Here is a 144,179-nt window from a genome sequence, read left to right as displayed (position 1 = left end):
TTCGTAAGGACATGAAACGGACAACCAAAAATGAGCATTTCCTAGCAGAGCTTCATATAGATATAAAGTGAATCATTGACAGCAAATAGATGCACAACTCGCCATGCGGAGTCTGATGCGGATCTTCTCAATGTACAGAAAGCTATAGAAGAAGCAAAACAGGGACCAATAGTTCTCATCGGTGAAAACACAGTCCTCCTCGTTCTTCTTTGCTATCACGCCGATACAGAGTCAGAGCTTTTTGTCAAGTCAGAAGTAAAACGTGGAAATCAGAAGCAACAGGATTTGGGATATCAAGAGATATAACCTTAGCCCCTGCATTTGTAAGAGCATACTGTTTGTTCATGCTGTACTTGGATGTGACACAGCACATAGGTATGGACTGGGCAATGGACTTGCTCATGTGTGTCCAGCCCTAGTCATTACCCCCTTCACAAAATGCTGCTCGCTTCCACAGCTTCAGTTTGTTCTACCAGAATTGGCAGACAGATTAGGTGATATGAACCCTGCAGAGTGCCGTTGGAAAATCTGCCAAGGCAGGTTAATTCTTATCCAGACAGATATTCCATCGGCTCCACAGTCACCCCTGAAAGTAATCAACTTTAAACTGTAAATTGTAACTGTAAAACTGAGGGTACGTCCATGAGATGTCCTTGTTAGAAGCATGAGCTTGATTGTTCTACTGCAACCATTTCATCATATCAGTTACATCTGGAAATACATAGATGAGTTTTGTCTCATAAATATTGTAAAAGGCATGATCATTATGTAATAAGTATATAAGCTTTCCTAAACAAATATGTTCTCGGAACATTTCTTTTGTAAACATACCTATTGATCAAAATCAATTAAAAAGTTAATTAATTAAGGTAAGATAGTGGTGAAGTATATGACTGGATCACTGATATCGGTAATGACACCAGGTGTTCGCGAAGAGGCTAAGCATGTCGTTAGAGGCGACCAACGGGATCGGATGGTCAGGCTCGCTGAATTGGTGAGTCACCTTTTACGGCAAGCATGGGTTGCTGAAAACCTATTCTACCCCGGATCTTCACGGGTTCATTGAGCATATGGTACACAATGTTAATAATGTGAACAACCACAGCTTTGTGTTATGATATTTGATGAAAATACGATGAAAAACGAGTTCCAGAATGACTCTTGTAGCTCCTGGATGCTAACAAGTTACGATGTAGGTACAGATCAAGTGTCCCTGTCTCTCCTTGAACCACCCTTGCGAAAAAAAGATAACCTTTATAAAAACGTTATGGATGAATATCTTTCTGACACATAGCTGTTTCAGAATCCAGATACAAATGACTTGCCTATTGTTCTAACAGTGCTAGAATGAGTACACCTGCTGCCATGGCGGCTACTCTTTGGTGTTTGCAGATGGTGGCCACAATATGAAGCACGCTACACATTACAGTTAATTCGCATTTGTTTCACCCTTTTATATCACATGAGCTGTTCCTGTACTGCGATGTGTATACGCCTGGCAGTACTGGCTATTAGATTTGTGCTGTTTGAGCAAACGTGTGTCTCCCAGAAACTAATTTACTGGTTCGTAAAATCGTAAATTTCCTACCTTGAAGGTGACATTTGTGCATTTTAAGTCAGTCAGTGATTACTTTGCTTCACATCTACATCAACGAAATCCAAATGCACCAATTGTACATTTTTAGGTCTTATGAATAAAAGTTCGAGAGATAAAAGTTATAATTTGATAATAATAGGGACCGACCATTTGATATGGGGGGAATTTTGTTTGGAGACTAGATATTTTTCAGCTGAAGATATGTTTTTGATTCTGTAAAATCTCTCTTGCATCTTGTGCTTTTGAGGCTGACAATATATTTTATTTTATAGTATGAAGCTTCATTATGTTTCTCAAGGCATGTTCTGCACAAGATATGTTTTATATGTAAGTTGTGCAATATTTCCACATTATTGTCTGTCTTGATCGACCATATTGATCGAAATTCCAAACTGCGAAACATGACAGGAAACATATAGAAACATTATAACATGGCTTTCTAAATTCTTTGCCAAGTTGTTTTAGCAGTAATTCCGCCTAATGTACAGAGATAAGCGCTTCTGTGTGTTAAAAAGGATATAATCATTGAGATTCCTCACAGCTTCTGTGCATTTTGCCTAAACCCCCAAGAAAGAAACGTGTTCTAAAACGGCCGGAGATATTCTACCTCTTAGCCACAAGCAAAGTTGAACTAATCCGGGTCTTTGGGGACTTTCATGACGTCATAGAACCTTTAAATACGAAATTGGCCATAATGCTCAAATGCTTTTTGTCACGAGGGATTTGAAAGAAATTGTGAGGGAAAATGAAAAACGCATAATCCTTGTTCTTGAGCCCGATTATGATCCGGGGACTACATCACATCAATGTTCTGTGCAACGACGACATTCAAAATAAATTGACGGGGCAACATTTTCAACCTAAGCTGTCAGCGCATGAGAGATGAAACATGTTCCACCAACATCCTGTATCACATGCACAACCAAGAGAGAGAAGTAGTTTTTGTTGCCGATGCAAAAGGCTATCTTCAGACTCTTATCTGTTGCAACACTGCTGATGCCGAAGAATAACTGATGTAGACGTGGATAGATGTACACTATATACACACCGAGTGAAACAACGTTTGTCCGAAGACCAACCTTCTAGATTATTACTGTTGAGGACGTCTTTATATACTGATATCATACAAAGGGAAAACCCAACCTTTAGATTACTGTTGGAGTTTATTTATGTATTTGTATAACACAATGGGGAAAATCCTATCTTCCAGATTAATACTGTTGGGGTCGTCCTTCTATACTGTTATCATACAAACAGAAAACCGGGCCTTCCAGATTATTATTATTGGGCCCGTGTTTATAAACTGGTATCACACAAATGGAAAATGCCGCCTTCTATGTTATTACTGTTGGGGTCGTCTTTATATACTGGTATCACACATATAGGAGACATAACTCGAAACCCCTGAAATGTAAAGCCGGAAATTGTTTCACTTAAAAGGATAACTTCCTGAATAATGGGGTTTAATTAAATGTTTTAAAGGTACATCCCACCAGTGTTCTTGAAACAAACATCTATTCATACGTTAGCAGGTCAGGTTCAGGTACAAGACGTTTGGTCTGTTTCGTCTAGTTCATCAATCGCAATGACGATGAAACACAGCCGATACATAAGCCAATCGTACGTCTTTGCTTTTGTTATTACATCGCAATGGTAGTCTAACGCTTAGTCTATGTAGACATATATATCTCATGATCTCTTTTACATGAATATTAGCCACATAATATTCAAGATCTAACGGCGACTAACAACAAACCATATAAACGTAACAATGATATTAAAGATGACGCCCAGGTATGTCTTCCTGTCACGTCTTACTTTTTCATCAGTAAATAACATTGTTTTGTATAACGATCCTCGGGCATCCACAATAATGTACACCTATAAGTTCCACATTTCAAATGATAATCAATATATATGCCTGTTCTCCCTTCTCTCGTACGTTATGAGCTCACTATCGTGACATTTTAGAAACACATGGCACCATGTACTGGAGGAGCATAACGTATTCAGCATAACTGAATACGGACAGTTTATAACCCAGGCGATTTCACTGTCTTGGAACAACCCCGGTCACACAAAGACTCCTGGAGATCCTGGTAGAAAATAGGTCTTCGGCAACCCTTGCTTTCGTAAAAGGTGACTATGCTTGTCTTACGAGGCGACTAACGGGATTGGGTGGTCAGGCTCGCTGACTTGGTTGATGCATGTCATCTTTTCCAAATTGTGTAGATCGATGCTCATGATGTCAATCACTGGATTGTCTGTTCCAGACTCGATTATTTACATCCCGCCTTTATGTGTGGAAAATTGATGAGTGCGGTTTTAAACAACAAACAAGCAAACAGACAAACGAACTTCACTTTACATGTTTCATGCGTACATGACATTAGTGTCTATGAAACAGAGCCTCGTTTGTGCACGAATCAGCTAGACTATAGCGTCATTCTATTAACAATAGTTTCGATCTTGTTGATTTGCAGTGTAAAATTTGAGTTTACATTGAGCAACACGTCACCGTACACAATGCACATGTGGTATATCTTTGTTGTTATTGCACTGGCCACAGCTACCGTTGTTCTAACATTGGTGCAAAACATATACATTACAAGATATGTTTTCGTTTTGTATGTTTCTTATTTCTTGTAAACCATGAACATTTATATTGATATTTTTTTATTTTGATAAAACCGTCTTTATATTGCCCTCGTATATTCAGCAGGTTTTATCTGCGATTCTGATATCAAATTGGCTTTCTGTAGATGTCAATGAGATGACATAATACTATAAAGCTGTATCGCTTCTCAAATCCCATTTTTTAGTGTTCTTACAAAATGACAATTAGTGGTTCCTCATGTGGCATAATAAATATTTCAAAATTTCAACATATATCAAAACTGTATGAACACATAACGAATATCAATTCTCAGTCTCTTTGATAATACGTGTACAATAACAACATAAACAGAATCTGTATCAAACATTTCAGAAATACCACTAAAAAATCGCCTTGTGTTTGGTTCTTATTTCTCACAATTGTGTCATCGTTAGGAGAACCATTAAACCCTCTGGATTCCGAGTTATTTTGAAGCCCTTATTTATAAGATGTGCATTACCTATATTTGATTATAAATTTACTCGATGGGATATCGAATATAAAATTTTCTATCCGATGGTGTAAAGTTAACAGAACATTTGAAACTGGTTTCAAAAACATACAATGCTAAGTGTTGAACGAGGTTTTGTTATACGTTGAAAAACCCGGAAAAGTATCGTACATTCGTAAAAATTACGAACTTTGCCTTTCAAACAGCTTTACGAACACTGTGAGCTGACAAAATACTGCATAAATGGGGAAGACATTAATATAGTATCTAAACAAGTAGGGGACCGTGATATATAAATGTAAATATCAAAGTATTAGAACAAAGATATGTGTTGACGACAAACATCCCATGCAAGAACGTTTATGCCTGTAAAACACAAAACACAAAACACAAAGCACATGCTATAGTGCAGTAGTGCCACACACGTCCGTAGGGTGTCATTCCTGATTTTTACACTTTCAAGGTAGGTCGATTTTTCTCTATTGGCATTATTTCTGTTTATCTTACTGGTTCTGCTTATCATACAGTTGTGATTTACTTGATTTCTTTCATACATGTAGTTTGTGTATGAACTGGCAATGCGGTGTCATCAATGGGCTAGTGGCATGAAAACTCGCAGAAGTCAGCGTGCATTGGTCAATACGTTCAATGTTTCACAGTCTGTGATTAGCAGACTATGGAACAGGTACCAACGAACCCAAATTGTTGACGATCGATCCCGTTCAGGTCGTCCCAGGTCAATGACAAGAGTACATGGTCGACTGATCCGAAACCAGGCTGTACGAAATTAAGCTCAAAATTGCTGCATACTTCTTTAGGCTACCGGAGTACGAGTTACGGGTCTCTATGCTTGACGGCCACGCGTTGTGCCGACCCTTACAAATCGTCCATTCGCCAAGAGACATGACTGGTGTACACAACGGCTGAACTGGTGTAATCGTCTCTGGTCCCCTGTCATGTTTTCAGATGAGTCTCGATTCACATTCCACTTCCTTGATTTTGCGGTGGATCGGTTATTGTCTGTATCACTATGACTGACCAAACCCCATTCCATATTGTGCAATTACGAAGTCACCGAACAGCATTATCGGGACAACAATCTGACACCCTTTGTTGTCCGGCTTGCAAGGCGTGTGGGTCGACTTTTTGTCTGTCAGGTCAAAAGCCAGTGCTCACCGTGCACGAATCGTCAATGCTCACCTCCAGCAGCACACCATCCATAGTATGCCATGGCAAGCAAAGAACACAGACCCTTTCCCCATTGAGCACGTCTTGGACATGATAGGGAGGCGTGTGAGTCAACGTCAAAGGACGCCGACCACGTTGACCACGGGCGGCAAGAGAGGTGGGACAGACTCCCTCAAATCGCTATTGGGGGACTCATACGCAGCATGCCTCGTTGTGTGAATGAATCTTACCTCTATCGCCCTTCAAGATCGTTGGCGATCAAAGCATATGATCAGTAGCATACTGGCAAACTTCACTGCCGAGTGCAATGTGTTCCCAATTAGTTCATTACTGCCGTACCACTATCACCAGAAACTAACAGCTCTCACAATTTTGGAAATCTAATGTATCCCCTTTTTGTTTTGAACGATATATATTTAATGATGCTTTTTATGCTTATGTTTAACGTTATGCAATCGATATGGAAAAAGTATTCCATAAATGACGATAATCGATTTTCCTCTCTGACGTCTTAAGACACCAGAGATAAAAAAACACGTACAAAGAAAACGGGGCATAACTCCGCTATGTTTGGAACGAATCCATTCTGACTCGGCTCATTTCGGTGAAAATTTGCTGTGGATAACGACAGATTTTTTGTATAGTTTTTTTCACGATTAACCAGTCCATTATAATACAAATATTAATATTAAGATGGTATAGAATTATTCACGTCATCAGAAACCACAAGAACTAGCGAAACGACTATATAAAAACGAAGGAAGTAATTGGTTCATTTAGGATATAACTTCACCATTTACCTGATTGTGCGAGTGTAATTTGACTCATGTTGCACTATTATTAATGGGGGACTAACCTTATGTTAAATATAATGGATTACTGAAAATTTGAGACCCTTTTATTTGACGTCATGACTTGTTCAGTGTCTTTGGCGATGTCTGAGAAAGGTGACATTGCTTTATGATTTGCATCTATTTTCATAGTGAACAAAAACCCAGATTTCTAAAACATAATTTGAAGCTTCTTAGATACCAAATTAAATTACTTCTTTTACCATGTAAATTATATTTCAAATGATAGAAAATGAGAAAATTAATTTCAAGGTTACATACATCAAATACTCAAAAGGAAATCTAAAGAAACATAAATGTTTTTATATTTGGACGTGTATGTGTTTCATTAGAATGTGGTTATTCAATTTATTTTATCTCAGTATTATACATTTTTTTTAAAAAATAAAGATGCGTGGAACGCCCTGTTTAACATGGAATTAGCAGGACAAATAGTGAAAGGCTCGCCCAACAGATTGGATATGTCACCTCTGGTACATGTTATATTCTATAGCCATAAACTAGACATCTAGATATCCTTCTAAGTGATTACTTAAGAAATTGAGGAATGGAACAAATTATACAACACGTGGAGTAACTGGTAAATCATGTATGATTAAAAACACCTCTGCCAGCGTCAATGTTCTGTCTACCAACAAGTTTAAAATAAAACATTTGCTTCAACTGATCATGTGTGCATATAATCAATAAAACTATGATAAACATTTTGAAGTATTATATTTCGTTTTAGTTGAAAGATGAAATGGAGTGGCTATTCATCTACCTGTTCATGTGAAATTACAAAATTGAATATCACACTCAAAAGGAAGTACGTATATGCTGCAGTTTGAAACAGTCACTTTATATGATCTAAACGTAGGAAATATTAATATAGCATATGACACGGGATTTGTTGATTATGTTCAAACAGACATACCAACAACGTGGTCTGGTGGTAGAGGTCCTTAGTTCGATCCCCAGAAGTCAGTATACTTTGTCTGAGTGGGGTATACATGTTAAACTGCGGCATGGTATCTCAGTATGAAATCGGCATGGCTAGCAGTATGAAATCGGCATTAGTCCGGACTAACACACACACACACACACACACACACACACACACACACACACACACACACACACACACACACACACACGTGCATGCACGTCGCTCTATAAGTGCAATAATTTTGGACGCGACGTTAAACCCCACCTCAAACAGACATTATACGACACGATATTTGTCAATCTCTTATGTAAACAACATTCAAACAATCATTAAATCGTCAAAGTTCCAAGTATTTGTGACATATGTGATTTATTTCATGAATGATATAATAAAAACTATGCAAATTCTTCTTCATGTTCAAAACTGTAGGATAGAGTGAAGGCGTGTAAAGTATTCACTGGACAATGATCTTAACCAAAATACCAAATATGTGCACCATTGCTGACGTATGACATCACTTCCGGTGACCTCCATTCATGAAATGGCGTGTTCAATGACAGTTGTACGCGGGATGTTCAGGGGAGGATTTTAGTTGACTCAGGATTCGTACAAACATTAATGAATCATGTAAGTAATCAGACTCAGTCTAACAATCTGCGTCCTGTTATATCGTCTTATTTTAATGTTTCCCTATGTAATCAAGGTTTAGCGTCACATAGTATTGCATCTATTTTAATGCCCTAATTCTTGCAAGGCTAATCTTCCGATCCATATTTTCAATATTGTGAGCCAAGGTATGCCACAAGAAGACGAATTGATCTGTCAATATAATAGAAAATGCCACACCCTGTAAAATCTGGATTTGGCTTGTTACATTTTCAAACAAGTACAGTTTTCAGAGCAGAGCGTCTGTTTTCTCAGCTTACATACTTTGCTTGATTTCATCTTGAGTTTTTGTATTGGCGACATATTTGGGGTGGATGGGGTTGGGGGAGGGGTTGTCCCCCTTTAAAAACTAAATGTAGTATGTTGTATGCAGTATACTTATCTGAGAGAGGAAATTAATATTTTGGATCCCTCATTTTTAAAAATGCTTTTGTCATAAGTTTTCTTTGTTACGAGCTACTTTCGTCACTTATTATTACATCGGGTTTCACCGAAGTGGTAAACGTCTAAGACCTGCATCACTTCGGGCTTTCCTCCCACATTAAGCTGACACGCCGTGATATAACTGGAATACTGTTAAAAGCGGCGTTAAACCCAACTCACTCACTATTTTTACATCCATATTGTATGTAATGTACATGCGTTACTCCAGTTGTACTTGAAATATTGATATACTGTACCATTTCCGCTGAATAATGTTGTTTATTGTAGTATATGTAGAAATGGGTAGAGTTAATAAAGGCTCCAGTCTCCAATATGTTTCAATATTATGGGGTAATGTAGCGTGACGTTGTCAATATATATTTTCAAGAATATATTAATTTAACAAATAAATGTCATTGACATAATTAACTACATTGTAGTCATGTCTAAAAGCTCAGAGTCAGTACATGTTAACAAATAGTTTTGTGGAATAAATAGACCATGAAAGGTTCATATGTGCACGTGCTTTGCTGTGTACTACATTGACATTGAAATAACCTTTACTTAAAATTGTTATTAAGACTTACGTTTACTTTTAAAAACATTTACCAGGTGGACAAACTGATGTTTGGAAAGAAACGGATACGAGCAGAACTATATACAAGTAAAAAAAACACCGGAAATCAAAACATCTAATACCATTTAAGGATCAAAGAAAACTGCCTGATTTGATAAGCTCCGTGATTGAGTATGATTTGTCGCCGCTTTTATCCATATTCCAGCAATATCACGGCGGGAGACATCGGGAATGGGCTTCACCTATTGTACCCATGTGGGCAGACGAACCCCGCCTGCTAAGCTCTGTGTGTTTTATAGGTTGTTAATATGTATTTTCAGTGAACGGATAGTATAAATGACCATCTTACTTTTTTGTTTAAAAAACTCTATTGTTCAATGTATTATTGAAAATCCACACAAAGCACACATTGTGTCATTATGATTTGACGTTTCCCACGACATTGGTGGAGAATGGTGGACATCAATCAAATCACAGTAGACATGACGTCGAAACGTTCTTTTTCACACCTTAGACAAGAAGGTTGTAGTGACGCACTACTTTCTAACCACGGCATGTGTCTTTGTACAAATGACACAAACTGTCAAATTTTGATCGTGAATGATGCTGATATTACAAAACTTACAGAAATTGTATAAAATGTGGTAAAATCAGTATTACACTTTTGTTTTATATAAAGAAATAACACATACATCCCATCTATCACCATATTATCTTGGGGGTAACATATGTAACCGTGTTTTATACGGATGAGGGTTAGGTCCCCTGGCACCATGAGCTACATCGTAATTACATTTTGGCCTTAAGAAACTTTACTCAAAACCCAATCGTGTCAATTCAATTCATTTCTACAGTGCTTGACAGGCCACAGGCCCATATACAACGGAGTTACATAACACATTTTATAAGCTACTCTGCAAGGATCCTCTAATACAACATGAACTAGCTTTGTTACCTTGACTTTGTGATAATAGTCAAGACAATCATATAGAAATTAAAATGAGATAAAGACCACCCAATCATGTCATCAGTTGTTGCAGTGAAAAATAACACTTAGTCTTCAAGCACCTGATCTTTCTTCTTACAAACGGTTTCAATTGGGGCGAATTGAAAGGTGAACGACTCCTTGGTGTACACCAAAAACAGTCCGCTAAAATATATTTAGTCAGTACTTTATCACCATCTGTTTCAGAGATATAATCCATCGTACAATCCAGTCGTAACGCGATGAAAGCATTACAATACTTCAAGCATAACTTAACACGACTTGAAAAATAGACAACTCTCTGTTCCTCGAGGGGCTCTCCTTTCCGACATTGATCATTTCCCAGGGGACGCAGTGATGGAGAAGCCAGAACGGAAAGCGACATATGAATGTGGCCCTACACAGCCTCAGACGCGGTGCAATGGTTGTTTTTTCTGAGGGTCACCACGACCTGAATCAGAACTATCAGGAATGAAAAAACTAATGCAGCATCGGCAGTTAGGAGTCAGATATAGATTGATAATGCCCTCGCTGCGAACGTGTATTATCAATCCCGATATGATCTTAGAGTGTTATCCTTTTTAAGAGTTGTACCGTATAATCAAATAGCCTTTGTAAGATGAACGAGATTCTTGAGTGTTTGAAAATTGAAGGAGCAGGTTTCTGCTGAATGCGAGACCAGACACTTCCAGACATGTTGTAGTCAAGATTTTTTTCTGAAAATTAGATATCCCTTAGGGATTCCAAAGGAGCATATCCGCAACTTGTATCATTATCCGATTAAAGTGAGTGAAATGATCAAATGTCAGTGCAACAAATCATTTGAATAATTATACCCAGATCCAGTCTGTAATGACACACTGTGACATCAGGAATGGTATTCTGATACGACTGTATGCGTTGACAAGTCGTGGATAAATACTGCTACCGCTACCCATCAATTATTATGTGAGTGATATGAAAAGCAATCATAATCCGTCGTATCAGGACATAATAAAACGGTTTGCTGTATTGACGACTAAATACAAATGTCGTTTTACACTTTGTAATTGTCATTCCCAATGCACGTTAATCAGTGTCAGTAAATGTGACCCAACAACACAGACAGGTGGAGATGTCATGTAGGGCAACACAGGCAGGTGGAGATGTTATGTAGGGCAACACAGGCAGGTGGAGATGTTATGTAGGGCAACACAGACAGGTGGAGATGTTATGTAGGGCAACACAGACAGGTGGAGATGTTATGTAGGGCAACACAGGCAGGTGGAGATGTTATGTAGGGCAACACAGACAGGTGGAGATGTTATGTAGGGCAACACAGGCAGGTGGAGATGTTATGTAGGGCAACACAGACAGGTTGAGATATTATGTAGGCGACAAAGACAGGTGGAGATATTATGTAAGGCAACACAGACAGGTGGAGATGTTATGTAGGGCATAACACTTGTCAGTAAATATATGTATTCACATTTCAGTAACTATATGTATTCACATGTCAGTAAATATATATATTCACATGTCAGTAATGATATGTATTCACATTTCAGTAAATATATGTATTCACATGTCAGTAACTATATGTGTTCACATTTTAGTAAATATATGTATTTACATGTCAGTCAATATAAGTTTTCACATGTCAGTAAATATATGTATTTACATTTCAGTAAATATATGTATACATATGTTAGTAAATATATGTATTCTAATGTCAGTAAATATATGTATTCACATGTTAGGAAATACATGTATGCACATGTCAATAAATATATGTAAGCACATGTCAGTAAATATATGTATTCGACCATCGACGTGAAAGGAATAAACTGACACATCAGAAGCATTGACAGAGAGGAAGTGAACAGAGTTTCACGGCGCGTCGCTTTTCGTTGAAGATAGACAGTTATAACTTTGGTTAGAACAGAGAGCACGGGTAAGACCAAGGATCATTATCGGGGTGATCGGATTCAAACCAAAGATAAGCAAATCCTGAGGGGCGCAACTTGCGTTACTTTAGCTCATTGGACCACAATGGCTCTCATTTCAACGTTGCTTTCATAGCTTCGAGGTCACGATTACATTTAAGTATATGACAGTGTTTGGGAATCACAGATTAGCATTAAGCACAAATCACTGCATAGTAGACCAGACATATTAACTTGAATTTGAGGCTGCTTCTATCAAGGTTGACTCAAAGAGAAATAGAAATTATTATCCTCGTGTATTTCCGTATCATAAAAAAGAATGAATGTTTTATGTTGCTAATATTTTGATAACTATGATACAGACACAAACGAGGGAAATAATGTCTGGATCATAAAATGTCATTCTTAAAATCGCCGATGATTAAAACGTAATTTCATTCAAAATAACTGTTAGAAACAGCATATATATACACTGGTATCATAGAGATTTGTTAGTTTGTCATCCCCCACACGGTGAAAACCTATATCAAAACTTACTGGAAACGCTAGTCAATCGTTGTTTCAGAAACCAGACATTGAATCAATGTATGGAGAATAAAAACAGTATTTGGTTGGTGCATATATATCAGATGGCGATACCATTTTGTTTTCGGATTGGCCTTCCTATCGATAACATTAACCGCTATATGATAAACGGTGTCATGTGGGACATTGATACATTGCTTCTGTTACGTGTTGATACCCGAATTGAAACAATATGTTAGCCCAGAAATATGCACGTAAAAGAACTAAGTGTGAAACAAAAAACGCCCAACAAATTGTATACAGTCAACCATTCTGTTACAAAATGAACTAGGTTTACAAATCAATATAAATTACTGCACAGCAACTACAACTGCAGTAAACAATATAGAGATCGTGCAATAGTCAATGGCAGAATCAAATACAAAATATGGCAGTGGTGATATAAAAAGGCTCAGTAATAATTATATTTACCTATCTGCAATAGTGGTAAAGCTTAAACGATATGCCTAGGCTGGGAATCCGGGGTGATTAGTGATCTTCACACGAAAGCTGGTTTTGATGTAATGTGAAATGAGATGTGAGACGAGACAGGGACGTGCCCGTCCACCTTGCTTAACCAGCTACCAGCACTTTCCACACAGTGCTTGACCCGACCAATGTCACTAGAACATCACAGACGTTTCCTTATGTTTCTTTGATGATTGACATCCATCCATGCTACTCCTGGAGTGTACCGATAATTCGAGCATCTAAATATAATAACTTACCTACCGCTGCTTACATTAAATAGAACTACATTGTTGACAACTAATCATTGTCCAGTCACAATGCAATGAACTTCAGCTGAATCTTAACAGAAACAATGTAATACAGTTACAATCATTGTTTAACAATAAATTACACTGCGATGTAAAACTTCTGTAAACTTATGGTAACCAGTATTTACTGTATTGATACTTATCATGGAGAAAAAATATTTTTTTATAATAAATTTAACTAAATTTCGGTCAGTTTGATACGGGACTTATATCCAATATTGTTATCCCTTTCCGTGTTTTTTTCAGGTGAACAATTGACTTGCCTTTGCAAGTCTGGTCACTGAAGATGGTTAACTTGAGAAAACACAATATATACATCGTGTGTGTGTTTTTGTTGTTGTTGTCGTTGTGTGAGTGTGTGAGATAGATGTTGACCAGCGAACAGGGGTCAATGAAGCTCTACTTCACATTTCTCTACACACGGTGGACAATGAACACGAATCCACCTCCACCGCCCCGACCCAAAACACCCCTGCACTCAAAAGCTGTACAGTACACCCAATGTTTTCAAACTGCTAATGTTACGCCAAGTAGTTTTACCGTTCCGTCCTGATCTAGCTACCGATAGTATGCCTGTATTTAGTCTTTGTGTGTGTTTGCAGGCACTCAGGCACATATTTGACACACGTGTGGCATTTTGGGCTTACGGATAAGTTTTTATTTTGAAATTCCGACCGAGCAGATATTGAAGGAAGCTCTTGAAAAAGCGTAAGCCAAAGGGTGCTATCAAGAAGAATATTGAGACGGACCATTAATTACCGGTTCGTCGGCGTGTTTGAAGTACGCAACGGATCTGCGGGTGTAATCGATCCATGGCGTCGTTTCAGGGACGGAGACAAATTGTACACGTGGTGGAAAATCGAAACTGTGCGATGTATGTACATCCAGATGGGTAATTATCGTGCAATATTTGCTCACTGGACCTGGAAATGCTGGGATTATGAAGAACAACATGAACTGAAAGTCTGCCTTGCAACTCCATGTGTTTTGAGACCTCTCTGTCTCAGCCTCGGATATAACAAAATAGGGGAAGTCATCAAACCGATACCTTAATGGTTCCATACACTGTTGAAACATTTGAGACAATCTATATTCCGATGAAAACCTCTTTAACCGATTGTTTGTGTTGGACAACGTACATAATTGCCTAGATAGTTATAGTTTCCCGTTAGAGGTCTTGATAACTATGCACAGTTTTTACAGAGCACACACATATTCAGTTCCAACAAAACACACCCACTACAGTTCTTGGAAGGTACACAGGTTTCACAAAACACGCTAAAACTATTACTAAAATTTATTTATTTACATGTGTTGTTCTTATTAGGCAATCACAAAGCCAGTTCCGAAGAACATACACAAATGTGGGTTTCGTTATGATAATACACACAAATAGTCTTATACAGTTGTTATTATGAACGACCGCCTCCGTGGTCTAGCGGTAAAGCGTCCGCCCGGAGAGCGCAGAGAGCGGAAGTTCCGGAGTTCGATCCCCGTGCCAACAGACGATAACAGATGGTACTTGTTGATGGTACCTGTTGCCTGGCATTCGGCAGGTGTTAAAAAATATACATTTCCTCAGTAAGAACTTATTTGAGCGTGAGTCGTAATACTCTATTTGTGTGCATAATACATTTGTCTATGCTTCTTAGGGACTGGGTTTATGTTTGCTTAATAACAACTCATGTAAGTTTCGAAAAAAATATATTTCAGTAATAGTTGTCTTAATCCTTCTCATCTTAATACTGCCTATCAATATGAACTTCAAGAATCACTGTATTGGTTTGACTATCATGCCTTGTTAATCCTATTTATATGTACACGTACATACTCAAGCTTCATACTTCAACCTTATTTGTTGTATAAACATGAATTATCCACGTGTATATAACCTACCAACTTCACATTTCTGTGCATCACTTGTTTCACAACACCGTACTGTTACTATACACCGAAACGTCGCATTCATTGTTATAAAGAAGCTGAATATCTAGTATACAACTACCCCCAATTCACACAGAGATACAGTTCTTACAAACACAGACAATACAGTATTTACAAAATACAGAAAAGACAACAGGTTTTTCAAAGCGCACTATAGCTGTTATTGAAATATAATTCTTTCCAAGATTACATGACTAGTTCTTCTTAAGGAAACACAAATATACTTACGAAGCACCGCGAAATACAATCTTACTAAGCACACAAAATACAGTGCTTGCTAAGCACATACAGGTAAACCTTGTACCAAGCAACAACAAACAGGTTCTCATTGAGCACATACAAATTCAGCTCTTCATAATTATAAGCACACACATACAGATCTTACTAAGCACACACACAGACACATACAGATCTTACTAAGCAAGCATATTTACAGATCTTACTAAACACACAAATACGCATATCTTGGTATACTAAGCACTCAGACATACATATCTTACTAAGAATTACGATTTACAGATCTGAATATGCACTAAAATTGACAGATGTTACTAAGGACTAAAATATACAGATCTAACTAAGCACTTAGACAAGCAGATCTTACTCAGGGGTGGGGGTGTTGTTGGGGGTTGGGACGTTATTGGGGTTGGGGTTGGGGTTGGGATTGGGGGAGGGAGTGAGGTGTTGTATCGAGATTAGATACTTTTATAGCTACAGCTATAAAACCAGATATCTGTTTTTTTTCAACTTCGAGTCAGAAAAAACACCTTGCAACAATGTAATTTTTGTGGCATGGAATTTCGTCTGAAGCATAATTATGTTTTTCAAGAAATTTCGGGGACAATTTATTTTCCGGTAACACTATCCCTTAGCACTAAGATATACCGATCTTAAGAAACACTTAGATATTTAGTATACTGAGTACACTGCATTGTTGACGTCTCCAATGTTCCGCCTCCGTGGTCTAGTGGTAGAGCGTCCGCCAAGAGAGCGCAAGGTCCGGTGTTCGATCCGGCCGCGTCATGCCAAAAGACGTTAAAAGAGGGTACTCATCCTCCCTGGCGCTCGGCATTAAGGAGCTAAAAGAAGGCCTGGTCGGCTCGGAGTCAGTATACTGTGTCTGAGTGGGGTATTCATGTTAAACTGCGGCATGGTATCTTAGTGGGCTAGTACTATAAATCGGCATCAGTCCGGACTAGTACAAGCATACACACATACACACACACACACACACAGGCGCGCACGCGAGCATGCACGCACACACGTACTCACACACACACAGACACGTGCATGCACGTCGCTATATAAGTATATAAGTGAGATATTTCCCTTGGTGGCATGTTCATGGACCTTTACCATTTGGTGAGCATTTGGATGCATGCCGAGAACCTTCGAAGCTTCCCACGTGTTGCGCTGATTGATAATACTGGCGTGCTGAGCAGGTGAAATCGGCAAGATGGTGATTACGTGAAAGTAACATCTGTCTGATAAATCTTCACCCCCCTCCTAATCCGACTACCCGCTACATCCTCTCCTCAGAGATCCAAACAAGACATGGAAGTTGAAATGTTTGCAGTGTGTCAGCATATAACGTAAAAGTGACCCCCAGCGGAGTGGCGCACATGCGCAGATGAAAGTTTTCGACATGCCTTACGAAACTATCTCACTCCGTGGGAGAGCTCTAAAATAGCACACATCAATTGATGACGTCATTGCATTTGTGCACCTTACAACTTCTGGGTGGTAACGCCTACCGGCGGCCATGTAAACAGTCTACAGGAGTGACAAAAACAACCTCTTTGGCTGGCGAGTGCTTTATGAGAAATTTTCATTTTTTATTGGGTATTTCTTTATGCCTCGTTACATCTTTGCGATATGGGGCACTTGGTCTATTCTATTAACGTTTACGTTCGTCAAATGTGTGTATGATTGGTCTTAAGGTTCTTGGTACAATTCTTTCAATCATCTTTGATGTCTAGACGCCTAGTTTGCGAGAGTTCTCATGGACCGTGACGGTATCTTGCTACACCCAAATGGCCAATTAGCACGTGGGTTTGTTTTGTTACAATTTGCACAAAATTTTACGCTGTCATTTTTTCTTTCACTTTCATTGTTTTTCCATTACAAACAAATCATCTACCAACATAACTGCCGTTATAGCCCCTATGCATGCTAAGAAATGTCATGGAATCTTGTAATTTCTGCAATAGACGAAACTGAAAAACGTTCCTATGCTTTGTTGTAATTCGGGCAGTAAATGGGATGGAAAAGACAGTTATCAGCTGTCAGTATGTTGATGATTTAGAGTCTTCGCAGATCACTTTTAATATTCCTGGTAATCTTAGTTAGCGACACATATAGCCTTCAGTCATTAAGACATATATATCGCCATTCAGGCTGCAGCTGAATTCTAAGCGTTAATAATGTAGGTATGGTTAACGGCTTTTTTTTGTTGTTGTTAAGTACAGCCGTGGAAAGCTTTATCCAGCGTTAAATTAAGAGTAACAGTAATACCACACAATATTATAAACAAGGTTTTTTGACTGACATTTAGACGACGGTAGTTGGAAGTTTAAGTTGGGGATAGGTTTACAAGTAGATGGGTTAAGTACAGGGGCATGAAGGCGAAAACAACAAAGCCAGGTTGAAAAAGCTGCTCTGCTGAATAACAGATTATTTGACTTGAGTTGCTCATATTGGGATAATAATGATGGTGGTAATGACAGTATTGATTGCTGCCGGTGGTGGTGCTGGTTGGTGCCGGGGTTGAAGCCGGTGGTGGCGCTGGTGCTGGTGCTGGCGCTGGTGGTGGCTCTGGTGGCGGTGCCGGTGCTGGTGGTGGCGCTGGTGGTGGCTCTGGTGGCGGTGCCGGTGCTGGTACCGGTGCTGGTGCTGGTGGTGGCGCTGGTGGTGGCTCTGGTGGCGGTGTTGGTGCTGGTGCCGGTGCTGGTGCTGGTGCTGGTGGTGGCGCTGGTGGTGGCTCTGGTGCTGGTGCTGGTGCTGGTCCCAGTGCTGGTCCCAGTGCTGGTGTTTGTATTGGTACTGATGCTGGAGCTGGCGCAGGAGCTGGTGCTGGTGCCGTTGTTGGTGTTGGTGCCGTTGTTGGTACTGATGCTGGAGCTGGTGCTGGTGCTGGTTCCGGTGTTGGACTCGGTGCTGGTGTTGGTCCCGGTGCTGGTGTTGGTGCCGGCGCTGGTCCCGGTGTTGATGCTGGTGCCAGTGCTGGTCTCGGTGCTGGTTTTAGTGCCGGTGCCGGTGCTGGTCTCGGTGCCGGTGCTGGTTTCGGTGTTGGTGTTGGTGCTGGTCCCGGTGCTGGTGTTGGTGCCGGTGCTGGTGCTGGTGCTGGTGCTGGTGCTGGTGCTGGTGCTGGTGCTGCTCTTGTTAATAACCATCATGGTACATTCAACGATAAGAAAGTTGGTGTTACAACCGACGACAATTCCACTGATGCTACTACTGAGTTCTCGTAATTGCGAAAGAACGGTGACGACATATATTCAGGTTCACGTCGTGTTATACCCCCTTTCATCCATCAATATGAAGGGAGACCCAGGAACTGAAATACATGAGGGTATTTGCTTTGATAAAATTTGGCGTTTATAATCAATTCAAGTGTAATCGATTAGAAACACTGCATCACGATTCTTCATGGATGCGTGAAATTCGAATTCGAACGCTTTCACAGATGTTCGCATATTATATTATATCGAGTTTCATTCGATTTTGAAGACTATTCAGAAGCAGGAAGCCTGGCTGGGGGTATTGATTCTGTATGTCAGAATCGACAAGAATCCGTGTGTTGGGATAGTAAACATGGAATGACCCACGATATCCTCTCATACCCTGCCAGGATTTGGCGACAGAGTGATGCAGGATGCGTTTTGTCCATAAGAGAAATTTTAAGTTCCACGCACTGGATGTAACTTTTACCCTGATGAATGGTTCTTTTCCAAATGAAGGTATCATCTCAGAAGAAAAATACCACATTGCATCTCTTATATCTCGTGTTTCCTTGTCAAGTACAAAAAACTTATCTGTGCAAATAAAATGTTTTAAATCGAACTTGAAACGTGACTCTTGGGGCGATAATTGTATTTCAGAAATATGCATTACAAGTACGTCATAGCCGTTAGTTTCATGTTAAGGGCGTTTTGCAATTCAGTTACTGTATCTATAATTTTCCACACTTGCCATTAAAGCTTGCGCTTTATCCACGTTAGATGCTATAATTTCATATCATCAATCATCTGGGCAACGTTTTTGACTTAAGCACGCTACGTTCATAATTGAGATATAGTTATGGATCAGCGCAGGTCGTTATAGTACCTGACATAAGATTATAAAGATACGTCTCTTGACAGCGACATTTTTCAAAATGATGAAGAGGAGGCAAGTCTCTATTTTCGACCAGTGCGCCAAAGGTTAACGTTTTCTCGTTGCGCATCGCTTGTGACCATTACCAGTTTGCAGAGCGTGACGTATCTATCGGTCACCAATCTCTCCTAGTTTTGCTACGAGATTCATGTTGCACTTAAACCCTTAATTCCATCTGAATCTCACAGATGTTTTCTATGCAGCCAGTGAGCGGTGACGTAACCTGGAGGCAAAAACGTTCAGTAGTCACTGAGAAGAACCTGGTTCTTTTCTCGAATGTTTGAAACCCATTCTCCGATCTGTTCCTTTGTTGTCTAACGCCACACTCAGCAATATTACATCGTGGCGGTCTATAATTAATCGAGTCTGAACCAGTCAATCCAGTGATCGACATTATGAGCATCGATCTACTCAAATGGGATACAATGGCATGTACAAGTCAGTGAGTCTGACCACTGATTGCCGTACTAACATACATGTGTTGCTGAAGACCAATTCTAAACAGCATCTTCACGTTGGTCCTCAAATATGACTGTGACACTGCTAAGTCAGTGCTAATCGACAACCACCTTTCAGTCTGCTAAATGACACATTGCGGCGTGAACTTACTCACCTAATGTTCCAGTGTTCATTAACGAAGCCTGTCTTTCAAACATGACATGATATGGCATGGCACAACTACAATGGTATCCTACTACTGTTCGTGCTCCATGTGTTCCTTCACATCTAATGAGATATTCTCCGAATAATCACCTTCCATTGTAGACGGAACCGTAAATGGCTGTCTCTGTGTTGGACATTGTCAAGGATGACGTGTCACAGCCTTCACATAGAATAAAAATGTAATTATACTCGAAGTCCTGTTTCTGGAAATATTCTTTGGCCTGACTGGACAATATAACAATGGTTCACATTATCGTTAGATCCACCAACATTGATGGTTTTTATTTCTTCAGCGTACAAAATCTGCTAGTTTCTGGACAAAGCCTAGCTCATCATCCGCGACATCGCACAGGCCCTATGGGAGAGGCACGTTTTCTAGCCTGAGGGTATGGTCGTTAGGTCCTATTTCTGGCAAGCCAATTGGCCATATTTCATGGGCCAGTGATATAACCGCGATCGTCTCAACCTCAATGTAGTCCCTATATAACAAACCTCTACCCCGTGACAACCTCTCATTAAACTACGCCACCAGTAAAAGTTATTTTCAGTTCCTGTAAAACTGTAAAATATTTATTGCAAAACATTAGGGAGGTGTGCCTATTTATTGAAAATAGAATGTTGGTGTTAAAATAGAAATGGCAGTTTTTTGTTGACTGTAATATTTTTAATGTGATTTGAACTTTGGTTATGAAGACCGTGATTCATTTTACTAAGACAACATGTGAATCTACACACGAAGGGGCTATTGTCCCGGTTTACAAGAAAACACGGTGATCTATATGAGTGAGTATGTTTTTATGCCACCGTAAGCAATATACCAGCAACATCAGCAAATACCACACATGGGTTTCACATATGTACCCTTGTGGATAAGCGAACCCGGACCATCGGTGTGACGAGCGAACGCTTTAACCATTGGGCTACCCCATCGCACTATAATAGATATCTAGTCAGGGTCATATAATAGACACCAGTGTCCGGACATGAAGGCGGCGTGATTTACATCGCAGTTATATACAGCGACGCAAAGACGCTGTTTGTTTGTTGTTTAACTCCGCACTCAGCAATATTCCAGCTATATGACGGCGGTCCGTAAATAATCGAGTCTGGACCAGACAATCCAGTGATTAATATCATGAGCATCGATCCGCGCAATTGGATCGATGACATGCATCAACCAAATCAGCGAGCCTGACCACCCGATACCGTTAGTCGCCTTTTATGACAAGCATAGTCGACTTGTACGACAAGCATGGGTTGCTGTAGACCTATTCCAAACCGGATCTTCACGGGTCCGCAAAGACGTAATGAGTGACGTATATAAATAAAATAAATTAAATGCGACAAAACCCTTTCCACTGTCATAAGAAGTCGTGTATGTGTTTATTCATCACCATCAAATAGCGAAAAGGTGTGGCATCCATCACAAATAACGTATAACAAGTGTAGATGACAGCTTTTTCACTTAAACATATCAGTGAAGAAGTAATTCCGTCCTCTTTGTCGGACCATTTTACTTCCATTGACAGTCTTATGGATCCGAGTCTGGGTCAATCACGTACATGAATATGATATAGAGATCGGGAATTGACTATTCTTTAGTTGTAACCGATGTTACAGTCTGATGAAGGAAATGTATGCTATATAGTCTGGAATGGTAGTGTATTGAATAATATTACCCATTGGGGTATAACACGAATACTATCTTTCGATATTTGAACATTTAAGCGATTTTACATTGTCCATTGAAGCGATATGACGTCATGTTGCTTTAGTTTTTGTGAACACTGTGGTAAGGCGTCATCCATTGTTCCTGAAGTCAGAGATTGAAATAAAATGACGAAATCTGAACAGTAGGTTTACAGATATAGTTTCTGTGTAGTATTGACACTTCATACGTTGTACGTTCTTAAAATGAGAAAATTCTAGAACCATTAGAAACCGGGATTACAGAATATCTGTCCCCCGTGAATGAAGGCTTGGGTTTGCACCATTCTCTCGCTCGGGACTGACACTTTGTGATAACGTGTAGCTCGTTTGTTATTAACTGATCAACCTCATCAAGGGAGGAGGATGCAAAAACTAAGCCAGCCCAGCTCTGAGAGTTGTATCAACGTCTTACCAGGTGGAAACACTTTCTTGTTAGAGCTGCGCTCAGAAGCTCGGGACACAATATTACTTGGGTTTGATTAGGATATTCCATTCGCATTATCTCCCGTAGAGTCCGGGGATGATGAGGTCCCCATGCTTGTCATAAGAAACAACTCAGTTAGGATAAGATGGTTGCAGTGTGTGACCTGGCGGATCGTATGTCTTCGTACACAGATTGTTAGTTGGTTCTCGTTAGGTGGAGTATTGCTGTAGCGTCAAACCACATTACCTCATTTGCATTAAGCATATTATTAACATATTTTTTTCAGGAATATACAGTTGTAAAATGATCATTTCGTTATTGGGGGTAATGATGTTTTTTTTGCAGTAAAATCTGTAGCTGGCGTGCAATAACATCTTCACTGCATTTCTGCCAAGGTTTAGCTTGCTGTCAGTTGCTTAGAAGGTAATGATGAACACAACCCTTCCTTCAGCTGTCATATGCAAGAAGGAAGACCAGTAAAAAGGCATGGACACACTAAGACGTCGGCGATTAAACGCAGAGCTTGGTTTTGCACTCCAGTTTGGCACACATATAACATGCTGAAGCCCCACAAATGAGTTGTCACAGAGGATAGCCAGATAACTATACTTAGTCTGGTCTAAGGCAAAACGCCCCTCTCTCCCCATGCTGGTTATAAAAAGCTAAATTATAGTGTTTGGTTGGTTGCGATTGGTTACAAAGGTTTTATATTTGTGGATGTTACCTTTCTGATTGTATGTCAGCGTGCCCCGACGACGTGTATCGTTGTTTATGCTGTCAACGGCTAATTTTCATGGCCCATATCAAGGCTGAGCTTGAATACTGCTGGAATTAACATTTCACTCACTCCCACAAACCCGATGTGACAACAACCTATACCAATTAGGAAGTTCGATATACCATCATGTTCTGATGACAACACGACAGATACCGGCGTATAGATCACAAGTCATTGCATTGGAAGTATTGACAAGTTGGCGGAAAACGGAGTGCCATCCTCTCCCGCACGTGCCTGGGGTTAATGAGGTCAGCACAACGTCATTCGATCGTCTGAACGGTAGACGTGGCGCCACCTAGGATCAAAACAAAATGGCGGTGTATGAAAAGACATTGACTTTGGTAATGAAAGCAACAGGAGCAGCAGGAGTCAATTTGTAGTGAGGTCTGATTGCCGGGTTGACTAACTCGTATCTGATTGATTCAAGGAATTGATTCTCGGAAGTACTCACTTCTGCTTCAGTCAACTGACCTGGACCGACACATCGGCCTTTTAACGAGTGCACTTCTCCCGTGGTAGCAGGAAACATTACTGCTGGGGAGTGCAACTGCGTTTTCTTTACATTAATACTATGGATGATAACCCTTTTATCACTTCCGGAACACACGCTTGATCTAACATACAGCTATATGCCTGAGAAAGTGGATATTTACAAAGGCCATCTAAAGCTTGAATTTATCCGCAACACACTTCAAATGGTAAATATACAAGACATGTGAAATGACAACATGACGAAGTGTACGAAAGCGTACTGATGTTTGAATCAGTCTGAAATAATAAGAAGGTGAGTTGAAATGGAGTTTAACATCGGGTCCAAGGTTATTGAAATAACATCTATAAATAATAAGATCTAAATTAAGTTGATAGGAGATTCGAAAAAGTATCGTCTACTGTATGATAATCTGTGATTCTGTATATAATTCGTGAATTAATATTAGAAAATGGGAGTTCAATCAAGCTAGTATTTTGAAAAACAAACATGTATTTTCTTCATTATGATCGGCAATATGGATGATCAGTGACGCAGTCATTACCTCAACTTTCGGCTATGGTCAGATAAAAGCCTACATTCTATGGGAAAGAGGTGAATCAGTTCTGCTACAGTATGGTTTAAGTCAGTTGAGGACGGTCTCTTGGCGGCCTATGTGTAGTGTATTGGAGTAGATCCTAAACGCAATCATCGTTTGTTGAGGTTTAAGAAAAAGCTACCGTGTCTACAGAACGAGATGAGCAGACCTTGAGAAACATACAGCAATATACAAAAACAAGGATAGTGAAGACAGTCAGTGATAATAACCTTGACGGGGAAGCAGGCTGTCAGTTCAGACAATGTTTCAGTAAAGTAGTACATTAACTGTATCTTCAGTGTTGAAGCAGGCTGTCAGTTCAGACAATGTTTCAGTAAAGTAGTACATTAACTGTATCTTCAGTGTTGAAGCAGGCTGTCAGTCCAGACAATGTTTCAGTAAAGTAGTACATTAACTGTATCTTCAGTGTTGAAGCAGGCTGTCAGTCCAGACAATGTTTCAATAAAGTAGTACATTAACTGTATCTTCAGTGTTGAAGCAGGCTGTCAGTTCAGACAATGTTTCAATAAAGTAGTACATTAACTGTATCTTCAGTGTTGAAGCAGGCTGTCAGTCCAGACAATGTTTCAATAAAGTAGTACATTAACTGTATCTTCAGTGTTGAAGCAGGCTGTCAGTTCAGACAATGTTTCAATAAAGTAGTACATTAACTGTATCTTCAGTGTTGAAGCAGGCTGTCAGTTCAGACAATGTTTCAGTAAAGTAGTACATTAACTGTATCTTCAGTGTTGAAGCAGGCTGTCGGTTCAGACAATGTTTCAGTAAAGTAGTACATTAACTGTATCTTCAGTGTTGAAGCAGGCTGTCAGTTCAGACAATGTTTCAGTAAAGTAGTACATTAACTGTATCTTCAGTGTTGAAGCAGGCTGTCGGTTCAGACAATGTTTCAGTAAAGTAGTACATTAACTGTATCTTCAGTGTTGAAGCAGGAGAGATTATACATCGAGATATTCGGACATTCCATGTAAACTTATAACTATAAAATATTTAAACAACACAATACCTAACAGACCACCACGACCATAACACAATACGTTAAGACCATTCATGTCCATAACATGATACGGTAAAACCATCTATCATCATAACACAATACCTTAAGGGCCATCCACGACAGAACAAAATACGTTCAGATCATCCAAGACCACAACACAATACGTACGTTACAGGTCATCCACATCATTCACACAATGCATGATATACCATAAATGGCAGTAACACAATACGTTACAGACCACCGACAGTAACACAATACGTTGCGGACCACTTACGGCAAAAACACAATGAGTTACCTACCACCCACGACCATAACACAATACGTTGCAGACCATTCACGACCATAAAACTATACGTTACAGTTCATCCACGACCATAGCACAATACGTTACAGAGCAACCATGACCATAGTACAATACGTTACCGATTATTCAAAGACGTTTTGGGGAAGCTACTTGTTCAGAAAACACCCTGCAGGTTACTAAACAAGCATGCCTTTAAACAAATGGAACATGAATCAGGATAAGTTAATATTTATTAATGCTTTCAGACTGACAAAAAGCACCCATAAACATGTAGGCCAACAGGGAGAACTGCAACTTTCCAGTCATCAACCTTCCCTTTAATATTTTAGCAGCTCCAGCCTTCACATTTCACAATCGAGCTAACTCTTTCTTTGAAATTTAAAAAAAAAATTCTATGACTCTTTCTAAAATGTTTTCCATAATTCATGGTTTTGTCGCTTTTATGTAAATGTTCATTAAAATTAGAGGAGTCTAAGATATATACAATCTGAAAATAGAAGCGAGATTAGATCTACTTATATTTTATATTTTATGTTTGATGAATCTTAAATACTCTAGGTGTATAAGAAAAGGCTCAAATTGAAGTTTAACATTGCAAGTGCAAGCTGTGAGCATATAAATGATTTTAAAGCATGAAACGACACCAATAAAGACATTTTGACGAAAATACAGAAGTAAACAAACTGGTATTTTATGATGCTGTCTAGATCATACGCACCAAACCAGACAGTAAAAAAACGTTGACTCACTCAAGATTTAGGTGATGGTAATACGCTGATGAGCGTTTATCGAGATGAGATTATGCATGAAAGACTTCAGTGTGGGAACATAACGTGTGAAGTACGTGGTACAATATGTTGTTTTATAATGAACACACCTGCTAGGGCAATAACGTTCCTATAAAACACTGCTGCCTGAAACGAGAAACACCTCGGTCTGATCGATAGTGCTGGCTTCTACGTTGGAGTGATACCTTGAAATATAAACATATTTTTAAAAAGGTTACAATTACAACGAACATATGTCGACCAGGTTCAAAATCAACAAAAATAATCATAAAGATCTGACAATTGTAGGTATTGGAAGTTGGTGAGTGGGAATTTAAATGATTTTTGTGTGTGTTCAATTACAAAAATGCACGTTTTCAATGATCAGGTTTGTGTATTTAATCCAGATTGATAACCTTATTCTTGTTCTTTTATACCAGTCAGGCAGTTTAAAGTTTTGAGCACTTGGTTACGATAATTTTCTGTCACAGCCATTCCATCCCCACAGATATACGTGTCGGTCCCTTCAAGAACCCAGAGGGCGAATCCTGAAGATGCAGATGTGGAAATTGCTAAAGGCAAAACAATAACGTGTACGTATATTACTGCAAAAGACAATTACATGAAAATTTGATAGATTTGTGCCAATGCAAAAAGTATACATAATAATTTGGATTTATACGTAAATAATTATGCATTAAATTGCTAGATATACTTGTCAGCTAACAAAATACTGTTGTGATTTTGACTTGCTTTATAAGTTCTGTAATTTTCTCCCTATACGTTGTCTATTTCCCTCGTACTCTCCTCACACATTCCGATAAAGTTATGTTCCTGGGTTTAACGATGCGTTGTTCTGCCGGTATTCATCTCACTGCTCACGACATTTTATTTCACATTTCTTGCAGGAGGAAATACAAGTCGTAGACGTTTATGGTTTTGTAATTACTCGGTTTACTCATTCCTTTTTACATTAAAGAATGAAATGAAATAAGCTTACAAAATGTACATTCAACCTTGCCTGTCGTAGGCGGTTACATGATGAAAACAAGTCTTTCTTAGAATGACAGGTTGTTAGTTTCTTTAATAAAACGTATAGCTTTATGGATAACAACTTCTGGTTTATTGCATATGGCGACGTTTCGATGTAGTTTCGTTACTATATTGAGCTGCTTTGGAGGTTATAGAGACTTGGAATTTAGTTATCAGGCTTCGTAGGGATACGCGATTTCATTCTAGAATGTTTGGTTCCGCGGGTTCGCAAGCGCTTAACAACGGTACGGTATGGTACAGGCCAAGGGTCACGGTATCCCAGTTGTGCTGTCTATTATATCGTACCCCTATAAAGGGACAAAATCCTTTCCATATCATAAGAAATCTCTGCTGAGAAAATTATTTTACAAGTTCTTTAATATTCTTTTCGTGTGGAAAGGATTTCAACGATAGGGTTCTGGGTAATGGAAAAGTGGAAGATGGGGACCTCTTGTACGAATTGTAAAGGGAAACTACGCAAAATATAACAGCCATCTTTCTCGCCACTCATGGAACCTATATTGTCCGGAAAACAATAACCCATGCGCATTTGAATGTTATTAAAAAATATAAGCAACAGAATCATAGGGACTCAATGATCAACGCAGGGTCCATTGTAAGACTCCAACTGTAATATAAGGATGTGTTTATGAATAACTATCAAAAAGTGATGATACCAGGTGTTCTCGAAGAGGTGAGCGTATCCTGCCCCACTGTTGGAACTCGTCACAAACATGCAAAGACAAGTCAAATGCTCACCTAAAAACCCAAAATTGAATTGCATCGACATTTTTTGTCACGGATGTGTCAAATTTGGAAATACCCACACATGTCCACCATTCAACTACTTGAAAGTTTTACTCAAGTCGTATTACGTTCTTTGAATATTCCTAGAAAGTGTACTATTTTTAAAGATTGTACCTCGAAAGTTGGGAAATGTAGACACCAACAGCTGGAACTGTAAAGGTTGACTATCTTCTAACACATTCGTGTGAAATTTCTTTGTAAATAAATCAGTCGAAGCGAATTGACTATTTGACGATTATTGAAAGATATCAGAACATCCATATACCTAGAGTTTAAATTAAACTTCTTGGTAAAATCTCCCTCAAATTCAAATTCAAATTAAAGAAACAGCAGCAAGAAGCGAAGAACAATTGATGCTCCCTCACGTAGATGTTATTTATGAAAAAGTCCAGCATTTAACGAATTGTTTTCTCCGTAAATGTCAGATAATATTTCCTTTTATTTTTAACAAATTGTCCTGAACCTTTGAAGAACGATGTAACAACAGCAATGGTAACCACGTTAAGTGACACATGCCCCATAAAACAAGGAATGAAGTGTTCCCTCAAGTTTGTCGTGTGTGATAGTGGTATACAAAGCTGGAAAATCAAATATTTTGACATAATTGAAGTAGTCTGGTTCTTTTTTGAGATTTTCAGAATCCACATTCCAGTCTCAAATACATTCGTGATTGTATGAAGGATTATGGCTAATCTTTGAGACACGGCTTTGGTGGTACAGTTGTTAGACACGGTAAAATGTCCCTCTTTGTGGACATTTTTATGGAGCTATGGTCTTGAGGTTTTGGATCATGTCAAAAGTAGTACTGATGCGTGGTTTGTGCAGTTTTTTCTGAGTTAAAATACTGGCCTTTATGTGGCATTTTTTATATAAAACAATTATTGAAGTGATTCTAACACATAATTGTTATGTTATATGAGGCATTATCAGTAAGAACAGTAACAAACTTTTCATGGTCGACAGACTTTGGATGACAGCTGGCTGGGACAGAACAGGTTTATTCCAATTCTCTCCGTATTCAGTGTGCATTCGAACAATGACAACATCACGCACTGGCATAACCAACTATGAGAGACATGAAACCGGTTCATCCTCTCTGTTGACCCCTGATTTGTTTGATACGATCATGTTTCATTTAGGGAATTCATCTGGTGTTGGACATTGCACTGTATATACATAGCGTTTGATTCAAGTATGTATTTATGTATAGACTCCCTCATCAGTTATTGTCTGTATAAACATATACAATAAGGCTTTGAATTTTGCAATTCTATTTCTCTTTAATAGGGAGTAAACTACTTATTAAGTCCTCTCATACCATTGTGGCAGACAGTGAGAAATGGGTATTATCACCTGTAACAAGTAGCTGTTAACTGTTCTGCAAGCCATCACAATAATTGATTGCCTGAAAATATTTGTCACAGCTAAGAGCTTTCAAACGCAAATATGCAATATATTTAGATGTTTTTTTGTTAAAGCATATATGTGATTCATCACAGTCATTGGCCCCATTTATACAGGCATTTGTCTTGCTAACAACATTATCCTTGACTGCTACTGTAGCATGGAGGTCAAACATTAGGAACCTATACGTATCGGTGTCCATTGTTATGGACGTAAGAGCAAAGGCAGTATTTGCGGTAGTCTTTCTCTTCGATCTGGAGATCATTTATTTTGGATCTATGATTGGTATCCTTTTAAGCGATCAGTTTGTTGGAAAACAAACATGAACACTGACAACATTCGGTAAAGATTCTGTGCAACAAAAGGATCGATATGCCCCAGTGTTGAAGGCGAGATGTAGGCCGTCGAGAAGGGGATGTCCACAATGATGTGTAAGTTCATCGTAATGCCATTCCAGTTGAGCAGATAAAATGCTAGGTATAGGGGATTTTTTTCAAATGATGACAGAAGTATGAGTTTTCAGAATTATTCCTATTGGAATGGGAATTAAGAACAAACAAAACAACTCGTCAGCCAGTTCATTCCCCAATCCAGAAGGATAAGACGTGTGCCTTTCTATTGGGGGTGAAAAGAAACCATGACAAGAATATGAATGGATAACTGAAAATCAGAGGCGACACCAGGTGTTTGCGACAATGGTAAGCATGTCCCTATCAACCAGTAGCACCGGCCACTGACACAATGTTCATAAAAATGTTTCTGTTTATTTGTTGCCTAAATCCGCAAATCAATACTCATGCCATACGAGTGTAAACAATATAGTCTGGACCGGCAATCCAGTGTTCAGTACAAAGAGCAATGATCCACGTCGTCGGGATTCGATCCCACGCCGTCAACCAAGTCACCGAGAATGACCACCTGATCTAGTGCGTGCCAGTAAGTGCCAGGGTGAAATGAAGAGTGAAAACATACTGTACAGACCATGGCATGGGATTGCATCGATCGTGGTTGGTTGGTTGGTTTGTTGTTTAACGCCACACTCAACAATAGTCCAGCTATATGACGGCGGTCTGTAAATAATCGAGTCTGGACCAGACAATCCAGTGATTAATATCATGAGCATCGATCCACGCACTTGGGATCGATGACATGCATCAACCACCTCAGTGAGCCTGACTACCCGATCCCGGTAGTCGCCTCTTACGCCAAGCATAGTCGCCTTTTACGTCAAGCATGGGTTGCTGAAGACCTATTCTACCCCGGCTCTTCACGGGTCGCATCGAACATGGTGTTAACAAGCAACGTGTCATGTTTAGTAAATTCCTCTGAATGTCGACCATTCGATTTCTGGAATGACTTGACCAGGCCTTTGATGGTAACATCTTTGCTGTAACTTTCCATAACACTGAAACAATAAGTACCTTATTAATAAAGCAACTGGGAAAGGGATGGTATATTTCTCGACAATATGTTGTCACTGCTCGACCTGTTATTCCTAAACAGCTAGAACCTTCTTTTGGGAATGATAGCAGCTTCTTGCGCTGTTTCCGACTCAAAGCTGCGCTGTGACACCGTGTGACATATAGAGACAGGGCCAAGCTTAGACGGTTCGCTGTTGCCTAACCATTTAAAAATGTGGTTCACGACTGATGATCTGATACTAGCACATATTTTGTAGTGACTGATACATTACAGTAGTAGATTGTTTTCAGGCAAGAACATGAACTCACACGATGCAAGGTAATGGCAAATACGCCTTGAAATGTTTGTACATCGCCCCTGTCTGTTCGATTCGGAAACCAGCTGGCTTTCACGGGAAACATTGCATCAATTGAATAATGCGAACTGAACCCGTGAAGATCCGGGGTAAAATTGGTCTTCAGCAACCCATGCTTGTCGTAAGAAGCGACTAACGGGATCGGGTGGTCTGGCTCGCGATCGCTGACTTGGTTGATGTATGTCATCATATCTCAATTGTGTAGATCCATGCTCATGGTCTCAATCACTGGATTGCCTGGTTCAGACTCGATTATTTACAGAACGCCATCATATAGCTGTGATATTGCTGAGTGCGGCGTTAAACAACAAACAAACAAACATATGACAATAGCTACTCTCTCATAACTGATAGGTATTGCTACTTACGGCCTTTCCCTTTGAGGTGTTGTTTTACTTGTTTTGAGTAGCATATATAATACAGTAAACACATTTGTGTCGAAGCTGAAGGGGCCTACGTAAATACTTCCAGTTATCCGAGGCTCGACACAACGAACAATGATGAATAAAGAGGAATACGCAGGGTCTAAGCTTTTACTGCGACTTAAGTTCGAGCTTATCTCTTGTAGTCATATGGTCATTGGCAGAGCAAAAGTTGACGTCAGTGAAATGTAAATCCTTTGAGATTTGCGATCGTATTGAATAATTTAGTACATACTTTTAAGATATTTACCATAAGTACTGATAGTGTGCGTGCGTGCTTTGAATATGTACAAAAACATCCAACATCACAAATGGAATTGTTGCTGCCGCACTGAAATGCGTATGACACACATATGGTATATGCATTATCCATATCTGTCATATGTTTAATAATTTGGAAGTCAAACATAAAAGATTTAAATGCAGATTGCAAAACGTCACAAAACGGCATGTAGGGACACTACGGGAATTGCTTGACAATAATGTCCTTTGTATGACATTGGGGCGGCTTTGAAAGAAATATAGCTTCTGTCATCGGTTTCATATAATAGAATTATACATAACAGAATTAGAAAAAAACAAGCGCAGTGAAAACAGTCTAAATCTGCATTAATATCAAGTTAAAGGCAAAATATGGATAATTAAATGGAAAATTGGCGCCAATCTTGGAGTTTCAGTGGCTGATGTTTTTCTTCTTGGTTTCCCTTAGGCGACAGACTGTGTCAATGTATCTGCTTGTGTCACTGTTATACAATTGTATATTCTGTTGTTCTGTGTTCCATGGTAGCAACAATGGAGCGTCATTTTAATGCCATTCTGCTGCTCTGTCGTACTCGAGCATAATTTCCCCTACAACGACTTTTCTCTCTCAGGTGTCCAAAAGGATGCGTCTGTTCACTGTAATGTCATTCTGTCGCAGGTATCAACGACAATGTCTCGGTACTTTTAAAGCCGTTATGCAGAGATAAAGAAAGGGGGAGAACACTCAACCTCCAATGGCATATGTGATTTGTGCAGGTTCTTAATCGGGACTGATTCGCTGTGTGGAGTTGCGTCCCTTGGAGTCGGCAGAAACCTATGATTGTGGGTTCAAATCACGGTTCGTCCCGATTAGGTTTCTAGGTTTGTCAGCACCATACCCGTGTTTGTGGGTTTCACCAAAGACCTGCATCACTCCAGGCCTTCCTCCCACCTCAAGCTGACACGCCGTGATATAACTGGAATACTGTTCAAAGCGGCGATAAACCCAACTCACTGACTGACTAACTGGGAAGACTCGTGTTACGTTTAAATAGCATGCTCAGATGCCTGTTTGTTATCAGCAAATTGGTCTGAAATTCATGACGCTTGATGGAGTAGCCCTATGCTATTGAGATAATGTGATCTTTGACCACAGCAACACAGATGCTCGGTTTGCTAAGGATGTACTTGGGGCTGATATCTTATAGTGCGACATAATAATGCAAACTTATGAATTCAGGAGTTAAAGAAACGGGTACCAATAAAGCCTCAGGAAGTTCTGCGTTCTCCTCATCTTAGTACAAATTGTAGCTTGAAAGCAAACCGCATCACTTCTACTGCGTGACCTCGAGTTGGTGTAGGTGCGCTAGATCCAGGATGGGAGAACGAGGCCAATGTTGCTCTCTTCAAACGGCAAAAACATGTCCTTAAAGTCAGAAACATGACTCAAGTTTATTAGAAAACAGCACATAATACCCTTGCTATCACGCAGTGATGTGATTTACATGCGATAACTGATACCACCGTATCTGTAATGACGTCACTGGCGGATGTTAATATTCGGGGGGCATGTTCGATTGGATCAACCTATGTTTTCAGTTTAACGGTTAAAAGTGATAGGGTCGAACGTCACAACCCTCTACGCATACATCTGAACATTCTTGTTGAGATGGGAGCAAGAAAGTGGTGAGCAAATGATATAAGTATTGTTATTATTCAAAATTATACGGAGGCAGTAACTATATATTTAGGTTAAGCTTCAGCTCTCTGTTGTTTCACAGTGACCCTCCTACACTCATCAAATGACCCAAGACAAGCCACTGTTTTACAGTAGCGGGGGTAACAAGAAACCAACCAACAAGTGAGTAATGACATTGGGAGTGGAATTAGCCACTTCCGGTTTGTACTCTATCAACAGGTGGCGCTGATTGCATCAGCAGCAATATGTGTTTTATCAGCAAAAAGGAAAACAAACGATGCTTTTAAATCTGTTTTATAATGCTATAGCCTCGAAGAAGGAAATTAGTTTTGATGTTTTTTATGGTTCGTTTTATTTATTTGAAGTACTTTTAGCTGATCCATGTTGTTTGAGCTTCATGAAATTCTATTAAACAGGGTTGTATTTTTGTTAGCAAGTCGATCAACAAAACGAGTCACAGAATTATGTTACAACAATATATCAGATATAGTGCTCTGCCCCGGGCCTTTTTGCTTCAGTTTGACGACGAGAATAGGTTCAACAGGTGGATGAAGTGCAAACATCTCATCAACACTCTCACGCTGTTCCGCATATTGTGATAGCGCAAGATAAGGACCGAACTTATTTTCGCAGTATCATATAATTATTGGACACACGTGGATATTATATATATTAAAAAGATAATTCTCATAATAATAGACTACGTGGCCTCCTCTTGGGAGTGTTGTTTATTGCTACTGAAGGAATAGGCACATATAACTACAAACGTTGAAGCGACTCTTGGACAAAGTGAATTGTGAATATAATAAAGCGTCCATAATGATAATTTTTGTCCATAATGATAAAAACATATGCATCATAAGAGTCCATTGTAAGACAGTGCTACATCATAAGCATGCGTTTCTAAAACACCATTACATTGTGATGATATAAGGTGTTCGCGAAAAGGTCTGTGCATCGTGCGCAACCGTTGGCATAAAGCCACGCAAAGCCAGGTCAATATTCACCAGTGAAAAATGGTGAGTTGGCGTTCTCTACCAAATTTTAAATCTGCTGCACTGCTTCTCAAATGTATTGAAATAAAGGTGAAATTCGTCAGATATCAATACACCTATTTCATTGATGTCTGATGCCTGAACTCGAAATATGTATACACGTGCACTAATTTTGTTGGTCTCCTTTTAACGTGACAGAAATAAGAAAATGAAAACCTCTAAGGCGTTGACATTCTCATGCAAACTGATACTGCTAAATGATAATCAACATGTAGGGAACCTGTGTCATCGATCTGTAGAATGAGATGGCTCGTTTTGTCTTATCTTTCAAGAAGCAAATTACAAAAGCAAATAATGAAAATGATCCAAATGCATGCACATCATGCATGAACACATGTTGTGAATTTGTGTTTAGGAAGGACGAGGATGTTGTTTTCAGTATTCATTGAACCTGAAAAAAGACCTTGTGCCCATGACAGGATGCCCCTCGATGCTCATATAAGTACTGTATGTGTTCCTGTAAGCCAGAAGACAAAGAACAGAATGCTCAACCAGCCGCAGTTGCAATGTTCCAGCTATTTGGAGGCGACCCCTAGAGACCGGAGCCTAGGACAAGCAAACCAGTGACTGAACGTTTTTGTCACACAAAAAACAAAAACAAGGGCCACAAGGGCCAAAAACATGGCCACAACTCATTACTTGTCATTACTGACGAGGTTTATCACCCGAATAAGTAAACGAAGCTGTGGAATATCTCTATGACTCGGGTTTTATTTTATTACATCAAATTCGGAAGAATACAAGGTGGATATCCACTTACATCATCACATAAACGGTACCATTGTACCGCTGTTGACCTTAACCATTGACATCGTCGACTTCTATGCTAAACTGACGACAATTAAAGCCCCACTGTCAATTACACAAACAACATAACCACCACATTAACGTTTAAAAATAGTAATTACAGATACATACATATTAATGCCACTGCATTAAAAAAATCCCTGTTCGATCTAAGAGATATGCGAACTAAAATTCTCTACTTAAATTAAATATGGAACTGCAGCAGAAAGGGATATTAAAGTTGTAGAGCACCGACTGACACACGGTTAGAGAGATGAATGATCCTCCCTGGCTTCGCTAATGGGGCCCTGTAATACCTCAATGTAAGTAATGCTGCTGTGGCTTCTATTACTGGTAATGTTCGGTGACGGACAAGCAGGAACTATACACAACCATGTAATTCGACGATTTGATTAGAGAATTCTGCAGGCGAGCAGTTAACATTGCCGATAAATTGGATTAACGTCTCACTGAATAAAAATTGCTTAAATCGATATTCTTTAAGAATTCCATCTGTGATGTTGTTGGGGTGTAAAGTCATTATAACTATTTAAGTCCTCTACGTCTGGATGCGTTACAGGGACTGTGTCAATAGCTAGCTACATAGCATCACAATTTGGAATCAATTTTCTGAAATAGATGTGGAAACATTTAAAGAGTATCAGTTTCTTTCAAGTTTCTGTTATAGGTAGATTGTAGAGGCACGGAATAAAATACTCAATTTCATTGAAGTTGTTTTCTTAAGATAGAAACACGTAGGGACAGTTTAAATGCTTTCTGGGCCATATTTAAGCATATTTAAGTCATGTAAGTATTACAGGATTGTTGAAATGACATTCATCATCAAAAACTGGCTTTCACAGGAGATATTGCTAGGGTGAGATCAAGCGATATCTTCACTGTAGATGAAATTGCATCACAATGCTTTGCAGATCATTGACGTCAATCAAATGGCATCACTAATGGCCCTGCTACTGAAGCTGTTAGAATTACTTTTTACACTTAAGACACTGCTTAGTACTGTCTACAAACTGAAAAAGTTGGAAGAATGATGTTGGATGATAAATAAAATCTCACCCTCGTGTCTTTTGATATCAAACATATCAACACTCGTTGATAAAAGTGGCAAGCCTGGGAGTTTTCCCACTTTTATCAACTCGTGTTGATATATTTGATATCAAAAGACACTCGGATGAGATTCTCTATTTATGCCACAGATGTATGTATAGGATAATGATTCATGATCACCCGAGAATTTCAATGCGTCAGCTGAATGTTGGTACAAGAACTGATTATATATATTTGTTTAAATATTATTTTTATAACCATTATGAAAAGAACGAATGTTCTTTGCCCTGAATAATTTCTTAAATTCAGTAATTCTGATATATGGGCCGATTCACTTTATGGACAGTGGGGAATTTTAGAAATAAAGCCGGGAATTCAGGTAAACGTTGTCCGCATCATACATTGTCAGCTTTGTACCTGTGTCATTAAATAGTACATGATAGGAAGAATGTTCTGTGCTCTAACAGGTATACAATGCCAATGAATCCAAGCATTGAAACTATATTGTTATGAGCCACTTCAATTCACATTGCTAATACATACTCTCCAAAGAAAACTAGGGTATTATGACATATACGTGGTATGATCGGCCTTTAGAAGAAAGGCGAACTTTGAAAAATGACTGCCAGAGATAGAAAGGATTCGGAAACAATACCCAAGGCCCCGACACACCCGAAACTTTGCACGCGGACCATGCAATTCATCCGTACAGGTGGGTGGGGTGATTGTCGGCACTTTGAGCCACTGGTACTGCTGATTTTCAGTGGTCACAGTGACACGTTAGCTCTCTACTCTTGATTTAATACAGTAATTGTGCTAAGATTGGTAATGTTTAGTCCACAACGTGATGAATGTCTACAAGCTATTTGCATGTTGCAAACTGGCAGAACTGGTCGCTATGTTCAATGTGTCTCAGTCTGTGATTTGCAGACTCTGGAACAGGTTTCCGCAGACACAAAGTGTTAATGATCGGCCCCGCACAGGACACTCATGATCAGCAACACAATTTCTGGACCGGATTAATTAAACAGAAACTGGTTTTTTAAGGAATAAGAGCACATAGCAGCCAATCAAATCTCTGTTCACTTGCGCCAGCCAGGTCATCAGAGCTAAAGTTCCTGACCAGACGTTTAGAAATCGCCTGCATGCTCAGTGACCACGCGTTGTACCACCGTTTACAAATCGACACATCCTAGGCAGCCACCAATGGTGCTCAGAACGTAGAAAATGGGAGAATCGCTGATGGTCTCATGTAATGTTTTCATGTGAGTCCAGATTCACTCTGGGCTTTCTGGATAGGCGTGTCTGGAGGCGTCCTAACGAACGTCATGCGATCGTCAGCGTAAGGCAACATGACATATTTGGGAGTGGGCCTGTAATGATATGGGGTATGATCACAGTGACTGCCAGAACGCCTCTGCATATTGTCCATGGAAGCGTCGCAGGACAGTACTACTGAGACAACACAGACGTTTCCTCGCCATGCTGGTCCACGTTTTGTCTTTCAGGAAGATAACGCTCATGTCACCGTGCATGTATCATAACTGACCACTTCCAGCAGCAAACATCACCAGAATGGAATGGCCAGCCATGAGTCTTGACCTCCCCCCATATAGCACGTCTCGGACATGATCGGGAGACGGGTACGCCGACGTCAAAGGCCACCCGCTACGTTAGGCGGAATTGACCAGGCGCTGCAAGACTGGAGCGGGCAAGACTCCTTCAATTTGTCATTGGGAGATTGATACAGTACACAGCAAACATGTACTGTTGATTGTTATGTTGCTCCTTGTCCTTCCTTTTCCTTATCCATCCATGTCCATCACTCGATACTTCTTTGTAATTGCGCAATCATCTATTACTTTCAAAAATCCCAGCTTATATAGAAAATTGCACACCAAGCATAAACCTCCTCCATCTGTCAACTGGACCTGCATGCTTAAAAGGGAATTCATGCATACAAGTAGTTCATGTTCCTATGTTATGGATACTCATACAGGTACATTATTTCATACTGCTGATTCATGGATAAATTTATCTCATATTCCATATTCATGGACGCTTATATTGTATATTCATGGATACTTATTTTTTGAACACTTATATTTCATGCTTGTTATGGATGGGTACCTATAATTCATACTCCAGATTCATGAATACTTAGTATATACAATGATCCTGATTCATTTTTATTCCATGATTCTAATTCATGAATACGTGCAGTTCATATTCTTGATTTATGAATACGTACAGTTCTGATTCATGGTTCTTGATATTTTATGCTCTGATTAATTCATGATGATAGTTCATGCTACATCAATATGTGTGGTTTTTGCTCCTGGTGAATGGATACTTACAGTTCATGCTCATAACTGATGGGTCCTTACAGTTCATGCTCATTCTTGATGGATCCTTACAGTTCATGCTCATTATTGATGGATTGTTACAGTACATGCTCATTATTGATGGATCGTTACAGTTCATGCTCATTATTGATGGATTGTTACAGTTCATGCTCATTATTGATGGATCCTTACAGTTCATGCTCATTATTGATGGATTGTTACAGCACATGCTCATTATTGATGGATCATTACAGTTCATGCTCATTATTGATGGGTCCTTACAGTTCATGCTCATTATTGATGGGTCCTTACAGTTCATGCTCATTATTGATGGATCCTTACAGTTCATGCTCATTATCGATGGATCCTTACAGTTCATGCTCATTATTGATGGATCCTTACAGTTCATGCTCATTATTGATGGATCCTTACAGTTCATGCTCATTATTGATGGATCCTTACAGTTCATGCTCATTTTTGATGGATACTTACAGTTCATGCTCATTAATGATGGGTCCCTACAGTTCATGCTCATTATTGATGGATCCTTACAGTTCATGCTCATTCCTGATGGATCCTTACAGTTCATGCTCATTATTGATGGATCCCTACAGTTCATGCTCATTATTGATGGATCCTTACAGTTCATGCTCATTATTGATGGATCCTTACAGTTCATGCTCATTATTGATGGATCCTTACAGTTCATGCTCATTATTGATGGATCCTTACAGTTCATGCTCATTATTGATGGATCCTTACAGTTCATGCTCATTATTGATGGATCCTTACAGTTCATGCTCATTCTTGATGGATCCTTACAGTTCATTCTCATTATTGATGGGTCCTTACAGTTTATGCTAATTATTGATGGATACTTGACTGATGGATTCTTGTAATGCATGCTCCGTATTGATAGGTATTTATAATTCATGCTCATTTTTAATAGTGAGTGAGTGAGTGAGTTTTTTCATAAATGTATTAAGCCAATGTGAAATCATTATTTGGTTGGGACTTTTAGAATTCAGCACAACGTTCTCTGCAGTAAGGCACATGTCACTGAGACAAAAAACCAGTGACATAACAGACTCAGCTACACTGACACTGTCAACTAGTCCTGGATAAGGGCTACACAAATAAACGGAAAGGGGCGAAGTGCTCACTACCAAGGCGTGCTTACCCTTTTCGCGAACACCGTTGTCATCACTGCTACATTCATACATTTTCACCACTATTTTGGCTTTGACGCCCAATGGAATCTGTTTCGACATAGAGTCGAGACTGACTATTCCCTGACGTTTAAGGTTCATATTTTGCCTTCGAGTGATGCCATTTGCACACTCGCCCAGTTCCGTAATGCACGAGATAGCTGTTGTGAGGAATGAGCTGACATAGGCGTATTAAAACGGCTCCAGGCGTCAGATGTTGCATTCACGGCTACGCATGATTGACGGTATTTAATATTTCTTTGGGTGGTTTTGTGACAAGAAAGGTATGGTTGGGAACACTGTAAGGATAACTTTGATCAAAGTAAGGAACAAGGAAGGAATAAGCATGGCTACTTACGCCACGCTTCTTGGCTTTTGAATAAATACTAAACAAATTTGACGGGCGAAAGTGTTCCCTGAAGCCAAAATATTTGACACCTAACTGTTTCATTCTATTCTCCCTATTTTTTTTGTATGAAGAATAAATATAACTGAAAATTTGAAAGCAATAAAATAAACAAGGATTCTCGGCAATGTGCATTGCTTCGACGCTTCGGCTCCGTGCTTAAAAATGCACGTGAAAGGAGTACATCCACATAAGAGCCCCTGCACAGCTCTTACCCATCGTTTTCATTACAAACCTAATTGATTTATTGAAAAAGATAGACAGGTAGACAGACATTATTCGGATCGGCGACGTTGGATGCGTGAAGCGTCAATAAATAAATACCCCACAAACTGCATTCCCTTGCATAATAATGACAATTATTGAATCAAAAATATTATATATGTCAATAGTTCCCATTAACCCCATGAATTAATGTTAAACTGAGTTAATGTGATGAATGAAAATATATATGCTTGCTTCAAAAATGTCCCACCGCACGCTCTATAAGTAAACACATGATAGATCACTGAGCGGAGCTTATGCACACTCGATTACCCCAAGCAACCCATTGTTTCGCCGGTATATTTTGCCACAGAATTTCACAAATTACGTCATAGTGTAAAGCGATGTGTATGTAAACGTGGTGCTGAATTCTGCCTGTTTGGATACACATGTTTATATACGACTAAATGGTGGATTCATTCGTGGTTGTTGATTCTTATCAATCTTTGTTTTCCTTTCGTCTGGACAAAAAATGAGCTACCTTAGGCAGTGCCTTTTTAATCAGACTTGAAACGGAAAATGTTGACATAATTACAATATCGAGTGACAGTAACTTGTCTGTTACCTAAGTGATGTGACAAAGCTGCGTACGTAAATATCATCCCGACGTGTATGACACTAACTGCAGCTGTTTGTGTACGCAGCAAGATATAAACCAATTATCTAAACCATCTCATGCAAACATATGTTTAAGCTAAATGAATGAATGCAGACATTCACAGTTGTTTCATTTCCGCATGATTCATACCATGTTCATAATGTATGCTAAACTAATAATCAATAATAATCAACTTGAAATCCAATATATTCTACATTTACAAGAAAACATACCCGATACTTTTAACTGTAACTTTTATACTGGTTTTCGTCTCTCGAACAGTGTAATGTTTGTACTGAGCACAGCGTCTGCATTGACTTGTCGGGGTGATCGGTCGTCCCATGGCTCCGTGTTCACAATCTCATCACGTATTCGTGAAAGCTCATGTTTTGCTGCATTTTGTTGTTAGTGCGTCTTTATATTTGTCTGAAATGGGATGAAGCCCTCTGCAAATAACTCCCGGGGCTCAGTGATTGTAATCGTAGCATTTTTCAGGAAATAAATGGGTTTCTATATTTGTGTAATGACCAAAAGAAACTGGGTTTTAGGGATTTGTTCATGTATAAAATCCGATTGACATGCGTGAAAAGGCACACACGTATTGGGACTTTTCTTCACATTTGAGAAGGATAGCATAAAACACTATTTCCATCGCCGTAATCGCATTTGCAGTGAAAAGTCACGACCGATGCTTTACTGTTTAAAACAACCTGCTGAAGAAGGTCTGCATAAATGGTGGACTGGGAGAAGGGGTGTTAGCAAAAGGATAATTGCACGTTGACGGACGAAAATCTCGACCACGATCTTCTTCTCAAAACAAACACTTTTGGAAAGGCGCTGAAACTAAGGCTGAACATTGGCGCCAAGTGATCATATTTGATTAACAATAATATTGTTTATCTTCTTGACAAACATCTTGAAACTTGTAATCTTCTTAGGAAAGGAAAAGATTTTAAAAAGACAATTTTTACTTATGATACTATCAACTACCCAAGTATGACTAACATGAGAGAAAAAGGCCGATTTTAAAGAGAAATTCCAACTGTGACGAAACCCATGATCCAAGATAATCTTTTTAACAATGTGTTCACATTGTATTCACCAGTATCTCCTTGGGAAAACAGCATTGTTCACAGACATGCACATGTACAAATTCTGCCTTTTGCCACATTTTAGATTTACATTTGACATTTTGTGCTGTTTTCAGTGTGAAAAAAATCAGGTGCTCAAAGTACACAGTGAGTTGTCCTTTCTTACAGAGTAGACACCAGGGTGTGATGGCACATTTTACAATCGGCTCTGTGGACACTATACTTGTCATTACTCCTGCAGTGTTTTATTGATAAATAGTGAGTGTCTTTGCCAGATCCTGTTAGATCGTATTATGTAAATGCTTAATCACAATGTGAACGACTTTCTAAGAGAACTATTGAATTAAAATGGAACTTTAACTGCGTATGAAACGTCTTCATACATATGGAAAATGATGTCATGTTAACGATAGAATGTAGGCAAATTGGGAATTTTAACGCGCACTGCTGTAATTACAAGAAAATGCCAAGAGGCAATTTAGGTGTTGCTTTCATGCAGTAAAACTGATAATCTGAACGGTAATTCACTGTGTGTATAACACTACCATTTCATCAGTCAGATATAACTACGGTATTTGTGTTAGGAAGCATTTATAGTCAGGCAAAACTAATAATACACACTACTCAGATTCTGTTTTAAATAAATGAGTACATATTAACGTTTCCTTGACGTGACGTCAAGTAATGTTAATTGCACGAAGAGATTCTTGGTCATTATAAAATAATTTAATCCCACAACCACCAAGTTTCTACCTCAATCTTCCCAATCCCGACTCCTGCTCTTCATTAATGTTATTAACAAACATCACCTCTATTTCTTACCCCTGGTTGATGTCCCGCTATGCTTCCGCTTTTTTCAAGAATTTATTAAAATAAAAATACCACTGTCCTACTTTTGAAAATATGAAAATCAGATGTTTAACTCAGTATACAATCAATAGGTTGTAGTGTGTTGTGCTTCAAGGAGTCTCGAAATGAACTATTTAGACAAACGCAAACGCACATCCTCACTCTCTCCATCCCATACCACCCTCTCTTTCTTTTTTTTTCTCTCTCTCTCCTGACATTCCCCAAGACAATCTTAGGCGTACGAAAATGTATTATTGAACATGTATTGATACCTCTCAAAACATATCAACGTGGATTTGTTAAATTAAAAAAATGGTGATTAAATTAGCAAACATCTCGCGTCAAAATATCTCCAAAACATGACTTTCCCTTTCTGGGAGATGAACAATCGATGAGTCAGTCAATGCCCCTAGATATTTCGCCAGGGGCTGTCTTCCGTGTAAAAGAACTAGTACCCTAATAAAAACGTGAATTATTGCGTGACAGTGTTGAAACGGCTTGACCAGGGATGCGAAGAGTTTTCCCCGAGCGGGATTCTAGTTATAACTAGATGCAGTTAAGTGGAAAATTACAGAAAACGATATGTTGCCTGCTATTTTTAACGTCAAGACTCGATATTAAGACTTCCCTATCGATGCATTGAAACTAAATCCCCAAAGCTAGTTTCGGGGGCCGTACTTGACTCCAACGTTGATTATCTGGTCTTTTATTGCGCAATATTTAAGCTGTTAGCGTTCGGGGCTTCTGAAATATGCAACCTAAATAGCAAAGATCGAAGAGGTTGTGCTGAGGGAATTGTGGGAACTATTTAGATAACGCTCCTAGGTGATACCAGCAACATATACTCACCACCAATAGAAACGCTAATACCAGACATTTTGGTAACTTTATGAAGACTCATATTCAAGAGATACTAGATTGGTTCGATGCACAAACGAACACGCTGGTATGTTGTGTGAACCGATACTCATGAACGCATCACATGTGACGTCATAGATCCATTGCTCTAGATGCACTATTTGTCTCGTGCAGAATTAGCGTGTACAGTTTGAAAATCACGTGCAACATATTGTGATAAGAAAATAGAAACTCTGTGATAACACTTGACTGATTTTTAGTTTTGACATTAATTGGTACACATTGTTTGTTTGTTGTTTAACGCCGTGCTCAGCAATATTCCCGGTATATTCCCGGTCTGTAAATAATCGACTGGACCAGACAATCCAGTGATTGATATCATGAGCATCGATCAAAGCAATTGGGATACGATGACATGCATCCACCAAGTCACCGAGCCTGACCATCCAATCCCGTTAGTCTCCTCTTACTACAAGCATAGCCACCTTTTAGGGCAAGCATGGGTTGCTGAAGACCTGTTCAAACCCGGATCGTCGGGGGTTTGGTACACACTGGAAACATCTCTATTCAACGTAATATATGTTTCTATTGTTTGCGTTTCTTTTGCGGCTAATAAATAATAAATATTTAAACACCAGTATAAGGCAATAACATTATAACACATACATAATTTGTCGCAGTCAAGACAAACCATCAAAGGAAGTTCAATGTAATTTAAAGACGTTCAAATGGGTCTACTGTTCCACGTATTTTACCCTTTCGATTACAGAACCAGCACACTACGGATAAATGGACACAGACACTATCAAGCATTTAACATTCCTCTCTAAAGAGTAGTATATCAGCTCTAATTTAATAAAAACACATACCCCATTTTTTTAAAAAGGAAATCATCGCCATGGAACTTACCGAGAGTCCTAGTTGGCAAATACATGCTAACCATATTGAACGATTCAAAGTCCATTTACACGAACGGATGTGTGTGTCTTAAGTTGGCGCCTTTCCGGCCCTCCGATTTGGAATTTTCTAAAAAGTGAAATTTAAATTTTGATATCACAATAGAGGATCATTTAAATATTATTCATAAGTTTTCGTGTTCATAATTTTCAAACAGATGTGAAATGAATGATGTTCTTGCTGATCATACTTAGAGGACTGGTATATTATCTCCATTTACTGTCATCACCAAATATTATTATTAATGACTACCTTTCTTGATTGTCCTATTAAAACGAATATTAGGTATGCGATACTATCATTGTTGTAAAACACTTCATTTCCTCACGAAGGATATTGGGAGAGATAGCTCTCGTTAAATCCATTCAGGCAATATATTCATTATCCATTACGGTATATGCAAACACTTCCGTCTCGAGAAAATAATTATTCACCTTTTCTGGTGTTATTATTCCTTCAAATGAACGTGATGGAATATTGACTGATGAAAAGATATGGATAGACGCACCTGGAGGGCTATCACTCACAAACATCCGATTCTTCTATAGATCTCTGATTTGATCATTATACTATATTACGGAATAGCCAGGCTGTGAAATGTTCACCGCAGTTGGGTCCAAGACGTCAGTCTGCAAATCAGCTTGTCTATTAAAGAAAAGAAGGATAATTCACAACATCAGCTTGAGGATCTAATCGATAATGTTTATGACCGGTAGAAAATTATATCAACCCTGTATGATTCGAAAACTCAGACAATTCGTAAAAGAATTCTTAAAAATGTGATAAGTTTAAAAAGTCCTTTCGCAAAGCAGAGACACGTGACAGGCTAAAGGTACAAATTACGATTCATTCGCAGTCTTTGATCGTTTGGATGCTTTGAACCATCAGGAATAAGACCATGTTTTAAGTCCAAAATGAACGTTTTAAGTGGATTATTTTTTGGGGATGCCTTTTGAAGTTTATTTTTGTGTGCTGGGGGGGAATAACGTTACAGTCCCCATTGCTGAAACTGCTCATGTTTTACGATTATTTCCCCGTATTTTATTAACTAGAACTAAGGATTTGCTGGTGACGTTACCCCATTGTGAGCTTCTGTCACGTCTCGTGTTCCACAGTTTTAGACTTCAGAACATCCGGGATTTCAATGGTTTGCAATCTTGTTGGAAACCGATGGCGATTGAAACTAGCCATGGACTGCTTGAAACGGTTGACGGTTATTTCCCTTTCAAGCTCTTACCGTCGAGACACAAGCAACCTAGACTGACATAAGAGGAATAGAGTTAAAATGAGTAGTGATCATTGATATGAAACCGGTTCAGCCACAGACAGATTTTCTATATCCATACACGTCACTGTATGTTCATATACTTCCCGTGAGCATTTATACTTTTTAGGTTGAACCGGGATGCCTGTACAGTTATTAGTGTTTTGATTTCATGTAAAATAAGGCCTAATTAATTAAAATACATGTTTGAAGGTGAAACATACTCACATGCAAAAGAAACGCAAGTCGAGTATGCAGTATACATGTTATTTATTTTCAACAGTAAAGACAAGAAATACTAATAGGGCAAGATCGACAAAAAATAGACTGAAGACTAAAAGGCAGATGACATAATTGTTTTTTTTCAAATGTTAAGGGCTAACACAGTTTCGGGTCAATACCCAAAATGTCAGTCAATACCTGGTGTGACAACCATTAGCATTGATCACTGCCACACATCTCCTGTACATTGAGTGGATCCGACGAACTGTGAAGGCCTTAGGGATCCTCCTGCACACATCCAGAGCAGCTGTGCGAAGTTCATCGGCAGTAGGGACTGGGCGCACATTGTGCAGACGCCTTTGAACCTCATCCCACAAGTGTTCGATGAGGTTCAGATCAGAGCTGAGTCCTGGCCACGGTAGAACACGGATGTTGTGTTGTTGCAGAAAGGCCATGGTAGCTCTGGCAACATGGGGACGAGCGTTGTCTTGCTGGAAAATGTGTTGTTGATGTTGTGCAAAAAATGATACAACGTGGGGTCTGATCACTTGGTCGATATACCGCTGAGCAGTGACGCCGTGTCCCCGACCTTGACCAACATTCAGAAAGCACATGGGTTCAAGTCTCGCATTAAGTCCAATCCCTGCCCATAACATGACGCTAGGTCCACCCCATGGATCCCTTTCCACAACGTTTCTGTCAGCGAAACGATCACCTCGACGCCGCCAAATTCTGACTCTTCCGTCTGCATGGGAGACACAAAAACGACTTTCATCAGAAAAGATGACACGCCTCCACTCACGATGGCTCAAATTGTGATGATCCTGTGCTCACTGAAGTTGTGCTTGTCGATGCCGTGGTTGGAAAATCAGGACGACATGCTGGTCGGCGACATCTGAGGTTGTTGGAAAGGAGGCGTCGGATCACAGTGTCCCGGCTAATGTGTCGATTATGTGTTCCTATGGTCTGTCCGGGTTCACTTGCAGTTAGGAACAGATGTCGCTGGTGTTGACGGGTAATCTGCCGATCTTGTCGAGGTGTGCTGACCCTAGGACGACCGCTCCGAGGAAAGTCATCTGTGGTCTGTGTTGCATTGTATCGATGCAGGAGACGCCAAATTGTGGTTATGTTAACGTTGAAATGACAGGCAACATCTTGGACAGACTCTCCAGTTTCCAAACGTCCGATAGCCTGGTTTCTCTGAATTTGAGTTAGGCGTGGCATTGTTGACCAAGGAGTGGTAGGTCAAAGAATCGGCCAAGTTGAAATGGTGCGTTTTGGCGATTAGTTTTTTATGTTGCTTTTTTACTCGGGGCTTCCAAAATGCAACCAAAAATATTGATAACATCATCAGGCTTCACTACATGCTAAAACTCGTATCAATTTATGGTTCCGTGTTTGTTACCTATTTGCTTAAAACCACTTGCAAACTTGCGTGTGAGTATACATAGGTTAGGTGTGTTATGTCGCTCCATACTTTCTGAACTTGCGATTTAGCGGGACATTAGAGTGAGTGAGTGAGTGAGTTAAAATTTAACGTCGCATCGTCATTATTTCAGCCATATAGCCACGAGACCAAGTTAATATAAATACAATTTGGTTATTTATGCAATGTCATATTTAAGGGACATTACAGGAATGGGTAGTCATAGTGAGATGTTGAACATGCAAGGTTAGTAAAATATATATATATATGTTTCCATTGTTCGTAAAATTTTCCACAATAATTTTAATTGGCAGCATATTTACAGCATTTTAAAAACAATGCCTGTTATACGTAATAAATGTAATGCTTGGGATAAGACTTTCTTAGTAAAGAAAATACTTTTTTGTGTAGGGTTCCATCCGGGATTTGAACCCACACTGCCAGAGTGAGGCACCTAATCGCCAGCACACAATTCAGCGATCTAACCCACTCAGCCACCGAGGCTTCCACAGACATTTAATTCCGACAACTGGTAGTCTAAGATCACGTACTTTGTGCATCCCTCTGACATGTGTAAATTGGCACGGCTCCCATGACCGAAAGCCATGAACGGTGGCTGAGTGGGTTAGATCGCTGACTTCGTGTGCTGGCGATTAGGTGCATCACTCTGGCAGTGTGGTGTCGAATTCCGGATTGGACTCAACACAAAAAAGTACGAGAATCTGTACTTTACTAAGAAAGTGTTGTCCTAAATAAAACATTTGTTACATTTGACCACTTTCTAAATGGCATTGTGTGTTCATAGCTTTCGGCCATGGGAGACGTGCCAATTTCAACTTGTCAGAGGGGTACACAAAGTACGTGATCTAGACTACCAGTTGTCGAACTTTCATTTTTGTGGGAGCCTTGGTGGCTGAGTGGGTTATATCGCTGACTGTGTGTTCCGGCGACAAGGTGCCTCACTCTGGCAGTGTGGGTTCGAATATCGGATGGGACTCAGTTCCAAATAAGTACTAGAATCAGTACTTTACTAACAAAGTGTTATCCCAAATATAACAGTTGTTACATTTGACCACTTTCTAAATGGCATTGTGTGTTCATTTTCTAATTTGTTTTGCCGTATTAAATCATTTACAACAACTGTTATGGCACATCTTTCACAACTAAAACCTGACTGTAACGAACCAGTTTAAATATGTCAAGGAACATAGTTTTTCAGCCACAATTTTATAGAGAAAATCAATATCTCCAACTAATGAGCTTGTGGACATTAGTCTAGACTGCTGTTTGGCATCAACACAAAATTAACAAGTTGGCAAACAAATTGTGTACAAGTAAGACAGCTTTCAGACGAAAACAATGCACAACATGTGCCTGCATTGCCTCTCCCTATAATCACAAGAAGGCGCGGATGCATCTACTCGAGGTCTTAGAACCTTTAGAAAATGTACCAATACCAGCTGAGAAAGCGTCTGACCATTTAACATTTTGCAACTTTCATGTGTAAAGTATTTACGATGAAACTACTAACGCATTGAGACGCAAAGTGACTGAAACATTCCCGATGTGACGTTTAAACGCATACACTCACAAACCGAAAACTTTGAATCCCAGCTTACACGCGTAGCGTAATTGTGGAAGAGCAACTTTTGTGATTTTCTGTTTCTTAACCAACCAGATTAAACATACAGGAAACATCTGGCAAATGTATGTTCGACCACGTCTCATTAATGAGTGAGTGTAACGGGTTTCATGCGGCGGTTAATGTAAACGGAATCCAAGGCGTGGGCATGTCCCCTTTGGTGTAACCACAAACATGGGTATTGTGCTGACATCATAATTGGGAAAATTCTGGGATTCGAACCTAGGACAAGCCGATTCTGAAACGTTCTTGTCTCAAGTCTCTTGCATTAGATACATGTGTGCACCCTTTTCAGTTAAAGTAATGAGCAGACTTTGTTTAACGCCGCTTTGAATAGTATTTCAGCGACATGTATATTACGGTGTGTCGGGGTAATGTGGGAGGAAAGCCCGAAGTAATGCAGATCTCGTTTTCTACTTTATGGAAACCAACGAGCACTGGTATGGTGCTGACAAACCTTGAAACTTAATCGGGGCGAACCGGAAATTCTTACTGTAAAAACTGATTTCATGTTAACTGCATGTACATACATCGTTGCAAGGAGAATGGACTCGGCTAATGTGTCGTAGCAAATGTGATTCACGTCCCTCAGATAACAGTGTGGTGGTCTTTTAGTTCAACTTTTATAATGTATTTATTGATAACCCGAATTGCACATGTACAATGTTTACGTTTCACATATGGTTTCATACAATGTCCAGACATGGCAGAATTTTTTTAATCTCTTTAATGGACACCAGAGTCACTATTAATTAAGGAATAAACGACGAGTGGGAGTGAGAGTTGTTTATCGTACAATAAAACACTGCAGGGATCATAAACTAAGAGGGGCGTATGACGTCATGATAGAAACCACACTTCGTTCTTCAATGGTCTTTGCGATTTATAGCGTAGCCATCTTATATTGTCTGGTACATGAACTGTATTTCAGGATATCTAAAAAATTCTTATGTAACGTGAACATTCTATTGCTATGAACTTTGTCAAATACGTAGTCAAACGCATTGCCTGATAATTACGAGCTGCAAAAAAACCCTACAAAAAAGTTTAATTTCAAAACGTCAAACACCCGGGGCCTGATTTGTAATATCTAGAAATACGTCAATTCCATATTCCATATCGATTAATGGGAATGTCCTCCGGTCTTTTGATAAATCTGTTTGGTACCTGTGTGTAATCCAACAATGAGTTATCCAGGGAGTAGAATTAAATATATTCAGACTGAAAATATCAAATTCCGATAAGGGCTCACTCCGTTCGAATTTAGTTGAGACATGTTGTTTTCGAAAACTGCTATGAACACAAGGAAAAGAATGGAATAAATCATTCAGGCATTACCATGTTTAACGAGTCGGAAACCATCATCGAAATATATAGTTTTCTCAGCTATGGCCCTTGTTTGATCTTTCGGACATGGTGCTCTGAACCTCCAATGGGGACAAGTTTGCTCGGCATCCGTTATGGATCAAGGATAACATTTGGCATACAACATTAAGGGATCAATATGTTCATCAGTGTCGAAACCCAGCATCGAGAATAAGTGTAAACATTGTTTGAACATGGTGTCCTGCGTCCTCAAATGGGAAATATTTATTTGAAAGTCGCTATAGATTCAAGAATGACATTTTCCGTTACTTCATTAAATATGTGACAACCAGCATAAAAAAATCAATATGTTTCAAAGTAATGGCCCTTGTTTGATCTTTTGTGCACATCTACCATCGACAACAATACGGCCATCTGTAGATGGTATTTTGAATTCATTATTAATAATTGATGAAACTTTTACCACTTATAAAATGTTGGAAATACAATACACTTTGGGAATGAACTGACAGAGAGCTAAACAGAAGATGGGCGCGTGCAAATACATGAATACAACAAGGAAATTTTGAGATATGCCAAGGTTAAGAAAAAGCGAAAGAGACACTATATGTTCACCATCTTTGGGGATGTATAACTGAACAATGGAATTGCTGCCCCGTGCATGGTGCTAGTGCCGCTACGTGGAAGCATGTCACCCATGCAACAAATAATTAAAAGTGTATTGTGATTCCAACATCTTATAAGTGGTAAAAGTTTCATCAATTATTGATAATGAATTCAAAATATCATCTACAGATGGCCGTATTGATACTCTTTCTCCCTTTTCTAATTAAATGTGTCACATCCAACAGCTGAAATCTCATGACCTCTTCCACGAAGCGGTTATACTGGGAATGCCCTACCCTACAAACTACTCACGACATTCAAAGAGAAACCCCTGACTTGTCTCACAAAGCAAAATAAAAAAATCGAATTAATTTGTTTAGTGTCCACACACATAAAAGCCGTGGTGAGGTAGCAATCTTTGTGTTGGGAACCTGAGCGGCCCAGGAAATCATAACGAACTTACCACCAAAAACAATTCATCGTATTTTAACTTTTCTGACTGCATTATACCCTATTATGTACCATACAGTCCTTGGAGTCTAATCCACATCGATCCCAAGCCGTATATGCGGAAAATGAGAGATATATAATTTAGTTAAACTATAACACCAAGGTTAGTTTTAAATGTACACTACTCTTGAGTCGCCTAGGCTTGGGGGCTGACGTTTAGAATTTCACACTGCACACTTCACACTCTAATATCTCCTAAGTTTAATAACTTAAATGAGGAATAAAATACTACATCTGTCAAGCCAATTCCATGGAGACTTTTCATAACAATAATCAAACGCGAACGGCATGCACATTTTACAGACACTTTTGAGTTTTTTACTGATGGTTCATTTGAGGCGTAAACAGCAACAAGCGAGTCAAACTTTAACTGTTACACCATTCGCTGATCAGATTATCTACCTTTCGCATCGGGAAAAGGGCACTTCCGGTCTTGGAATTAACCCTTGGCGTTCATGCTTACACGGGTGTTCATTGAACGGATTTGTTCGGACAATGTCGAGTGGCAACAAGATAATGGCATACAGCCTAAGGATCTATTTCCCAGAAACAGCCGTGAGTGTCGACTGTTATCAACCATTGTCATAGACATGAAGTCTTTATCGACAGGTTCCTATTTTTGACGGTCTCTCTAGAATACTATAAGTTCCTTAAATATCAGAATCATTTGTATAACCACCGAGTCAGTGAGCCGAAATGTATTTGCGTATGAGATTTCTAGTATCCTTGAGGTGTACCATCGCCATTACGCAATCCCCTCAAACTACTTGTTTGCACGGGTGAACCAAAATAAAACTTCGAAAGAGATTAAGCTAAAAACATTCGCAAGGAAATAAAACCCAAATGGCAGAAACCTAATATTACCGCTTTTCAGCAATAATACTAATATTAAATCACGGAAATTAAGAAAGAAAAAGTGATGGCGGCCATTCCGTTCGTTTCATTGGTTCAATGGTCAGAGGCTGGATCCCCTATGGCCTCGTTTTGAATCAGGCTGCCACTACATCTTCGCCATTATGTGCTTCGATTAACCAGCTTATGGATGGTGAAATCCGAATCTAATAAATTTCATGAAGAGATATCCTACTCACTCTGACATTAGGGGACTGATAAAATGAACATTGTCCTTCACGGAAAATTTAAAAACAATCTCTTTAGTCAGATTGGTTTGGGGTAAAAAACTGAACATATTTATACAAGAAAACATATCGATCTGTCTGCAAAGGGTTTAATGATTCGAACGAGATGAAAAAGTGAATTTAGATTTTATATTGATTGCGCCTTTTGATCATAGCTTTTGAGATACTTTGGTGGTGTGTATAGTAATAGGGCACACGCCTTACATTTTAGTCTGATATGAGAAATGTAGATGTGCCCTGGCTGACACACATAGGCTATATAAGGGACTAGAATGGAAAGGTTGGACTCCAGACCGGTCTGAATGCCTCACAGATAGTTGATGGCACGGGGTGTGTGATTTAAATGACGAATATGTTACGATGTGGTCGATAAAGGTCGGTTTTATCTTCCATTGTGACTTGACTATAATGCCTTGGTAGTTATTGACTTAAGACTATACTATGCAATGCCGTAATTAAGGTAGTGTCACGCTGAGACGATTGGGTTACCACGTCATAACATTCATAACATTACAAAACTGAACTGTTTTAAACACTGTTTTCAGTGAGGTTAATATTTTAAAGTATTTTTAGACTTCCTTGTACTAATATGTATTAACTAAGTATTTATAACTAAAATCTGAACAATGTCAGCTTCTTAAAGAAGTTTCCGATTGAGGTGGGTTCAACTTAACACAAATTGGAACAATACATATCGCGGCGTGTCAGGAAAGTGACACGTGTAAACAATTGTGATACCCATGATCACGGATATGGTGTTGGCAGACCAAGGATAATAATGAAGGCGAATCTTGGCTTCGAACAGATGACCAGTGACAAAATGGAAAGGCATTCAGGTATAAGGTATTCAGACCAACCGACTGACCAGGTATGCGGACACTGATTCGTAGACACTGATACTGTAAATCTTGAAACTAATGCGTCTCCAAATTAACAGACTGCTGACCCCTAGCTAAAACTGCGACTCAATATCAATGTGACTCCCCCATCCCCAGTGTAATGATACCTATCCTAAACTTAATCCAACCTTACCTTAATCCTATGAAACAGCAAATAACACTGCTTATAAGCGCTGAGTAGAGCACTTCCGTATAAACAATAGTTACACAGTGTTTTTCATTCAAGATGTACAGTATAGGAATTAATTATATCGATTGGCATTTATTTACATCATTTATCGGACAATTGTAATATGTTTTCATCACAACCGATCACATGTTACTGCATATGACACACATGGGTATGAACAATAACACGTAATCACAGGCCAGTGCATACATTTGCGTCATGGTGTCAAACAATCTAATAATAACGTAGGATTACAGACCAATACCTATATGCGCGTCACACTCTCAAGCAAATGTGTAGGGAAAGACATCCGACAACAGGTCAATGCATACAACATTTGCTCAAAGATATACCTATAACATAATATACAATAACAGACGATACAGCATTCTATTTTATATGTGTCTAAACAAAAAGACAAATACCAGACCATTCTATACAACGTTCTATTTGATATTTGCCTAAACTATAACAAACGATAACGGGCCATTGTATACAACATTTTTATGTCAAGAAAGTATACAATAACAAACGATAATATGCCAGTGGACACAACATTCTACCTTATATATGTCTAAACAATAACAAACTGCCATTGTATACAATGTCCTATCCGATACGATATATGACTATAAATTAACAAACGATAAGAGGTATTTGTATACAGCATTCTATCCGATATATATATATATATATATATATATATAACCGTGAAGATGCGGGGTAGAATAGGTCTTCAGCAACCCATGCTTGCCGTGAAAGGCGATTATGCTTGTCGTACGAGGCGACTGACGGGATCGAGTGGTCAGATTCGCTGACTTGGTTGATGCATGTCATCGTATCCCAATTGCGTGGATCGATGCTCATGATGCCAATCACTGGATTGTCTGGTCCAGACTCAATTATTTACAGACCTCACAATAACAAAGGATGAGAGTCCATTGTATAGAGTGTTCTGTATATGTGTCTAAATAACAACGAACGAGACCAAACCATTCTACAACGTTCTTTCTGATACGTGTCTAAATAATTACAAACGATAACAGGTACTTGTATACAACATTCTATTTGAAACATGTCTAAATAATAACAACCAATAACAGGTTCTTGTGTACAGAATTCACTCTGATATATGGCCAAACTATAACAAACGATAACATGCCGACCTGTGCATCATACAAGCCCGTCTAATCAATAAGAAGTCCCTACGGGTTGTTCTGTGATAGACGCCATGATGTAAAATGAACGACCGAACTGTCTGAATTATAACAAAATCTCATATGATCCCGCTATCTGAACTTGGGTCCCTTCCTGACTGTTAGTCAATACGCTATATACAATTAAATACAAGGGTAATTGCGCGCATTATGTTACATCTGTCAACTTGGTCTATCCGATATGTAGAAGAGCAGTTGTCACAGCACGCCAGATTAAGCCGGATTAGGCTTAATCTCTAAATGATTTGTGATTAAGTCCATTATGTACTGAATGCGACAAAAGATAAACAGGGGCATAACGTGACCTGGTGCACGCAAATAAATTCAATTGACTTTTGGTCAAATCAGTCTTCTATTCTTAACACGGTTTGATCGACTCACATTTTGTTTTATCAAGAGACCCAACCTGTTATTGCTACCTTTATTAATGTGAACAATATGACAACACCTGCTGCACTGAAATGAACACCCCAATGGATCATCTGTGATGATGATACAGCGGATTATATTCTTAGGAATAGGTCCGTATACAGCCTCAGACCTATCCACGCCAACAAACCTGAACTTGTCTTTTTTGATAAATCCAATTAAATCAGTGATATCATTGAATTTTCTGTCTCTTTTGACAAGATTCGGGAAAAACATGTCAAATATGCTTTTGAAACGTCGCGCTTGCATCCGAAGTTGTCCGACTCCACATTGTTCTCGGTGAATTAGGTTTGGTACCTCCCAATCTGCTGACTGACATTGGGAGAGTACCCGGGTTTGCCTACAGGAATACAGCCCTTCTGACAATCTGGGTAATGCAGAAGCTGCAGTGTTGGGGAGTCTTCATATTTTCCGAAAAGTACTGGGTGGGTTTGACAAGGCAGCGCTTCCTGGAAGAAGTCCCATTCGCTGTCTGGGCTGCGTGTTTAGGGGACAAGGGCCCTGAGCTGATGATGAGCCTAACCAGCCTGATTGTGCCAGGATTACCCAAACCCTCTTTGCTGCATTTTTTATTTTAATTTATACATAAAAATAAATTAATAACCAAGAACAAATACAAATTATTAATACAGATGACAAAACCCTTTCCATAATCACAAGAAATCTCTCCTAACAGTAAGGTCAGTTTCACGTCCACGTATCACGTTCAAATAATGGGGATACCATGTGCCCTCGAAAAGATGAGCGCACCCTGCCCGACCTGCAGCACGGGTCACAAACACATGCCAGAAACCTGAACGAGAATATATTATAAAATCATTATGACAGACGTGTATAGGAAATTGTATATTTATGTGCAGAGACAGGGCCAATGGGTTTCTTTTATCAGACAGTGTATCTGATTTTCCTCGTTACTGGGCCTAACTGAGGAAGCCAATATATAATTTACTGCAATTCGGTTATAATAAATGGACTCTACGTTTCTCAATGAGGTCGATTGAAATCGATCGATCAACATTTTTTTCTGAGAAAGAAATAATTTCATATCACGAAAGCAGGAAACAGTTTTTTGGACAGTGTTAATGTGGTAGAGGATAATGCTGACTTAAACCACACTGCAATTTTGTATCAAATAAATCTGTTTTCAATCGATTAGAAGCAATAGTGGATGAATCTTGCGTAACCCTAATGTATGCATCGTAGTCATTCGTGATTTCAACGCATGATATCGTTGTGTAAACTAAATATAACCGCAGTACGACATTACATTCTGTATGGAAGGTAAAAAATAATAATTCTGTCATACAATGCCATTATAAATTATCTTTAAAATATATAGATTTTCAGTCAGTTGTGTTATGATTTTGTCTTCTATTGTCACGATCATAACTGATGATATCGCTTTGTTATTATTAACATGTGATGCGTGTAAACCACCGGGGTGTTTGGCACATAATTATCAAATTGGGTCGAAGCAGTTTATACCACATTGCAATATGCCGGTTTTATAGTTCACGCTCACTGAGATACCATGTCGCAGTTTAAAATGGATACCTTACTCAATTACTTTCTACTGACTCTGTGCCGAAGAGTCCTTGTTTTATTCCCAAAATGTAGAGCGCCAGGCAGTGTCATAAAAAGTACCATCTTTTGACGTCTTTTTGGTCAGACGCCGCCAGGGGATCGAACCCGACGATCTTCCACCCTCGGATACAGACGTTCTATCCACTAACCCACGAAGGCCGACGTGGTCAGGTTTTAATATTCTATTGCAAATGAAAAGCGAAATATGACTTTCCATAATCATAAGAAATCTTTGCTAAACAGATAGATTTTTTATAAGCAACAATTACACCTTGTATAAGGAAAACGTAACCTAACTGTAAACCTATGAATTTATGGAGAAATGAAAATGAATAATTATTTAACAGATAATATGGAGTATATGGGCTTACGGTTCTGCAGTATAAATATATAACGTCAACGCCAGAGAGATCTGCCGAAAGGAATGTCACACTTTCAAACTGCTGTGAATCTCGAATGGGCAAGGAAAATAACTAGAATTTTCACCACACATGTGTAAATCTATCATCAAGGCAGAAAATAATATTTGCTTCTAATAGGTCACACCAGAATATTTTTTATTAAGACATGATCACCTTTGATATTTAAATTTTCAGGAATTTACTACATAAATCCAATTTTGTTATGAACAGTGGAACCCGGTTTCTCTTTCAAGAACGATTGATTTTCATCATGCAAAATCATTATCAAATTAATAACCCAATTATTCTCTGCTGTTTTTGTGTGGCTTGCTATGCATCTGGCGCTCTCTGTAGACCAGTTTAACAATATTGCAGGCCATTATTGAGCTCATCTATTAAGTATTTTCTTTGTAAACCACTTTTTCAGTGGTGCATATGTTAGTCTCCAAGGAACACAGCAAGGTATCACGTCCACCGTTTTCAATCGACACGGAAGTGGTCCAAACCCTTGGGAGACTACAACGGTCTCAACGGTATGTGCACTGATGTTTTGTCGACATAAATTTCTTCTTTTGTCCCCTTTGGATTTTATTTTGTATTGTCAGTGATTCATACTGTGAACTACATTCGCTGGTTCAATATCAATCTGCTGCAGCTGATTTGAACTAATGTTGTAAATATTTAATATCAATAAGGAAGCGTACCGGTCGTTACATTACATTACATCTGGTCCAGGTGTATACGAACCAACAGTAACGCTGGAACGGTGCGTTTCATCCCACTTTCATCCCTTATTATTTCAATATTTACATCGCTTTCATCAAGTTTAATTTATAAAAATACCAGTAATGGGATTGTGAAAGTTTTGTATTCAGTACAAATACGATTAATGCACGATAAAACAAAAAGGTCAATACATTTTAAAAGTCTTTGTTGGTTTAATGGCACAACAAAGGTGGGATTAAAGGGGATTAGTCTATTGCTCTCATGGCTAATCGTATTCTTATATTTATGAAAGACTGCTGCGAAAACCGTTCGAACTTAATTGTCCGAGGTTCGAGAATACCAATAAGGGATGAAAGTGCCGATAAGGAATCAGAACTGACCATGACTTAATAAACGTCTGAATTTAACCATTTCGATTTGTCCATGTAATTAATGAAAAAAACTCTGAGAATTAAAGTGTATTACCTTGACTATGATAATACAATATTATTTTGATATCATCACTCATAGTTTCATCAATCGAAACTAACTGGTTACAGTGCGGAGAGTTTCTGGACAAATGAGTGTCCATACTTATAATGAATGTGTTTATTACACACGTGGTTAATTTGTATATAATTACCACTTCATTGTATAACGGTGTGAATATAACTGTTTCATTCATAGTTGTCTGGCCTGGGCCCCTAGGATATCATTGTACAAGATATGGAACAATTAGAAAGTTAAACAATGAACCAATAGAATACCTAAAGCTACAAATTTTCATTGAAGAAACACTTGGAGCTTGATAGTATGAATATATGTTTGGAAAGTTAAAATAGTAAAAAAAATTAAGCTTGCATTTGATGACAATGGTTTTAAAAAAAATTCAAATGATGGATTGTCATAAAAATAATGTTCCAGGAAACGAGTCCAAAAACGGAGAATATGCTTAAAATATCAAATTTATTAAAGTTACATCTATTTTCAAAACCATTAAATCCAATTCAGTCGACGAAGGGACACAGACGCCGTTTCTCATGTACACCTCATCCACTATGAGTTTAGAGAAAAGGGCTAAGTGCAATCCGTTTGTGTGTAGAATAAACATAAGTTATTTTGGTAGAATTGTTTGCTTACTTGTCTATGGCATGAACACCGGTTAGATAAGTGGTACAGTCTTAAGTTGCAGTTTCCAAGTTCATTATTTGTTTGAAAGATATTCTGACAGATGTGTTTGAAATGATTAATTCCTCTTAAATATGAAAACTTATTATCAGACTGTATGGAACAATGATTTACTTAAGAAGTAGTATTTTAGGATTAACAGCTGCAGCTCTTGAGGATTCAAAGTTAGAAAACGTCCGTAGCTACCTACCCGGCATTCTAGTTGTAAGAGGCAAATGGATCGGGTGGTGAGGCTCGATGACTTGGTTGACTATGTGTCATCGTACTCGATGTTGCTGAGATTGTTGCTCACAATATTAATTACTGGATTGTTCGGTTTCCGATTTAATTATTACCGCCGCCACACAACTAGAATTGTGCGGCGTTCAACAACAGACAAACAAGAAGAGACTATCCTTTTCTTCCTTTTGCTTTGAGATATGTAACAGGGAGGATTGGTTACCTCCGGCACCAATATGTAAATGATACTTTCAGCCCAGTGATAAAATCCAAAAATAAAAATGAACAAAATTACAATTGACTGAACTACATTATTCATGTGACTGCTGTCAATATATCTTCTTGACCAAATGTGCTATCACAATTTAACCCCTTAGTGTCCCCGAAAATCAGGTTGCAACGAACAGCTGGGAACCAATATATCTGTGTAGTTCATGGGAATAAGACCACAACAGTACAATTAGGACCAACTGACAATAACACGTCAATAAGTCACTCGTACGTTATCATTATCATTATATCGGTCGGCCTTCATTGGGGCGTGTCCCCGTGTGTTGAGCACAGTTGTCCATTTAATACCCTGACAATGACAGATGGTAAGCAACAGAAGTGTGAATACTGCGACATAATGTGACAACATACGGACATTGTGCAAACGCATGTAGCAATCTGGATTGTAATTTGCCAACTATGGAATATAAGAATGACAGCCAGCAAATGTGTGATGCTGGGTTAATAACAAACAGGATATACTGGTATGTAATATTCATATTCTGGTAATAGAATAAAAAGCGCCAGGCATTACATTACGAAATTAAATGATATTATATCCATATAAAACACATGATAGATTTATGGTTTTCAAGCAAAACAGAATAGCATCATGGGGCGTATTTGTGACTGTTTTACATTTTGACTCAAGGTTAGGAATTGGCCACATGTTGTCGTTGTGGATAAATTCAAATAGGCATATACATTTTCCCACACAGACAGAGAGACAGAGAAAAGACAGGAGAGAAAACATCGAGGTACTTAGTGAAATTATGTGTGTAAGGTCTTGGCTGTGTGAACCAAATGCCCGCACAATCCCATATGCGCCATACTTTAGTTACATCACATCACGCAAAATGTTATTGCTATGTTGTACGGGCTTAGTATATATGACATACAACCACGTAGCTGATGATTGCAGCTGTAACAATCAACGCAAAAAAGTGAATCACATAAAGTCATGACGACCCAGCTGAATATGTGTGTATCAGAATCTGTGCTTAATAACATGCACACAGCAGGTGCAAGAAAAAAACCCGACCATTCTGACGCCATGTTGAAAGGATTTAATGTCGATTGAGTAGATTGTGTCAACTTCAAAGGAAGATATTTTAATTTTGAGACATTTCCGTAACGTACAGGGTAATCCGTCTGTTATCAAAAGAGGCTTATATAGACATGTATACATATGTATTATATATGACTAGTATTTTTTTTATATTGCACGTTATTTCATTTGCTGTCATTTGAGAGGTTTTGATGTATGATTACACATAATTGTTGATTAATACAAATGCTTTTTGTTGATAAAACGTCAAACGAGTTACACGTGTTATAATAATTTCCCAACACAGCAGCATTGCTAGCGTAATACAAATGCTATTGTAAAACAGACAATGTCATCATTGTTGACGTAACACAGATAATAACATTATTGACGTGCAACGGACGTCATCATCTAGTGGCGTTATAACTATAATGACGTCACAGCGTTTCCTTCTCAACGCGATTTTCAATATGAAAGACACTAGGTGAGGTGAGGTGTAATGGAGTTTAACGTCGCATCCAAGATTATTGCACTTATATAGCGACGTGCATGCACGGAAGTGTGTGTGTGTGTGTGTGTGTGTGTGTGTGTGTGTGTGTGTGTGTGTGTGTGTGTGTGTCTGCTTGTACTAGTCGGGACTGATGCCAATTTATAGTGCTAGCTCACTGAGATACCATGCCGCAGTTAAACATGAATACTCCACTCAGACACAGTATGCTGACTCCGAGTCGACCAGTCCTAGTTTTGGTATCCTTAATGCAGAGCGTCAGGCAGGGTAACAACAAGAACCATCTTTTGATGTCTTTTGGTAATGACCCAGCCGGGAATCGGGAATCTACCGCTCTCCGAGCGGACGCTGTACAACTAGACCACGGAGGCGGGATGAAAGACATTACTTTTTCACTACAGCTAATCATTAAATGTGGATCGTGACAAGTTTATTACATCCTACCGATTTAAATAAGAAAAACAATCATAAGAAATTTCTGCTGAAAGCAGAGTCCATTATAAGATTCCGACTATTTCATAAGCATGTGTTAATGAATCAATACCAAATAGTGATGACACCAGGTGTTCGTGATCGGGAAGATGAGCGTATCCTTCCCCCACCGATGGCACCCGTCACAAAACCATGCAAAGGCAAGTCAAATGTTTAGCTGAAAAAACCCCAGGAACATTTGGTACAAGTCGAAATTGGAAATTGCATTGGACATTATTTGTGTTCCTGGTGCGTCAAAATTGAAAATGCCCTCCACGTGTCTACCATAATACGTTTTGAAAGCTTTTCCGATGCCCTGAATGTTGGAACCTCGATCAAACAAGTTGTGAGCAAGACTTGTATGACGCTCTTTGAAATTGTCGTAGAAAGAACACGCTCGATTGCACGTCAAAAGTTGTGAAAGTAAGAAACGGCATATCTCAGCCTCCGAAATATGTTACGTGTGAAAACATTTTTGATGACACTATGCTCACATTAAATAATCGACAATTACAAAGTGCAACTGGGATCTAAACTGAAGTTCAAGAGTTCTCCGTCACATACAGGTTTCCTGAAAGATCGATGAATGTGAAGCTAAAAGCACAGTTTAATCACTGAATGTTTGAGAATCGACTGACAACATGGCCGCTACGCACTCCAGTTTGAGTAATTTCAAATAAAGTCGAGTTGACCTCCTTCAACCATTTGTCAGCAAACATAATGAACCACTGAAACAAAGAATGTTTTGTTGTAAATTTTGATGAATATAGTCCGTAATGTTGACATACCACATGCCTCAGACAGTTTATTCGACTGACGTATGTACCTTAAGGAAGAGATCGATGCTCATGATGTCAATCACTTGATTGTCTGGTCCTGACTCGATCATTTACAGACCGCCGTCATATAGCTATGATATTGCTGATTGCAACAACAACAACAAAAAATAAACCTTAAGAAATTCCTCTGGTTTGGTATTCTATACCATAAGTAGTATTTCTAAATGATTATCTGTACAAGTGAAAACAGGAGGGAATTGCCGTGCATTCTATAGGTACTATGGTTGTCACAATTATAAACTACAAATATTAAGTCACAATTTGTTGACTTAAAGAGGACGGACAGAGTAAAATTAACAAACTTGCATTTGAGCATAACAGAAGTATTTAACCTTTTAATTATGTCAACCAAAATTATAGAACGATCTTCTTTACAATACTTAATATTTCCTGTTTTAGAGTGTGCTAAAAAACAAAATGGATAAAGCTGTGTGCGCTTACCAGTTTCCAAGAACTTTCCATTAATGATGTCATACAGTGGTATAACGTCACAAAATATGTTTACAATGCATTGATGTCATAGTAAAATAACGTAGCACTATATACCTAAATTTATACCCGTCTAAATTGGAATTAATCCTCTTCATGACGTGAAACCTGACGAATAGACTTGATGTTATTGTTGTACTGCTTCTTATCGGTGACAGACTGACTTCATGTATGTCGTTAAACACTACCGATACACAACAGTGTACCTGAACACACACTATCACACACACACACACACATTCAGTGAACCATGCAACACAAAAGAGCAGAATGTCCAATTTTTTCTAAATTTTCCAACATAGTCCATGTTTCCAACACCAAAGACAACGAGTAGTTAAGTAAAACAGGAAAACACTGTCAAAGCTTAGTATAATTAAAAATGTATAAGAACTTTTGTCGTGATTAGCTCATTCCTGACAACAAAAAAACACTCAACACATTTGCGTGTCAGGGGGAGCAATTAAGCAAGATATGCGATGTCGGTATTGGACGATACCATGAATGATTCATTCTCCTGTGAGCTTCACATGTCACGAACATACGCTGACTGAATGTGGCACGATTGTTCAGCAAATTGCCTACCTCTGTTGATATAGCTGTTTCATACCTTTATCTCCACCATACCCAGATGTTACTGAAAATCCTCGGTCCTATTTCGTTCTTTGTTTTGTGTTACTTAATGACCGCCATTGTATTTTCATTTCAACTGCAGCATTTATTCATGCTGCAATTTCGTCACGCCGAAGACCCGGGTTCGATTCCCATCATAGGTACAATGTGTGAAGCCCATTTCTGGTTTCCCCCACCGTGATATTGCTGGAATATTGCTAAAAGCGGCGTAAAACCATACTCACTCACTGACTTACACGAATTGCTGGCATTCATATGGATAAAGCATAAACATAGGGACTGGTAATATATTATTGGGAGGGGAATTAGCCTTAGGGCTGTATCATATTTTGCTGAACACCTCATTTGAAGTAACACCTTTACTTTCATGCCCTCGCCCCCCCCCCCCCCCCCCCTCCCCCCTCACAAATGCATGTTCTATTTATTCTTGAGCCTCCGTCATATAATAAATGACAATCTCTGAATAATGTTCAAATTTATCATGTTATCAAAATTTGAACTGTCATTTTTTCATGATCCCTTCTGACCAATCCCTTAAGCGAAATGCTGACATTTAATGAATACTTGTATATAGGATTCTCTGGTCCAAATGTTCAATTACAAGGCGTTCGCCATTGCTATAAATCATTCTTTTCATGAAGGGGAATGAATTTATACAGTTTGAAATCAAATTAAAAATATATTGATCATGTGAACGGATAAGAATCAGCGAAGTGTGTACTTGATAAATGATGTGTTGTCTGGACCAGTGACCAGCAGGTTGTTGTTCATTGCCCGATAGAGCCATATGGTAGTCAAACCCTTAATCGTGTAGTGCTCCACCATTAATACTGGATAACTCCGATAGATATATTTGAAATTATTTTAGTACATCGGAACACATACAGTTTTACCACACATTCACTTTTACTGATGGCATGTGTGTGTGCGTGTGTGTGTGCGTGTGTGTGTGTGTGTGTGTGTGTGTGTGTGTGTGTGTGTGTGTGTGTGTGTGTGTGTGTGTGTGTGTGTGTGTGTGTGTGTGTGTGTGTGTGTGTGTGTGTGTGTGTGTGTGTTTTCATTATGGGTACATTTGGTACACTACAATTGTTTATTATATAATTATATTGCATCTTATAAGTTGTATAGTTCATTGCTTGCTAACGGCCAATATACAAATGCACACCGACTCGTCGTTACAGTTGTTATAAAAAGTTAACCATCCATATTATCTTGTCACTTGTGGTGGTGATCATCGAATGTCAATGCCGTTTAGTTGTTTCAGTATTTGCTCATGGGGAGGACTAAGCATCGTTTAGCTGTGTACATGTGTCTTTTAAACGTATGTAATATCCAACATCCGCCTTTGGAAGTTGAAACGTTGTTGGATGGCAGTTGCAAAGCTACCCCAAAAGCAAACAAACAAAAAACAAATGAAAAGAAAGAATACAAACTACATACACACCCACACAGAGATAAAAGTAAACATAATACGCAAAGAATCGTAGGACAGAGAAATAAATAAATAGAAATCAAGTCAAGGAAATTAACCTATTTTGTTTCAAAACATTATTAGGGTATTTAGGATGTATAGACATTTTGAACTTTCTAGTCCTTTAAACATCAGCACCAAAGTGGTAATTAATCGTCTAAGATTTGCATAATTTGGGGCTTTCCTCCCAAATCAAGCTGACACGCCGTGATATAACTGAAATACTGTTACTCTTAATCACTTTGAGTGCAACATTATTATTATTATTATTATTATTATTATTGTTGTTGTTGTTGTTGTTGTTGTTGTTGTTAACCAAACGGCAGATGATACTACCTATTAATCACCAGTATATCTAATCCGTCTCTCTTAACGGTACATGTCACACTAAAACAAAACAATTCTATTAAAGGAAGGCATAACAAATGAGCTCTTACGGGCGTAATAAATCTATTTAGATTTAATTCAATTGTCCGTCTTAGTGAAAACGCGTAATACATCAAACTTAATACAACGTGGGCAGTTACTATCAACTGTTCAATCTAACACGCCAGCGTTATCAATCGTAACATTTTACTGGTATTTACACTGTATGAGCATACACATAACCGATGGATCTTTTTAATACGGACGCGTGGAAATAACCCTCCCGAGAAATGTGAGTACACATAGACTGACAGCGAGCGTAGAGGCACGAGGATTGGACAAAGGCTTATTAGAACATTTCTGTAGTCAGTTACAATTCCAAAATCAACACAGAGGTCCTTAATTGCCTGTTATATTGTTGTAGGAAGCGTTAAGCCAGTACAAAACAGTGGTTAACATCAGTGAGGCTCTAGAGGGGTGTGCTTTCGGTGAAGAAATATTATCATCCCCTGACGTCTCGGTGTCGTTGTGTAGAGTTTACAGCATGAAAATAATTAAATATAAGTTGTTTTTGTTTCTTTCTTTGAAATTTGTATTATTTGTAAATAATCGAGTCTGGATAAAAAAATACGTCATTGACATTGCATTTATATTAGCATCGATCTACATAATTGGGATACGATGACAAGCCAGTCTATTTATTCGCTTCTTTCTTCAAGCTGGGCGGTATATTTTCCACAAAAGTCCCAATATATCTGCATTGATGCATTGTTTAATTATGTTTATTCATTGTCAATTAACAAAAAGCATGTATATGGCAACATCTGGCGCTTTGTTATAATGAGTGTGATATGTCTGATCCGATTATGTAAATATGCTGAACTCACGTGATGGAATATATCCATTAACTGCACGTTACAGCTTGAAACAGTGTCTCCATGCACTAATCACATATTTTGCAAAATGTGATTATGTTCATCAATATTTATATTTCATTTATTGGGATCTCAATCATTGGTGTATATATACATTTACATATATTTTTTACAGTGTTGGTGAATTGCTACAACTCTTACGCATTATAGAAATATTGGGATATTTTGTTTTATTCATTCGTTTATTATCAGTTGTCATTCAATCCTTATTCACTCACGGTGTGATTCATTAGTTTACATGTCTCTTTAATAAATGCAAGTGTATACCATTCACATGCATGCACGTGTTAACAATTTACACAAGTATAGGACTGGTATCACTATAGGGAGGAGATTGATTGTATAGATACTGATACAGGTGTTCCCATAGGATGAAACATAATCCCATGTTATCTGATGTGGTATTGTGGCATCTCCTGAATAAATTGTTCGATGTCATCTAATATTGCCTCACCCCTCGACACCCTCTCTTAAGTAGCCTCGTTCTGCTACGGTAATTACACATGTATAAATCCACTGGAACCCTCTACACTTTAGCAGGCGCTTGTCTCAATTTTTACCTCGCCTTGTAAGACCCTCCTGTAGCGAGCCTCTAATAATCGATCGCTTTGTGTTACAGCATGCGCAGATGCGACGGAAGTGACATCTAGTGCGCATCGACTGGTGTCGAGAGTGCAGCAGACGATTCTCGATTTCCTCTTGTGCCATCTGCTGTATAGCATACACTATGGCGACTTGTTCACGCCACAGGAAACAAGGCCAGTCGGTCTCCCAACGCGATATAACTGTTTAGCAGAGGATACCGGTGGAATAACAAAGAAAATGGCCTGAGAGATGGGGAAATGTGTCCATACTGGAAGTAAGACGCAGACCACAATGTGAACTACAGTTCGATATCGATTGATTCGGCAAATGTAGCGTTGTTTAGGAGAGAGTGAATGAAAAAGGGAGATATACACGCTCACAGTGGATTTCCTTTGTGCTTCCTTCTATGTGTGACCACCCTGCGATGCGAATCTCACCCCCGGGGCCGGAATAACTACCCAAGGGATTGGAATATGGGTGAATATAGTGTCCTATACTATAATTGATCTGTGTTGAGTGCGTCAGCTAGCGGTCACTACGTTTACTAACGCCACGCCACGAGGTGGGCAATGTGATACTGTAACACTCGCTTTTGTGTAGATGGAAGGGTATAAATCACACAAGTTCTACCCTGACAGTGTAGCTGTTACACGAAATGAAAGGGACGGTGCGTCTGTGGAATAACATCCACTCTGACATTGCAGCCTCCTGTAGTTTTACTAACGGCTGTGGTAGTAATATAAGCCGGAGCTATCGTCCGCGTGTCTCTCTACACGGTCATGGTGCTTCCTATCTTGCGAAGGTTGTATCCACGGCTGTTGACGACATTTGATGCATCCTTCTCAGATTCTGAAGTCTAAAGCCTTCTCACAACTACGCCAGTATCAAGGCAATTTAAATATTTCTATAATGTAGATAGTTTTATGTTTATGGATTATAGGTACCAACGCTCGACATCATACCACCAATATCATATAGTATTGAATGTTAATAATGCAAGATTTGAAGTCATAATAAAGGTGAAACTCACAGAAGTCAGAGAATGTATCGAGCCCATTGACAGTTATCTTACTGATTGGTTGCCCGTCAAGTCGTTTGTCAGAAAGTGTAGTGTACTTGGAACCGTTGTGATATACTTTGAAGTAAGATAGCACATTGATAGATCCAAGAAAAATGTTACAAGAGCAAGTCCGAATATAGAACTGAAGATATAAAAGTCATGTTTGAGGAATCGAACTGTCAGCCTTGAACAAACTCGAACACATACACAAAGCTAGGTAGTGATCAAACGTGTATAAAACTGAATAATGTTATCGATAGAAAGTCGCAAAGAACCACCTTGTAAATGATTCAAGCAAGTAAGACAGATATATACTGCTGTTGATGATGGAATAATTGATAATGGGCATACATCACGAACCGCATGTCAACTGACAAATGCGGGTTTTGTTCTGACTGTAGGGTTTATAAAGACGTCGTTGATAGTGTTGCGATCCAGCTGTCAAGATTTCGCGGTTTAGCGAAGCCCCGGATCCCCCTCGACATCAGCAGGAAGAACGCAGCTATGTGGGTACGATGAAGAAGCAGAATGTCAGAACGTTGTCCCTTATCGTGTGCACCTTCACCTACCTGTTGGTCGGAGCAGCAGTCTTTGATGCCCTGGAATCGGAGTTCGAGGGGGAGAAAAAGCGTATACTAGAGGCCGAAGAAGAAACAATGAAAGATCGCTACAACATCACGGAAGAAGACTTTGAGACATTGAGATTCACAATCATCAAGAACGTTCCCTACAAGGCAGGCACCCAGTGGAAGTTTGCTGGGGCGTTTTACTTCGCTCTTACGGTCATCACCACAATAGGTAAGAGACGTGTAAATTATTCTTGTCTATGTTGATGGGGCTCTTAGCTATTGAAACACACCCAGTTTAAACAATATCATATTCATTCGCGTATTGTCTAATTTCATTTCATTACAGTCAATTGTTTTGCAGGAAGTGTACATTCAATGTTGTAATAGAAAATGTATGCTTATTCACATGCAAGCCTCGCAAGTTGCTACTATGAGGAGAACACTCCCCCAATCAAGCCTTGCTTTAAATGAAAGAACACGGGATATGAAAGAGCAGCAGAAAGGAAATGGACGCGTTCAGCTATATCATCATCTGATGCTTGTCACGTGTTTGTCACTTATTATTTATTCTAAAATATAGCATTTAAAGACAATGATTCAAAGGATGCATTCTACCCCATTGCAGTGCACGTGTCAACCACAAATACATACACCGGAGAAATTTCACTTTCACAAAACGATCGCTTTCACCCTATATTTTCACCTCCTCTAAGTCTACCTCCTCTTAGATTTGCAGACATACCTTGCTACAAAGCACATCCTTCTCCTTTAGGGTCATATTACTGCTAATGGTCATGGTGACATTTTTTGGTCACAGTGACACTGGTGTTCACTGCAGCCAGAATCACACTCCGACAAGTCTTCATTTCACCAACATCTTTCTTTAAATTGCTCTCATATGGCAAATTCGATGAGAAAAGTGTATATTCATGTTATCTGCTCAAAGAGAGAGAGAGAGAGAGAGAGAGAGAGAGAGAGAGAGAGAGAGAGAGAGAGAGACAGAGACAGAGAGAGAGAGAGAGAGAGAGAGAGAGCGAGCTTTTGGCAAAATGGAGAATTCAGTACAAGCGGAAGACGTGTCCTCTGATTGACGAGCGAACGCTCAAGCACCTCCAGCCTACTCAACGTCTTTGTAGATTGGCATGAAATGAAAGATAATCGCAGACCTCAAGTGTACGCTCTTCAGACATCAATATATTGAATTCATCATGTACATTCAATTCGTGATATAAAGAAGTCGGATATTGCGGAAATCGGGCAACAACAACGCCAATTCTCCCCACCGTCGGTGACGTTATAAGGCTATTGTTAACGTGAGCAGCGAACACGAGGGTTCTAAGCGTCGTAGGACTTAGTCACATCCAGAGGCCTTGGACGACATTTGTAAATGAATAATTCATAGAGAAACAAGATTACATAGATTGTAAATCTTTGCTGTTACGGAGGACGTTTCAAGGCAACTTTCTGGCCATTCCTCAGTTGACGGGGAATGTGGCGAAGGTCGCAAAGATGGCCTTGAAACGATGCGTACAATACGAGGGAATCCATATAATCCTGTTTCTCTTTCTTAGGACCTGGTCGTATTTCATTCTACTTTGAAGAATCGGTTTTACTGCAGGATAATTAATATCTAAGTCAAATGTAGAATCCAGACACATATAAAACTGTGTAAATAAAAGATGATTAAAACATACTCTGATTTGTAAAATGCACCCCTTTATATCAAAACAAACACTGTTTGTTCAAAGTGAAATGCTATTGACCTGTTCTTTAGCCGTCAGGTGTTTCACGACAGATGGGTCGCAGTGATACGGTTGCTGTAATCGAGTAGCTTCCAGAGCGTATAAATTGGAAATCGTTGATGTAAATTGAAATGTTTGTTTTTTCTCCAAGCATTGTGTAACCCTCAAATCGATAATGTCTTTTTGTTCAATTCATGAAGGCTCAACGACTCTTAATGAATTAACGCCTTTGTGAGACAAATATATATGACATTATAATCATCATGGGCGGTTTGGTCCGTGTCGACCTCACGTGGCGCCCTGGTCGAGCAGTGTGAATTAGATATTTATCAATAACTCTATAATAATGAAGTATTCAAAAGTTAAATATAATGTCCATGAAAAATTGAAAGCTCAAACAACTCATTTCCATTAACGTCAGCACGGTACTGATATAGCATTCCAATTAAATTAATTGTAGAAGTTACTTCGTATATATTATACCATGCGTGCAGGTAGCGGCTTTGATCTCCCGAAGTGACGGAATATATGCGCTGTAATAAGTCTCATGAAAGGCGGCGCTTCATGAAAGTTTCATTGTGCCAGGTACAAAACATGCAACTGGATGCAGGCTGTGCTATGTCATGACAGCTATGTCTTCGGTAGGGTCAGTGTAACCATCCATTAGCTGGACTAATGGTGACAGGATATACGGCCTGATAATGTCATAGACACCTATTTTGTACAGAGGAAGTTCATACATAATGCAATTTTATTTGACAGCAAACGTTCATATGAAACCACCTAACTTAGCAGGGCAGGTTGCACAATTATTGGTTTTTAGTTTCGTGGGGAAAACTATTGTGATGGCTTGATAGATTAACTTGGTGCTCTTTGGGAACTATTGTAGCTAGCACAGGCAAAGTTTAATCTTTCCATCCTCTTTTAATGTGTTGTGTGTCCATCCGCCTAATCGCATTTAGAAAATCATTTGATTGTTTTATCCTTTAATTTTTAAATCCGTCTTGATGTATAACCACCTTGTTTTTACTTGGTTCTGCCACCTACCAGAACTACGAGAAACATGACATTATCAATAACACGACATTGTACCAGAGTTATTAGTGGCATGGTGCTTCTTCTTCAAAACTCACGGGGCAGTCGGGTAGCCTTGTTGTTAAAGCGTTTGCTCGGCACGCTGAAGACCCGGGTTCGATTCCCGACATGGGTACTCTGTGTGAAGCCCAATTCTGGTGTCCCCCGCCGTTATATTGCTGGAATATTGCTAAAAGCGGGGTAAAACCATACTCACACATTCACTCACTCATACTTTGACATATGATTCAAATCTACCTGTACGTTGTGTGCAAGAACATGTGTACAGTAGGCATGAGGCTGCTCGGTGTTGGAACGGTGTAACTACCTTCCAGTGGCCCGTTCTGGCTGCGTGAGATTGCAGTCTAATTCCCGTTGTACGTAAGTGTGGGGCTTGCGAATCTGACACTAACATCTCTTTCTTTGATATATAGTTTCTTGCTGTATTCGGATCAGTGGCGATCTTTAATAGCACTGTATTTCTGTACATTAACACTATTAGCTGATGGTGGTGATACACTCGCGGCTTCATAGCGGTTAACGCATTCGCTCGTCACGCCGAAGACCCGGGTTCGATTCCCCACATGGGTGCGATGTGTTAAGCCCATTTCTGGTGTCCGCTGCCGTGATATTGCTTGAATATTGCTAAAAGCGGCGTAAAACCATACTCACTCTCTTGCACCTTCTTATGTTACGATTCATTATGGGATATTTCGAGACGTGATCGGACGTTCTCCCAACCATGCATTCATTAGCAAATACATGGAAGTTGTTAAACACAGATACACATACATAGACACGTACAGACATATAATATGTCTAAGTTAAACATATCGAAATAATAATTTATATATTCAGTTGAACACTTGACTTTCCTTTCCATGTGTTTGTGACGGGTGCGACCGGCACTAAAGGATACGATCATCATGTTGTCAACACCTGGTATCATCACTATTTTATTGTGATTCAGGACACACGTGCATATGATATATCGGAATTCGTATGATGGTTATACAATTAATAAATTGTTACCAGATGCTCAAACCAAGTATTCCGAATGTTGTAATCAGCGGCTGTTTCTGCTACTAGTATTCCGTATATTGTTCCACTACTAGTATTCCGTATATTGTTCTACTACTTATATTCCTTATATTGCTCTACTACTTATATTCCTTATATTGCTCTACTACTTATATTCCGTATATTGTTCCACTACTAGTATTCCGTATATTGTTCTACTGCTTATATTCCTTATATTGCTCTACAACTTATATTCCGTATATTGTTCCACTACTAGTATTCCGTATATTGTTCTACTGCTTATATTCCTTATATTGCTCTACTACTTATATTCCGTATATTGTTCCACTACTAGTATTTCGTATATTGTTCTACTACTAGTATTCCGTATATTGTTCCACTACTAGTATTCCGTATATTGTTCCACTACTAGTATTCCGTATATTGTTCTACTGCTTATATTCCTTATATTGCTCTACTACTTATATTCCGTATATTGTTCCACTACTAGTATTTCGTATATTGTTCTACTGATTATATTCCGGTTATTGGTCCACTACAAGTATTCCGTATATTGTTCTACTAGTTATATTCCGTATATTGGTCTACTACTAGTATTTCGTGTGTCCTACTCAGTCACTGTTACTGCTTCTGCTACTAACATTCCGTATGTTCTATTGCTAGTGCTCCACTACCACTACCACTACCACCACCACTACGTACCACCCCCCCAACCCCCCACCACCACCACTACCACCACCACCACCACCATCACCACTACCACTACTATCACTATCACCACCACAACAACTACTATCACTACCACCACCACAACTACTATCACTATCACTACCACTACTACCACCACCATCACTACCACCACCACCGCCACCACCACTACTACTACTACTATTACTGCTGCTGCTACTACTACTACTACTACTACTACTACTACTACTACTACTACTACTACTATTCCGGTGACCGTCATCGCTAACACTGCCATAATACGCTATTTATCGATTACTTTCATTATCATACTCGAGACAATGATCAGTAATTATCGTTGTAGTATTAATAGTAGCAGTTGTAAAAGTACTTCCCATATTATCATGAGTACAAACGGGAATAGTGGTAATAAAAAACACTAGGTAAAGTCACAGCTGTTGTGGAAATCGAAGTGGAGTGAATATAATACTTTCCTTTATAGTGGGAACTAATCTAACGCCAGCGTTTGGGGATTTAGAAGAATAACCTTCATCGGGCTATTCCGAAACTAAACGGTCAGTGGTTTTGTGTTTCTCAGGATTATGACTAGTATGCAGTATACACATCTGTCGATATATAAACTGACGATGTATCAGGCAAGCTGTGTAGCTGGGGAAGCGTGAAGCCAATGTCGAGAGTGAACCAGAATTGTACCGGATTTCATGTACAGTAAACTACGTTTATAACGAACACGCATATAACGAACTGACGTACCTGACGAATTTTTTTTGTCCCGGCCTCTGCTGTGTTAATGCTATACATATGCTTATAACGAACTACGGTTATAACGAACTAAATTAGTGGCTCCATTGAGTTCGTTATAACCGTAGTTTACTGTATCTCCATCGTACATCTGAGACCACCGTACATCTAAGGTCATACTGGTATCAGCACACATGTCATGGTGTGTCTTCGATTAGACACAACAGTTGTATCATTTCGTTCATATACAAATCAGCAAGGAAAAGTTATTTTTGTACTTGGTATCGTGTAATATGGAACAGTAACAAGTTGTATTTTGTCTTCTATTGCAATACAAGGACATTTGCCGTGGACAATTTGTCAGTTATGCCCGAAACGTCAATCACATATTGCAACGCGAGTAATTAATAATGTTTTACACGTATTTTACCAATATTCCAGCAAGGCGGAGGACACCAGAAACGGTGTCCACCACTTCTAACCATTCGGAATGGAACCACCAGCGAACATTTTGTCACGAGGCTATCCCCTCCATAGTGAAAGTTCTATGTACATTAAAACGACCCCTTTATGGTAATTATCTATTTCATTTACATAAACCGTTCCTGAATGGTATGAATGACTACAGAACCCATACTCTGATATAATTCGTTCTGTATGTTCCATCTGGTGACCGCTGGTTTCGTACAGCGTGTTGCTGAATATATATTTCAATGTTCATACATTTTGTAATGACCGACACGTTTGTGGCATAAAACAGAATTAATGAATGAATATATGAATTGGAATTAGTCCAGTAACCCTCGATTAACTCTGGTTGACGCGCCGTAGAAGTTATGCCATTGGAATTGCTATATTAATCAATGAATGCTTTGATCTTTTCTACATATGAGCAAGGGTATTGTACGGATACTCATTCAGCTCTATAATCTAATACATGTATGTACTTAAAAGTTATTTATAACCTGTCGGTATGGTATTCCTGCCAAGAGCATTCATTTGTACAGCCTGAAATAGAATGGTCAGAAATAGTCTCAGTGATCTATATCTACTTAGCATTGGATGACAAAGCAGGTGACCCTCACGTGTCACTTCAGAGCAAGGCAGCTGACGGCGTGACGTCATCAGCGTTCTACATTGCCTCTGTGACGTCACACCATGAATAGCCACGCGTCAGCTCCGTGGAAATGCCAGCGTTTGTGCTCTTTTGGGACATACGTTTAGACACTTCAGATATTTAAAAAGTATATTTTAATCTTTTGCGTTTGGGAATTGCAGACGTTATTTCGTCTATTATCTCCACACACTTAACCTTTGCGTTTGCAGCAATTGAGGAAGCTGCAGGAAAACCATTTGATAAATATTGCTATTTTGGACTAACAGTGTTTAATGTCAGTCGCAGGCGTGATGTATGTAATAGGCGATAGGCTGCATAAAGTATTGATTTTGTTCACACTCACCATGTTGTGTTACATAAACGTTCTTGCGTGAATGACACTTCAGAATATGAAATTGAAGCCCATGCACGATGTGAACGGAACTGTATATGGGTTACGTCATCGTAATTATGCATTCAATAGGGAAACTCAATTTATAGAAATGAAAGACGCGTAAACATTTCAAATGAACTTTCTCGTATCGCTTGATGAGCGAAAAATAAGGGGAATGAACCCGCATTATCAGTTCGTGTTTTGGGGTGATTAGTGACTATGGTTAAGTCAAGCGACGACTTCACGCGAGGACTTCATCCTTCTCTCTCCTGGGAGACGGACGATTGATCGGCGATGTACAATAACTAAACCCTGCTCCATATCCCTGAGGATCAGTATCAGTAGTCTGTCAGCGCAATGGACACGACGACAGATGCACAAGGGTATGAGGACAATGTACAAGCACGGTAGCAGGCAACAGTACGGGCATCGGGAAACATATGTATTAAAAACTATACATTTATATCTAACAGATGCATATATATGTATACATATACATGTACATGAACCGCCATCATATAGCTGGAATATTGCAGATTGTGGCGTTAAACAACAAACAAACAAACAAACAAGTACATACGTATTTTAAGGAAGGTGTACAATCAGCTCTGTCGGAATATGGGTACCTATAATCTCGTATAGATAGATAGATAGATAGATAGATAGATAGATAGATAGATAGATAGATAGATAGATAGATAGATAGATACACTAAGCTGGTAGACATGAATCACATATGCATATAGCGAGGGAATACTAGTACGTCCATTGAGTTGGCATACATATGTGCAGATAGGCAGGTATACATGCATATAGCGAGGGAATATTAGTGGGAACATTGAGTTAGTAGACATATGTGCAGATGGGCAGGTATACATGCATATAGCGAGGGAATATTAGTGGGAACATTGAGTTGGTAGACATATGTGCAGATGGGCAGGTATCATGTATATAGCGAGGGAATATTAGTGGGTACAGTGAGGTAAGGGACATTTATGCAAATGGGCAGGTATACATGTACATAGCGAGGAAATAGTAATAGGTACATTGAGTTAGTAGACATATGTGCAGATGGGTAGGTATACATGCATATAGCGAGGGAATACTAGTAGGTACATTGAGTTAGTAGACATATATGCAGATGGGCAGGTATACATGCATATAGCGAGGGAATATTAGTGGGTACATTGAGTTAGTAGACACATGTGCAGATGGGCAGGTATACATGCATATAGCGAGGGAATATTAGTGGGTACATTGAGTTAGTAGACACATGTGCAGATGGGCAGGTATACATGCATATAGAGAGGGAATATTAGTGGGTACATTGAGTTGGTAGACACATGTGCAAGTGTTGAGACAAGGTCACAGATGGGGAGAGTGATAGACTATATCCACAGATATGTTCATGTTTAAATCTAGCATGACAGTAGTCTGCATGAAAAACGATGCAGTCAGGTGATGATATTGGCAGATAAGCAACTAGGTATATTGGTATCTTTGCGGGTTGACGTGCACTGAACACATATATAATTATAATTATGATCCTGCCATACATATATATCACGATATCTGCAATAAAAGTTACAGAGTAAAATAATATATATGTGAAGAGGATCACATTCAGATTAACACGTTTCACCATAAAGTCTTGTACACATAACCACGTGTCGTGGAGCACGGTGACCATCCGACCAATGTGCTTTGCGTCTCTGGGTAAGTATCATGCTCAAGACAAACACTATACGAATCCGAATCCTCGCATTTATAGTCGTTTTACGGTATGTACGTTAGTAGTGAGGTACACACATAACGAAAATGGATAAAGCGACCATCCGTCTGTTGCCTTCTTTAGTGTCACGGCGACACATTTATCGTAAGTAAATAGCAACGATAATAATAATAATAATAATAATAATAATAATAATAATAATAATAATAATAATAATGCGCATCCAATGACATTATTTACATGGAGCAGAAAGGAGCCAGAAAGGGATGTTGGAGTTGTAAGGATCAGCTACCAGTTCAGAAAATGATCCTTGAAGAGGCTAAAACGTACCACCGTAACCTCTCGATGTGTTGGATAGACTACAGAAAAGCTTATGATTCTGTACCCCACGAATGGATTTTGAGGTCACTGGAATGTATTCATTTTCCCGAGCGACTACTTGTTTTACTCAAGTCTTTAATGAATTGCTGGTCAACTCAACTTGAGATGTATTCGCAGGGGCAGGTGGTGACTTCGGGACCCATTTCTATCAAAAGAGGAATATTTCAGGGCGATTCTTTTAGCCCTTTGCTTTTCTGTTTGTCACTAAATCCTTTAAGCTTTTTGCTCAGCAAAGAGGAAGGTTATCACCCGGGACCTCCTAAGCACAGATCCCCAACACCCCTTACTCACCTCCTTTACATGGATGACCTTGAACTTATTGCCAATGGAGGATCCACACCAAAAAACCCCCAGATTCTCCTTGTCGAGTCCTTTTCTAATGATATCGGCATGTCCTTTGGACTCGACAAATGCAACATTCTTCATTTGAAACGTGGCAAGGTAGAAGAGGGAGGATCAGTCAGTCAGGAGTAGGAGTTATTGGCCATCTTGTGGAAGGTCAGGCCTATACGTACTTAGGGATGCAGATTAGGGACAAACTCCAGAATGCCCATATCAAGGGCAAACTTTGGGCAGAGTACAAATGTAGACTAAAGAAAATCTGGAGTTCAGAGCTGAACGCACACAATAAAGTCAAAGCCACAAATACTTATGCTGTGCCCGTCCTTTCGTATTCTGTTGGTGTTGTTGATTGGACGAAACAAGATATTCAGGGTATTGACACCCTCACACGAAGAATCATGTCAGACAAAAGATCCCACCACCCTCGTCCTTCCCTCAAACGCTTAAATTTACCAATTTTGATGGGAGGGCGTGGTTTGATTAAGGAGGCTCTTCATGTTAGAATTGTTTTGTGCACTTTTGCACACATTTATTTGTCTGATGATCCTCTTGTGAAGCATGTCAAGACTCATGATGAAAACAAGGCATTCCACAGTTTTCTAAAACGAGCCAAGGATGTGGGACATAATCTTAATGTCGGCGTTGATTTTGTTGATGGTTCAGTACTGAAATGAGTGTCAACCAAGCGAAGTGCCATATCAAATCGGCCCAGACTCAGTTTGTCAATGAGAGGCTATCTGAACGACCACTGCATCGAGTTTATGTGCAGTGTTTTGAGAAGATCAGCAGTCCTACAGAGTCATTTGCGTGGATGAAGTCGTCTGGCCTGAAAAGTGAAACAAGGCTTTCTGTTTGCTGCTCAGGACCAGCCACTTCCAACTCGAAACCGCCAGTGTGAGATTTTGCCTAAAAATGTAAATATGAAATGTAGATTATGTAATGAATTTAATGAGACTGTCCAACACATTGGCAGTGGATGCCCAGCTTTGGCACAAACACAGTATCTTAAACGACATGATGGTGTAGCTCGATAAGTTTATTACCGTCTTGGCCATGCATGTGGTTTTGACACAGAGGTCCATCTATGGTACGACCCGGAATATGTAGAGGGCGTCATGGAAAATGATAAATACAAAATTCTTTGGAATAGGCCCATTTACTGCCTCAGACATATCCAGACCAACAAACCTGATCTTGTCCTTTTTGGTAAATCCAATGAAATCATTTATATCATTGAATTTTCTGTCCCCTTTGACAGTAATGTGACTGACAAGATTCAATAAAAACATGGAAATATGCGGATCTCGCTTGAGAAATGTCACGCTTGCATCCCAAGTACCAAGTTGTCCGACTCCCCATTGTTCTCGGTGAATTAGGTTTGGTTACTCCCAATCTGTTGACTGACATTGGGAGAGTAACCGGGTTTGCTACCAGGAACATAGCCCTTCTGCCAATGTGGATAATGCAGAAGGCTGCAGTGTTGGGGAGTCTTCACATTCTCCGAAAAGTTCTGGGTGGGTTTGACTGGGCAGCGCTTCCTGGGAGAGGTCCCATTCGCTGTCTGGGCTGCGTGTAGAGGGGGCAAGGGGCCTAACTTGATGATGAGCCTACCAAACCTCACTGTGCCAGGATCACCCAAACCCTCTTTGCTGCATTTTTTTATTTTAATCTGTAAATAATAATAATAATAATAATAATAATAATAATAATAATAATAATAATAATCGACTGTGTGTGCAGTGTGTTCAGAAGAACTGCAACCCTGCAGAGTCCTACGCTTGGATGAAGTCGGCTGGCCTGAAAAGTGAAACAGAAGGTTTTCTACTTGCTGCTCAGGACCAGTCATTTCCCAAGCGAAACAGTCAATGTTTGATTTTGCATCAAAATGTAGATTATGCAATGATTTTGATGAGGCAACACATTGTCAGTGGATGCCCAACTTTGGCACAAACACAATATTTTAAGCAACATGATGGAGTGGCTCGTCTTCGGCATGCTTGTGGTGTTGACACAGAGGTCCATCTAACTTTTGAGCAAGAGTCGTGTGACCCTCTTTGAAATCTTCGTAGAAAGAGCATGCTCGATAAGACCTTTGAACTTTTCAAATGTAGAAACAAATAGCCTAAATTGTAATCCAAAGCAGTGACAAAGCCAAAGCACAATTGTTCATGCGAGTACCGAACACCTGCCGGGACATGTGCATCGTACATTTCTTGTTACCAGTAAACGGACACTATGCGAAGCATTTTGAAGAATATAATAAAACCTACTCACGCAGACAGGTTTGTTAATAAGCATAAGCAGTAACATGGTGCTTGTTAGCAGACATAGACAGACACGTGTTGCTTATAAGCAAAGGTAGGCAAACACGTGTTGTTTATAAACACACACACACACACACACGGACACACACAGAGACAGACAAACAGGCAGACACAGTGTGTGTGTGTGTGTGTTGCTTATAAGCAAACATATATAGATGTCGATTATTTACGTACTCTGACGCATGCAAACAGTTATTTGTTCAAATATAAGTCTTGTGTTCTTTTCTTTGGTCTCGCACTTCAGCATTGCACTGTATGTCTAACAAACAGTGTGAGATTAGCAGGAATGTACAATGTCGACTCACCCAACTCACTTTGATCCAGTGATATTTTCCTATAACTATTGTAGTGAGTTGTGTGTTTTTTGAGTTCACTTTTACGGTATGAATTTAGGGAATATGTACACGTTAAGAAACTTAAACAAGCAGTTATTTAAGTACATCGAGATTCTATGTATAGTAACAAGTGAGCGCACCGTGCATATCGGAAGATAAGGGGCATGTTTTACGCTCTCCTCTAAAAGATTAGCGGAAGGGGTATTATTTTCATCGTATTTTATTAGAAGCGAGTTTTCCATCGTCTGCTTCACTACGACTTCACAGGCACTTGCTGTTATTTGGCATTCTTAATTAAGATAGCGAGGGACTATTTCATTCCTTGTTCACCCTTCGCGTACTATTACAATGTGAACGGGTGCGCTTTGTCCGTTGATTTGTGATAAGGATGGCTACATTTTCGTTCGTTTTCATTTGATGCTCTTAATCTCGTGTCAAAATCCAGACGTAAGTTTCAACCTATTAACTTCACATACGTGGCAACAATATACAACCACATTAGCCAGAATTTAGAGGTGAGGTGAGGTTAGGTGAAATGGGGTTAAACGTCGGGTTCAAGATTATTGAACTTATATAGCGACGTGCATGCACGTGTGTGTGTGACTGCTTGTACTAGTCCGGACTTGTGTCCGAACCAGTGCTTCTTTTAACCCCTTAAAGCCGAACTCCAGGCCTGGAAACAAGTAGCATCTTTTAACGTCTTTTGGTATGACGCGGCCGGGGATCCATCCCCGGACCTTCCGCTCACTGGGCGGATGCTCTACCACTAGACCACGGAGGCGGTCGCCATAATTTAGAATACATAGCCATAAATATAATGTACCATTGAAATACATACTTTGAGTCTTTTAATCAGTTATATACCATTAAGATCGTTGTATATTGATAGCCAATAATTCGATAGACTTGCTGACGCGTAGATAGGCTTGTAGGCTGCACCTGATTGATAGACGTTCAGTTTGACACACGTAACTTGAGCCCAAGCTGTGTCATAATTCAATAGGAGAGTCGCCAACACGTGAACAGTAACGAGCGCATTAGCAACACCAAGAGTAGCGGTTTTCTCGCCGTATGATCGACGCTGTTAAACTCACGGGTCATATTTCTTTCAATCGACGAGAGACACCTAGCGGATGGTCAATGCATCAATATGTCACCTTTTACCAAGGGAGATGACTGTGTGTTGGAGCGATGCATCTTATGGCTTCTTGTCTTAGTAGCATATCTGGCCCAAAATCGGATTTCGTGGATTTCCCCGGAGGGCATTACTTTTTTGCTTTGTATTTCAATTTGGATTGGAGTAAATTGTTTACAGGACAAGAGGATTATATTTTGCTTGGGACATAAACATCGTTATGCCAAAACACAGACAACCTACAGACCTACCTCATGGCATCAGTTAGCACTGGTCTAGTTTTCAGAGTGTCCAATTACCTAAACCTAAACGCATGTTTAAGTAGTGATCTTGAGGATTAAAGGGTGAGATTGGATCTTACAAATGCTCTTTTTTGCATAATGAATATTTCATATATCTTATACTTTAAGTTTTTAAGTTACGTTACATCTTACAAGTAACTGGCAATACGAGTCGTCTATGCAACAGTTCATCAGCGATGTCAATAAAAGCATGTAACTTTGTGTTTAAGCAGATTTTCACCCTTTCTCTCTCAGGAAACAGTCCCAATTGCATACAACAAATTCAGTCATTATTACGAAACATTCACCCGATTCCGAAACAAATTCAATCACTGAGACAACAAATTCATAAGTCTTCAGCAAACTCAGTCATTAAAAAATATTTAAAAAACTCTCTCGAACTTATATTGTACTTGGGCGAGAACATTCACACGGATATAAGATCAGAAATAAACATAAAAAATGACCGTTTACATGTTCCTTCAGCAACAATAAACATCATACAGTAAACATTTACATATATCACCACCAGCAGTAAATACTACAAGATAATCGTTTACTTGCCCCGAAACAGTGATAAATATTACATCGCAAACATGCAAAAACAAACAAGAAAGCAATACATTACGGTAATCATTCGCGTGAGCTTCCGTGAGCTTACATCATCTGTTTAGTCAATTGCACACGCATCCATCATCGGACCGCACATGTCCAATGTCTCAGTTTACCCATTCTCTATATTCATCATTTACACGTCACGAAAACTATTTGACGCTTATATTAAAACACATTAAGGCCAACCGCCATCAAAGCTTATTTGGCGTAGTACATGACGACATGTTGGACAGCCAAGGTGTCATGTTCGATTCTTTTCAACATAGATCTGAAGGTCTGATGTCAGGGGGTCGGCTGCTTTTCCATTGGGATTATTGGTAATGGATGGAGAAATAGAGTATTATTATATACAGGCTGCTGACCCATGTTAGATTAACACTCTTGGGTGTGCACCAGTGTCTCTAAGGCCCCTTACACATGTCAGAGGACGGCCACTAACGCGGCTGGTGTGTCACAATGTATTATCGGCAATGATAGTAGACCGGTTGTGGAAATGCCTATGCTACAGTCAGCAGTGTTCTTGGATGACAGGTTATTAATACAGTGTTATTGGAGTAACTCTTGTAGCACAACACTATTACTTGTCTTGAAGAATTTTCAGAAATATCAGCGCTTATAGAAAACATTTTTTAAAATAAATTTTATTTTTGTTTTTGTCTTAGTTTTAGTTTTTGATACCAGATGGTTGTGGACCAGATATTTTGGCGTCTTAACGATGTTTATTTATATTTTATTTTATTTGGATTTTTTTGGTTAGATAATATAATAAAGATGATATTATCGTACCGAGGGGTGCATATTTTCAAATGCATTGAACAGCCCTGGAGACTTAAAATAAACTGAAACTATAATTATGTTCAACTTTTGGAAACCATACCGACTTTTTGAACCTGTGAACACACAATGCCATTTAGAAAGTAGCCAAATGTTACAAATGTTAAATTTGGGTAAAGAACAGATTCTAGTACTTTTTTTGGTTGAGTCACATCCGGGATTCGAACCCACACGGCCAGCGTGTTTTTGAATCTCGTTCATTCCACAATTACAGTATACTAGATAGTTGATATTTGTTTTATACATATCATTGCACGAAAATGTTGAATAATTTAATATATTTCACTCAAACATGAATAATATCAATCTTTATTTAAGACACACCTCTCTGGGTTGTTTCGTAAGTCACATTACACTCAACTCTAAATGTTAATATTCTTAGTGTCGGTTATACAGTAAACTACGGTTATGACGAACTCAAAGGGACCACTAATTTTAGTTCGTAATAACCGTAGTTCATTATAAGCATATATACAGCATTTATACATCAAATGGCCGGGACTATAAAATAAGTTCGTTATATCCGTCAGTTCGTTATAAGCGTGTTCGTTATAAACGTAGTTTACTGTAGGTTAAATCGCCCTGTCGTGTTGTGTGGAAGCTATGATCATAGGTTCAAATCACGGATTCGCCCTGACCATGTTTGTAGGTCTGTCTTCGCCATACTCGTGCTGAAGGGTTCCAAGTGGAAACGTCTAAAGCATGCAGCACTTCGGGATTTCCTCCCATGTGAATAAGACACGCCGTGATATAACTGAAATAATGTTCAAGGCGGCGTTAATCGAATTAGCTCATTCATCCCATCGCCTTCAGAGTGAGTGAGTGAGTATGGTTTTACGCCTCTTTTAGCAATATTCCAGCAATATCACAGAAATGGCCTTCACACATTGTACCCATGTCGGGGATCGAACCCGAGTCCACGGCTTGACGAGTGAATGCTTTAACCACTAGGCTACCCGACCGCCCTTGCGTCTTCAGAGAAGAACGGGATATGCGAACAATCAAAGCTTAATATCTATTAAACTTTGTTATCCATGTACTATATATCCACACAAGTACCCAAAAACAAGGAATTATCCCTCCCCCAGTCGATATCGCAGCAAGGTTGACGCATGGAGTTGATCACAGTTGACATGTTTGAATATGCAAAGCAAGCACAAAAGTGAACTTTGCACGTCATCTATTTAAGCATGGATCCTGACTAACATATGTAGGTTACCCCGACCCTGCTGCAATCTCCTTGCGCTGATAGAATGATAGGACATTTATCAAGTGAACATACGGTGCAGTAATAAACTAGGTGTTGCAGATTGTTTAACCTCCAGCGTTAGACACGAGGGAGTCTGGAGCAGTGTCATCTCCTAGCGTACATGAACATGCGGGGCAACAAGTTTATCACTTCTCTACTCGTCAGCTCAATTTAAATCAGCTTGACCGAAATCCCCGAGGTTCGGTTGGATGATTGAGAGATTGGAAAGAAGTGTGAGTGAATTCTGGTTAAAAGCCGATTTTGAGGAAACAGTGATGCAAGTGAATTGCCGAATGTTCGCTTCTGAAAAGATGTAACAAATATCCCGATGTGACAAATGTTATATTTGGGATAACACTTTCTGAGTTAAGTAAAGATTCTCGTACTTTTTCGGGTTGAGTCCCGTCCGGGATTCGAACCCACACTGCCAGAGTGAGGCACCTCATTTACAAGTTAATCTATTTCCATGTTGTATTTATTCATCATACGCAACTGTTTGAGAAATAATAGAGTACATTTGAACCCTTGAACTTTATTAACTGCGTGCTATGCATATAAAGGTCATAACCATTCGCAGAACCTCTCTCAGAATGATTGGCTCTAACAACAGCATTTTCTAAGGTCTGTCAAAGAGCTGTTGCATTAGCATATGCCCTAACTTCCTTTAGCCTTGGTGTTCATTTACCGACATCAACGCCTGTTAATCAAGACCTTCGCATGATGTGAAGGTCACAAGCTCGTTTCCGGTTTCCCGTTGACCTTTCCTTTTTACGACCCCCTACTTTCTTGTACGGGGTCGATACTTGTGGGGGTGTTGTGTCATGTCTGTAAACACCGCCGCTGTAGGTAATGAGACTTCGATAGCTCCTTCACGAGAGGTTCACTGAAATGAATTACATCAGATTCTGTTCTTGCGTCGCACCTTCAATCGCGCAGGAGGGTCATTTCCGGGTCATTGAAAAGTGGGATTTCCAGACGAGACGCATGTTGACCATAACGTGAGGTTACGCTCACATCCCCAATTACTATGGTCCTTATATAAGTTATGGTATTTATTATGTTGCATGGAACATTACAATTTGCTTGAACTATTGTAGGCTATGAATGAGACACACAATGGTATTTTTGTATCCAGACAGAGTCTAATCGATAAATCATTACAATTAAGGTACCAAATAATATACATATTATGAGAAACAAATTATCGCGAAATACCTTTTCCCAAATGTCAGGATGAAAATGGTAGCATAGGCTTAATTGCATCCAATCAATGTGAAATGTCCCTAAGTGTAAATGGAAGTCGGGAGTAATCAGGAATGTCGCCTTTGACTAATTTATGCAAAGACTCTGACTACGGTGGAATCTTGATGCTGCAGGTCAATGGTCCCGGCTTAAACATCATTCATTACCATATAAAGCTGTGTCGGTATTCACTAACTGATACTAAATGGTTTGCGCAGAAGAGGTCGGTGACCGATCAGACAGAAATAGACGGTTGTTAACATTCATGGACCTAACGTAAGGTTTCATTGATTTGTTGTTCTCATATGAATAAGTGCAAACAGTAACCATCAGATCCATCCTTTCATATGCAGGCATCTTATAGTCCTCTTAATTACAGTCGTCTGTATGGTTTTTTGCTTGTTTTTGAAATTATGAAATTAGGAAAGTCTGGCTGTGGAAACAAACAAGAGCTTTGAGTATCAAATCCTATCTCAATGTATGACAAATGTAGCTTATGTAAAATACACGATGTTATTATTTCAAAAGTAGATGAGATATACCTATTAAATGAAGAATTAGGCTTATGTTAAAAAATATACTAGGATAAATAATTTTGCACCCCACCCCCTCCCCACCACACACACACACACACACACACACACACACACACACACACACACACACACTGTTCACTATAATTGTAATCACAATAAAAATATTCTGTGTCAAAATAAATTCCTTGCCTGATCATCCCACCTCACATTCGAAGAATACTACATTAAATATTATTCACAGCATGTTTAGACGAGGCGAGACACCGCAAAACAAATAAAAATATATCACCTTGAACAGTTGCTGTCATTTGACATACACTCGACTCGTTACGTAACATGTACTATTCATAATGCCTTGTGCTGCTACCATTCGCTACCAGACTGTGTTTACAGCCAGATCAAAGACATGGTAGTAATCTTAAAGTACATGTACGAAGCATTAAGAGGTTCTCAACACTTTTCTTGCTGGGAAAAGCAATGTTCCATATCACATGATCCCTTCCACGATAATGCACAGCGGGGGATCCGTATGGTGCACTGCGATGTACTTTGATCAACAATACTGGCAAAAGGACGCACTTTGGTAGGATCGCTGAAGTTAAAAACTGAACAAAAATCCGCAGGTTATTGTCCCATAGAGAAAGGAGGATCGGGTGGCCATGTCGTCCGAGGCGCCCGAACTCGTTGTTACGTGTTACGTCCCTTTAATGTGGCGGGATCCGATCGTCGTGATGTAACTGACCTGCTGAGATGAAGAAGACTGACATATTTTATTAACTTCAGGCAAATTGTAGAAACAAGACCTTGTACCTGGAAAACGAAGACCTGAGCACATATATACATAATGATATGAAGTTTGATTGCTGTACAAGACAGGGTAGGATTTCTTTAAAAAATCGCACGCCATTTTATAAATGGTCTGATCTATGGATTGGAATACACCTCAATGTGCAGCATGTAAATCACCTAAAATATGAACTGTAAGAATTGATCATATGGTATTGATTTGATAAGTATGGTACGGTGTTTCATCACTTTTAGCTATATTCCAGCAATATCACCACGGGTGGACACTAGAAATAGGTGTGTCAAATTGTACCTATATGGGGAATCGAACATGGGCCTTTGGATCCCTCCACCAACACATTGTTTACATTTGATTGATTAGATCATGGTCCTTCCCTCAACATTTTGCACCAGTGTTTAACTATATTGTCCCCATTATTTATTCACAATTCAATTCAAAACACTGACAGCAGTATTGCAACAGATACATCCCGATGCTTCAACAACGCACGTCACAGTTTAGATGGTTTTGCAGTCAGGAAAGATGCTGACGTACATCTTGTTATATTTACATCATTCTAAAGACGTACCTTAACCTGTGGACATGGTTTCTGCTGTTGCACATGTAGACAAATGAGCCAAAATACATGAGCAATACAACAGAAGAACCAGTTAACCACCTTGTTTAGTCTAAATATCCTGCTATTATCATCGGTGTGATGTTGTAAAAGGGAGAGCACTCATCCACTTGAAACGAAAAGTAGAACGAAGTGTTTGGCCTAGCAGGCCCGCCATGTGGAGTTCTGGACGCAGATAAATCACTTTTATCAAGTGCCAATTTGTGGAATCGTTTATGATCCTAAATATAGAGTCAGGGGGTCTTTGATGGGAGCCCCCAGCTTGTCTGGAGAAACAGACCCAGAGACCTTGAGGCAGTCATATTGTTTCTGTGATTACCAAATATGGCTAAATTAGTTGATTGTGACCCTGGTGGCTTGGTTGTAATTGCATAACGTCAGGCAGACGAAATCCATGCCTTGTAGATATTGAGCTCGTTTTCAGTGTATAGTTTTGTCTCAAGTAAAACACCTCGAGTAAGCTGTGTTTAAACGCCGCGATATACAACTTGAAGTCTGCCATTTTCTTTTGCGCCTGTTCACCGAAAACTGTTCTCAAAATAGGTTGAATATTTTGAAATGTACTGAAATTGAATATGAATAATCTTTAACGTGTAAAAGAACACTCATCGGAAAACTTCATATCGATTGACACATCGTTTCAAGTACTACATGTTCTTGTGGAATGCTATCCTATTTGCTCAATTTAGTCCTGCTTTACTCAAATAATTCTCATTTGGTGTAAATCATCAAAACACAAAACATAGTAAGTTATCTGTTTCTATGAACTGTAAAAAAAGAAGAAGCCAAATTAGACAATACATAATACAACACAATGGCTTTTGTATTCCCCTTTTGTGTTCCCCTCTGTCCGTGTCCGCCGTTCCGAGATTGAGACATCTACAGGCCGTTCTGCTCACCTTCAGCACAATCTTTGAAATATTGAAATTTATTGAGTTTCTAATTTCTGTAGTTGTTGAGAAGATCTATTCATTGCACTGTGGCACCATCGATTAGTGACTCGGGACCGTTGAACTTAACGTAGCGAGCATTACTTCGCCAACGAACCGTCAAACGACGGTGGTCATTGATGCTTACTGTGAGAGGACGTCGTACTGTCAAAGGTTCCTACGACACATTTCATTCACGATGACTGACAAAATGTTCTTTTGACTGTGTGTTATAAGTGTTATGCTGTTTTGGGCCTAAATGTTCATCGATCAGCGGCGTATCTAGCTAGTTATCAAACACGCAATCTTGAGGATGTTCACCGTGAAATGGACGCCAGATGCCACAGGAAGATCGAGGTTAGTCCGCGATAACGAGATAAACATGGAGAGGTCTGCATTGACTACACTGACTTGGGTTCTGGGCCGCATCCCGTGTCGTGACTATTAGAACTATCAAGGCATCGGGAAATCAGACCTATCGTATTGCATCAGTAGCAGATAAGCCTCATGTCTGACATACACACACATGGTAACTACTGTTACATATTCCTCCTCTCCCACTGCATATGTGTAGATCAACTTAGTCTAGTATGTCGGTCCCATTTCGTTGAGTGGTCGATTCACAGCCTGATCAAGTTAGCGAAAACCAAAAATAAAGTACTGAAGACCCTTTAACCATCAACAAACTGTTGATTCGATTTGAAAGAAATTGATCACATTTGTTTTCTAGACGGGATTTGAATGATAAAGGTGAGCACGGCGAACTAGCAATTTGAACCTTGCACACACCAAGGTAATACGCTGGGTAAGCTCTTGTTTGAGCAATGTGTATGCAGTTGTCTCCTTCAAAGGAACACATTGTTGTTCTGTTACCCTAATATAGTGTTCTGTCATATGTGGACGAGAATACCTAACCTTGCAGTTGGCTCAAAAACACGACATACTCGTCATAGAGTTGGCTAAAAACAAGGCTATTCGCCTTATAATGGGTTCCATAAGAATACAAGTTGACGTCCAAATCGCAAAAAGTTGTCCTCGTGGTATCTGAATCAGATGAGAAAACTGCCTGACTGTTGATAGCGTTTCCATGTGCTTCACCGTCATGTATACTATATTCATACGCTACTTTCACAGTCGCTGCCTTCTTGTTACATGTATAGCACGTGTTACAGTGATGTGATTTTTATTCTATACTTTCTCCATTGTGAACAATGCTTTGTTGAAGTCTCATATACGAACCTCATATACGAGCTTAATGACCCTTTGTAAACTGGTGGTAAAACAAGTATCCTCACATGTTTAATGGTGGCTAAAAATGACCAAACAAGAAATGGATAAACGGTGGTATTTGATACGGTATTATAGTTGTGTTTTGTACCAGTGTTTCGGCGACTGTTTTCACCCTAGTAACATTTGGATAACGCTTGTAATTATTTGGTCAAATCCAATTTTCAAGTGTATACTTTCTTTTGACCAGTGGTATATATCCTAACCTTGAACAGTGGAAGTCTGAGATTTACGTTCTAAATCATCAACGTTGTTTCGTGCAGTGAGGCAATTGGCAAACACATCAAGGAAGCGTTAACAAATCAACAGTTCTGGCAGTTCGTGACACTTAACAAGAATTCGAAGCTTAACATGCATGACGTCTTGGGCAGCTGTAATCATTTATAATGCATTTTGTTGCAAATAATTACAATCAATTAAATAATGACCAAAATAGATCCACTCCATCATCTCAGTAACTGTAATCTGAAAACGAAACGCATAGTCTTCAATTGAGCTCTTTGTTTAACAAACAGGAGTATTATGCAATTAATATATTATTCATTCACCATGAGCCAGCATATGTGTTGCCGTGTTAGGTTAGTGGAAGGAGATATTGAGCAGCGATATCAAGGGAGATCCACGGGTTGAATTTACCACCAGAAGAGGGCGCCGAACTTGGAGGATAACAGATCACACTATTCAAAGACATTCCTAAGGGAGCCGAGAGATCCAGTCGATGATAAACTGGCTGTGAAAACATTCGAATGAAGGGAGGAGAATCAAAAGGGAATAGCGGTGATCGACACACCAAAAATGGAAATAATACGTTATGGTAGAAGAATTAAAAAATCTATACACGAAGGACTTCCAAATATGGTATTATTATTTATTGAACCTTGAACCTCAGACGTACTCATATGTTGAGTATATGTCACAAGGAAGTTAATAATATATTGATATTTATGTATTTAATGTTAGTAATTATATTTAGACGAAGAAAACAAGGTATTAAACTTAATGCAACCAGGAACATGACACGATATATAGATCATACATGTAAACAGCTCCGAAAATCAAGCTCTACTCTCTTATATGCCGTGTTTTGGATGACAGCAGGCGATGCCTTTGACTAAGAATTATTCTGCGGAATTCAGTTAACCTGATTAATTGCCCTACCACCACTGAAAGTTAATTACTTTGTACACAAGGATTGAAGGATGTGAATATAATCAATTCACCCCACTCTCCTGCTTGCTCAAATTGACGCTAATTCGGGTGCATGGTTTAAATATTTCAGTACCGGGATTCCGTTGACAAATTAGCGATATTCCGCTACAATCTGTGCTTCAACAAACACATCTGGCATACGCTACGTATTAAATGCGTGACGTCAGTGGAATATCAAAGCCTTGTTGAGATGATCACTTAAGTATGCTTTGTGACGTGCCGTCATTTCTGTGACGTCACATCTGGAAGTTAATTAGCAGTAACGGTGAGGCTGCTTCTGGTCTCTTCCTAATCGAGTCAAGCGTCCCTATCTTGGGAGGAGCGTTTGGATATCATCATGTTCCAACACTATGGACTTATCAGCGATACTCCTTTCAATACCTCAACCAATACTTGTTCTCTGTCAGTAAACCTAGGATTTATGCACCCAAAGATATTCATTGCAATTACTAGCGATCGCCTTACGACATAACGAGACCGCTTTATGGCACCTAGCCGTTTTATGGCCTTGGTGAGAGTACATACTATAGGTCGCAGTGTAGTAATTGCGCTAAAAATAGCATACTTTAACGTCAGATTGGAAAGATGGCTCGTGCACTTCGTGTGCTCTGCGCGCGACAACCTTATTTCAACAATTATGCATATGATTGTGGCGTCTGGTGGATTGTTAGGGGGTAAATCTGAGTGTGTGGTTGTGTATTATGTAAATTGTGGGCCCTCTGTGTCTGGTGTTTGTATAGAGGGACAGCGAGCGATGGGTGATCTCTTTAGACTTGTAGATTTAGCCGTGAGTCGGAAGGGGCTTGCAAGAGATATGATTTCTGCTTGAGACATTTGGCCGTGCGTCAGACGGTGATCCTGATCTACTGGTCATTGTAGTCCAAACATACAGAGCCCATCTTTCTACTCCAACCTGTCACAAAGTCAGCATTACCTTAATTCCTTTTAAAGAATTCCCGTTTGCTTACACCACCTTCAAATCAAACCTTCCGAACCATGAGGATGACTGTTACGTATGGAAGTGCCCAACGACATGGCATATATGCTAACCGATACGCCTTTATTCCTGAGAACCTATATCGGAAAATACTTGTACATTTTGTCTCTATTCTTGTCCTTACCTATTAATGTTCTAAAAATAGTTTGTTTCTATTTATAGTTAGGGACTGCTAATTTATTACTATTTATTATTTATTATTACCACCCCGGGGTGGGTGGGTAAGAGGTTTTGGATGCACTAATGTCCTGAAAATAATTACCCTTCCTAATGCTTGTCATTTTTTTGGATGACCCTCCCCGTGTATTTTTTGTTTTTGTTATAACCCTCCCTGAACAGTCAGAATGCAAAAACACCTTATTTATTTAAAAAAAAATGTCCATTTGTTATGACCCTCCACAAATATGTGTATTACTTTGATGACCCTCCTCTCCAGACTGTCATATTTTTGGTGACCCTCCCCTGATTCCTGACCCACCACCCCCTACAATAAATGACCGGTCCCTTATGTCTATGTACTTAATTTCTGCTTTTCCAATCAAATACGTTATAATGGACATGTTGCGATCTAGCTGTGTTGTAATCCCTTTGAATTAAAAGTGCTAATACATCAAAACGTTATCCACATCTTAAATACATCTTACGATCCATCTTATTTGACACGGTCAAACGTCCGACCCGATCAACGGGAATTGCTGAGGCTGTTATAAGATAATGTAGTGCCCAGATAAGCTGATTCTATACTTCCAGAATGCATGCCGTCTGCTCGTTTGCTAATCTATTCAAGGTCTAGTAGTGATCGTCAGTACTGTCGTCTGCCCGTGAATGTCACGTGTGCAGAGACGTATTCTCAAATGCTAATAGATATTACTCGGTGGAAGTAGGATCCATAGAAAACGATCAGGCAGATAGCAGTGGCTCGTGGATATTCTCCGGCAACTAAACCAATATAATATTAAGTGCAGCAAGACAAAAAAAACTATGTAACTACCAATTTGACTCGTAATCCGCTCAGATGCTCTACAAAAGAAATCGATGGTTGTAATTAAATGACCTTCTTCCCTGCCAAGTAGAACAGCGAACGTCGGCCATTCTAGTCCAGGTAGTCATGAGCATCAAAAACCGCTTAAAATGACAACATTGCACCAGTGTCATCTAATGTTTGAATATAAATGACTTTGAGATTCCAACAAATACACCCGATAAATGTATACTTGGAACGCCTACTATTGCGTATTATATTATTTTTTCGAATTGTAACCATCAGGCTTCAGACTTAACGAGCCCCGACACATGTTAACGAGATTTAATTGCAAATATGTCCATTCCTTTGAAGGGGTTTGTATATCGTTAAGCTGATCAAGGCGTTCTTAATTAACCTGACGTTTTCAAATAAAAGCGGATTTCTAAGTTCCATATTTCCATAACGATATTCTTATTTATTAACGTCTTGTCTAGTTGAACAGATGACTCTCAGTTAACCAATCACTCATATCCTGCTTGGTGTACCAGACATTTATTAACGTCTCATATCTTACGGGTATAGTTGAACAGATGACGCTCAGTTAACCAATCACTCATATCCTGCTTGGTGTACCAGACATTTATTAACGTCTCATATCTTACGGGTATAGTTGAACAGATGACGCTCAGTTAACCAATCACTCATATCCTGCTTGGTGTACCAGACATAAAATTTAAAGCTTGCGGTAAATATTTTCCCATTATTATTTTGAAGCAGAAATATGTAGACAGAAAGGTGACAGAAGTCGAGTTGGATCAAGGATAACTATTCATGAAATCCCGATACATCTTAGCAATGGCTGTATTATAATGAGCAACAATCATATCTGTTTGACTGCTTGAATTTTGTGAAACCAGAAACCCCTATGAAGCAGCTGGTTAATATGAACTTTTAGCCTTGACCCTTGGCCCCTCTTGTGATTCGACAAAACTGTTACATATTCCCTTCCAGCTGTCCCTATTGTTAATTACCTCCTAACCTCACCATCACCAACCGAGCCAGGAAGATATATACCATTGCATTACACATCACTAGTGCATCCTGAATAAAGACATTCGGTAAATGCTAGATGCTTAAGAACTGTTTCCTTTATTTGATTCTTAAGATTTGTGGACAAAAATCGCCTTTCCTATTACAGTAACGTATGTTGTAGTTGCACAATGTTGTGATCTCCGAAACATCCCGGAAACCATGGCAACCAACTGCAGCGATTGAGATAGTTTGCTGAATTGATTGCTGTGAGGGGTTATTGTTTTGTACCCTGGATAATTCCAGCGCCGCCATTTACATAAACCACGAGCTGGTTATTTCATTACAAACATGTTTATCCATGACAATCGTGGTCCATTTCAACACTAGAGATAAACTGTATGGGAAATAACTCAATACAGAGACTGCTTTACCTAATCCATTTCAGAAATTTTGAACGACATATCTTTATTAAAAACGTCCAGATGTCCAAATTCGTATATGCAATATTACCTACTCCTGTCCAACAACCTCAACTGTTTTATTCTATTGTAAAACTTATTTTGTATTGCCTCGCGCTCCTGATCGTGACGTCACTGTTTTGTTTGTTTGTTTGTTGTTTAACGCCGCATTCAAATATTCCAGCTATATGACGGTGGTCTGTAAATAATCGAGTCTGGACCATACAGTCCAGTGATTGATATCATGAGCATCGATCCACGCAACTTGGAAATGATGACATGCATCAACCAAGTCAGCGAGCCTGACCACCCGATCCCGTTAATCACCTCTTAAAGCTTACGACAAAATAAACGCCTTTTACGGCAAGGATGGGGTGCCGAAACCATATTCTTCAGGATCTCCGCGGGTCCACTGTTTTGTGTGCACACAGATATTGTGTTCAAGAAGAAAAAGATCAGTTTTTTAAGTGTCATATATTACTATGAACAGAGGCACAAACCTCATTAAAATATTATATAAATTTATCATGTTTGTTAAACAGAGTACCCATAAAACTAGCCAATGGCACCACACAGCGAGACCTCTTTTTCACACGAGCAGTGATAACAAAATCCAACTTGATTGCCTTATCTGATTTTGTAGAGAGACATTCTTGTCTCGATCTAGTCTGATAACAAATATTCTAAGCTGACAACCGTGACGGGATATTCCTGGTCATAACCAGTCCAGAATTAAAGGTCCACTTTAACTTCAATCTTTTAGCGTATTATACCTTTTGTCTGTCATCGGAGCATCTTTAGTCTTTCCCCACCAAACGAAACCAACGCACCATGTATTAATAAGATTTAGTTCACATTTGCTTCAGTGGACCTAATTCGCAATATAGCAACGTCCGCCTGAATAGTGTTGTCAGCGCGTGAGTAGTGTAGGGCCGTTCTGGAGAAACATGATCACTTTAGATCTAGCTACAGGAAGTGAATAGCCCTTATCCACATCAGGGCATGCTGGGATTGACAAGCAATAGCTCGAAGATCACAACGTCGGGGGCCGCTTTAGTTGTAGGTGCATGCAGACAGAAAATTGCACGAGATTCTGGCGTCTTTTAGTCGTTGATAAATTAGCTGTCAGTCAAAGTATGTGACCATGCGCGTGGATAGGGCATTTAACCTCTGCTAGGTCCTTTGTCACGACGTCGACTCGTCACGATGCGAGTCTGCTCACTCAACGCGATGAAAGCTCAGAAAGTCTCTCGGGACTTGATGTTTGTTGTTGAGGACTGTATTACAGTCGTTAGACGAAATCAGAAAAAGGTCCGTTGTTTATTGTATTGATTGCATTCACATGTATTTCTCCTGGAAACAAATTTGGAGAACTGAGAACGGGATTTGAATAATCGCTTTGAGAGCAAAGACATGTGAGTCTGAAACATGAAATTAGGCAATAACCATACGCCCAGTAGTTAATAACAATGTTTATGATGCTATTTCAATTTGATACTTCCGTTAGTTGAATAACATTACAAACCGTTAAGATGGACTTGCGTGATGTGGCATGGAACAATATACGACGTTTCAGCGTTCAATATGAAACTTGGCCAATTCGAGCACGCTAATAACAGTTCATATGGTATTATAATAATGGTGATTGAATTTTCGCCCTTTTTAATTTCCGTATTTTTGTTTACAAAGCTTTGAATGTTAACACTGTGCGAATGTGCCCACAATAAATCAAATGATTTATGTTCTTGATTGATTGTGATATACCGAGGGCAAGTGAATGGCATTCCGCCGACAGTTGCAGGTGACAAGTCATTTATCGTCATGTCGAAGTGGTCCCATAGATCAATACGAGAGTGTCTGAAAACAAGGCCCATCTCACGGAATCCGTTAACAATACCTTCTTACAGATCGGAAAGGGAATTCCGTTAGTTTTCTGATAAACTCGAGACTATTATTAAACACCACAAGCCATGGCTCAAGGATAGTTACCTATCTTGTAAGCAAATACTTAACTCAAATGAGAGTATTTACATTCACTGATGTTACATGGAGGTATATGTTTCTAGTACAATCGGACTTATACATATTCAAGTCGTGAAACGAATGGTAGTTACCACAGAGAATTTTGTACTCACTTTGAAAAAATGAATTTGTTTTCTCTTATAATATATTCTAGGGACGGGAAATAAATGTAGACTGTAACATACAATGACATAAGCAAGAATTGATCCTTTGTGTGCATATCCTTCTGCATGAGGCGTCACTGTATCGACATATTTATTTATACATTTTAACATACGATCAATATGATATTGTGAAAGATTGCGACATATGCGTGAAGACAGAAAAATTAAAAAGTGTATTTATTTACATGGCCATTGCTTTTGTCGCACATTCGTATTGTTTAATTTGTTTACCCGTCGGTGCTGTATTGTTTGACTGTCTCAATATATGACACTAAACAGTTATCATTGTATTACGATACATTTACGCTACTAGTGAAACTGTTAACTTTGTGCGATCACACGATAACAAAAGACAAAAGGTCTATTTATTATGCATTTATTATTAAATAAATGGACCCTTAGTCAGGCATGACCTTGGGATCAGGTGTTCGTAAATAAACAAAAACAATAATGAGTCAAAAGAATCGTAAATAAAAGGGAACGGAGATGCCGATTGTGCTATTGAGATCAAAGGGAGAAAACCCCGAGAGCAGCTCCAGACTGTTTGTCCTGCTTGGCTTGTCGACGGCCATTTTGAACAGCTGGTTTCCGGTTGTAGATAGGCAGTAATTTGTGTCGCCCATTGTAGGCTTCACTGTCCCTGATCCGAGTCAACAACAAGTGAAGTTCAGAGGTCATGAAAATCGATATTCCTCGCCATAGAAGGAAACTTAGGTATTGACAGGTTGATTCCAACAGGTGGTGGAGGGTGCTTCAGTACCCGACGCACAGATGTAGGCGGATCTAGATTGCAGGAAGCAGTTCAAAGGACGTTTTTTTCAAATTTCCATTTCCCGATTTTTTAAAACCAAGAGTGCGAATCAGACACTCACACCAAAAGCGTGAATCAGACACTGACATCAAGGGCGTGAATCAGATTCTCGGATCCAAGAGTGTTAATCAGCCATCAGAAAGTGAATAAAAATTAGGACGTAAGGATGCGCGCCAGATGTTTTCAAAGCTCCATATTCATATACATGTAGAACGTAGAACACAATATATTAAGAGGGATAGATGTAATATTATAAAGGTAACGTTATTTTCAGGGCATCATCATTTGCAGAAGCCCGAGGTCTTCCATCAACTGCCCGACGAAAATGATAATGCCCTAAACAATAGCGTTACCATCATTATATCTAAAATGGATAGAATTTGTTATCAAATAAACATAAACAACAATATCGGTTTTGAAACAGTTACTACAATCAACACACAACGAATGTCACTGACCCACTTTTACAATTGAAATATGAAAACGTCATAGAACAAACCAGATGACGTCACTATTACACTCCCTATGACGTCACCTAGCAACGGGCGCGGTAATGGCTGGTCGTCAAGCAATACGAGGGCATTACAAGTTACAGTGGCCCGCTCATTTCTGACAACATGCGGGCGGTTTGATGATAATTCTATCCATCTTAGCTATAAATACGCATAAGATATTTTCTTTCACGGTATATGTCATGAATGTCGGCCCGCTGCATTTGAGTGCCCTGGCTTTTTATAAAACTGAAATGAGATGAAAGTACACATCATCAATTATTTCATCCGATTCGGGGGCAGTAAAACCGTATCTAATGCAAGCTACGTATGATTAATAGTGCATCTGTTTCACCAACATCATTAAGCCAGTATCTTAGGGTACACGCCATTAATCATTTCAAGCTGTTTTAGAAACACCATCTGGAAAATGTGTTTGGGTATGCATACGTTCACTACAGCGAAAGTAATGTTGTCGCTGCGCATTATCTTCGTCGATGAACTGTCGTCAAAGGTATTAAACACATCATTACCTATAGTGTGTAAAGACAGTTCTCTGAGGTACAGAGGCGCACAATAGTTAGTCCTTGGCTCTGTGTCCAAAGCATCATTCTACACCAGCCTGTCTGCTAACGGCATGAAATGGTCAGCTGTGACCGTAGTCCAGCCGCTTATCGATCCCGAGTGATTGCCAGCGGCTCATTACACACACGTGAGTGTTTGTTGTGTGCTAATTAGCGTACTTTCTCCTACACATTGGACACGGATTCCAGGGGCCAACGCACGCCATTGTAGAGTTGGGGATTATGATGCTACAAGTCTTCTTACACGCAATCAACCCAACTTGTTTCATTTCTTAGATGCAGCCTGTTACAGAAGCAGATTTGCAACTGGCCCCCAGTCGAAGAAAGCATTTTTTCGTTTAATCGTAAATAGTTTCGGTTAAAATACACTTCGATCAAATTTTCAACTTTATCTGATTAATGTGTTGATTAATTGTCTTGCTGACTTTTGGTAAAATTTGAAATTAAGAGATGAATCTTGACGTCACTTTCTTTACATTCCATGCTCAAGCTTGTATAAACTAATTACTAGTACTCTCTCTATATCTTGTGGGACAGTTGGGTAGCCTATTGGTTAAACCGCTCGCTCGTCACGCCGAAGACCCGGGTTCGGTTTCCGACATGGGTACAATGTGCGAAGCTCATTTCTGGTGCCTCCTCCGTGATATTGCTGGAATATTGCTAAAAGCGGCGTAAAACCAAACTCACTCACTCACTCTATATCTTGTTATTGACACTTTCCAGAAAATAGGCAAATGCAGACGGCGTCCTATTTTCAACACTAATCTTGCACAAGGTACTAGGCACTTCTTTGTTTTATCTTGTGGATTCAACTTTAAGGTTCTGCATTTGTCTGATTTGAGCTATCTTGAAGTTGATTGTTTTAGCGAGTGGACGGTATTTGTATTAATAGTTGTAATTGTTTAAATATACCTAATTGCATCACTGACATCGTGTTACGGTAGTCTATCGCTGAAAGTTCTTTCGATGTGAACGTCCCTTTAGTCCAGATGCTATTGTGATGACGATATTACTTCATGTTATTTTCGAAAGTATTTTTTAGCTTCATGTACAACTGTACCGTAATGATATGGACAGGTTTTATTAAAGCCGTTGTAGATGACACATCAAACTATTCAGCTGTATTTCTGTCCCTTGCCTCAGGGTTTGAGAATTTTATTGCTTCAACTGATGTTAATGTTTATCGTATAACGAAATGTCCTTTTTGAAGTGTTAGTAGTAAATTCTATTTCAAAAGATAAGAATTATAGAACATTGAAATTAGTTGATTACTAGTAGCATATAAAAGGTTTGTGTAGCTGGGCTATATCCCACTTGACTTATTTCTATTAAAGTTGCTTCAGTCTTCTGATCGAACCGAACCGTTCATGTGTTAGAGTCCCTTGCAACCAAGATTACACCGCGTTCCCCACATTCTGGCACACAGCATTAAAGATCGCACAAGCTCCTTTCCTGTTCTCACCCAAACCGGTGGGACTTCGACTTCGCACATTTCCGCCATTGTCATTTGCTGCGGGGCTGTGGCGAATCACTTCCGGTAACCGCGTGGATACGGCTTCAGAAAATAAGAAGCGCCCGCGTGAGCGAACTGCTGTAATTCACTTCTCTTCTCCCGCACTTTGAAAATAATGACAAATCGGAATACTTGTTGAAAACAGGCTGTGAAGCTGCACTGTTCATGCTTTTTCCCCGCCCTCCTGGCGTTATGTGCGCGTTCTGCCAGTAATTGGCCACCTTATACAGAGATTACTCTCCCGGTACGCATTGTAACATTTTCAGCGAAATTATGCAATCTCTAAAATACGGCCTGCAGAAAACCGTCATCCGTGGTGCGTGTGTCGGAGGACTTATGCCCGTGGCTGGTGGGGATAGCTTTTAATGACAATGAATCCACGGCGAAATTACCGAATTGAAAGTCCTTGACGGGTTTCCCGTCGGGTCTTCTTCGTCTGTAGCCTTCAAAATCATGTATCCTCAGTCAGGTTACACCTTGGGCTGAAGGTAAAGAATACCCCTGCCTTAAATTAATTTTCTTCTCTGCCTATTCTTGTCTTTAATACAAAGCGGATTAACAGAGATGCCATATTGTGTTGCCTTTTATGCCTTGTTACAGCTTGGAGGAGCTTACTTCTCTTGTCAAATTACACCAACTAACTCAGGTACTCTCCCTACTAAACCCAACTGTAACGAGGGTCTGAGTGTATGTCATAGACTGTTTGTGTCCACCGTATGTTGTGATCTACCCTGAAAACCGCTGACCGGTGATGCTGTAACTTGACACATTTCTACTTGTAATCGTGAAAATGATAGTCTACGTCATTCTGTTTGTATGGAAACATAAATATTTATCTTAAACCAATAATCTTTTCCCGAGATCCCAATAATGTTGAAACAATATCAGAATGTGTGGTTTGGTATAACTACGTTCAGACTGCTGCAGGCGAATTTGCATTAATAACGACCCATGACCGGAATTGCAATTGTGAGGTTTTGAAACACAATTAATAAAATGTATATGCAAATTATTCTTTTTATTTGAAGGTTGCATTTTCATTCTAAGAAGCTGAGAAGAATTTATAGACACACCTTGTAAACGGTCATGCACTGTATTTGTATACTGATATCTTGGCTTGAATAATTACCGAGCTATGCCATTGAATAGTCGTGTCCTTAATCTAGTGTGTGTGTGAGTATAGTTTTACGCCGCGTTTCGTAATATTCCAGCAATGATAGCGGGGAACACAAGAAATGGGCTCTAAATCATTTTCATATGTAGTGAAGCGAGAATAACCTATTCCGGTTTGATACAGAAAAAACGAAAATATTATGCATGCTGTGAGGCGCGGAGTTATATAAAATAACAAAAGGAACAATCCACGTGAGTGATTACTGTCATATGGCGCTGTGAACATTATTTCAGTTAGTTCAGGGCGTGTTAGCTTAGTGTCATGTCATACAGACCCTTAAAGAAATCTGTCCAATACAGCCCATGCAAGTCTTTACTGTTTGGCAAGTCTAGATTAGTGTAGTATCTGAAAATGAAGAAAATCTCTGGGCTCCTTTTTATTGTATTTTATAACTATAATTTAACAACTGTTTTTTTTCTGTAAAATATGTTCATTTCAGAGAATTGATGATAGTCTAGGGTGGACGGAGAAGTGACATATGTCGTACACGTTTACCATGATTACCAATACAAGAGTAGGGGTAAGATATTGACTGACCATGGACCACAGCCCCCCCCCCCCCCCCCCCCTCCACACACACCCACCCACCCACCCACCCCACCCGAGGCGAATCTAGTATTAGAACCCTGTAGAAGCGGATCATTGTTATGGCTTAAGCCACTGAGCCAGTAGAAGACACGTAGAGAAATACAGTCTCAATGTACCACATGTCGGGACAAAATGTGAAGAGTAGACTAAAGCACAGCAGGTTTAACGACAGTCAAACATGACATGATGATATATCAAATGCATAAAATAAGGTTCAAATTAATGTATTACTGAATTAAACGCCTCTGCTGTACGTGTAGATTCAGCTGCAAAACAGAAAACATTTCATTACTTTGAACCAAAGCATATAGATTAGTCTTTTATTTGATAGGTTAAGAGTTGACATAACTTGTTACCTGAATCTTGATACATCTCTGAAAGCTAAGGAACATACCATCCTAACATAAAAGCATGTGCCCTCGTGTCATCTCCTGAGACCGAGTCTCCGTGCAGATCGATGAGAACATAACGTGAGGGATTCCGTGTCAGTGAGAGTCTCCAACAGGCCTAATACTGTTACTATTTTCAGGGCCACCATTACTCAACATATCTCAAACTGGGCTCCGTCTTTGAGAGATTACTTAGTTGAGCTTCTCAGGTTTTTACTGTGACCTTTTGCTATAAAAGCTTCGGTTTACCAGTATGTTTTGTAGTCTTACGTCTTTAAACTTGTAGCACATCCGCATCTATTGCCTGCGCTTGGGGAGATTATTTTCTTGTACTTGTTCGATGACTTTTAAGAACAAACACAAGATTTTGATCATCAACTTTGGTTCGTGAGAGTTTGAATTGTACCATGTCGATGGCATGACCTGTAACACTACAATCAAATAAAGTAAGGTTCCTCTTTATGGAGTTTAATCTTAAGAAACACTGGGTATGTTTAGAAATAAGATTCCAAAATTACAATATTAGATATATTAGACCCGAGGATGTAGTCGCCACATTAAATTACAGGGATTTCCCCTTAATACATTCAATTTCAGAACCAACGTATTCTCAAAGTTGCACAGACACCCACGGGGATTCCAGAGTAGAATAAGGTTCCAAGCACCCCATGCTTCACCACAACCCCTCATTCTCCAGGGCGGAATAGGTCCCCAGTACCTCATGGTGGCCGCATGGTCTGACTTTCCTGGTGACTCAATTATCTACAGACAGTCGTGAACTAGCTTCTTAATGCCGACTGTGGCGTCAATCAATATTCGCTCATTCACTCTTGCACATATATAATGATGGATGTTATATACTAATACTGAAACACTTAATACTATAGTGTAAGATTAGTACCTGTTGAGCATGCTGATTTTCAGTATGAAACATCATTCTCGATTCTCAGGATTACCAACGATGCTGTTCGTGGGATTACCCACAATTCCACACGGGAGATTACCCATAATAGTCTTATTCCAGTCCGTTGTTTCCAATCATCTAGATATGATATCGATGGCGGCGAGGACTGTGTCTAGCAATTTGATTTGTTGTCGATCATTCTTCTGTCAGCACGCAATAGTCTTGTTCCTCTGCCTGGAGCGAGTGTCTTGCTCAAGAGCTGCCTGATACTCATTAGTAGCATTTCCTATTGTCGCCTTCGCCTCGCAGAACATAGTGGTAAAACAGTGGGAATTTGCATAATGCTCAGCAAAGACAAATTGAATTAGAAATAGCTATGTGCTTAAAAAGACAAGCAAACAAGACAATTAGTGTTGCGTGTTTCAATGCATTTCGTAACAGCACAGTGTCAGAAGAAATGGTATGCCAAAGTATTTAGTCTAAAATGATTTTCTTGGGGTTATTAGGGTATGGATTGTGAAGTGGAAATAAAGTAACATTGTCGGGACAAGTGTGCTTTTTTGTAGTCATTAGTAAGGGCAAATTGCTGAAGTCTACTATAAAACGATTTGATGACAGAATGACTGCGTTCAATGTATATGTGTGCTAATTTTGAGAGAAGTCAATATTGGTAGTTCCATACCTTATGACGTTTTACATATTTAACCACTAACATCTTGGCGGTTGAGCGTAACGTCGTTTTAACAAGATTTCAGTTATTGCAGCTGGTCATCTTGATGTGGGGGGAACGCGTATAAGATGGGTAAATAAGGGATTTTAGTCAGGTTGGATCAAGTAATTTAAACGACATTTTACCTTTTTTTATGATCAAAATCAATGTATCAAGATATTATGATTAATAGTTACACAGAAAAGGTGTCCCAGTTTCACAAATTATGAGGTCCAGAGAGTGTGTTAATGAGTTGGACTTGTTGATTAGTTTTTCACGGCGTCCCAGCTTGTGTGGGAAGATAGACTGATGTGAAGCAGGCATTAAATATTTACCACTTTCTTAAAGTCCATGAGGATGGGTTTGGTACTGACAAACCTAGAAACCTAATTAGAGCTAATCTGGGATTCAAACCCATTGGCTTCTGACGCGCCTTGAGGACATAACACTGCACGTCGAATTGCGGCGCCTTTGACGACTTCGTCACACGTGTTCTGCTGTAACGTCACTTACCTAAACTGACATTTAACAATTAAAACTTAAACTATCTTGTAACTAACCCAATAATTCCCATGTATATATGCGGTTTGGGTCATATTTTCGTAATATTTTAAAACTATTATTGTAAAATGAATGTGGCTCAGAATTAATGTATAGTTTCTAAAAGTTCATGAACTGATTTAAACTTAGAACATATGGTTTCAGTTTATTTTCAGTCTAGACTAGAAACGTGAAAGTGAAACATGTCTTTTTTGCATCTTGCGGAGCACGCTATCCATTAGAGTGGCATTCAAACATCTATTTTTTTATGTATGAAGCCTATGCATTTTTACAATTGTCACAATCATCAACTTATTTGAGTAACGTGCCTTTTTGTCGACTTGCAGCGTTCAACTTAAGTGAAATTAGGATCAGTTCATTAATAGGTCTTAAAAAATATGTCAGCGGTATGACATCCATAACGCAGTTGTATGCGACTAATTGCGATGTGTATAGAGGCCTTGAGTCGTTGGAGAACCCAGTACTCCAGAAGAGATAGGGGCAAATAACCATCTGCCGAGTTCTCATTACCTTGTACTGAGCTAACACTAACACTATGTTCTGACAGATTTACTTAAAAATGTCGACCTAATCAATGAATATCTTATAGAATTCATTAAAATTGATAAGAAACGCATGCTAGAAACGGAAATAAAATTACCCGTATTGATTTTACGTTCTAGTTCCGCGATCTGCAAAACTGTTTGGTCTCGTTTTAGCTTTATTAGACACCGTGTCTAAATGTTACATTTCATTTAGTTCCACAAGTAATTTGCTTTTGATCAAAAACCAACAACCGAGCGTTGTGTCGCGTCCATTGTCACGTGATTCTATCAAGTCAATATGCGTGCGAATGCTGCATTTATCAAGGACTTAGACTGATCAGGCGAAAGATATGAGAGGATGAAATAAGTGTTTAAACCATTCAAGAAAACGATTAATAATATTAATATTTGTTTTTATTATTTTCTGATTTGAGATGCATTTTCAGCATGTGTCGAACGGTAGTAATTACTTTTTAAAAATAGGCTGCACTTGGCCATTCGGAAATGCCTTTTCAGAATGAGTTTTACATATGTGGTTTGCCTTGGTGTACTTGTTAATCTTGCAAATTACTAAGTAATCGTATGTTTATTGAACAGACTGTAAACTATAGCGATCTATCACGATACAATCGACTCCGTGACCTTTCCGTAGGATATTTCTAGCGGTCTGCACGTAAATGACAAAACACAATTACCTCCCTGTTCGTTGAGTGTCTGTGCGATACCCAGTAGTCACCGCGCCACGCAACTCTCCACTTCCTCTCCCACGGAGAATGTGTCGACCATGTAATTAAAGTCACTGAAATAGCCCTTCATAGATTCTTCTTTTGGCCTTGTGTCAAAGAACACGTTCAACGCTGATTTTGGCCTTGAAGTCTCATGATTTCTTGTTGAAATTGTTAACACAGTTAACACAAAACGAGACCAGTTGTGTTTTTGTCAGTATTGTGTTACTCCTCTAATAATACAATTGTGTGTTCCCAAATTGCCATATCATTAAACAAATGGAACAGCAGGTACATGGCTGTATGTCAGAAGTGTTTCAGGTGGTCGTACGTTGTGAACACTAAAGAAATCGCGTCAAGGGTCAACATGGTCAAGTAAGCGGCACCTACTATGCATACACCTCATGCTTGTCGTAACAGTCGACCTTAAATGGGGATCGGATGGAAATACCACGTGTGTTGACCGATTGTTTGCACCGTACCCCGATAGCATGGGTCGTTGACTTTGGGTCACTCCGTTTTTATCAGAGACTTCTTATGACTAACGGAAATGCTGTTTGTCGCGTTTATTTACCTGGCCCGGACCCGATTAATTAAAAGAAGCCATAATGTAGCTGGCATATTTCTATGACTGTGGCGAACGGCATTCACTCTCTTATTATGTGATGACCACAAAATGTACATCCAAACACGACCGCGTCACATATCAACAAAGAATGACAAATAATATCGTGTTGATATTGAACTTTAAATTCAAGAATACATATGCACAAGCGTGCTGAACACGAGATTCCTCTAAAGGCAATGGAACACTCATCTGATGTAATTACTTTTGCTATCACAGCACTGTCTCCCTCGGGCTAGGATTCCCAACCATTACATCTCGACTCTGTATAATAGCAGTGAAGAGAGGAGCTTCAAAGCGGAGTGCACATCACACGCTACAGCCTTCTACAGCCTGCTGAGTCGGTCTTTTTGTCATGTTGTGTATCACCTATGTCTACAAAGGGTAGACTAGCGTGATTATGATAGGCCATTGTCCTGGTGCCTGAAATGAGGGAAATTAAACTGTTTTATATCACTATGGTGATGAAATGGCCCTTTTATTGCCTGGGGTGGAAGCTGCCTGTGTATTTGATGTTGCGAATAGTGGCAACTTTGGACATGGGTCGTTAATGGAGCGTTATGTTGTGATGCAATGGTCTAAAAGGTCAGCTGACATTGTGTATTCACTGATTACATTGTGTGATGATAAAAAATGGATACGAATTTTAAGAATGAACTCACAGCAAAACTAAAATGTATTGTATTCGTTCAATATTCATTCTTCACGTGTAAGTTCGAAATATCTGATACTGATACCACACGAAGAACTCTAATGCTGTTCCCTGTTGAGCGCATTGAGCCATATCGGAACTGGAAATGTTTTGATTAGTTTTAATGAGATACAAACAAATTGGTAAATGTTGGCCAGGACAGTAAGATGAATACTGTTTCACAGTGATCGACAGCTTTGAGAGCTAGCCGGGGGAATGGAAGTTCAAAGTCCTGCTTCTTCTTGGCCCTGTTAATTAATGTTCATCGAAGTCATTTCTCATAGGCATTTATCAGGGCACGTTTTTCTGTTCTGGGGCATCTCCAGAGTAAAGACTGCTAATGCTGCAAATAATAACAGAACATCGTTCATTGTTCATTTATCACTTTCTTCTCAAGGGATATAATCAATAAAGAGCAAGGTCAAGGTTAAATTTAGTTAAATCATTATCCAAGTTTTTTTCCTAGGACTGTTTAACGTCGTCTTTTTTTTGTAGGGTTTTTAATATGCAGTTTGAATTTTATATCGAATTAGCATCTGTTATAGATAACATGTCCATACAAAAACGTATATATTAAGAACGATTTATGGATATTTGATTTTTTCCGCTTCTCTTTAAGTTGATAGATAGAAACCAGAGTCTACTTTTTATGTAGATGTCGTTTAAGCACCATTACTTTTCGTTCGAAGCTTCAAGTTGTGTATTCAGTTGGTAAACTATTTAATTTATTATTATTGAAATAACTTTTAACCATTAAATCAAAATGGAGAAAAAGGTAATCATTATTTTTCCAGTATATTTCTTTGTCTACAAGAATGCATCCTACATCAAACAAAATCAGCATTGAGTAATATTTTTCTGAATATCTATCAAGTAAACGGCTTTGAATTTACCATATGTGACTGACAAGTGCGACCTTAATCCTTGTAATGGCCATCTCCTATCTACTCATGTATCTATGTTGAAGCTGTAACTCAACCCCCAACACCACAGTGCGCCGTTGTAATGAACAATGTGTCACTAACTGGAGATAGATATGTGCCTTACAGAGAAGGTTCCTACACTGGTCGACAGAGGACTCTCGTCCTGACCTTCAGGTCTCGCGAGACTTCGCCAGCCATTGAAAGTGATGAATTACTGTCATCTCGGTGTAACTAAGTTACATTTAATCGAAATGGGTATTATTACTGAGTTCATATCTACCTACCATTAGTATAAGAGTGGAACTTTGAATCAGACTTCAATAATTCCCTGATTATTTTATACCTAAAGAGAAATCCTCATGGAGAGTTAATACTAAATGTCGATCACAATTGATCTACACTTTCCTAAATAGGGTTATACATGGCACGTTGGTTTAGCATCATCTGTAAATATGTAAGTTTGTGTTTCGTGATTAATTCAGGAATATTTGACTACTCTGTGCATTCATATTCCTTTAATGGCGCCATGGATATGGGAAAACGATAGCCTTAACCAGGCAAGTACAGTTCTAATGTAAGGTGAACAACACCAGTGGAAAGTACTATCATTTGGAATTATCGATGATAGGAGTATTAAGTCGTAGTATTATGTGAAGGATCAGCCGCTAGGCCCCCGAACATCTACTACTGTGAAATCATTAATACTGAGCGCCTGAAGCGTGAACCTAAATTTAGCATCGAGACAATTGTTGTCAGGTTGGATATCAAAATGATAGTGGAGGCCAAGGTAATATGTATTCATTTAAAGGACAACGTGAGGAAAGATAATTGGTGCATCCATCTGGTGAGTTTGGTATTGGTTGTGGTGTTGGATGGTGGGGTGGGTGTGGTATGGAGTGGGGCGTTGGGTGTTGGCATGTTTCCAAAACATTTACCCCGACCAAAGCTTAAAAGGTAAAATAATGTTTTTCTCCTGTTGTGTATACAGGTTTCTGAATTTATATCAACTGTAATTAATGCCTTGAAATCAAAACACAAATCTACAGAGTCATCTTGATTTATATACTTTATTTATTTGCTCTTTGTTCTTCTCTTGTACCGCCATTGGTGGTTCATGGAGAATTACAATGAATCTGAATCTGATACAATATGTCACTCAAGGTCGGTAGAAACAAATTACATGTGTTGAAAAAATTATGAACAATATGATTTCTCTCGAACTAAAATCACAAGATTCTATGATTGAATCAATTACTTGCAGATTTCCTTGAGAGGCTTAGCAGAAGAAGGGATAAGTCGCTTCTCAATATCCCAGATAACAAGTCAGTCTCACAATATCCCGTGCATCATGCCAGTCCTCAACATCCCGTGCAACAAATCAATCTCACAATATCCCGTGCAACAAGTCAGTATCTCAATATCCCGTGCAACATGTCATTCTCACAATATCTCGTGCAACACGTCATTCTCACAATATCGCGTTCAACAAGTCATTCTCACAATATCTCGTGCAACACGTCATTCTCACAATATCGCGTTCAACAAGTCATTCTCACAATATCCCGTGCAACAAGTCATTCTCACAATATCCCGTGCAACATGCCAGTCCTCAATATCCCGTGCAACAAGTCATTCTCACAATATCCCGTGCAACATGTCAGTCTCTGAATATCCCGTGCAACATGTCAGTCTCTGAATATCCCGTGCAACAAGTCATTCTCACAATATCCCGTGCAACATGTCAGTCTCTCAATATCCCGTGCAACATGTCAGTCTCTCAATATCCCGTGCAACATGTCAGTCTCTCAATATTTCGTGCAGCAAGTCAGTCTCTCAATATCCCGTGCAACATGTCAGTCTCACAATATCCCGTGCAACAAGTCATTCTCACAATATCCCGTGCAACATGTCAGTCTCTCAATATCACGTGCAACATGTCAGTCTCTCAAATCCCGTGCAATAAGTCAGTCTCTCAATATCCCGTGCAACATGTCAGTCTCTGAATATCCCGTGCAACATGTCAGTCTCTCAATATCCCGTGCAATAAGTCAGTCTCTCAATATCCCGTTCAACATGTCAGTCTCTCAATATCCCGTGCAACATGTCAGTTTCTCAGTTACTCAAGCCTGACATATGGCAGTAATGTGGGCATGGTGTAGGAGCATCAAGTGACACAACTAATAGAATAACGAATATCTCAGTCGAATAATTTCAGAGGTAAAGGAAATGAAACAAGCATGACATTTATCGTGTTTCATAATACTTATTTTTTCTGTCCATATAGATACGTGAATACGATTCACTTTGAAAGCGTTGAAATGACCTCTCCACATTTCAATTTAACATCTTTATGACAGAGGAGCTCGGATTAACGATAACATACGGCCACATTGATGATATTTTGTCTGCTGTTACCTATCCTGACCATAAATTAGTTTAGGATCAGGAGACCAAAGGTTATATTTACTCGGAATAAGACTGATCTGTAGGTTTTGTAGAGTTGTCTTCGGAAGTTAATTTCCAGCACTAGGTAGTTTACTTCCCGTTGGACGGATATTGCTATTTCACTGCGTGATGTGTAGTTTTTTCGCCGAAAGGAGTAGGATGGTACCTTTTCAGACATCGCTTGCCAATTTCCTACCGTTAACAAACTAATTCTTTACAAACAAATTTCACTTTTTTCATCTTAGTAAATATTAACTGATTAATCAATTTGATTACCGTTAACTGGTGGTATTAACGGAACTCAAGGAAGCAGTTTGGAAATAGCCGTTAACCTTAAACGTGCCATTGATTCGCCGCAGCCCTTACACATACGAGGTAAGATGAGCCGACTGGACTATTTGTGAAATTTAGATTCTATGGAAAAAATACGTTCCCCGCTGTATTCTTTATAAAAGTAGGTCCTTTTGAGGAACATGTATGTACCTTGTATCGATAATACTTGAATCTGCAAGCAGCAACGCCGAGTGATACATTTAGTGTAAGTGTGCCGCCTAGTTATGAAATATCGTCATAATTCCGTACTGATGTAAATCAGTATGAGTTAAATGCATATAGTGAAATACTTCAACTAAGTAATATTTCTGTCAAGCATATTAAGCTGAAAGCTACTTCACAACGCATGTCTGAGTTGCTTCTTGTGAAGCTGTATTGTGAAACCACTCGCGGTCTTCAATGTCTACTGTCAACCAGTAATTGAGTGATCGGCATAATCCATATCCACAGGCATCGCATTCAACACACAGTGTGGGGAGCCCCCTGGAGGTTTCAGGTAAACACGGGTTCTGTTACCAGTGCGGAAACGCCACAATATAAAGTTTGAACTACCATTGTTTCCAAGACAAACACTTGCTTAAACCGTGAAAGGAGTTGTTGTTTGTTCAGCTTTAGATCAACAGAAGTCCTTAGGAGTTGGTGAAGGCAATCTAATAGCTTTCTATAAACGGTAGCTTTAACAGTCATTAATATTGCATTATTTACTACTTTGTGGTATCATTGAATGGGTGTGGTAGTTTATGCTCCAATGGCAGCTCCAGGTCACCAGAGGCCGTGGAAGCACAAGCAAATGTGGAACAAATGGCATGTCATTCCATCTTAAATATTCCCCAGACTACATAACGGTGGTTGTTGTAGTAGTAGAAAAAAGGTTTCGTATGAGGCTGCAGATAACTGTTTATGTGTCGGCATTGATTAGCCGACACAGTGAGGTCATTTTCAGTTTTTGAGTAGATGGAAAAATTAGTAAAAAGACGTAATAAAATTGTGACAATCTGAAATTAAGCAAAAACACGCAAAACAAAAACTTGCGTCAGGTGGATCTTGTGAAGAAAATGAAACGCATTCATTTAATGGCGTAGTTTATTGGTTAGGGCTCAAGTTTGTGTCATAGGTGTCCAGGGTAGGGTTCCCCAGGTGCGCGTCACAATTTGTAAAAAATAATATCTGGTGATACCAAACGCTATAAAAGTGTCATAAAGTCACAAAACTACAAACTAAAAATCCCACACCCACACCCGCACTCGCACCCGCACCCACACCCACACCCACACCCACACCCACACCCACACCAACACCCACCATCATCCATCCAGCATCAAATTCCAACAAATCACTCATTTAGTGTAAAAAGCAGAAACTTTCATTTTTCTCGGTTTGTAAAAACACGTTGAACCAGTCAATCTCTCATAAACCTGTCTCAGAGTCCTTGAACCATATTATTTTCCTTCCGCCGAACCGTTACTGTGATGCAAAAGCCAAAATTGAAGCAAATTGAAGCAAGTCCTCTTGTTCAGGTTCCTCCCATCTGACAGGGGCTCCTTTCAATTTAAACTAAAGTTAGTTGTTTCTATCAAAATGATATTATATTTTCAGAGACTCATCTACGATGTCTGACGATTGCCATGTACAATAAATCATATCCAATAGAAATCTGTGTATCAGGCAGAGTCGACAGTACGATTCCGACTATGTTATGACCATGTGTTCATGAATTACTATCAAATAGTTTGATACCAGGTGTTCGCGAAAATGTGAGCGTATTCTTCCCCACCGGGGGCACCCGTCACGAACACCTGAAAAGACACGGGAACATATGGTACAAGTCAAAATAGCGAATTGCATCGGACATCACTGATGCGTCAAATTTGGAAATGTCCTCCACATGTGTATCCCAGAGCTTTTTAAAAGCTTTACTGATGCCTAGCCGAGCTCCTGTCCTGCTTCCATGTTCTCCCCTGCGTTGGAGGAAGTACAGCACGCCTTCATGATCCGAGCTGAGCACTTATCCGCTGACAATAGCAGAACGTCCTGATCTGACCCACAAACTGGGATCAAGTAGGATTCATTCTCGGAAGAGCTGAGGACAGGTTAGCTTGAGGAATTATCCTCTCATTCCACGGGCAAATCTACTCAGTGTATGTTGACAAGACTCATATTCTCGCAGCCAATCTCTTGAAATGACTAAGTCTTGTACTGACTCTTTAGCTTAGGTAGTTAGTGTCTTAACATCTGTTATTGGCACAACTACACCGACTACCAGTAGAGGTTGCCTATTGGCATCATGTCGCCAGCTTTAAGTGTCCTCGGGTTCATTATTTGTACAGAAGACGTAATGGAAGAATCAACTATGAATCATGCTGTTTATTGGTTTCAGAGATTTAACAGAGTCTTCCTTATATATAGGCATCTTTCTACATAAATCAAAGTACGAGCTAAACATGAAAGGGTTAACGTTGTTCTCTGGCATGACAGTTATAACTTTTTCAACTAAAGATAAATTAAACAACTCCAACTAAACGATGAACAATGTGCTGGATGGTACCAACAGCACTACTCTATATTGTTTCAACACGTCAACAGTACATGCAAGGGTCGTTCTGCCATACATTATCAGCTGCATCAACACAAAGTTGAACTTTGTCATCACTATAGTCAGAACCTGTTCCACCACTTAATGCATTGCTCCATGTAAACCAAACCATGTTCCTTTCCCACACGAGAGGTTTAACTCGGAGATCTTCATATGCGTGGTATTCAACCACTCATTACACTGCTCCAACCAAACCTGCAGAGGCTGTTACACTAATATGTTTATATATATATATCGGAAATGCCCGAAGATAGGCGATGGTGTGGACAATTGATTTAGAAAGTATACGTTGGATGTTACATATTTTCGATTGAGTAAATATAATGATTTGATTCCAGGGTCACTTGATGTTTTGATGACAAGATACTTCTGATATGCCCAGTTAAGTTCAAATAATGATGACGAAAAAGTAACATCGCCCTTTCTAGGAACATCGTCGTGAACAACATACCATATTATCATAGGTATAGTAAACGAGGTTACATTAGTACATATAAACATTGACATTTGCATTAGAGCGTTGAATAGAAACACTTTCAATTTGTATCTATTATTCAATAGAAACACATTTAGAACAAAATATAAGCTTCAATCCCTTTGGCCTCTTGTCAGCTCCTGATGCGCTGACATATCAATAATTCACACCCTATTGTGATTCAGCCGTTTCCTTTGAAAATGATTTACAGAAAAATGCTTTTCGTAGATGAATTGTATACAACTGACTTATATATTATTCAATTCGCAAATATAGTTCACGTGCTCCAGACATTTCCCCAAATAATAACGGCAAATACCCATTCGTGGACAATGTGAGCTTTTGTTGTATTTTACTTAGGGAAATAAATCAAACGTATCAAACAAATTCGTATCGATTGTTCCTATTGACGTTTGTGTCCTATCCGTTCCATTGTGTACTGATACTATACGACGAGAACATATAATCATTATCTGTAATGTAAAATATGTATAATAATCGCCTTATTGTTCATATATTGCCCTATATTGGTGCAATAAATCTGCTAAAAATGATCACATTCACGTACAATGACCGGCCCCGTGAGTACACTGTCGAATAGAAATTATGTCGCACTGACTGCTCCCTTGAGCACGTGTTTATGAGGACGCAGCTGGTTTTGACAGAAGTCTGGGTACAAGAGATTGATTTACACCTATCCGCTGCAAGAGTTATCCCCTCTATACTACTCTCCTGCCACTGAGGTCATTAATTTCTCTTTCCAGTACAGTTGCGCAAAGTATGTCACTTCCCGACAGCGATGCTGATCATAACTAAACGATGTAGTCTCCTCACCTCAACAGAACAAGCAAAGAGACAACTCTAGAATTTATTACTCTTCTACTAATCCATATTTCATGCGCTTCAACATGTCATAACCTCGTCTGATTCGTGTTCCGTCTGAGGCTCAATAGACTAGTCTTAAGGGACTCCGTTTTCAATAATTCATGCAGTGTTCAAAAAGATAACATTATTTCCTCTCTATTTCACTCATCAGCTTTACATCTGGGCTTTTGTCGTGTCCGGTCTTATTCATATAACTGCTAATGGCTTGCAGTATATACATTACTCTCGGGGCAGAGGTGGTCCGGTAGAGCATCCATAGTGAAGACAGTTGTGTATTCTCCTGTGTACAACATGTCACTATTCCATGATAGATACGCATCGCATATTGATTCACCATTATGTATTGCAGCAGACAGAGAAGATGAACAAAAGCGTTGATTTGCCGAGAAAGCTGTTGGTAGATATGCGAGGTCGATATGCAGATGGGGATGACAGCTACGTGAAACTAACTACCACAATGAACAACTAAATGAGCCATAATTAAGCCTTCGCATGTCAATCACAATCGGTGGACATACAGCTTTATTAAGAACCTAAGCCATGTTGTAGTTGTGACTGAATTGAGCAAATTGCACAAATTGTCATTTGAAGCTGAATTATTAATTGTCCAATCACACACATCAATTTGATTGCATTTCTATAGAATAACGCATTTCTATTACGAAGACACAAACGCTTTATAAGCCCTGAAGTATTCGCATTTTCATGCAGAAAAATATACATTAAATGACATACATGGAACCGTTTATATATCAGAAGTAATACTTTAGAATAAGTGTGCATAAAATGTTGCACTATCTGCAGATCGTACATAAGTTACGTTTAATTGAAGTTGAACTACAACAAAACCAGTCTGTCATCAACATGTAATCAGTCAAGCGATATTAAACTAATATTTTCACTCAATGAATGTTTCACATTTTGGTTTACATAAGTTTGTTATCTATATGGTAAAAACACATCGTCTCCGGAGGTGAGGTCGATACATTCCCTTTTTGATTGTTCTGTGTAAACAATTCGCTTTGATTAATGAGGGCGATGACAGTCTCGTATTAACATTAGAACAAAATAAGGTCATTGTACCTGCTTAACGTGATTGTGACGTCTTTTGCAGTTACATGACAATATATATGACGTCAATTTGAGGCCTGTGGCATATCACAATAATGCAAAAGTAGTTCCCGTGATCTAGAGGCCGTCATATCGCATATCATATATCCACCCTGAAGACGTCGGCTGATATGCGTGAGAATTACCTCCACCTGTCCTTATCTCCAAGTTGGTAAGAGGTTAGAAATAGTCACGTGGTCCTCAAGTGTCCACATAATTGCTGAGATGATATTATTCTTTATGATTCATTAGGCGGTTGTTTGACCATTTTGCGTTGTTGAACATTTATGATTATAACAAATTCTTCTGATGTTTGACCTTCACCCAAGAATAACAAGAGTGCATTCGCTACGTTCTGATTAATATATTCAAGTGTCATTTTCAAATCCCGTTTATCAGGACAATGAATCATCCGGGATAACAAACTCCCGCATAAGCGAATTTCATCACAAGATTCATTTACATATTTTTCATCATTATTTTGTCTTTTACGGCCCATGCAATCTGTTTCGGCAGATATTCTAAACTGATCATTCTCTAGCGTTGACGTTTTGAATGGCTATGGATAGGCTCTGGAAGGTGGAATGAAACATTCCCATATTGACAAATATATGCTAGTGTCGTGTATTTGCTATGTGTTTCAAGTCCCCGAACTTCGACATTGGCACCGCATGCAATGAGCCGCAGTTATAGGATAATTCAGTGGGACCATATACCAATGAATAAATGTCACTATTCTGATGTGGATAAGTTGTAGAACAGGTAATGCTCACCCTTTTCACGGACACCTGGTTTCATCACTGATTGTTAGTGATGCATTCATATGATTTTCGTCACTAGTTTGCCGTTTACGTCCAATGGAATTAGTTCGGCAGATAATCGAGACTTCTTGAACTCTGGCGTTGTTCTCTTTCCACACTGAATTATGAAGTGTAATCTCTATATATCGAAAGTGCCAGCTGTGGGTATTTGAGTAATTGTACCTGGTTGCAATAAGTGAGAAGGGCTTTAACACAGTATGCAGACATTCCGACACAAAGAGAAGGGTTTTAACACAGTATGCAGACATTCCGACACAATGAGAAGGGTTTTAACGCAGTTTGCAGACATTCCAACACAATGAGAAGGGTTTTAACACCGTATGCAGACATCGCGATAAAGTGAGAAGGGTTTTAACACAGTATGCAGACATTCCGACACAGTGAGAAGGGTTGTAACACAGTATGCTGACATTCCGACACAATGAGAAGGGTTTTAACACTGTATGCAGACATTCCGACACAGTGAGAAGGGTTTTAACACAGTATGCTGACATTCCGACACAATGAGAAGGGTTTTAACACAGTATGCAGACATTCCGACACTATGAGAAGGGTTTTCACACAGTATGCAGACATTCCGACACAGTGAGAAGGGTTTTAACACAGTATGCAGACATCGAGATGAAGTGAGAAGGGTTTTAACATAGTATGCAGACATTCCAACACAATGAGAAGGGTTGTAACAAAGTATACAGACATCGAGATGAAGTGAGAAGGGTTTTAACACAGTATGCAGACATTCCGACACAGTGAGAAGGGTTGTAACACAGTATGCAGACATTCCGACTCAGTGAGAATGGTTTTAACACCGTGTGCAGACATCGCGATAAGGTTAGAAGGGTTTTAACACAGTATGCAGACATTCCGACACAGTGAGAAGGGTTGTAACACAGTATGCGGACATCGAGATGAAGTGAGAAGGGTTTTAACATAGTATGCAGACATTCTGACTCAATGAGAAGGGTTGTAACACAGTATGCAGACATCGAGATGAAGTTAGAAGGGTTTTAACACAGTATGCAGACATTCCGACACAGTGAGAAGGGTTTTACCACAGTATGCACACATCGAGATGAAGTGAGAAGGGTTTTAACATAGTATGCAGACATTCTGACACAATGAGAAGGGTTGTAACAAAGTATGCAGACATCGAGATGAAGTTAGAAGGGTTTTAACATAGTATGCAGACATTCTGACACAATGAGAAGGGTTTTAACACAGTATGCAGACATCGAGATGAAGTGAGAAGGGTTTTAACATAGTCTGCAGACATTCCTACGCAATGAGAAGGGTCTTAACACAGTATGCAGACATCGAGATGAAGTGAGAAGGGTATAACATAGTATGCAGACATTCCAACACAATGAGAAGGGCAGACATCGCAATGAAATGAAGGTTTCAAGATACGCAGAAGGGTTTTAACATAGTTGGCAGAGAACGTGATACAGTTAGAAAGATTTTAATGTAGTATGCAGACATTGCGAAGCATCTATTGCAATGTGGGTATCCAGCTTATATAGAATTAATGTGTTCTGATTTTGGGGGATTACTCCTATAAATCTATAATTCCAATTTTGAAAAGTGATGTTATATTAGTGATTATACCAAATACTATTCAATGTGTCGAGTTTAAGATGCTTTTAGGAATGCTTAGCAATAACAGCGGGGGTTGGGGGACACAAGAAATGTGATTCTTACGTTGCACTCGTCGGGAATCAAACCCTGGCTGGTGACGCGCGAACGGTTAAATCGCCAGGCCACCCCTTGCCCCGAACCAGATAGTGTCGATATTTGATATTATCTCACGACTCACTGATTACTCCCATGATTGGTTTAAAAAGGGTGACCATATTGCACTTCAGTCGTTTATAAAATGTCGTTGAACTTGAGCGGTCTCTTCGCCATTCCGTTCCCAATAAAGCATCGGCTCTGGATTTAATCAGAGCCAGAAGCCAAGTGTGATGCTTGTTTACTCATATTCATCCGCCGGTTATGCGTTCTCAGACATGTCGTGGTAAAGCTTCATTTCGATTTTTCTGGTAGCCCAGCCAGAATGCAGGTTTATAAAATGTCACGGTATTACACACCGAATCACTTTTTCAGCTATAACATGGCGGCATGTAATACCTCCGTGAGTGAGTGGTTTTACTTTGCGTTTACCAATATTCCAGCAATATCACGACGAGGTACACCAGCGATATCATTCAAACATTGTACATTGTATCTCTGTGGGGAACACGACCAGGGTTCGGATTCATAAAAGAAGTATAAACTATGGAACCAAACAGAATATGTATATTAATCATAATCTTGACTACGGGGCACGGGTGGGCCAGGCGTCGAAGGCGCCGCAATTAGCTGTGCAGCGTCCCTTGGACACGCCAGAAACACGATAGTGGGTTCGCCCCGATTATGTTTCTAGGTTTATAAGCACCACACCGGTGCTCGTGGGTTTCACCAAAGTGGTAAACGTCTGAGACCTGCATCACTTCCGGCTTTCCTCTCACATTAAGCTGACACGCTAAGATATAACTGATTACTAAAGCGGCGTTAAACCCAACCCACTCACTCACTCCACATCACTTGGGTCAGATGGCACAATCTTCCACTGCTAAAAACTGGTGTGTTGATCCACAGATTAAACATACACTCATCCTCCATTATGCCTCATGATGCTTGATATATAGTTGTGTGTACTATAAAGGCACATCCTTAAGAGTACAAATACCGTAATCACACTCTGCCACGTCTGAATACTATATCCTTCTATATATTTTACAATGAGACCATCAACTATGTTTGACAGTGTTACCAAGTCTGTAAACCTGGTATGACGTAAAACAGACACTTTAAACCACATGTTACACCAAAGTATAGACTTTTGTAGATTACAGTCTGCAGAGCGTGGCAGCCAAGTGTTCTGTATCATGATAGCATGTTATTTCCCGACTCGACACGCCTATCCATATCAGTGGAGTCGATGGAGGAGTTTATGTACATGAATGATAAACAATAACATTGAAAACGCCCCCAGCTCACCATATACCATTTCGATTTCCTATGTTAACTGGGTCGGTGTGGCAGCCTAGTGGTTAAGGCGTTGGCTCGTCATGCCAAACACCAGAGTTCGATTCCCCACATGTGTGAAGCCCATTTCTGGTGTACCCCGCCGTGATATTGCTGGAATAATGCTAAAGTCGGCGCAAAAGCATACTCACTCACTTCTACGGTAATGTAACGCCATTGAATAATGTAATATGACAAACATATACCCCAACATTTTAGAAGAATGCATGTCATGTTAGTTCAAGGTGTATATGTGGAGGGTTGACATGACATACGAACAATCTCCCTCCACTCCCCTCCTTTTCTCTCTCTCTCACGCTCTACCTCCCTCTTTTGTTATCCCTCTTCCTTCTCTCTCCCTTTCCTGTCCCGTCTCCTCCATCCCCCCCCCCCCCCCTTCGAATCATCCTCATCTCGCCCACTCACTCCTTCTCCTCTCAATAACATTCTCTCCCTCACTCCCTCACTCCTTTTTACTTCCACAGTTCCTTGTCTCCACATCATGTCTCTCTTCTTTCTCCTTAAATTCACTATTTCTCTCTCTCTCTCTCTCTCTCTCTCTCTCTCTCTCTCTCTCTTCTCTCTCGCTCTATGTGTTATGTTTTTATCATATTGTGAAAGAACTAAGATAGCAACTAAGAGAAAATACCATTCACGTTAAAAGTTCTGATGTCGACAAAAACAACAGTAACTGTCATCGTAATTAACCAAACAAAACAGGTACACATCTTAACGACACAGAACGAATAAAAACTGGTCCGTTTGACGTAACAAGGTGAACGGTAACTCAGAGAACAATAGACTTAAGGACCAGGCAAATAATATTTCGCCTAAACAAACCTCATCGATGGAGTCCACTTGAACTCCACACTATAAGCCTTATGTTTGCAAAGCAGTCCTTCAATAAGGACCTGGCTGCTACTCTGTAATCTACTTTGTATGTTATGACGAATCGGTCTCACAGTTCAACAAATTGCAGTGGTGTGATTATAAAAGGCATTTTCATCTGGGTCTTATATCAAGGGAGCACGGTAGCCTACAGTAGCGTAATGCGCTGTGCAGAGTTGCACCCCCATGCATGTCAGACGCCAATTGATTGCGGGTTCGTGGCTGTCGATGCATCAACATGGGGAACTTTTAACACACACATCGCTGCGTGCATACCTAAACAATAACAACCGAGACGCCATGATAATTTCGAAATACTTTCCAAAACGGCGTTAAACCGAACTCACTCACACATAGGAATGTTGAAATAAACCAGTTGGGACAGAAGCCAACTTAACCGAATCTAAGTGCAATATATATGAGTGTAACAAACAGCAAAATGTGGTTTGACGAACGTTAATGGCCGGAAGACGTTTCCATAGGACCAGCCTTCGTTATTGCCAAAAACATCAGACTTGACCAATCTTTATTATGAGGGACACACGTTTCACTAGACTAACATTTAGTCTATGAAATCTCATCTTACACTGTACCCTTCTCGACTCTAAGATTGAACAAATAGTTTTCCCGATGCTGATTTCATGGTGGATGAGAGCTAGCTAGAGCTGGCAAGACTTGTTTTGGATACATATCTTGATTTTCTTTTTCATAAAATAAATATATTCTACAGTCACGGTGCAGGACTAACGTTTCACCCGATGAAGTAGTAAGTATTATAAAGAAGTTGACACCCGTAAATTCTCCTCCTTAACGTTTGAGTAATATCATTATAATAATGAACAATTAGGCCAGGATTACATAAATGCAACTAAAAACATTTGTTGTCAGTACTGTACTGTTACTCCCAAATCCCCCAACAACCCATCTCGAACCTTCCATTTTATGCTGCTATAGTAAAAAAATAATAAATGATAAAAAAACAGAACCTATTCAGAGGTCCATTCGAGAGTTTATTTAAACCAATGACCTGTCTAGTGGATCTTGAGCCAATACCGAGGTTCCAGCTGAAAATATTTCAACGGAGAGTGAGAGACAAGTTGGACATAATGAGTAGTTATTATAACGATTTTCTTGCTTCCCCTTCTGCCTTGTGTCATGTGCCCGATCACCACGGCACATGTCATTTACTCGTTAATACCAGAGTAGGGACATACCATAAGCGGCTTACTGATGGCGGCTTACCTCTATACAGCTGTAATTTGGCATTGCAGCAGATGTCTTTCCTCACTCAAAAACTGAAACACAATGAAAAATCATGGAGTGGAAATGCTGTAAAGTACGATCCGCGAGACACTAAGAAATTGGTGTACTTTAAGAAATCAGGATACGAATTTAATGTTGGGTATTCCTTTGAATATGTGATGTAGTTCCATACGCATTTTCCCCCAGGAAACATACGGACTTAAGAGAAAGATTGCACCTCAAAGAATCATTAAGTCGAAGTGACTGTCATATTTGGTTGTAATTCTTGGTTAACTCATTGAGTGCAAAGCACAACTCGGTACTTTTCAATTAACAAGGCTGATGAAAATATAACTTGTATTATTTATTCATCATGAAACAAGCATCTTGTTCTATCGTGTGACCAGTTCATTCCTAGCACTATCAACGTCTTTTGCGTATTCCGCAGTTACATTCGTCACCACTCGCCCCTTTCCGTTACCAGCAAAAAGACTCGTCCCCCTATCGATGTATGTCATGTGCGAAAATACGACAAACCAATCAGAATACGCGTATAACTTCAAGTTCATCGCTCAAAGAATCCCTCAAGAATTTTGTTTTAAATTTTACACATGTGTTGCATCTTAAATATACCCAAGATACAGTTAAATGTGTTCAATCATATTGTATAATACCGCATGTTCTGATGTGTTTAAAATTGCATCTGAAATATACATAATATATGGGGAAATATACGTGAATCATTACGCAACGAGTTAACAATTCTTTTAGCTATGCCCGTTTGCGTTTAGACGGAACCCAGTCGCGAAAATGGCCACGACAGGGGCATGAGTTGCTATTCGGCTTGTCCCGGAATAACACGAGTTGGTCACTGTTAGCCTAGCGGACACCAGTAATATTAAATAATGTGTTGGATCACTTTAAATACGCGTTGTCCAGTTATTTCAATAGGACATAGATTATAAACTATTTGAAAACGCCAAAGTAACTAAAATACTTCGCTCTTCTCTTCGACCTCAGGCCCTTGTTATCAGACCTCAAACACCCGGGTTCCAGAGGATTACATTTCATAACCATCACCGTGTTATGCTGTTAGCTTATCTAGGAGCTGGAATCACACGACCAGAGTCATATCACCAGTGGTCATCTGACCATAATACAGCTGCCGGTATTATTTACGAACCAATAAAACAGACAAGATGATGACCACCCATTTTGTCTTCGTATTGTGGATAGCACGAACTATTAACAAAGGCAGCGGTACCATGGAAACAACTTGTCTGTGGTTATAATAGCCTTCTTTATCTTTCTGTAAACATTAACTATACTTCCCACTTCATTGACGGGTGACGTCACGTACAGAACTTGGTTTATTGGTAGACACAGTCCTCTAGTTATTGGGATGGTTTCTGCGCCGATAGATCGTTGTTTATCGGTGTAGTATATAGTACGGCCCCGTCATCAGTTTATGGACAATCTAGCCATATAATGCTGGTTTATATGCTTTGGTCTGATTCGCCGTGTATTTTGAGCGACTGTGGTAAATGTCACCCCGACTTGATATAATTAAATGTCTGCAGGAGACAACTGTTCGTCTCTATATTCCCGATGGCACCATCCTCCTTGTGAATAGTGGGGTTTCAGCAATAGCCATTTTCAAGTTACTTTGTCTTTTGCACATGGACTTAGGCAAGTATGGAATAAGACTCATCTCAAGGCAGAACTGAAAGATCCCTCAGCCTCTTTTGAAAGGAATAACGTTTCAGAACACGAACACGGGAGAAAGTTAGCTTTGTTTGCTGGTGAGGGGCGGTGGTGGAGCCAACGTGATTAAAGCATTCGTTTGTTGCGCCGAAGGCCCGAGTTCGATTCCCCACATGGTTAAAATGTGTGAAGCCCATATCTAGTGTTCCCCTCTCTGATATTGCAAGAATATTGCTAAAAGCGACAAAAACCATACTCACTCTCTCACTTGTTCACTGTTGCCTATAATGGACATGCTGCATGTGTTGAAGATCGTTATAGAGTAAAGATCTCCTCAAAAGTTGTTTGATTTGAGTTTCAACATTCAAGACCTCGGTAAAGCTTTCAAAAACGTTTTATGGTAGACGTGTTGAGACAAATGTGAAGCATCTGTGACCAAAATTATGTCCGATGCAATTCCCCATTTTGACCATGTGTTTCCATGTGTTTTGTTCAGGTGAACAGTTGACTTGCCTTTGCACGTGTTTGCGAAGGGTACCACCTGGTGGGGCAGGATAGGTTAAACTTCACAAACGGATTGGTATCATCACGATTTGATAGTAATTCATAAACACATGCTTATTATACAGTCGGAATCGTACATTCGAGTAAATCTCTCAATATGAACCCGGGTATAAGTGGTCTCCAGTAACGTATGCTCGTTGTAAGACACGACTAAATGGATCGGGCTGGGCTGATTGCGTTTCACCCTGCCCCATGTTATTGGTCAAACTTTCAGTCACCGCTTTGTCTGGTCCATGCGTATTCACAGGCCATTGTGGTGTAACTGGAATGTTGCTGACTGCAGCGCTAAACAAAAAGCAGATTTTTGTGAGTCATGATTTACAACGAACTTATGTCATCAGTAGCCATCCGCAGTGAACTGAAGCTGCTTTTGTTTTCAAAGGCACATTCCCCGAGATCGGCGTGGATTTGTAGATTGTACCCCGAGCACATGCTGGACATACATTTACGGTTACAGATAATAGGCTTCAGTTTCTCCATTCTGATTCAGTCCCTCCATTATGATTCAGCTTCTGCGTTATGATTCAGTTTCTCATGATGATTCAGGTTCTCCATGATGATTCAGTTTCTCCATTACGATTCAGTTTCTCCATGATGATTCGGTTTCTCCATTATGATTCAGTTTCTCCATAATGATTCAGTTTCTCCATTATGATTCAGTTTCTCCATAATTATTCAGTTTCTCCATTACGATTCAGTTTCTCCATGATGATTCAGTTTCTCCATTATGATTCAGTTTCTCCATTACGATTCAGTTTCTCCATAATGATTCAGTTTCTCCATTACGATTCAGTTTCTCCATGATGATTCAGTTTCTCCGTTATGATTCAGCTTCAGCATTATGATTAAGTTTCTCCATTATGATTTAGTTTCTCCATTATTATCCAGCTACTCCATTACGATTTAGCTTCTTATTCTCAAGAATAAATCAGCATACAATATAATCTTCTTTCATATGGCGTTACATATTTTTTGTATCTCCATCAGACACCAGAATTGTGAAGATATGATTTATGTTCTGAAATACATGTAACTGAACCCTACTTCGACTATTGAAGTTCAACAACAAACCAAAGGACTTCTTTATGCAAGGAGACAAACGGTTTACTTTAATTTCACACTCCTATCACATAATACCTACCTGACTAGTTCTGTTAAGAAATTATCTCCACATAATAGAGAACAGCATATTGATTTTATTTGGTCCTCTACTAAAGTCAATTATGTTTAGTTGAGATAGTTGTCTGTCAAACAGTATCAGTTAACACGCATTATGATCTGCCCCTTTCATGTTCACTGACTTTCCTGATGAAAGCGAGAGTACAGGCAGAGCTGGAATTCAGTACGTGTTTAGAAATATTACTTTCCTGAAGACTGTATAACGAAATGAAGGACCCTTGTGTGCGTGAAGCACCGTCCAGGAGCCAGACGGATGTTCAGTCTGCAAGATGCGATTTAGCTGAGGATACGTAGGAATACCAGAATATGGGTTCATGAGGGTTGTTAATATGGCGTGTGAGTCATGATGTTTGTGAACAACTGGCACTATCTTTGAAGAGTGAGTGAGTGAGTGAGTTTATGCTTTACGTCACATCGGCAATATTTCAGCCATATCGTCTTTGAAGAGGTTAAGGGGGGCTACCTTGTACATTAATAAAGTGGTACATGTACATAACATCTACAAGTGTAATGTTAGATGTCTTTGGGGAGAAATAACATTTGCGAACGTTATTTAACACACTCATGGGTAGGAATGATGATGGTACTAAAATGAAATGAAAGTCTTATATTCTCATTTTGTTCTTGATACCATTCTTGAAATGTATGTACCCAGGAAAGATTTTCCCCAAACGCTTGATATTTATGTTGGCGTTCAATATCCAACTCCTAATGCTATCAAACATAACCAATCTGCCGGATTGGTGAATCGTTGTAACGGAGTAATGTCACTTTGCTTCGGTGAAAGCATTTTAAACAGTAATCGTTCAGTATGTGGTGTTTCCGGATTAAACAGGTTCAGAGTAACGAAGTGTCACTGTTGCTGTAAACGTCTTTTCCTGTATTGTGTGGAGAGCATAATCTTCACATTATGTTACAACGAACTGTCAATATTCTCATAAAGAAATTATCGGGCAAAAGAAAGTATACACCAATGTTTGATTGTGGTTATAAGTGAAACAAGCAAGAAATGGTTACTCGATGGTAATATATTTGATACATAGATGTGTTTTGGACTTCATCTTGGCAACTGTTTTCAGCCTAGTAACGTTTTGCTAACGCATGTAATTTGTTGGTAGAGCCTAATTTTCAAGTGTTTTGTTTCTTTTGCCTGGCAGTTTATGTTATACGTGTTGGTATCTTTTAAAGACAGTATATCCTGTTGTAATTCATTTAATAATCTTCTCATCTGAGGATAAAAAATCAGGAAGACAAAAATCTCGAGCATACCATTGGAATAGAAAGAAAGAACAATGTGCTTTGCAGCAAGGTCCTAAGAAACTGAAGACGGTTTCTTAGATGGAACTCTAATGATGTGTGTTTGTACATGTACCTTTCTTTCAGGCCTGTATGAAAGGAACTAATATCAGTTAGTTCTGTTGAGTATCTAAAAAATCGTTTCATTGTGACATTCACTATTACCCTAACACCTTTGTTTTATGGTTGCAGGGTATGGCCACAGCACACCGCAAACGGTCGGAGGAAAGATATTCTGTATGTTCTATGCCTTGGCAGGGATCCCCCTGTGTATCGTCATGTTCCAAAGTGTCGGCGAGAGACTCAACACTTTCGTCACATTTGTCCTCAAGCAGCTAAGGAAGTGTTTCAGGATGAAGAATACAGAGGTTTCTCAGACTAATCTCATCCTCGTGGCCATGAACCTGTCCACCATTGTACTGACCACAGGAGCAGCGGCCTTCTCCTATTACGAGGGCTGGGAGTACATCAACTCGCTCTATTATTGTTTCATCACTCTTACAACAATCGGGTTTGGGGATTTTGTTGCGCTCCAGAAAGATAATGCATTGGAGTTAAAACCTCATTATGTGGCGTTTAGTTTGATATTTATATTATTTGGCCTCACAGTGATATCCGCCGCCATGAACCTTCTTGTGTTACGATTTTTGACGATGAATACCGAAGATGAACGAAGGGCGGAACTGGCTGCTGTTGCGGCTGCACAGGGTGCTGTGCGGCTGGACGGGGACGTTATTACTGCAAATGGCAGTGTGGTTTCAGGTGCTCAGGAAACGCCTGAATATAACGATCTGATATCAGTATGTTCTTGTTCATGTTATAACCTTCGATCTAAACATAAACCCCGGTATAAAGTGACTCGAGGACCGGGAAAGATCGCTCATCTTCTTCCCATGAAGTCCTCAGCAGCAAAAGAGGACAGTCAAAGTGGTGGGGTCGAGGATACGAACTCCTATTTGCAATGGCAAATGCTCTCCCGGAAACGAGCTTCGATATGACGGCGGATATGGTTAAGACGCCATGTTTGATATTCCATGTTAAAGTGCGCTTTGTTGACTACGGGGGCGAGTGTGGCGCCCTCTGGTGTGTACATATTTCATATTCTACTACCTCTTCAATCGGACCCTGATCTGATAATGGATTTCGTTACTTCATTTACTTGATTGCAAGGTCTTCCGTCATATCTTATCTTAGCTCACCTTACCGGCAGATAGCTGAACGGACGAGTTGTTAGCTCACCTGATGAGCACAGTGATGGATGGATGGACGCATAGAGAAATATAACTTGGATTATATATACATAGATGTGTGTTGACAGTGTTGATTTGAAGTTGACAGTTATGGTGAATCTGGAAGGGTTTCACATGTTTTAGTGTGATTCTTTGTGAAATGTTTGTTTTAAAGCTCAACTATCAAGCATTACCCTATGTTATTAATGCAATATTATCGGTGTTGCCCCACAATGAGGGAGTTTAGGGTAAAATGTTTGTATATGCGGAGTAACAAAATAAAAATTGTTCAGAAGAAGGGAGGAGATCGTTAATGGCATGTAAATATACTGAAGTAGTGTAACATCCTAAATTATATATTATTCTTGACAGATATAACCAAACGAAAGATATTTCAGTATATTGTCAGTGGCTCATGATACCACTTGTGATAGCTTTGACATTGTGGGTACCGGGAGTTATTTCACGACATACATTTAGTCGTAAAGGAAAATAGGTTTTACCTCTGTAATAAGCACAGATGAGAGGTGTTCGCATCTTTCTACATCCACACCTGTTCTCTCTTATTACACTTTTTCCTTTAATCAACCCAGTTAGGAAACTAATTCCGAGATGATCGCGAGTTTTTACATAAATATAAGTGAGACATTTGGATATCATATGTTCCATCTAGGCCATGTTGGATTGTCCATTTGTTTCAACCCGTTCTGGTACAGCAAATACTATTATTGTCAATCATGTTTTGTCAAGTGATGAACAACAATCTATAAAGGCATTCTTTGACGTCTGTACATGAAATTATTCCTGACTTCAGTCCAACATGTTTGATTGATACAATTCTTTTTCCCAATGACAAATAATAAAAATGTATCTATTTCTCAGGCACGTGCACATTCATACACAATTTGTACCTTTTGAAAATGTTCTCCTTGTATGCAAATATCAGATGACTTATTCAAAGATAGCCACAACACAATGACAATAGTTTATCTTTCATATATTTCTTAGTGAATAGTGTTTACGTCTCCGATTGAAACTGTACGATCACGTTGTGTTTGTTTCCTTTATTCAATTTGAAAAATAATTCATTTAATGCTCTTTTCACCATTTCTAAGCTTCTTTGACACGTTTTTATACATTGTGCTAAAATCGCATGGCTGGTTTTGTCAAGCGGGTTATATGTTTTATGATATATTAAGTAAGTTAATGACAGAAGATTAATACGTTTCTGTACGGCACAGCATTAAAATGTTGATAGATGTATATTGATTCGAAATTGAAAAGATGAAATCAGAAATCAAAGCATGATGCTCCGCACAGTGATGTCGAGGAATGCAGCATGCTCAAGTAAATTCTTCTATGAATCCCCTGTTTGTACGGAGAGTTTTTGTTTAATGTTTACAGATGTCATATCAGTACTACATATGTCGTACTTTAAGATTTACTACTTCGATTTATTTAATTTTATTCTGATCACCTTTGTCATCAACCGTTCATTTTATGTGGAATAGAATTTGTTACTATATCACCAATATCAAACCCTAATTGCATAATCATTTTCAACTAAAATATACCCACCGTCAATAGAAACGCGAATACAACACATGTTGGTTAATATATGAAGATTTAATCATATTCAAGATCTATTAGATAGGTTTGATGCACACACGAAGTTACTGGTATGTTGTGTGAACCGACGCTCATGAACGCATCACATGTGACGTCATAGATCCATGACTCGGGATCCACCATTTGTCTCGTGCAGGATTTGTGTGTAAAGTTTAAAAATCACGTGCAGCATATCGTGATAAGATTAAAGTCACTCGGTGACTGATTGTTAGTTTGTCATTAAGTGGTACACATTAGAAACATGTACATAATTCTCTATATGTTTCTATGGTTCGCGTTTCTTTTGACGGTCAGTATATTATGCTTCTTTCGAAACTATTAGACTTTATTCAATCCCATGCTTCATAAACGACAAATGAGTGAAAGGAAAGAAATGCCTCGTGTTCACGAACCATATCTTATCTTGAGCACCCGAAAACATATTTTTGATTATTTACATAGCAATAATATTGATAAGAATTCTAGCAATCTAAGAATTATCATCAGTTATGATTATTATTTATACGCACCATTTATGACACATCAACCTATCAATTGTTTCTGTAGTTAACAGAGAGAAACAATCATATTATATGTACGCAATATGTTTGCTTGTTGACATGGCTTAGTTGTGTGCATTTCTTAGCTTGCAATTACAGGATGTAAAATGGGGGTCTAATGTGGTGTGATGAAGTACTTGAGGTGACACTGGTTTCTTGCCATCCCAAGGTCACCTGAGGCCATCCAAGGGCGATAAGAACAAAGCTGCAAATGAGGTCAGGGTGAAGGTCAATATCTGCTCAAATTCATAGCGTAGATTTTTTTAATATCGAAACTTCGCTTTTTTTTACCTCGTTGTCTTCATATAGGAATTTTCTTGTTCCGTGTTTAGCATTATTTGCAACTATTTTCAAAACTAAACCTTTGCAAGTGCATCACTTTCTTCGTAAAGGTTATACCGATCGTGTAGTTCTGCCACACATAACAATGGCATATTGGCATGTCATTGTAAGAATAATTTATTATACCTTGCGCGATAGGGCCGAGAAATTACATAACATATCATTAAATATGGCTATAATGGGTCGTATGTTTTATTATATCCGTCAAACAACATGCCACAGTTGACCGTCCGATGCAAACATTACCAGTTAGTGATGAGGCATATTACGTTTCACGAATACCCAAACACTGATGCATGTCACATGCATGTTCCACCGTTGAACATACCAATTAATTGTTACGTCAGTTCTTTGGGGATCTTTTTATCTGCATCCGGGAAAGAGCAATAAAGTATATCGATGGTATGAAACATATTGAAAATATACTTTTAGTTACATTGTATTGCGTATACCGTTGGAATACATACATTCTTCTATCATCCACATTCTTCTGCGCCCCGTTTATAAAAAGTGTTAGTTCCAGGAAGTTTGAAGCTTTTACACATTGTTACACTTATAATTTCAATGGAAGTTTGACAAATTTCAACTTTTGTATTGTGTACAAGAAACGGCATTATTGTTTGTAAGAATAAGGTGAAATCCATAAGTCTACCCATTTTGTATTGATTCTACAGCATCTAACGCCGGTTAAAGATGGTTTTATGAAACATTTTATGTTAGTGTGATTAGAGGTGAGGTGGGGGTTTCAGATTATTCCACTTACATAACGACGTGCATGCGCGTGTTTGGGTCAGCTTGTACGCACTTATGCCGCTTTTATAGTATTAGCCTACTGAGATACACTGCTGCAGTTTTACACGCATACCCAACCCAGACACATTATACTACAATACCAATCGAGGATACCATCTGCTAACATTATTTGGTATGAAGCGGCCAGTTGATAGAACTTCCGCTTCTCCTGCAAATTATGATAAGACGCAATCTAAGCCATCAAATGGAGAAACGTCAGTGGATAAATCAGACCGTGAAAACTACTAATATTGAACTACATGAATTCAGTTCTTAATGATACCGGGCAAACTTCACGTGTTTTAGACACACCCCGCTCCTCCATCACCCGTGAATACACGTAGAGCATAGTGCTATCTCACGTAGTGCATAGCGCTATCTGTAGTCAAGTAATGAAATGGGGTCGTGCATAACTCACGGAAATATTAAAAAAGAATTAGCCCAACTTTAACACTGTCTGATATTAACGCAGTCGATGACCGTAATTCTCTTACACGTGCAGCATGAGAACCATTGGCGTTTGTGAGATGTAATCTGAGGGCTCACTGACCCCTAATAATCGCCGGAACCAAGGGTCTGATAAAAAAAGGGATTTTAGAGCTTCTACAGTCGTAAACCCATGTGAAAAGGTAGGAAACACAATACTCGTAATAACAATGGCTTGTGAATATTTGGTTACAAATAGCGATTACTCCGAAACATTGCCGTATGCATTCACGGTAACAGAGGAACGTAGTGTATACGAACGTAAAGTACGTAAAGAAATGCCGAGGATAACTAGGTTGAGGAACCTTTCTTATTCGTGTGGCATACCCGTACGCCTGTGTCCATAATAGCTAAGTCTGAAGTCAACTATGCCTTCCATAAAACCAAAGCATTTTGTGTATGAAAATCTATCGTTGGCGAATGACCAACATGAAAATACAAATTTATGTATCGTTATGTACCTATGTATTCTAACTATACACTGTGTTATGTATTGGTCAGTTCCTGTTCCAGAGTCTGCCAAATCGTGTGATCGAGTCAGATTGTCTATATTTTGTATTTACCTGAATATTCCTTGGGGAGAACATATACCATAGCGTGTGGGGTTATGTTCATGTACCAGTAACATCCTTAGAGTAGGATTCCAGGATGTTTTCGGTTAGTGAAACTATAAGTTTCGTGCTGTGGCAGATTAATATGTTCCACTATAAGTGAAAACCTTCACTTGTGGAGAAAGATCAGGGGCAAATTCCACTGTCCAAGGTTATAAAGTATGATTGGTAGTATTTTGTAAATGTGGTGAAACTTGGTGAACTTTGTGGTACTTTGTTTCAAATGAAAGAGACATTTCTTGCATAAGTTAGTTTCTTATATGACATCGGTCATCTTGCTCCGGTTTGTGATTTTTTTCATAATACACCATATGCATGCTATGTGCTTATACATTACTTTGATTTGTTTCTTTTAACCTTTTTTTTTGACTTTTTGATTGGTGGGTATGAACGTGTGTTTGATATGTGTATGCCTTTTTTTACACAGTTTGTTGCGTGACTATTCAGTCGTGATTTTATCAGATTAGTATCATTATATTGACGCAAAAGACTATCATTATAATGACGCTAAGGAATCGGATTTGATTGAAGTTGTACCATCAGATTGTGATATGGATGGTGGACAATATAAACAAATGCAATCATTTACTAATTGCCAGATATAAACCTGTGTTGTTTATGTTATGATGCTTTCATCAGAGGTCATTTTCAGAATTTATTCAGCTGTCGAATGTTTCCTTTATATATTACCAAAGTCAGGAATGTCGACGTTTCATTAATAACCTGAATAAAGTCACTCTTGTAGATACTGAACTGCCATCCTTGAGTATCCTGTGTATTATAACGCTTTAACTCTAGTTTAGGGGCGGTGGGGTAGCCTAGAGGTTAAAACATTCATTCGTGGTGCCGAAGAGCCTGGTTCGTTTCCCCACATGGGTACAATATGTGAAGCCCATTTCTGGCGTCCCCCGCCGTGATATTGCTGGAATATTGCCAAAAGTGACATCAAAACCATATTCACTCATTATTCTATTTTGAAAATACACTACAGTATTCGCCATCTATCTTATCTTTAACTTTATACAGAATTTCTCTCGCCATGGAAGATAATTGGATAAGACGGATAATTTTAGCGTCGTGCCATTGCGAAGCTATGGTGGCGAATGGGTACTTCATTTTTTATTGTGAAACAATGTATATAATACACAGGGGGAAAAAGGAGGATACAAATTTATAGCCAGAATAATTTGGAATATTATTGAGCATTGTGTATCGAGTATGTTTTAAATCTTAATATAACTAAGAAACGATTCAATTTATTTATTCATTATAGTACAGAATCAGCTTAAAGTTGCAGATAATGTATCAACAATATACGTTAAGTTTATTCTTATTTATATAATTATATATTCATACTGATTTAAATTTATTAAACATATATAAAACGAATTATTTGATAGGCATTACTTAGAAGTTGACGGATGGCAAAGTAGAGATAATTTATGGATAACATGTTCTTTATTTACTGTAAAGGCGGCGTTTCGGTATAGATCCTTATACCTTTACTTGCTTGACAACAGTATAAGAATCTATACCGAAACGTCGCCATTACAGTAAAAATATAAGTTGTTATCCATAAATTATCTCTCCTTTGTCACATATAAAACAATCGCGTTCATCGGTCAAAATAAGGCCTCAACTATTACCTTTCACCCTAAAACTAGTACTCTCCAAAATACAAACAGATTGGTCACTGGTAACGCAGTTCTCTAACGAACTTAAACCTCAATGTAGACTTTAGACATATGTTGCAGTTCGTGGAGGCGATGTGTCTGAATGTCCACACTGTCTATGATTTTATAGCAAATCCCTGGACACTGGAACGTCAGCAGATTCTAATTGGTCATACTTAAGACAATAACTTTGATTTATCTCAACTTTTGACTGTACTATATGTTCATGTATTGTTCCTTGTCTAGCATTTAATTGCTTTGATTGCCTAACTAATGTCTTCCTTGTTATGCAGACAATGAAGGAAGGCGGTCATTATCAGTAGGGTGGCTTTGGTGTCACGTTCTACGAGTAACGCTTGAGACCCCAATTTGACCTATGAATGCGCTGTTTGTAAATTGTAAAACCTCATCTGGATTACGGACAGGTTGTTTAGAATGATTTGAATTAAGTACAACTGAGGATGTTTTCTAAATTTTAAATAATTTGAGGTTAATAATTATATCAATTTTTTTTATTAATATATCATTAAGGTTTTATGTGCAGATCAATACTAATTTGTACACAATAACAATATTACTATTGGGTAGATCTGAATATGTTTAAGAGTAATATGTAGTACATATAATAAAAAGTAACCATTGTATAAATGAATTTAAAATATGAAAAGGCATTGGCATCCATTCACAAGGGATGAATATTCCGTAGTTCCAATTTCGGAAAGGTTATTCCGAAGTTAAGAAATAAATTGAACGCAAAATGTATGAAGGTCAGCCTTACATAAACACTCGACTGAAATCAGTCGCCATTGTTTATTGCAACGCGGGAGCCTGGCGTCGTTTTCCTTTATCATCATAAAGAATCGCAAAAAATACATACTTGCAATCATCGGAATGTTATTACAGTCGATCATTCAAGCAGCAGTATATCACATTTCGTAATTTATCCGATAAGTCTTCGCTTTAAAGAACCAGGTACATCTAAACATGCTTTGCGCAATGTAGCATTTGATGATCAGGGACACTTGAGCCTGGTTACTGAAGGGAAATACACAATTTGGCCATTATACTGGATTTGAACTGAAACGTTATTACGTGAATGACACAATGGTATATACAACTGCCGTAAAATTGAAACTAATTTGATAGAAATGAATGAAATTCAATGGAACGCGATTTTGAGCAAATCCTTTCTCATACAATCTAATACAACGCTTGTATCAAGGAATAGAAGACGCTATCATTAACTTAGAGTGGGCTTTCCATTCTCGACAACTATGCGATAACACCATTGGGTGCACTGCTGCTTTAAAGGGCAGAGGACGCTGAGAGGTAATATCCAAAACACTTGTCAGCGAAAGGAAATTAGAAACATTCATTATGTATACAACGTATATATGTGTCCAACACCAGAGCAAAATTGGTCTTGGGCGCATTTCATACATTTAACCTTTCATGCTATGATTAGCCATCAAAGTTGCCCTGTGATGAGGACGAGGTTAAGGATTTATTCCAGAGATGAGAGGAAAGGGCTTCAATTCAATTATATCTGAGAATGTGTTAATATTTTTTATCAGAAATATCCCAATGATTCAAGAATTGTATGTATCTGGAACGTTTAGGATATGTATTGAACCAAGATTATTTACGTATAATTCAATTTAATGAATGTGTTGCAGGTCACGTGGAGCTGAAACAATAAGATCTAACAGAGAAAAGTGTAACTTGAATGCTATGTTAAACTAAGACACTGTGTTACCTGTTATGAGACAGATGTCTGTCCAATGTACAGCGGTAATTGCTACCAGACACATATCTGTGTTCTATCGGAGAGTTTCCACGCCCATTCACCATAAGCATTCCTCGGGGTGGGCCGACGGACAGCCATCACGTGTATAATAACATTATAACTGTTCGAATGTCTTTTGCATATAATTGAATAAAATATGTTTTACAAGTTATTCTGTAGCTTATTATTGAAACCAAAAGGAGCGTGGGTGAGTGTGAACAGGATTTACCGCCTCTTTGAGCAGTATTCCACTTATATATGACATCCTCTATATCTCCAGGACTCGCATTTCAGTTGATCTACGCTAACCCCTTCAGCCAGTCCCTTGGTTCCCGCGATTTCAAATTACCCGCCATTGATTTTGATTAACCAATTTGATTTGCTCCTCTGCGCAGTCTAATGGACCAATCAGAATGCAAGTTACAAACCGGTCTCAATGTTGATGTCAACAACATGGCGATTAGTCCCATTGATTACGATAAATTTGCAAAATATTCAAATAAACATTGAAAAACTGACTGACACTCAAAAGAAGCCCTCAGAAATATGTTTGATGGACAGGATGCCTTCATGGCCATTTAAACTGGCGGTGCCAATAAATAAAAGCAACAAAAGCATATCCATATTCATAAGAAATCTCTACCAAAAGCTGAGTCGATTGTACGATTCCTACTTTATCAAGAGCATGTGTTTGTGAATCACCATCAAATAGTGATGATATCAGATGTTCACGATGGGGTGAACGTATATGGTCCTACCGGTGGCACCCACCATCGTCACAAGTCCTCCCTTACCCATTTTTTTTTTACATATCTCCACGTTTGTTTTGCCGGTAAAATGTTAATGAAAATTGAGGGCGGGTAGTTCGAGGTAGTTCGAGATTTGCAAAAAACACGGGAATAGATCCAGGGGCTAATGTAGGTTAACCGAAAGGCGAGCCCTGGAGATATAGAGGATGTAAGTTGAATTAAGAAGGAAATCCCGAAGTGATGCAGGTCTCAGACTTTGGTGAAGCACGGGTATAGTGCTGACAAAACTAGAAAAAAATCGGGGCGAACCGGGATTCGAGCCCACAATCATAATTTTTCTGGCGTGCCCAAGGGATGCAACTCAAATTTGGTGCCTCAGACGACAGGGGTGTCATGAAAGTAAAATGGTTGTATTGTAGGGATATTGTCATATGTAGACAATGTAGAAATATAAAAAGGGAGTGGAGGATAATAACCAGTTGGCATAAAGGCCAATTTGCTGTGAAAGTTGTATGAATGGACCACTAACAATTAAATATGCTTTAAGAGTCAGGTTTCATAAGAGCCGTGAACTGATTAGCTGAAGATCAGTGTTAGAATACCGTCACAACACACACATGACTATCGATACAATACACACGTATCTACCGCTACAATACGTAGTAGTTACTGCTACAATACGCAACAGCCACCATATAGCTACTTATATAGCCAAGTAGCTACTTTGCAATTCATACGTAGAAACCGATGATAGTCTTACATAGCTATCCACATAATAACAAATACCAACAGCTATAGATAAACTACGTACGTATATGTTGATAAAATGCGTTCGTAGCTACCGATGCAATATGCACCAAGCTATAGAGGTTATCACGCGTGTGTGTTCGGGGATGGTAAATATCCTGCATTAGGAATATTGGCGAGCTAAATACATAGTGTTTATTCCTAATACAGGATATTTACCATCCCCAAACACACAAGCGTGATAACCTCTTTATCATATAATGCCATTCTTTAATTTTGTGCTTCAAAATCGCTTTCCCTCTCTCACAAACATTACGGAAACATTGCGAGTTTTTCTGGAATGCGCGCATTAATATTTATTACGTCACAGGGTAAGTGATGTGTCAGTCGGACAGTAACAGTAGCCAATATAGTTCCAACTGAAATCTGTTTCTTGTACAGTGGCGAAGCAACATATACGCAAAACAACAATTGTTTTTAATTGTCTTTCGCGGCAATCCATCGGTCTGTCCGCTAGAGTAACTGCCCTTTGTCAAAGGGAAGCTACTCTAACCCTAGTCTACTAGACGTCACGGCCACGTTCAGACGTTGTTGACAGTCGGCCTGTCCTGTCATAACGTTAAGTGTAGTCAGATGTACACACAGCCACAAAACGAAACAAGGTAACAATTCAAACATATTTCGGCCAAATCCAACTATTTTAATTTGTGGAGAAGGTTTCAAGCCGCAGAGGTCTACAAGCACATATATGGCTACTGATCCCGCTTGGATAGGCCTCGTGCCCTCGCAAAATTGTTTCGAAATTTATATCTCCAAAATTGCCAAAACTTGTAAAATGCCTTAGCTACGTCACAGTTAGACACATGTTTTCAGTATATTAGACTGTTCTTTTGATAATGATAGCAATTATCCCTGTAGTTTATCCATATTCCCGATGGTTAATTCTGACTCGATCGCCGAATGACGAGGGCGACGCCATGTTTGTTTATAAACAGTGAAAGTAGTCCCTACTTGACCTTTGATATTTGCATCTCTATCCGCATATGACCCCAACGGAAATCGTTTTTATCCGTTGGCTTTATCCAGCCGAGAAACCTACCCATTATATGATAAAATAATGTACTATCGTTGCTAAATACCTTAATACATACAGAAAGAATAAATACGTAACTACCTCTATAAAAAGTACGTGGAAACCGATGTAATACTTTTGAGTGAGTGAGTGAGTGAGTTGGGTTAAACACCGCTTTTAACAGTATTCAAGTTATATCACGGCGTGTCAGCTTTATGTGGGAGGAAAGCCCCAGGTGATGCAGGTCTCATACATTTACCACTTCGGTGAAACCCACGAGCACGGGTATGGTGCTGACAAACCTAGAAACATAATCGGGGCGAACCGGGATTCGAACCCACAGCGACTGGGCCACCCGTGCCCCCTAATACTTCCGAAGCTACCAAGGTAATATGCATCCAATAATAGTAACTAGTATGGTTTGGTAACGTGTACTGAGAATATAGCGAACACATGGTGTCATCACTGATTTTCGGTGATCCATTCATATATTTTGCACCGCTACTTTGCCTTTTCCTCCCAGTGGAATCTGTTTCGGCGGTTAATCGAGACTGGTTGTTCACTGGCGTTGGCGTTTCATGTTCGCTTTGACTTGCTTTTGTGAAACTGTAAGCATGATCATTGAACGCCAACTGTAAAATTACATACAGGTAATACAACTGATCAGATTTGCAATCGCGTCTTTCAGGAATCTGGGCATCAATAAATGTTTATAAACATTTTCAGGCAATATGTTTCCACACAGCAACAAGTTGCAAGATAATTAGAAAGTATGACTGAAACAGAATATATTGAGGTCATTTGGCTCGGTAGTGCAAAATTTGTCGTGGTCGACGCTGAAGCCCAAATATTTAACCTCCATTCTTATGATCTACACGCCGATAGGTAACGCAATTGATATTTTCTGGACCGGTTGCCGTTAATTTCTAGGGGCATAGGAGGAGGCTGGAATGGGGGGAATTAGCGGAGGTTCTCATTCTAGCTGAAGCCTTAACTAGTCGATCAATATCTGGAACAGTTTGCGACTGACCAGGCGCTACCAGTCGATCAATCGGACAATGTCCTTCAACCAAATTACGCTGTTGTCCTGTACGTACACCCTTCGCTTTCGACGAAATCAATTTACCCGAAGGCATAAACAAATTATGCAGTAATTACCATGTTAGTTAAGTCGTACTTCACTTAACTAGGAATAACCACTGTCAAAATAGAAATTAGTAATTTTCTGGACTGAAGTACTGTAATTTTAATCAACACGTATACAACATATAAAGACACAAGCACATGGTACGCCCTTTACATGGACTGGTGTACCAACACATACTGATCATGACGTTTTACAAAGTTAAAACATGTAAATACTTAATTATCACCTTCCTACAAAATATTCCTTTATGTCATACAGAAATAAAATGATCTGCTCGCCAATTTTGTGAGTGAGTGATTATTGTTTTACGCCGTACCAGCAACGTTTTTTTACATACCGTTCTGGAAACTTTAGCATCCAGAAGGGGAAGTTAAACAACCAGATACATACATACACACACACACACACACACACACACACACACACACACACACACACACACACACACACACACACACACACACACACACACACATACATACATACATACATACATACATAAATGTGTGTGTGTGTGTGTGTGTGTGTGTGTGTGTGTGAAAACAAAGGACATAGGGTCTGACACGGCTTAAAACAATAATCAATCACTCACAAACAAACAACTCAAGGAGATCATTTTATATATATAAAATCGTGAAACACGAAAACGGGATTATACTGACGAATAGAAGGCACCCACAATGTGGATGTGAGATTTGAACCCACACCAATCGCACCAATATTATCTCCTTGGTGATGAACATAATTTTGTATATGATTGGATTTGACGTTGTCTACTTGTACCGGTGATTATTGTATATGGTTTGCATCTAGGTTGACGGACGTGTCTAATGCAGAAGTATGTATGTAAAACACGACAAAGTCATCACAATCCCAACCTCCACGCCATTCAGTAATACAGAATAATTTCGTATGCCTTGATAAAAGTAGCACTCATACAAAACAAGCTATTGGCTGCAGTTAAAATACAAAACAAGCTATTGGCTGCAGTTAAAATACAAAACAAGCTATTGGCTGCAGTTAAAATACAAAACAAGACAGTGGCTGCAGTTAAAATACAAAACAAGGTATTGGCTGCAGTTAAAATACAAAACAAGACAGTGGCTGCAGTTAAAATACAAAACAAGGTATTGGCTGCAGTTAAAATACAAAACAAGCTATTGGCTGCAGTTAAAATACAAAACAAGCTATTGGCTACAGTTAAAATACAAAACAAGCTATTGGGTGCAGTTAAAATACAAAACAAGCAATTGGCTGCAGTTAAAATACAAAAACAAGGTATTGGCTGCAGTTAAAATACAAAACAAGCTATTGGCTGCAGTTAGAATACAAAACAAACTATTGGCTGTAATTACACTCCCACACCCAACCCCCACCAAATCCAGCTAAAAAAATGAAAAATACACATTGCTTATTTATCCAAAGTTATCACAAGACAGTTCTTTGTTTATGTGTGTGGAATATTTCAAACAGAGTACATTTTAGTGGCTTCTGTGTATGGCGTCAATAACGAAGCATAGCAGATATATTGGGACGTATTTATCAATGGCGGATCGAGCATTTCTAAAAGGGAGGTGTCCAAAATATGTATGATTGAATTTAATGCAAAGGTTATACACTAAAGTAGCTATTCCAGTGGTGCTTCTTTAGAAGATGGGCACCAGTTGAGGTATCAGGCAAGGTTCCCACAAACAAACACATGGAGGTATGTTGGACATGCAGGCTCACTGGGGAAGAATGATCTAAGGGAAGTAACTCCTTTTTAAGCCACCACATTCGGCGCACATAAAATATTGTTGAGCGCAAAGAAAAAGCGTTGCCTTGACTAAGGACAATACGCGGAAAACAGTTCAGAGATGAAGTTGAAGATAAATTTGTATACGGGTAAGTCAATGCGACATTGTACTCGCATGTTCAGCTTTGTGAACTTTGTGAAGTTACTCGCATGTTGCCATGGAGTTGGGATGTCTTTGTGACGACAGTTGTGGTGGTGTACGTGATGTCTTTGTGACTTACGACAGTCGTAGTGGTGTGATGTCTTTGTGACTTTCGACAGTCGTAGTGGTGTGATGTCTTTGTGACTTACGACAGTCGTAGTGGTGTGATGTCTTTGTGACTTTCGACAGTCGTAGTGGTGTGATGTCTTTGTGATTTACGACAGTCGTAGTGGTGTGATGTCTTTGTGACTTACGACAGCCATAGTGGTGTGATGTCTTTGTGACTTTCGACAGTCGTAGTGCCGTGATGTCTTTGTGACTTACGACAGTCGTAGTGGTGTGATGTCTTTGTGTCTTACGACAGTCGTAGTGGTGGAATGTCTTTGTGACTTACGACTAAGTATTATATGATATCTATGTAGTAAAACATTGTACCGATCGATGTCCAGACGTCGGTGCTGTGTCAGGTGGAAAACCAAGGCCATGTCCTTGGGAAATTAGGGCAATCATTACGTGTTAGATTGACATCATGATGATATTTTGAAAGACTTCCTTCCTGACACCTCGCCGCAGCTGTGTAATCGATGTTGCGCGAAATAAGGACGGACAACGTAGAGAGCTAACAAGTATCAAAAGTAGCCACACACCTGCCTCGTTACATTCAACCTACCCTCAGCCTGTCATAGTCACATTCAACAACATAGGGTACCCTCAGCCTGTCATAGTCACATTCAACAACAGGGTACTAACACATCTGCCACAGACACCCTCAACCTGCCACAGTCACAATGGGTACTCAGTTCCTGCTACAGTTACATTCAACGCCATAGGATACCCACAACCTCCCACAGTCACATTCGAGAAGAATAGGTACTCAGAACCTGCTACATCCACATTCAACAACAAAGGTACTCACACACACGCCACAGTCATATTCATCAAGATTGGGTACAGTCAACAACATAGGGTACTTACACACCCGCTACAGCCACATTCAACAGCATAGGGTACCCACAAACTGCCAGTCAAATTCGGCAACATGGGGTACTCACAACCTGCAAGTCACATTCAACAACATTGGGTTCTCACAACATGCCAGTCACATTCAACAACATGAGTACTTGAACAGGCGGCGTTTGCTGAGCACAACAGACAAACATATAGTCCATGAAATAAAATTATGCTTCAGGTTAAACCTACGAGTATTTAAGGAACCCTCGTGATGCCTCAATTTCAGGAACTAAATAAATCAGCCAAGCTCTTATTTGGAGGAATGTGCCAACAGTTGTGGGAGGCATTCTTAATTACTGGCCACTGTCACTGGACGAGTGGGATGGATGGCATAGTTCTTTTCCTTAGTCCATGATGACCAGTGCTTAATTCTTTAAATCAAATATATTTTCCTGTTTTATATTAAAAACGTGGTCAATGATCGGTATGGGGATCACAGAGTTTGGGCGGTTTTGTTGAGTTTTGTTTTGCTTAGACTTCGTGATTGGCCCCCCATACCATCGGACCGCGCTACAAATGATACACTGGTGTAACATTATATACAGTCACACTCAACCGTATTCAACAGATAGGTATTGCAAGACGATTAACGTTTATTAATCTAATTCCGAGTTGTCAAGATCTAATCAATTGAAC

The 144,179-nt window shown here is 39.2% G+C and overlaps 1 protein-coding gene across 1 annotated transcript; it reads left to right on the top strand.

Annotated features, from left to right (window-relative positions):
• The first annotated feature begins 68,142 nt into the window (after positions 1-68,142).
• LOC139472356 (two pore potassium channel protein sup-9-like) lies at positions 68,143-137,038 on the top strand. The gene is made up of 2 exons (XM_071254856.1): positions 68,143-69,921; positions 127,986-137,038. The coding sequence occupies exons 1-2, from the start codon at positions 69,639-69,641 to the stop codon at positions 128,789-128,791; spliced, it is 1,089 nt and encodes a 362-aa protein (XP_071110957.1). The 5' UTR covers positions 68,143-69,638; the 3' UTR covers positions 128,792-137,038.
• The last annotated feature ends 7,141 nt before the right edge of the window (positions 137,039-144,179 follow it).

The sequence above is a fragment of the Haliotis cracherodii genome, unplaced genomic scaffold (genome assembly GCF_022045235.1).
Source record: "Haliotis cracherodii isolate W230 unplaced genomic scaffold, xgHalCrac1.p SCAF_1, whole genome shotgun sequence".
NCBI classification, from domain to species: domain Eukaryota; kingdom Metazoa; phylum Mollusca; class Gastropoda; order Lepetellida; family Haliotidae; genus Haliotis; species Haliotis cracherodii.
The sequence above is the reverse complement of the archived record's forward strand: the minus strand, read 5'-3'. Positions and strand labels throughout refer to the sequence as shown.

Coding starts and splice junctions, on each gene's coding strand:
- LOC139472356 (XM_071254856.1), top strand. CDS start 69,639: ATGAAGAAGCAGAATGTCAGAACGTTGTCCCTTATCGTGTGCACCTTC. Junction 69,922..127,985: donor TACGGTCATCACCACAATAG/GTAAGAGACGTG, acceptor TTATGGTTGCAG/GGTATGGCCACAGCACACCG.